This window comes from Mesoplodon bidens (genome assembly GCF_964165515.1).
Source record: "Mesoplodon bidens genome assembly, chromosome: 15".
NCBI classification, from domain to species: domain Eukaryota; kingdom Metazoa; phylum Chordata; class Mammalia; order Artiodactyla; family Ziphiidae; genus Mesoplodon; species Mesoplodon bidens.
Window position 1 is genome coordinate 49,993,973 of NC_138171.1, and position 142,626 is coordinate 50,136,598.

General features: G+C 48.8%; 4 protein-coding genes and 1 pseudogene across 8 annotated transcripts in view; all 5 read right to left on the reverse strand.

The window, feature by feature from the left end:
* Window positions 1-2,482: 2,482 nt before the first annotated feature.
* On the reverse strand, window positions 2,483-34,196 carry POLR3E (RNA polymerase III subunit E). Of its 4 annotated transcripts, XM_081257975.1 has the most exons (21): window positions 34,071-34,196; window positions 26,718-26,791; window positions 25,518-25,568; window positions 22,212-22,289; window positions 21,332-21,447; window positions 20,815-20,897; window positions 18,886-18,993; window positions 18,479-18,528; window positions 18,053-18,172; window positions 16,657-16,742; window positions 16,352-16,396; window positions 16,166-16,257; window positions 15,069-15,189; window positions 12,426-12,507; window positions 11,087-11,146; window positions 10,838-10,995; window positions 10,253-10,314; window positions 9,144-9,667; window positions 6,765-6,842; window positions 4,202-4,327; window positions 2,483-3,286 (listed from the first exon to the last, which is right to left on the reverse strand). In XM_081257975.1, exons 2-21 carry the CDS (start codon window positions 26,751-26,753, stop codon window positions 3,230-3,232), a joined length of 2,133 nt encoding a protein of 710 aa, XP_081114101.1. In that variant the 5' UTR covers window positions 26,754-26,791; window positions 34,071-34,196; the 3' UTR covers window positions 2,483-3,229. The 4 variants fall into 4 exon arrangements, with proteins under 4 accessions (XP_081114101.1, XP_081114102.1, XP_081114103.1 ...); XM_081257976.1 differs by lacking the exon at window positions 18,886-18,993; XM_081257977.1 differs by lacking the exon at window positions 34,071-34,196 and having other exon boundaries at window positions 21,332-21,397; window positions 26,718-26,772.
* A 9,756-nt stretch (window positions 34,197-43,952) lies between these two features.
* On the reverse strand, window positions 43,953-105,666 carry EEF2K (eukaryotic elongation factor 2 kinase). The gene is made up of 18 exons (XM_081257647.1): window positions 105,317-105,666; window positions 91,425-91,737; window positions 78,571-78,671; window positions 75,179-75,239; window positions 73,792-73,829; window positions 73,242-73,413; window positions 69,792-69,941; window positions 69,427-69,559; window positions 69,040-69,167; window positions 68,103-68,304; window positions 65,808-65,875; window positions 62,802-62,879; window positions 61,880-61,942; window positions 60,300-60,434; window positions 59,979-60,167; window positions 53,837-53,961; window positions 49,604-49,782; window positions 43,953-47,890 (listed from the first exon to the last, which is right to left on the reverse strand). The coding sequence occupies exons 2-18, from the start codon at window positions 91,659-91,661 to the stop codon at window positions 47,781-47,783; spliced, it is 2,169 nt and encodes a 722-aa protein (XP_081113773.1). The 5' UTR covers window positions 91,662-91,737; window positions 105,317-105,666; the 3' UTR covers window positions 43,953-47,780.
* Window positions 105,667-109,845: 4,179 nt separating this feature from the next.
* On the reverse strand, window positions 109,846-110,920 carry LOC308629787 (large ribosomal subunit protein eL22-like; annotated as a pseudogene). The gene has a single exon. The product of its transcript is annotated as a large ribosomal subunit protein eL22-like (transcript).
* A 5,310-nt stretch (window positions 110,921-116,230) lies between these two features.
* SDR42E2 (short chain dehydrogenase/reductase family 42E, member 2) lies at window positions 116,231-136,541 on the reverse strand (the record flags this gene model as incomplete). Its single annotated transcript, XM_081255159.1, has 12 exons — window positions 116,231-118,203; window positions 121,394-121,467; window positions 123,279-123,342; window positions 124,970-125,035; window positions 125,549-125,686; window positions 127,324-127,406; window positions 131,329-131,404; window positions 132,104-132,222; window positions 132,911-132,968; window positions 134,207-134,302; window positions 134,781-135,490; window positions 136,427-136,541. The coding sequence occupies 12 exons, from the start codon at window positions 136,539-136,541 to the stop codon at window positions 117,964-117,966; spliced, it is 1,839 nt and encodes a 612-aa protein (XP_081111285.1). The 3' UTR covers window positions 116,231-117,963.
* A 5,150-nt stretch (window positions 136,542-141,691) lies between these two features.
* Window positions 141,692-142,626, reverse strand: part of VWA3A (von Willebrand factor A domain containing 3A) — a 50,178-nt gene continuing 49,243 nt past the window's right edge. Inside the window, 3 exon segments of the mRNA XM_081256441.1 lie at window positions 141,692-141,792; window positions 142,007-142,072; window positions 142,261-142,358. Coding sequence (XP_081112567.1) covers window positions 142,021-142,072; window positions 142,261-142,358 — 150 coding nt within the window. The 3' untranslated portion in view covers window positions 141,692-141,792; window positions 142,007-142,020.

Below are 142,626 nucleotides of genomic sequence, written 5' to 3' on the forward strand. Positions count from 1 at the left end.
GTCCCGGAGTGGAGGCTACAGATTGAAGACCACCTAGTGCTCTGGCTGGCCTGCCAGGACCACCTCAGGGCACCCCCAGCTTGTACCAGGCTTTGAATAAATGTCTGCTCCAGTCCTTTGCCCATTTTTGAATTGGGTTATCTTGTTGAGTTTTAGTTCTCTATATAATCTGGATATTAATCTCTCATTAGATGGTATGATTTGCAAGTATTTTCTCCCATTCTGTGGGTTGCCTTTTTACTCTGTTGAGTCTTTTGATGCATAAAATTTTTAAATTTTCACCAAGTCCAGTTTGTCTATTTTTTGTTACCTGTGCCTTTGGTGTCATAGCAAGAAACAATTGCCAAATCTGGTGTAGTTGTTTTCTTTCTTTAGTTGTTTTCTTCTAAAAGTTTTGTTTTAGATCTTCCATCAAGGTCCTTGATCCATTTTGAGTCAACTTTTTCTAGGATGTTACGTTAGGGTCCAAACTTGCTCTTTAGCATGTGGATGTCTAGTTTTCCCGGCACCATTTGTTGAAGACTGCCCTTTCCCATTTGACAATATATATGAGGGTTTATTTCAGGGCTGTCTATTCCATTGGTCTATTTGCCTTTGATCACTGTAGCTTTGTAGTAAGTTTTGAAATCAGGAAGTGTGAGTCCTCCAGTTTTGTTCTTTTTCAAGATTGTTTTGACTATCTGGTGTCCCTTGAGATTCCATATGAATATTAGGATGGGTTTTTCTATTCCTGCAAAAAACATCATTGGGATTTTGATAGGGATTGCATTGAATCTGTAGACATTTTAACAATATTGACTCTTCCAATCCATGAACATGTGTTTCCGTTTGTCTTCTTTAATTTCTTCCAGCAATGTTTTGTAGTTCTCATTATACAAATCTTCTACCTCCTTGGTCAATTACTAAATATTTTATTTTTTTGATGCCATTGTAAATAGAATTGTTTTTGTAATTTCCTTTTTAGATTGTTCCTTGTTAGTGTGTAGAAATGCAACTGATTTTTGTGTTGACTTTGTTTCCTGCTACTTTGCTGAACTCATCGGAACAGACTTTTTGTGAAATCTTTATAGTTTTCTACATATAAGATCATACCATCTGCAAACATAATTTTACTTCTTCTTTTCCAATTTTTTTCTTCTTCTTGCCTAATTGGTCTAGCTAGGACTTCCAACACTATGTTAAACAGAAGTAGTTACGGTAGGCAGCCTTGCCTTGTGCCTGATCTTAGAGGAAATACCTGGATATCACCCTTGTATAGACATTTTATGGTTGACTGACTTACTTCTTTAACATGCCATTGGAATCCACTTAGGATTTTTATTCATATCATGCTATCTTTGTCGGGTTTTTTAATTAATCCTTTGATAAGAATTTGGGGGCCTAGAACATGCTGAAGTTTAACCCTTGTGTTACCTCATAAAGATTTGATATAATTCAACTATGATAATCCCTGGCCCTTTTCTTCTCTAATAATTGCTCTGTTGCAATTTCTTTCCAACCACGTTTAGTAATTTATATTTTCCTTATAAATCATCTAATTCCTCTAACTTTTCCCATCTCACTATCTATACAAGCTTGTGCCATTTTCCTTCACTGGTAACTATTGAGATATCTTACTTTACATTCATTTTTTATCTCATTTTGTTTTTAAACATTTCCTATGTTCTTTATCATTTTCCTAGCTATTTGAATTCAATGGTTAACTCATCTCTATTTATTAGTGTTTAAGGCTTTGACTCCCTACTGAGCCTGACTCCCCCGACCCCTGCCAGTTCTGCTCTGCTCAGTCTCTGCTGTACCACAAGGGGCCTCCCCTTGGTAGTATTATATGACAGCTGGACACAATCCAGAAAAATTTTGTAAGTTTTACTTTTCAGACTCGTATGTTAACAATTAGAACCAAGAACATAATATACAATCAGCCTGCTAAACTACATTACCAAATATTAGATGTTTCTCTTTTTTTTTTGGTGGGGGAGGTACATACACATAGACCATCATCTAAACTTTCAGATAGTAGTGGCTCTATTGCCCAAAACAGACCATGGCAAACGTCTTACTGTAGCAAAATTTCACATCTAGCCCAATCCGGCTTACTCTTGTTTTTTCATAATCCTCTAAGGGCTGCACTGTCCAGTAGTCAGTAGAGCCACATGTGCCAAGTACTTAAACGGTAGCTAGTCCAATTCTGAGTGCTATAAGATACCAGATCTTGAAACCTTTGTACCAAGAAAATTTAATATTTTTTATTACATGTTGATGTTTTAGCCGTATTAGGCTAAATCAAATACATTAAAATTTAACCAGTTTCTTTTTACTATCTTAATGTGTCTACCAGACAATTTTACAGTTACATATGTGACTGCACAGCACTACTGGGCAGGACCGCTGGCTCTCTTCCCTCTGGTGGACATACAAGGCTTTGAAACCACAGAGAGCACTGCCTTCTTGTAACCATCTGAAGACAACAGCACCATGATGCCACGTTAGTGTTAGCATTTATTTTAAAAATACACAAAATATAAATTCTTTACATCAAAGTGTGATGACCTCACTTATACACTGTTCCATACTTACCTGGTTTTGCTTGCATCCTGTGCAAACATTAAGAATAAATGGATTTGATTCTGGTTTTTTGCTATGGTTCATGTAAACAGTTGAGACTGCTACATAAAGTAGGTTGTTTTAAAAGGTAAAATGGCCACAGGAAACCAACAGTAAAACAATTCAATTTGGTTGGTTTGTTTAACGAAATTGGCAGAAGTCTTAGCAGATAGATAATTGAAGACTTAATATTGGCTTCTAGGCATTTTAAATATTAAAAACCTTGAGGTTTTCTTGTAAACATAACCTAGACCTTGTTGGCATTAAGTATGAAAGTAAAATATTAAACCATGATTTTCATCATCCTGCCCATGTCAGTATGCACTCTCTTTATTATGAGAATGAAACCAAATAATAAACAAAATACATCAGGAATTTCAAACTGTACTGCAGAGAAGGTCCCAGCTGGTCTCTTCTGGGAGCGGTCTAACTTAAGCTGACCCTGCCACTGGCTGAGTATGATCCCCTCTGTCCACTGGACAGTGCAATGCCACAGGCCACGAGATGGTCAGTTCCTCTTGCTCCAAGTCTTCTGAAGCAATCGAGACTCTACACTTCCACCTCTGCTGGCTCTGCCGTCCTTCCTTGGGCTTGAATTCACTGGGTTACTGGTTTGCAACTATTGTCAAGACTGTACTGTCCCTTTAAGGTACCACATGCCGCCATAGCTTACACAGCAGTCCTATGAATAGAGAAACATGTCAAGGGCAGACTTTAGCAGGAAAAGGAGCTACTTACATCCTGTGCAGAATATCAAAACTTGATTTATGATTAACGGAGAGAACACAAATGGGAGATCAGAATCTGCCTGACCACGACACTGTGGTCACCGCCCAGCCTCCTCCATGTGTGGGCCTCAAGCCCCTCCTCTCCTCAGGGGTTATCTTAAGAGTGAGGGACTATAAATGAATGTGCTCTATAAATACAAAAACTGAATAAGCTGACTAGAACAAAAGTGCTTCATAAATAGCATCAGCATCTATGGACCTGGAATATAAGAATACTAGAATACAGGGAATTTGTCATCAGCTTTCAGTGTTCCACTGCTTCTGCAAGTATGATATTTGTAGCACAGAGTCAATTCATAAAGGCATTATAGGGAATGCTTAACAGGAATTAAGTATTTTCATATACTAGACAAATGATATATTCCTTTTTAAACTAAATTTTATTTAAAAATTGTTCTACTAAAAGCAAGTAGCACAAGAGTTAGTATGTGGCTATGGCAAAAACCATGAAAGTGGTACACGATTCAAAGGAGTGGGGTAAGGATTCTAACCTAGGCCCTGTCACTGTAAAGGATGACTATATTTTTTTAAGATGGAGCTTACATCTTATTCAATTTAGTCCTTTTGCACATACCAACCACACTGATGCCAATTATCTGTCGCTGAAGACCCGACTGGCTGGGGAGGAGTCCAGAGGAAGCCTGATTTATAAACATAGCAGTAGGAAAGGCACGAGACTAGGTCCCTTTCCACACAGTCAGCCTCTATCTAAGACACGGAGGAGCCAGCTGTGGGCGCCCTCAGTCTTAAGCTCACAGTCAGCAAAAGCCTGGAGCCTCCGGATATTATTATACACAAAATGGATGTACCTTTAGCACTTTATCCACCTCCTGTTTACTCAGATCTTCTCCACACTCCTGAGTCAGCCGAGACTGGATCATGTTCCGGCGTACCCGGTAATTTTTGGAAAAAATTTCAAGCAAAACCTGTCGATGCTTTAGTAGCAAAAACATGTTATTATGGGAAATAATCACCTAAAAGAGGAACATCCCCAAACAAGAAACCCAAAGGCTATGCCCCTAACTCCACACTGCAGTCTTTGATCAAAGTCCTTGTTCAGGACTTCTGGTTAAAGACAAACACGTTTGGCCAATTTGTCACCTCTTAAGACCCCAATAAAATGAAGAAATAAAGGTATATGCCCACAAGAACAAAAACCCAGTGAAGCATCGGCAGAGGATGAGTGATGCAGACATACTTTTTCGTGATTAAAAAACAGGAGTGGTAACTGATTCTGCAGGCAGGTGAAGCCACCATCTAAACTGCGTGAAGACAGAGAACAGGATGAGGAGTGAGTGGCTTAAAGTCCTGACACACAAGACAGGATGCCATGAAAAGCATTACGTCCCAAAGAAAAACTAAATAGGAAGGAGAGAGGATAGTCAAAATCCCCACCCCCTGCAAAGTACAAAAGGTATTAAATGAGAGAAAAAAGATTTGATCCACTGGTTCCAACATATGACCTAAGAATTCCGGAAGAACAGAAAAAAACAGGTACAGGAATTACAAATCTATCACAGAACTTCATAAGAATGACTCAACTGTCCAGTACAGTAATAATCCACACCAGGGTGCATCTGGAGTTGCACTGATGTGCTACATGAGGAGTGAGGAAAACCGTAGTTTGGTTTAAGGGAAGGGCGTGGATCAAACTGAAAAGACCAAGGAACAGAGTGTCAGTGCACAATAACTCTGAAAGCTTGAATACAGTGGAAAATGATCTTAAATTCAGAGGAAAATGATTTGCCCTCCAAAATCCTAGTCCCAGCCAAATAGTAAAACCTGAGGACAAAAGAAAGCCATTTTAAGACATGGAAGAATGCAGACAACTCCTCTGTGCCCTTAGAAGCTAAAATTAAGCAACAAGGAAGACAAAAGATTGCAAGCCAGCGAGAGACATGGAGCTGGTCCCGCTGGAGAGGCATCCGGGGCGTCAGACTCAAGAACGGTACTACTCTTGGTATCTATGTGTTCAGAAAACCATGTAAGTGAAAATAGGAAGTAGTATAAAGAAGAAATGATGTCAATTATATTTCAATAAAGCTGGAAAAAAGAGGAAAAAAAAAAGAAGAAATGTAATCGTAGATACTACTGGTATTTGGCTCTACAATGAACAAATTTCCAGTCATGATGCCATAAGCATTGATATATGACTTAACAAAAGAATTGTCATAACACATCCCACACCTGTCTACATTCTCCCATAGCTGAGAACTACATCCTCATCCACCACAACAGGAAGCCCATTGATAACATCAAGTTGAGACATCAGAGAGCAGTATAAGCACGTTTTGCAAATATATAACAATTTTTTTTAATGGAGGAACTCTTTTGGTGGTATCTTGTAGTTAAAAAGTGACTGCCTCTGAGGAGTGGGAATCAGGCAGGGCAGGAGATGGTTTCCCATATAGCTTCAGTCTTACTTATTTTTAAGAACACGCACTTATACTTTTTTCTTTTTAATTATTGGAGTACTTCAGGAGTAGGAAACCCAGATGCCACCTATTCTGGCCAAAAGCACACAGAGACTGTTCGAGTTTGCTCTCCATCTACGGCACCATCACAGAAGGCCCTGCCCCTTTGGTATTCTCAGCCTGCCTGTCAGTCCCCTTCTAAGAGGCAAAAGGGGACACAGAACTCAGTGGGGGCCTTTGCTCACTCCCCTTCTCCCCACACCTGAGGGATAGGACCTGGAAAAGGACAGATCAATTGGAGTTTAGCAATTAAATCTTAATCTTTAAAACTCAGGCAAGCTCATGATTTAAGGAAAACTTCTGGACCTCAGGTGCTGCTGGCTGCATTCATATTCTGTTCACTGGACACCCGTGACCCTTCCTGTCTGGGTGTGACTAGAGGCAAAACGACCAATTTCTCTAACCTGAGATCTGATCCAGCACCTGAGATCTGATAAGGAATCCTTTTAATTCCTACCGCCATCAGCCACCTGAAACATGTGGTCCATCACCGGTTCACAAGCCTGCCTGGGCGTCAGAATCATCTAGAAAGCTTTGCAGAAACTTAAATACCTAGGACCCTACCCCATCCCTATGGAACTGGACTGAATCTCTGAGGTCAGTCCTGGGAACCTCTGTATTCTTTAAAAGGCGATTTTGATGCCAATGGTCCAGACTGGCATTTGGAAACCACTGGTTTGGGCCCACGCTACTGGCACATCCAGCATGTCTGAAGTACACAGAGACACAGAGCCAGAATATTTAAAATTGGGAGCGGCTGGAGAATCTGAAGTGGACACACCTGCACTGTGGGTCTCCCCGAAGGTCTAACCCTCTGCAGAACACCGACCTGCTCCTGCGGAGGACGGCAGCTCAGGGGCACTGCAATTCACAAACTGCAATTTTGTGGTCACCTCACCTGGTCGCTCATGTCTCCAGACTCCCAGAGGGCGAACACCTTCTGCTCATCCGGGGAAGCAGCCGTCTGTGGGGGAAACTGACCAAGGCCCAGGTGTGAGCCGGCCGATCTCGTGTTCACCACCTGGACCCTCCCTCCCCCGGGGCCCTCAGTCTGCACCCGCCCAGTTCTGGGAACAGGGTTCCAGTCCCAGCTCCTGCCTCCCACCAGCCGTGGGCCGTGGGCCGTGGGCCGCCGCACACCTGCCTCTGCATCCTCCTCCTCACCAGCCGCTCCCCGCGCGCAGAGAGGCTCCTGTGAGGAGCCGGACGCACCGGCCCGCGGCCCGCGGACATGCTCGGTAAGGCGGGGAGGAGGCTGCTTCTGTTTTTCCCATCAGCCTGGCATTAGCTCTCCTCTCTGCTTTAACATCCAGCGTCCTCCCACCCTAAATATCAACCCTCTGACGTGTCCTGAGAAGCATCCCGCCCCCGTAACTCCTTAGGAATATCCTGAGGATTCCTTTCCATCCCTCCCACAAGGGCCGTGCCCGTACAGGTTAGAGAGGCTGCCCGACCCTAAGCGGCCCGTGCCTCGCAGCTCAGCAGCGTCCGAAGTGGGCCGAGGAAAGGGTGGCCCAGGCTCCTGGTTCCTGGAGAAGGGGGACGGAGGAAGGGGCGCCTGGTGGAGTGGCACCGCAACACAAGCAAGAGTAACAGTTCCTACCACGTAGAGCCCCAGGTGGGGCTCTAAATATACAGTGTCATTTGCTACCAGAGAGGAAGCGAGGTGTTGCTGCCTCCACTCCCCATGAGAAAAGCTCGGTTCGGAGAGTTCACTCAGTGTCTGTGGTCACACAGCTAACAGGTGGCAGAACCAGGAGTTAAACTCAAGTCTTTGCAAGTGTACTTGCTCTCCCTGGGCCTCAGCTCCCTTGTATAAAGAAAAACAAGGCTGGACAGGAACATTCCACCTTGGACATGACCGTGATGCAGGATCACGGGTCCCGAGGGTGGCCCACTCCATGCCCCTCGCCCTCTATCCACTCCAACAGCACAAGATGGCCTGGCTAACATCAGGCAGGCACCTCTCCCTTGCCTGGCTCAGTCAGTCAGCAAAAGGCGAGTCTGCAGATAACCGGACCCGTTTGCTACGTGGACAAGGGTGGCTCCGAACAGGGCAGGGCCCCCAAACCCCAGTACTTTCTGTAGAGAGCTCACCAAGGAGGCTCCTTGCCACGAGGGCCAGATCCCCCGGGACACCCCAGCCAACCTGGGACCCAGGGCCTCTCGTCCTAGTTTCTGCTCCTCACGTACACAGGGATGGGCCTTTGCCTCACATCACCCAGGGGTGCAGGTGCTTCTGACCTTAGACTGCAGACGTCAGCGCTCCCTTGTTAGGAGGCAGACACAGCCCCACCTCACCCCACGTGCTGCCAGGTGTGGACAGAGCCTGGGAGAGAGAATGACGGGCACAGCCTCCCTGGGGCCACAGCCTGGCATGCTTCACCCTCAGCGCAGGGAGGTGGTCTCCAAGGGTCCCTCTGCTCTTGCACTTCCTCCCCTCTAGGGCCCCTTCCAATGACGGGACAAGAAGCCTCGGGCGGGGAGGGCCGGGGTGGGGGGTGGGGTGGCCCGCCCTGCACCTGCAGACTTGGCACCAGAAATGCTAATGGAAAGGCCACAGGGCCACGCTGGTCAGCCAGCCTCCAGGGCAGGGAGGCCCACCGGCAGGAGCCCAGGCACAGCTGGGGGCTCTGGTGAGAGGGCCAGCTCATCTCAGCTGAAGCAGAAAGGATTTAAGACTTGGAGCCACTGTACAGAGGTTCAACTTCCAGCTCTATCACTTCCTGGGTATGTGACCTTTAAACAAGTTCATTCTACTTTGAAACTCTGGCTTCTTCATCTACGGTTGCAAGATCAAATGATACTAGAAGTCAAATCATCTTGAAAAACGGCAAAGCTGACAGGAATGAGGGAGGTGCCGGGACAGCAGGGGGCTAGACCCCGGGACGGAGAGCCGGCGTGACCAAGGAAGGCCCTGCTGTGTGCCAAGCCAACAGGTGATGGCCTTCAGACTCCCACTCAGCCCTCACCAAAGCCCCTTGACACAAAAACTAACATTCACCCACTCGAGATGAGGGTGCAGAGCGGAGAGGCTGACCAGCCCAAGGTCACACCCAGCAACCACGTGGGAGCCGATATTCACACCGAGGCCAACAGTCTCCCAGGTGCCTCTGCCCCGTGCACCCTACAAACAGCTGTTTCCCCCAAAGCCGGCAGGGCTCAGGCCACTCTGGTACCAGGTTCTCTCCACAGCCACTTTCAGCCAGGAAAGATGCTGCCGACCCAGGAGCCCTCCGAGGGGGCGTGTGCTGCCCGTCCAGCAGGCGCTACTTACAGGCACCAGTATCTGCTTGCAGCCGGCGGCCAGCACCGTTTCCTGCAGCATGCGGTCCGAGATGCCGCTGAAGAGCATGTGGCCGGGGGGCAGGCTGGCCAAGTGCAGGTTGAAGAGGCGCTTGAGTTCGCTCAGCGTGAGCACAAACTGTCTCTGAAAGGTGGCCTCCACGAAGGCCTTCAGTTCCCGGGCCACGGGGGTACCAGCAGAGCCTGAGGGCGGGTGCCCGTTGAAGCTGTCCCCGCCTGCCCCCCGCGCAGCAGGCAGCCCGTTGGCCAGCCTGCTGTGGAGGCCACCGCAGGGCGAGGTGTCCATGGGCTGCTCATCCTCCGCCCCCTGCTCTTCCTCTTCCTCCCCCTCCTCACTCATGGGCTCCTCCTTGATCCGCACAGCGGGCAGGACCGAGGACGCCCGCAGCTGCTCCTTCCTCCGCTGCAGCTCCCGCTCCAGCAGCGCGTGGTTCTGCTGGGCCTGTCTTTTGGCGACTTGGACCCGCTGGTCCCCAGAGACCTGCCCAACAGGCCCTGCGGAGAGACACAGGGCTGCTCAGGACAGTAGGGACCGTACAGGGAAGGGCCTGAGATGAAGGGCCCCGGCCCCTCTGCCCCACAGACGTTCCCTTCCATCCTGATGGGGACACCCTGCTGACCAGAGGAAGGGGACAGGGAAAATGCAAGCCAGCTGGCACAGAAGCAAGCGGCCCAGCCTGCCTTTCGCCCCCACCTTACCCAGAAGGAATGTGGCTACCCCAACAATGAGGGAAGAAACAGAACCAAGAAAAGCAGATTCCCACATTCAGAGACCCCAGCCAGGGTGGGTTACTGCTGAGTCCCTGCCACCAGCATCCCTGCCAACCCAAGAGGGCGAGAAATCTCAGCAGCCTGGAACCCAGACACAGTCCTGGAACCCAGAAGCCTCAGTCCCTGAGGCCAAGGCTCTGCCACTGGACAAGCCTCCAGCTGAGGGAAGAGGGCACAGAAGGACAGCCAACAACGAGCCACACCCCCTCATATCCCCCCACAGGCTGAGCCCTGACTAGTTCCAGAAAAGTACCCCTTCTGGAGCCAGTGTCAGGGTTAGGGGCCCACCCAGCCAACACCCCTCCACACCTGATTGTCCATCCGGCTTCTTTGGCATGGTTTCCTTCACAAGATTATAAACTTTTTCTAATCTGAAAAGAAGAGCGACCCTCTTAACTTTAAACCGTGTCCCCTCACGTCACCTGCCTCCCAGGAGAAACACCCCCTTAAGTCCTGGACATCCTAGTCCCTGAAGACGCCGCACGCCTGGAGCTTCGCCGGTCTCTCCCGGTGGCTCGGAGCCCCACGGCGGGGGCGGGGAGTGCTGGCCCGCCCTCCCTTCCCCAGCTGCTCCCCCGCCAGCCTGCCTGGGGCCACACAAGCCCCCGCTCCCGCTGCTCAGTGCTTTCCCCTCCTTCCCGACCCTTCAGAACAGACGCGGGTCAGTTCGAGTCAGCTCGGATCAGCAGGCGTGTCTGTGCCAGGTCTCTGCTGGGGGGATTCTGGGACCGAGCAGCAAGGTCCACCTGAGTGGAGGAGGGGTGCACACAGCCCCAAATTTGCATTCCCGCCCCAGATGCAGCCAGGCTGTGCTCCCCGCTGGAAGCAGGTGGCTGGGGACAACCTGGTGTTCCTCTGCCTGGCTCCCCCTCATCCCGCCCAGCAAGCTCTTACTTGGCCTGGATGCCCGTCCACAGCATGTGCTGCCGCTGGACCACATCTGGATGCTTCTTGATGAACTCCCCGTCATACGGCAGTATGAACTCCCAGCCCTTGTTGATCCTCACTACGGCCATGTGCTCTAGAAAGTCCTTCACATCTTCCGCGCAGAGCTGGGGAGAGGGGGGCAAAGGTGAGGCACGCCCAGCCCCCCATTCCTCCAGTAGTGGGGCCGGGCCTCGGATCAAGAAGAACTTCACTTACTTTAGTCACCGCTGCCACCTCTTTCCTTACCACCCACCGGCTCTGCGTGAACTTCCACATCTAAGGGAGAAAAAGAAGCTTGTTTCCAGGAGGCAGGGATCCTACTAGGCCTGTCCCCAAAACCCCTGCTGTTGTCCTGGGAGCCTGGGATGAGGGCACAAAGCGGCGGCTCTGAGCCGGCCTGGGTGTCAGGCAGACTGGGTCTGGGTCCTGGCTGAGGGCAGTCACTTCAACTCTGAGCCTCCATCTCCTCCTCTGCAAAGGACCTCCTGGGCCACCTCTTCCAGGAGGGCAGCTGGACCCACTCCACACCACAGAAGCTCCCTGGGATGGGGGATACCTTGCCCGTATGTCACCTACGACTCAGATTTGACTAGACCCTCTCCTAGAACCCCAGATGTGACGGAGTCTGCGCGAACAGAGGAGGGCTGACAGGCAGCTGAGGGTGAGTGGCACACGTGTGGAAGGCGAGCCTGGGAGTCGATGCCACTGCACCCGGACCCCCAGAGGCAAAAATAAACCACACGGGTATCTGGACGCTAAGTACCCACAGGAGCTGGGACCCCCAGCTGGGAAAAGAGAAAACGGAGGCACTCTCTGAAACAGCTTAAGGGCTGCCTGGTGTGATCAGGTCTGCGCATGAGCTCACCAAGGTCACCACGGACAGCTCCAAGGAGACAGATTGCAGCAAACTCAAAGCACACTGCCAAGGTCAAGGGAGGCAGCGCAGGTCCCAGCAGCTCAGGGGTCAGGCCTTTGGGAGGGATGCCTTGGCTGGGACTTAAGCTCTGAATAAGGGCTGGGGGGGCAGATAGGGTGACGGGGTGGAGGCATGAGCCAGCTCAGGAGCTGCAAAAAGCCCACAGCAACAGTGCAGGAAACATGCACGAGGAAAGCGGTTGTGAACTGGGGAGCGTGAGCCCCACTCAAAGAGGGTGCTGTTTGGGGGTGCGGGTCCAGCGGTACCAGACTGTCCAATTATTCATGACGACAGAAATCTAGTTTGAATCATGACTGTGATTTGTAAAAATAGACAACTAAGTCAACATTTTAAAAACACCACTCAGGTCAAATGGCTCCTTGGCCAGAATCTACCTATGGGACTCCAGTTTGCAACCTCCAGGCTAGGAACTCAAAGGTTCTTATGAAGCTGAAGACTCCAGGGTCTGAGAGGAAGGAGAAGAAAGGCACAGAGTCCAGAGCCCTCCACTCCCCCCAGCCCCACCCTGGCCACACATACCTGCCCTTTGCCCACTGCCTGGGCGAAGGTCCGGGATGCTGCCCCAGTCCTCCTCCCATGATGCCCCAACCCGGGAGGCCAGAGAGCCTGGGCACTTACAACAAAGTCTCGGCCCCTGCAGAGCACCTCAGCAGGCACGCCGCTGTGAGGGCTAGAAGAGTCCTTGGGGTACAGGATGTCACTGCCAATGAGACAAGGTGGCAGGTCAGTCCCTGTCCTCAGCCCCTCTGCCCCCCACCCCCTCAGGCTCCGAGTGGAAGCTCAGGCCTCTTTCCAACACAGGCGAGTGCTGGCCTGGGCCCCAACCGCTCCCCTCAGACCCTCCCCTTTTCCCTGGGAGCCTGGATCCAAGAGTTCTTCCTCCTACCCCTTTCCCAACGCCCCCCTCACACACTGGCCCAGCCCCAAGGGCCCTGACATAGTCGGAGGGGCCAGGAGCTCAGAGACAGACAAGGTGAGCCCAGGACTCTGGCAGACAGCAAGTCCCACCTGTAAAGCAACACACAAGGCCTTACCACTGGCTGAAAGGGAAGGGGGGAGCAGTGTGAGCTGAGGCAGGAGGGGTCAGGGACTGCGATCCAGACAGACCCCAAGCACGGGTGAGGCTGAAGCCTTTGGAGAGAATGGGACCAGCACTCAAGGCTCAGGGACCTTCAAGGGCAAATGAACAGGCACCAAGGCTTAAAAGTGTCTCCTGACCCCAAGTCCAGACGCAGACCCTGTTGCCCAGGAAAACACACACGTCCCTGGCCATCCGTGCCCGGGACGCCTTTGCTCTCCCCGCCCCACTCGCCTCCTCAATCTCACCTGGCAGCCAACTACTACTTTCCTTCAAGGTTGAGCTCTGTGTCCACCCTTCCTGCAAAGCTCTACGGGACAGGGCCCTGGCCCCATCTCTGCCACACGGAGAGGAGGTACCCACTAAGTACATAGTGTGGTCCGTGCGCTGGGCTGTAATGGTGCCTGCCCCACCCGTCCCCCCGGCCCACTTTCCTGAGGACAGGGACAGCACTGAATGAGAGCACAGTGCAGGGCACAGGACAAGCCGTCCAGACGCATTTACTCAACAGATGGGAGCATCCTGTATCACCTCCTCACAGGAACACCGAGGGACAGGGCATGGAAGGACCACTACCCGCGGGTGTGGCAGAACACACAGGGCCCAGGAGGGCCTACCTTCAAGTCCCAGGGACGGGCAGACCATAAGCTGAATGGGGCAGCAGCGCCAGGGCATGCGCGGTGCTGGGGGAGCTCAAACCCCAGCTCTGTGGCTGCCCGGCTGCCAGACATCTGGCAAGTCTCCGTGCCTCCTCTGGGCGAGCATCCTCAGGGGGCTAATGGGATGGTCCCTCCTGGATTTCATCCATCCGCAGCATAAATACACATAAGTGTCCCATTTAACAAGTGATGTGCCATCACGAAGGTCCTCGTAATTAAACACTTGTGTCACATAAGACAATAGCTGCAAGGACCCACAAGGCATGTTGGGCATCGTTTCCCAGGGAAAGGCCATCACCATGTGGCAGTGACATGACTTTGCACTTCACTTGGCCAACCATCTGTGAAATGATGGACTTTTTGCAATGAATAACTTTTTAAAAAATTTGGAACAATTTACATGTTGACAGATTGTTCGCTTTACATCACACTTTCTAAAAAGTGAGTATTCAAGTATTTTATATTATACAATTTAGAAGTAATATAATTCAAGTGTGCATAAAACATAGCCACACCGTATTTACCAAGGGTCTACCATTTGCCGGGCATTATACTGAGTACCAGGGATAAAGGGAGAGTCAAAACAGACAGTCCCTACCCCTAGAAACTGACAGTCTAGGGAGAAGGCAAGGTCTAGAGGAGGAATCACAGGAGGAGAGAAACTACTGAAGGACAGCAAGCCACAGATTCAGGACCTATGAACCCCAACAGGATACATAAAAAGAAATTCCCACTTAGGCCCATCTTAACGAGCCCTGAGGAGCCAAAGCAAGAGAAAATCTTAAATGCAGCCAGAGGGAAACGAAGGAACATGTATTAGACAGACAATAAAAACAATGGAAGTCAAACTGCAATGAAATTAAGTCAGTGTGTGGAAAGAAAATAATCAACCTAGAATTCTATACTCAGTAAAAAATATCCTTAACACAATATTGTAAATCAGCCATACTTCAATAAAATTAAAAACAAACAAAAATATCCTTCAAGAACAAAGGTGAAATAGACATTTCCAGATAAAGAAAAACCAGAGAAATTCATCACCTGCAGACCTTCACTTTAGCAATAGGAAATTATCACAGTTAGGAACTCAGAGATGCCAAAAGGAATGATGAGCAAAGTAAAAAGGCAAATACATCAGCAGATCTAAAAAATATTGACTGGATAGTATAATGTCTTATGGGATTTAAAACAGAATTAAAATATATAAATACAATGACACGAGTTGAGAGGAAGATAAATATAAATTACTCTAAAGGTCGTTGAATCGTCATGGATGAGGGTAAGAAGCAGCAACTAATACTAAACTGTGAAATGTGCAGGGTAATCACCAAGTCAAGAAAGGATAACTTCCAAGTTAGTGGGGAAAATGGAATAACAAGAAAAGAAGGTAAAAATGAATATAAAATGCAATGTAAGCTGGACAAATAAAAAGCACTAAGGTAGACTTAAACCCAAAACATCAGTACTTAACATTCAATTTAAATGGGTTAAGCGCTCCCAACTAAGGGGCTAAAATGAACTTACCTCTTCACCACCCAGTTTCCTTGGACTAACATCGCCACCTTCTGGATGCCACGCAGAACAGCCACAGAGTCGATGGAGGGGCCCAGGAGGCTCATCAAGTTGGCAAAAGGCATGACCTTCACTGAGGAGGGCACAGGAGACATCAGACAAGGCAAGAAGGGCCTGGGCTCACATAAGACTCCCAGCATGACAGTGCTAACAGTAACAGCTGGCATTCACTGGCTGCTTACCCTGGGCAGGCACCCGCCTCTCACTGAGCCCTGGAGGAAACACCCACTGGAAGACCGAGGCGTGCCTCATGAGGAAGACTCAGCCCAGGAAGGTTTCAAAATTCACCCATGATCACTTGGCTAGTAAGTGGCATGGCCAGGACTTGAACCCAGGCCATCTGGGTCCAAAGTTCATGCACTTCATCACCGTGCTCTGCTCTCCCCGACCCGAGCCCCGAGCCCAAGTGAAGAAGGGGCAGGGCCTGGGGAGGCCCCGTGTCTTCTGCAGCAAGGCCAGCGGCCTGGCTCCCCCTGGGAGCGCCCCTCTCCACTCAGACCCCGGAGCCCCTGGTGCTGGTACCTCAGAAGAGCCCAGGGCCTGGGACTCCACTCTGAGGTTCAAGGCTCACGTCCACCCTGAAGGTTCTGGCCTTCAGCATCCCCATGGTGCGGAGCCTGGCAAGGGCGCCACAAAGTAGTGCAAGTGAACGCGCTTTGTTGTAAAAATGAACGTAGCTCACGTTCACATGCAAGGCTCTGTACAGTCCCTTTAGAGGCCTCACCTCTGAATCCTCACCTCAGCCCCATGAGCTGTCTTAGTCCCTTTTTATAGATAAATAATCTAAGGCTCAGGAAGGCCAGTGGCCTGCCCAGGCTCACACAGCAGGGGAGTGGCAAAGGTGGCAGGGACCTGCAGCCCATATGAGGTAGCCTGCCACCAGCTCTAGTGCGCCTTCCAGACAAGGCCAGAGCTGTAAAGCTGGGCGGGCTCTGGGTAGTGGGGCCTCTGGTCTCGCCCCTTGGTCCTTAAGTCTTTCGTAACTCCACTTCCCCAGGAGGTGGCAGGGCTGGGGCCCCCCAGAGGGCAGGGCAGGGCTGCCCACTCACCATTCTTCATCAGGATCTTGATCTGATCAGCTAGGGGCAGGGTGCGCAGCTGGGCCATGGACAGGACATTGCTGGGGGCCACGGGTTTTTCTCTGTTGAAAACAAATGCAAAGGGTTAGGAGGCCAGGGGCGCGTTAGGGGGTGGGAAGGGGAAGGGGGGTGAAGGCGTTCAGCCCCTCTACTCACTTCTCCTCCTCCTGGCTGGGAGGCATCAGCATCATGAGGTACTCACTGTGGCAGGAGAGAACGGGGTCAGCAGCTCCCAGGGCTCTGTCCTTGTCCCACCCAGCCCCCAACCAGGCTGTATCCAAGCCCCCCCAAACTCCCACACCCCCTCCTGGCCCTCTCCGGAGGATGATGGGCTACTCCACATCCCTCCCCCATGTTACAGAAGGGGCCACAGTCCCAAGGGAGGACCCACAACAGAGGGACCCTCCTGGGGCCAGTGTCGGGCTCAGTAGCCCTCAGCAGCCTGGGCTGGCCAGTCTCACCTGGGTGACTTGACAAGCTCTGTGTTCTCAACCCCGCTGGAGCCCTGGCACAGCAGGTACTGGCGCTCATGCTCAGAGCGGCTGTCCTGTTGGGGAGGAACAGGGTGTGAGAGGAACCTCAGCCAACATTCCAGACCTCCCTCTGTGATCCAGTTCTCACCCCTGCATCACCTTCTGCTCCAGCCACCCACTGTCCTGCTCTGAGGCCAGCCACAGGATCAATCCAACCTCCTGAGCATGGCACTCAAGGCCTCTGCGATGTGGACTCAACCAACTACCTTCCTGCCTTTATGACTACACAGCCCCAGCACCCACGCCTCAGCGCCCTGTCTGATACAGGAACACTGAAAGCAATGATAAAAATAACAACTAACATTCACTGAGCATCTACTATGTGCCAGGCCCTGTTCCAATGGCTGTATACATACTCTAACTCACCTCATCCCCCAAATAACTATGAAATTAGGTACTCTTACTAGTATTCCCATTTTACAGATAAGGAAACTGAGGCTCAGAGAGATTAAGTAATTTGCCTAAGGTTACACACTAGGAAATAGCAGAGCTTCTGGAAGTCTGACTGACCCAAAGTGTAAGGCTCTGTCAACACAAATCTCTTTCAGAATAATCAGGGGCTGCTCCTCCTCCAGAAAAACGCTGCAGAGCCCCTGTCTATGGTGTCTTTGTGAGCTAACATTCAATTGCTTCCCTTACTCAACACACAGTTTCGAGGACTGCGCTCTAAGTCAAGTACAGAAAAATCACCCTTGGCAGGTGCACAGTGAACTCAGCCATGGGACAGGTGGCTGATTCTCCACGGAGCAGCCGATGAAGCGTCTAGCCTTCATTCAGGACCCACGATACTTAAATGTATGTAACCAGGGCTTCCCTGGTGGCACAGTGGTTGAGAGTCCGCCTGCCGATGCAGGGGACATGGGTTCATGCCCCAGTCTGGGAAGATCCCACATGCCACGGAGCGGCTAAGCCCATGAGCCATGGCTGCTGAGCCTGCGCGTCCGGAGCCTGTGCTACGCAACGGGAGAGGCCCCAACAGTGAAAGGTCCGCATACCGCAAAAAAAAAAAAAGTACGTAACCAAACACAGCCTCACTGAGCCCGGCAAGATGCTCACACTCACGGAGTGCCTGGGGGGCCACAACCCCCACCAGTGACGTGGCAGACTCACTCCCTAGGGGCACACAGTAGGTGGGAAGGGAGGACAAACTGCTCACAGGGCTTAACCTCTCTCCCTGTGGCACTACCAAGTGGCTACGACTGAATCTGAAAGAAGTTAGATGTGACACAATGAGGCCACCAGGTAACACTTCCAAGGCACTGGGGCTTTTCTTCCAGGACCCCACCCTGGCCAGTGTCAGCACCGCCCAGGGACCCCAGCTCACCCTCAGGCCATAATAGTGCAGGTGGACCCACGGCTCCTCAGCATGCTTCTTCTGCAGGAACTCATAGGACTGCACACGGCGCTGGCGGGCCTGCTCTGACTCAGGCCGGGAGAACCGCACCTGGTTGGGGGGTGGGGGGGACGGGCGGGTCCACAACCTCAGGCCTGGGGCGCCAGGAGGCCAGAGAACCTCACATCTGGGGCATTTCCCCCTGCCACCCAATTCAGGCTGGGCAGAGGTTCGATTATCCCTCCAGGTAGCCCAGCAAGGAGGCTCTAAGGCATGGACTCTGTTTCTGTCTGTTTTGCTCCAGAGCCCACATTCTGTGCAGACCCCCCCCCCACCCCTGCTGCTTCCAGGAACCTGAGCCACAGAGCTGGCCCTCCTGCCTCCCAGGCTGCACTCTCTCTCGGAGCCAGAGCTCACCGTGATCTGCTTCACATCTTCTTCTGCCTCGTCCTGTGAAGAGTCTCCCGCTGCAAAAGAAAAAGCCTTGCTTGCAGCCTCTGTTGGAGGCTCTCCACCCCTCCCACCAGGCAGGTCTCAAGCAGCGGAGCCTGTGAATTCTCCTTCTGGACCGAGGTAGCTGCATTAAGTCAGTGGTTTTCAATTAGGGGCAATTTTGCCCCCCAGGAGACATTTGGAAATTCAGAGACATTTTTGGTTGTCGAAATTGTGGGGGTGGGTGCTACTGGCATCCAGTGGGTAGCAGCCAGGGATGCTGCTAAGGATCCTGTAATCCATCCCTTTCATACTTCTTCCCATGACCAACCTATCCTGCTAACATAGACAGACAGACAGACAGACAGCAGGGCTGGGGGTCTAGAGCTCACCCTCATTAGCTGCCTCCCTCTCACGGTGCTTGGCATCTGCCTTATCCAGGTAGGAGAAGCTGGGCCGCAGCTGCAGGATGCCATGTAAAGGTGTCAGGTGGAGCTCACCTGGCAGAGGAAGAAGGGCTTGGACCTGACTCTAGGAGCTGAGGCTGACCCACACAGCTTGGCTCAAGGGAGCTACCAAGGGCCCCAGACTCCCCTAAAGGCCTCGGCTCACTGACAAACCGCCTCCCACCTCTGCTCTAGCCCCCAGTCCTAGAGCCTTGGGACCACCAGGCCGATGGCCATTCCCAACCCCATCTGGCTGTGCCGGACACAGGAAGCACACAAACCAGATGAAGACATGAACGCAGACTCTTCCACCCAATGTCACTTCCTTAAGGCTTGCCTGCAAAGCCTCCTCCTCCGGCATTCAAGGGCCTCCCGACCCCGGTCCCCACTGCCCTCCCGCACTTGCTTGGTCCAGCCACGCTGGGCCACTCATCCACATCACACACGCCCTGCTCTTTCCCCCCCGCCAGGCCTCTGCCAGACCACCCTCAGCGCCTCCCTAACCCCACACACACCCAGATCTCTTCTCCTCATCCTCCCACCTCTTCCTGTCAAAATCCCACCCGTCCTGTTAAGAAGTTGGCTAGTGCAAACGGGGCTGGAGAGGAGGCCTGGCGGAGCCCAGTGGAGGAGTGTCTACGCCGTCTCTGGCAAAGATCGTGACTTTCTCTTGTGAATCAGACCTGTGCACTGGGAGGCAGTGCAAAGGTAATCAATTTCAATCAAGCCAATGTAGCCTTGAAAGAAAAGAAATCAGACAGACACTAAGGCTCTGTGGAAGCTCTCTGGGACTCCAGAGGGAGCAGAATGCTTGAGATGAGAAGTAAGTAAGTGACTAGGCCTGGCTGCAAGGAATGTGGCTTTAAAGAACTATACCCTTGAGACTTGGGTTCAAAATAGAAGAGTATAGTTATTTGACGTTACTTTTATTCTATCACAGTTTATTTCCTAAGTGCTCAAATTTCATTTATTGCTTTATAAACTCTAAATACTTATAGAAACCTTGTACTTTTTAATAGCTTTACTGAGATATAATTCACATACCGTATAATTTACCCATTTCAAGCATACAATTCAATGTATTTTAACATATTCACAAACTAGTAAACCAGCACCACAATCAACTTTAGAACATTTTCATCACCCCAGAAAGAAACCCTGTACCCATTAGCAGCAGTCACTCCCCATTCTACTCTCCTCCCAGCCTCTGGAACCAATCGTCTACTTTCTGCCTCTATGGGTTCGCCTATTCTGGACATTTCACATGAATGGAATCAGGTAACGTGTGGTCCTTTGTGCCTGGCGTCTTTCGTTTAGCCTAATGTTTTCAGGGCTCACCCATGTTGGAGTGCTCATCAGTACTTCTTTCCTTATTATGGCTAAACAACATTCTAATGTATGGCTATACCATATTTTGTTATCCGTGCATCAGCTGATAGAATTTGGATCATTTCCACTTTTCAGTACCATGAATAATGCTGCTATGAACACCTACATACAAGTTTTTGTGTGGAGACGTGTTTTCACTTCTCTTGCGTAGATGCTTTTCTAGGAATGGAATTACTGGGTCCTAAGTACCTTGTATTTAAGACAAAATTCTACCCCGTCCAAAAGGTTATACTGTGTGTGTCTGTGTCCCAGGAGGACAATGACCTTGGACCTCCACCCCATCGGGTATGGTAGTCTCAAGCTAAAAGTCCCTTGAGGTGGCCAAATTCCATTCCCCTGACAATCTGTCATTTCTACAACCTGTCTGGCCTCTGTGGGTATCTTGCATTCGGGATGTCGTCTTCCTGTCCCAGCCCCCATTCTGCTTCCCTCCCACCCACTCAGCCCTCACAAGCCATGGCAGCCAGGGATGTCCAGCGCGGGTACCTTGCCTGTAGAGCGCGGCAGCATAACGGGACGTGTTACTGGTGGTCTGGGAAGAGCAGAACGTCTGCTTGTCCATCAGCTTCCTACAAGCACAGGGAGGACGGACGTCAAGGGGAAGGAAGCTCCAGGCCTGGGCCTGTAGGCGGAGCCCCCTCAACCCTAGACACCTGAAATCCAACTGCCAGAGACCAAGGCCACAGGACAGGCCACAGGTGCCACAGGAGGGGAGCTGGGGATGAGGAAACCTCATGTGCAGCCCAAGAAACAAGCAGTGGGTGGGAGCTCCCTCTCCCGTGGAGGGGCCAGCTTGCCTCTCGGCCCAGGAAGAACTTGGTCAGAGGAGCCATCTCGGGAGGGAAGACGTTTCCCACGGGGACGAGTCTGCGCCAGGCCCAGCCATGCAGAGACGGGACGCTGGTGGGGAGCTTAGCTGTAGAGCACAAGGCCCAGGTATCTCTGAGGGCTCTGAAGGCTCATATTTGAAGAACGTGAAGCTCGGAGGCCTCGGGGAACTCACGAGGAGTATGTGCTGGTCTCGTCAGCGCAGGCCCCGTCCACGTTCAGCGCGATCTGCTCCCCTTTGCTGCGGCAATAGTTGGGATTCAGCGTGTCGATGGCCATCTCAAGCTCCACCTGGAGGCACCAAACACCCCCAGCAGCTATGAGGATCCCAAGGCACAGCCCCCAGGGGATCCCCTCAAACCCACCATGCCCACCTCCCTAACCCCAGTCCCTGCCCAGAAGCAGGACTGACAGCATCCCTCTCCGAGGGCCCCTAGGCTTCAGTCCACACAAAAGCCACAAACCCAAATTCCAACAGAAGAGCCAGAGTGCTTTTTTTTGGAGGGGGTTCATGTAGTTTTGCTTGCCCGCACCCACAATTCCACTCCCCCAAATCTAAATCAGGTGCCGACATTTAAAGCTCAAGAGCTTTGCTGTTTTATCCTTATTTCCAACTTCTTTTGAAAAGTCAGCAGAATTGGCAATACTGGTACAGCTTTTTACATGGCAACAGGGCCTAGAGCTGTGGGTGCCCGAGGAAAGGCATGTCTCCTGTTCCCTGTCACCCTAGCCCTGAGAGGCACTGGATTCCCCATATCGTGCCCTCTTCGCATTGGCCCTGCCCTGTCCTGTGAACGTGGGTCCACCCCACCCCATGTTCTAATTCATCTCAAGCCTCACTCCTCCCTGGCCTCTCTGGAGCTGCCCACCCCGCTTCTTTCTGGAAGTTTTTCCTCCTGCAGCTTTCAAGGCCCTGCAAGCTGCTGGTTTTCTTCCTAACTCTCCAATCACTCCTCTGGGCTTCCACCCCCAAAAGGCCTGTCTCCTGGATTCTTTCAGCTCCCACGCTATCACCCCTCCCCTCCCTCCACCTCCATCCAAGAGGGTAGCCCCACCTTCTGCTGCTTGGGCTTGATCCTGGCTGAGAGGTGCGGAATGTCATCATAGGTCATCGAGACTGGACGCACAGGGTACTAGGGAAGGGAAGGGAAGGGAGCCGTCAGTCCACCCTGCCCAGCCCCAACGAGAGCTGAGCTTCAGAGGCGGCAGCCAAGAATCAATAGCCACCCTCCACGCCCACCCCAGACCAGAGGCCCTCGCTGGTCTCTGCCTGTGTCCCTGCATCCCTGCAACCCATTCTCACTGGCTCCACCTAGTCTCTTTCCAAAGAGCAATTTTCAAATGTCCAAGGGACATGCCTAAGCATCAGACAGGCCCCAGCATGCATGGCCCCATGGGCCCTAGGAAGTCAAGCGCACTGCCATGGGAGTCAAGAGTAAGGGTCCGAAGTCTAATTGCTAGTTTACAGGCCAACCAGGTGGAGAAGGACAAGGGAAATGAGACCACAGGAAGCAAAGGGGGAAAACAAAACTGGCGAACACCGCTCACTGCTAAAGCCTGACGATGGATCTGTGGACAAAGGATGTCACCTGCCACAAAGGATGCTGTGGCCTTCAAACCCTCTGCCGTTGCAGCCACTCCCCCTACAGTGCACCCTAAGGGGACTCAGGATGGAGAAAACAGGAGACTGGCCCTAGATAGTTAAGGTGCATAACAAAGGAATGACTTCAATTAGCCCAGACTCTTGCCACTTCCCATACATAGGAAAGTGCTAAATTCATTAACTCGAGAGTCTGGTTTTCTTTAACAAACAGTAATCTTCTGATGTTCTGACTCCCTGGGGTTTTCTTGTTTTTTGCAAAAACTCCTATAAGTCCTGACTCCTCTCTTACCTCTTCAGAATAGTTCCTCAGAGCTACCTGAGGCTATCTCCCGGACTTAAGTCCTCAGTACGTCGCCGAATAAAACATAATTCTCAACTGTTAGGTTGTGCTTTTTTTTTTTTCAGTCGACAGATCTATGGGAATCACTATCCCATTCTCTCTCCTTTTGCTGATGTGTGGACTTTTCCATAATAAAAAGTTGATGACAGAGAAGGGAGCTGGTCTGCCAGTGACCTGCTCTGAGAGCTCTCTCTGGGCCCCAGTGTCATCAGGTGTGAAGTTATGTCACATCTGAGCGTACTGCTCCGAAATCGCTTCTTTTCTCTGAACAAAGAAGGATGTAGAGACATCCTTCCCCACAGACGCACTCTTCCTTTCTTTCTCCCGTGCTTTACGTATGTCACTGGGTGGATGGATGAGTCATGGTTTGGACTCACTCGCAAAAGGCCGTCACCATCGCTATGAATGAGCCTGGTGGAGGTGTGGCAGTGCATAAAGTAACCCTGCTTTGGAGGCCATTTGAGATCAGCTGCATTCTAGTCCAAGGAAATGGCTGTTTCCTAAAAGCTCACTTAAATAGCAATACAATGACTCCTCCCTGCTTCCTGGGCTGAAGCTTGGGGCAGGAGCTTGGAGCTTAGGTCCAGGAACGGCCTGGAGCACAGCGGGTCTGGGCTGAGCCCTGAGCTGGGACAGGCTAGCCCAGGACAGCCCGGGAGGCCCCTGGTCTGCCAAGGTCCAGGCAGCTCTGTGATCTCCTGATCGCTGGGAAGGGTGGTGGGGAAGGGTGCCGGTTCTAGAATCAGACGGTCCTAACTCTGCCACTTGCTCCCTGTGTACTCAGGCAAGCTCCTCACCTCCCAGACCATTCGGAGCAGGGAATGAGGCAGATGGAGCTGACACCCGGCACAGGGCCTGGCACACCATGAACACACACGGGTCGCTGTCCCCACCATCCGTTCCATCACTCTGCAGTCAGTCAAGGAAGCAGGTGCAGACAACAGCCCCCAGTGCCACGGCCTGTAAAGGCAGATGCCAGGGCCCCACACCGGGCCTCCTCCCAGCACATGCGTGGAGGGTGCTACCACCCTGTCCCAGGCCCCTTGGGTAAGTCAGCAGCCTCCCTGGGCCTCCTTTTCTTATATGCAACATGGGGACAAAAATACTTAACAACTTTACTGCTGGGAAGATAAAGTGGTTCAAAACAGTCTGTCATTTCCTCAAAATATGTCTATAGGACCCAGCAATTCCACTCCCAGGTATATACTCAAGAGCAATGAAAAACTCCCCACACAAACACTTGGACAGGAATGTTCATAGCAGCATTATGCATAATAGCCAAAACATGGCAACAACCCAAAGACCCATCAACTGATGCATGGAGAAATAAAATGTGGCATATAGGTCCATACAGTGAAGTATATTCATCCATAAAAAGAAATGAGGTACTGATACATGCTATAACATGGAAAAGCCTTGAAAACATCACGTTAAACAAAAGAGCCAGACACAAAAGGCCACATATTACATGACTCCACTTATATGAAATGTCCAGAACAGGCAAATCCATGGACAGAAAATAGGTTAACGGTTGCCTAGGACTGCAGGGAGTGAGGGCAGAGCAGCAGCAAACACTTCCTAAAATAGACTGGGCCGCCGGCTGCACAACCCCGTGGACAGACTAAAATCCACTGCATTTACACTTAAACAGGGAAGCTGCATGGGTGTGAATTCGATCTCAATAAAGCTGTTATAAAATTACAATAGTAACCACCACAGGGATATTGTGGGAAGAGATGAGTTAACATATGTAAAATGCTTTGAATGGTGCCTGCAGGCAGTCTAGGGTTAACACCTGTGAGTGACTATGATTAAACTACCAGCCCAGCTTCAAGGGGAGGGGGGCAGGGATAACATCTGGGGGGACCCACAGCTAGCAGGACAGAGGCGCACCAATGCTGAAGGGAGTTGCCCCAGAAAGCTGCTCCCTGCGTCTCATTTACAGCGGTGGCGATCATTCGCGGCGCTAACTCTGCACCAGGCAGGTGGTGTTCTAAGCACTTTAATATGGACTCACCTGATCCCCGTGGGGACCCTACCAGGCAGGTATTATTACTATCACCACTTTACAAATAAAGAAACTGAGGCACAGAGAGATTTTTTTTTTTTTTTTGTAAGGAACTTGCCCAAGGACTCACAGCCAAGCCTCAAGGCCGGGAGACTGTCCCCAGGGCCCAAGCTTTATCCAGTACACTGTTCTGCTTCTTAGGGTTGCCTTGGTTTTCCCATCTTCAAAATGAGAGATTACTACTGACCTGCCCATAAAAGCAAAGAGACTGTCTTACCAAACACCCTCTGTGCCAAGAATTCTAAGCAACGTGGAGGTTTCAAATTGTTCCTGGCCCACCACTTACTGTGTCTCCACCACCCACCAACACTTGCTTTTTTTCCCCCTTTACGTTTATGTCCTATAATTACCTGAAACAGATAGAGCTTCTCTGCCAGACTTTTGGCCAAGTACACGTCGATCTGGGAACAAGGGAAGAAGACTTAACCAGGAGACAGAATCCAATTCCCAACCTGCCCCGGGCACAAGCATGCTCCTCAAATTTCAGGATAATGGCTCTGAGGCCATTTGGGGAAGAAGAAATAGCTCAGCTGATGCTAAAAATAAAGGGAACCAAATCTCCAACCTGGATATGTCCAGAGCCCCCTGCCCAGGTTCACTATAACCCAATAAGAATGTATTCCGAGGCTGCCCAGATCAGGACGCACCCCAGAGGGCCCGATTAAACGCTCTTCTGATGAGGATGGGGCAGGGGAGGGCTCCCTCCCTGTGCCCTCCATCACCTGTCCTGGATTGGCCTGTCTTCAGGTGGTGTGACCTGGCTCTTTCTTCTCAACCCCCACCGCCCCTGCCCCACCTTGCAGTTTACCTTCCTGCTTCCTAGCTCTTCCTATGAACCATGTCCTCTCCCATCTCCTCCAGGCCTTAAGGATGAGTGAAGGCTCATCAGGCACAGGGGAGGCATACGTGAAGGAAACAGCATGTGCAAAGGCCCAGAGCCTCTAGGATATGTCTGGTCTGGGCAGACTCTGGAACCACCGTCTGCATCTTGAGACCCCTTCCTTGTCAGTCTCGCCTCACAGATCCTAAGCTTCCCAAGGGCAGAACACTGCCTGGCTCCCTGCTGTCACAGCCCCCAGCACATCATGGATTCAGTGAACAACTGCTGAATGACCGAATCTGCATAAGAGCATGAAGAAGAGGGAGCTGTCAAACCCATTCATTCATTCAACAAATAGTCACTGAGTATCTTAATTGCCAGGCACTGGACTTGGCTTTGCAGACTCAGCGGTGAACAGGACAAAATCCCTGCCCTCATGAGGCTTACACTTTAGTGGAAGGAAACTTATGTGTAGGGGCTGAGAGGTGTTGTGGCCAAACGCAAGGTATGGCCAAGGTAAGGGGCTAGGGAGGGTGTGCAGGAGAACGTCACGTGAGGCAGGAGGGTCAGGGAATCCTCTCTGACGAGGTGATGCTGGATCAAACACCTGAAAGAAGTGAGGGGTCGGCCAGGCAGGTATAGGGAAGAGAGGACGCCAACAGGTCCCAGGCTGGCCTGAGGATGGATGGAAGGGACCCCGTCCCGGCAGAGGGTGGGGAACAGCAGTTACCTCCTGTATGACTGGGTCATCCTCTTCATTGGCCATACTAGGGGGGAGCCAGCCGCGCGGTCCGTGGACTCGATCTGCAAGGAGAGCAACAGGCCTGGACCGTCAGTCAGTTATTCAACCAACACACCTAGGTACCCATTCCGCAAGCAGCCCTGCTCTGGGAGGGAGGAGCCTGAAGCAAACAGAAACTGATCTTATTTCTACATCTATTGTAGAGTCAAAAATGGACAGCCCATTATACACCCATCGGCCAAAAAACAAAAAAAAAAAGCAGGCAGAAACCACCAAGCAATGGGTGTAAACAGGTGAATCCAAGTCACCACATGTCAGCTACACCCATGGGAAAGAATAAATGACCAATTTTAGGAGTTTTCTGACTACTCACAAAGAATTCACCACCAGGCAGGAGGATGGAAGCTGGCTGGTCCACAGCCATGATGAAAACACTCGTGAAGTAATCGGGGGCCATGGGGAATCTTTAGAGGAGAGCCTGATGCACAACAGGAAGAGGAGACAGTCCCAAGACTCGGATTCCAGGGTGACTCCATCTCTGATATTTGATTTTCAAGCTGACTTTAAACCCAACCCCGAGTGAGATGACCTCCTTTCTGTGGTTTTCTGTGTGTGTGTGCACATGTCTAAAAATGACCCTCTTTGCGTACATACTCTTAATTGTCCCCATTTTATAACGAGGAGACTGGAACTCAGAGACGCTTTTATGTGTTTTACCCAAAGCCACACAGGAAGCAAGGGGACCCACTGGACCTCAGTGCCAGGCCATCCAACTTCAGGTCGCAGTTACAGGTAGGGGAGTCCGGAGGAAGGAAGGCCCTTCCTGCTGGGGGAAGGGGCATTTGGGCTGGGCCTTGAAGGACAGAAGGATTTGGACAAGCCAGGATAGCAGAGGGGAAGAGGGACTCCAGGCAACAGGAAGCACTTCAAGTACCTGAAGGAGGGAAGGCGGCAGGTCGCCATGGTGGAGGGTGAGTACACTGTCCCTCAGTATCAGTGGGTTGGTTCCAGGACCCTCAAGGATACCAAAATCTGTGGATGCTTAAGTCCCTTACATAAGATGGCACAGTATTTGCATATAACCTAAGCACATCGTATACTTTATTTTTTTCAATAAAAAAAATTTTTTTATTAGAGTATAATTGCTTTACAATGTTGAGTTAGTTTCTGCTGTACAATGAAGTGAATCAGCTATATGTATACCTATATCCCCCCCCATTGGACCTCCCTCCCACCCCCCACCCCCAACCCACCCATCTATGTCATCACAGAGCACCGAGCTGAGTTTCCTGTGCTTTATTTATAGCATGTTCCCGCTAGTTATCTATTTTATGCATGGTAGTGTACATATATCAATTCTGATCTCCCTGATCTCCCAATTTGTCCCACCCTCCCCTTCCTCCCCACACACGTCCACACGTCCGTTCTCTACCTCTACGTCTCTATTCCTGCCATGCAAATAGGTTCATCTGTACCATTTTTCTAGATTCCACGTACGTGTTAATATACGATATTTGTTTTACTCTTTCTGGTTTACTTCACTCTGTATGACAGACTCTAGGTCCATCCACGTCTCTACAAATGACCCAATTTCGTTCCTTTTTTTTTTTTTTAATTGGGGTTTAGTTGTTTTACAATGTTGTGTTAGTTTCTACTGTACAGCGAAGTGGAGTTCCCTGTGCTATACAGCAAGTTCTCATTAGTTATCTATTTTATACATATTAGCATATATATGTTAGTCCCAATCTCCCAATTCATCCCACTCCCCCTTACCCCCTTGGTGTCCATATGTTTGTTCTCTACATCTGTGTCTCTATTTCTGCCTTGCAAACCAGTTCATCTGTACCATTTTTCTAGATTCCACAGATGTGCATTAATACACAATATTTGTTTTTCTCTTTCTGACTTACTTCACTCTGTATGATAGTCTCTAGGTCCATCCACATCTCTATAAATGACCCAATTCCGTTCCTTTTTATGGCTGAGTAATATTCCATTGTATATATGTACCACATTTTCTGTATCCATTCATCTGTTGTTGGACGTTTAGGTTGTTTCCACGTCCTGACTATTGTAAATAGTGCTGCAATGCACATTGGGGTACATATGTCCTTTGAGTTATGGTTTTCTCAGGGTATATGCCCAGTAGTGGGATTGCTGGGTCATATGGTAGTTCTATTTTTAGTTTTTTAACCAACCTCCATACTGTTCTCCACAGTGGCTGTATCAATTTACATTCCCACCAACAGTGCAAAAGGGTTCCCTTTTCTCCACACCCTCTCCAGCATTTACTGTTTGTAGATTTTTTGATGATGGCCATCCCAAAGCAATCTACAGATTCAATGCAATCCCTATCAAATTACCAATGGCATTCTTCACAGAATTAGAACAAAAAATTTTACAATTTGTATGGAAACACAAAAGACCCCCGAATAGCCAAAGCAATCTTGAGAAAGAAAAACGGAGCTGGAGGAATCAGGCTCCCAGAATTTAAACTATACTACAAAGCTACAATAATCAAGACAGTAAGGTACTGGCACAAAAACAGAAATATAGATCAGTGGTAGAGGACAGAAAGCCCAGAGATAAACCCACGCACATATGGTCACCTAATTTATGACAAAGGAGGAAAGAACATACAATGGAGAAAAGACAGCCTCTTCAATAAGTGGTGCTGGGAAAACTGGACAGCTACCTGTAAAAGAATGAAATTAGAGCACATGGTATACTTTAAATCATCTCTAGGTTAATTATAATACCTAATACAATGTAAATAGTTGCCAGGCGCAGGGCAAATTTAGTTTCTGAGGTTAGTTGAGTCCATGAATGTGGAGGGCTGACTGTAATTCAGCTGGGATGACCCTTCATATTCCCAAAGGGAGGGGATGGGCACAGTTAGAAAGGCACCTGGGCACCCTCCAATCTCAGCAGTTCCCAGACTTCTACTTTTAGGTAGGACCAGCTCGATTTTTATCTTATCTACCTAACATTTGAATGGTTTAATACTTAAAAGAACATAAATATTTTCACCATGGGATTCAATGGCATCTAAGCCCCCTGCCCCGGCCACCAAGCAGAGTCCTCTCACTTATTCCAGATATACATTCCAGACGCTGAGAATGCTCAGGCCAAAACAATGGCATCATCCTCAGTGCTTCTCTTCCTCTCGCCCCACACCAGCAAATCCTGTCAGCTGTGCCTTCTAAGTATGTCGGGAATCTGCCCACCCCCACTGCCACCTCCATCTCCTGCCCGCCTTAGAGCGGCAGCCTCCTAACTGGTCTCCCTGCTTCCACCTTTGCCTCCTACGGTCTTTGCTCACCCCACAGCCAGCAATCACATCACTCCTCCGCCTTCAAAGTCTTCCCATCTCACTCAGAAATAAAAGCCAAAGTCTTTTTCATCCCATGTGAGGCCCTAGACAACCCCCTCCCTGACCCTTTTCCTTTCAGACCTCATCTCCCACAGGCCTCCTTCCCTCCCCGGTCCCTCACCTCTGGGCTTTTGTAACTGCTCTACCAGCCCCCATAACCTCATGGCTCCCTCCTTCACCTCTTTCAGGTTTTTGCTCAGATTCTACCTCATAGCTAAGACTTTCCCTGTCCACCCAATTCAAAATCACAACACCCCACCCTGCCAGCTCCTTCCCTGTTCTAGCTTTCTCCATAGGATGTATCACCATGTGACAGTTTATAGCTCTGTATTTATTAGCCATCCTCACCCCCACTGCCAATAAGTGGTAAACTACATGAAGGCAGAGATTTTCGTCTATTTCGTCCCTTGCTGGCCCCCAGTGCCTAGCACATAGCAGGCACTCAATACGTACGTGTTGTCTGAATAAATAAACCACAGGAATGCCATTTAATAAGGAGCTACCATAGGATTCTGAGCAGAGGAAGAGAGTAGAGGGAAGCAGGCTACCTCGACAGTTCGGGATTAGAAGGCTAGAAGAAAGTCATAAACCCCAAATGCCTGTTACCGCCCGGACAGAGGGCAATGCATGGGAGAGCCCGAGACCCCACCTCACCTGCCAAGGATCATAAACGTATGCGAAGTACCTACCTTCTCTCCAGCTGGCTCTGTGGACAACTGAGAGATTGGGGGCTTCTGGGTGAACCAGGGAACCTATGTAGGTACTAAGAGGGTATGGCCTGGGAGGATCCCAAAACAGGCTTTCTCAGTTCTTTCTCTATTGGCCTCTCCCCAGTCAAGGAGGAGCTCAGGAAGGATGGTGCTCCTCCCTCCAGATAGAATATATGATTCGGTTAATGCAGGGATTATCACCTCCCTTCATCCTCCCAGGCAACATCATCCAACTCAGGGGCTTTCAAATTTTTCAGCCTAAGACCCACAGTAAGAAATCCATTTCATATAAATGACCCGGAATATACATACAATTACCTAACTAAAACAAGGTTTCACATAACCATTCATTGTCCCTACTATATCTGATGCAGTGATGATTTTTATCCTCACTCATTAAAATTAAAAATACTGGTTACAAGCCCCCTAAGCTGATTTCACATCCCACTAATCAATCTTGATCTGCAATTTGAAAAGTACTGCTTCAACAAGTCTTTCCTACCTCCAAATCCTCCCAGAAACACCCAGAGCTGTCCTTGCAGAAAATCAGATCACATCATTCCCCTGCTCAAAACCCTTCAACTGTCACATAGAATAAAATCCAAATTCTTTTCCATGGCCCCAGGGTCCAATACGATCTTGCTGGGCCTACAACAAGCTAAGCCCCAGCCTGTCTCAGGACCTTTGCACACCACCTATTTTCCCCAGGTCTTTTCAAGGCTGGCTCCTTTGCACTAGTATCACCACTCCCACCCCCTCCAGGAACAGACAGGTTCCCGGACTATCCACCTTAAAGAGCCCCCCACCCATTTCCAGTCACTACCACATCCCCATTTTATTTCCTTCATGGTTCTTATCACAATCTGGAACTACCTAGTCTATTTGTTTATGTGTGTCTGTCTTCTGCACTAGAATGTAAGCTCCATGAAAGCCTCTCAGTGCTTCAACCATAAAATGGAGATGATTATATTTACTTCATCAAGTTGATATGGGGATTATTATCTTTTTAAAAAATTCATGCCGTTCTCCCGATATCTAGAACAATGCCTGGCATGGAGTAAACACTCAGTATAGTACAAAGAATGACGGAAAGAATGAGTGCATGAAATCAGGCAGTTACAGACCTTTTACCCAGTGAGCCTAACTCAGCCCCATCCAGAGACTAGTGGCCTCATGGTTTGGGCCCTGTGGACACTTGAGGACAGAGGTGTGGCCTATCCTCTCAGGCCACAAGGCAAGCTTCCTCAGCAGCAGCGACCATCTTGGCCTCAACAGGGTGTCCTGTGGCCACAAGGGTACTCCATGGTAGTGGCTCCACGGCATTGAGCACAGAAAACATCCCCTGCCAGGGGGCTGCTCAACAAACGGAAAGGGGACAAGAACACCAGGTGAATCTAAGGAGGGGTCCAGAGCAGAGGAGGTGCCTGAAAGCCACAGCTGGGTGCATCAGTGCTGCATCCAGCAATCTAACCTGTCCGCCAATCAGAAAAGCAGAGGCAACTCCAAATAATCTCCAGTTACTGGAGGGACTGAGACAAGGTGAGGACAATATACAATGTGAATTAAGAGGAAAGGGCCCTGGGGCAAATAGTCTCAAGGTCTGGATTTTTATTGGCTGTGTGCCCCTCGCACAAGGCATCTCCCTCTTTGGGTCACCCCAGTTTCCACCCCTGTTAAAAGGAGAGATGGCCTAGGGGCAGGAAGAACGAACTCAACTGAGTCGGACCCTCCCTTCTCTAAGGACTTAATATTCAATCTCATTTAATCTGCTCAATAGCCCTATAAATCAAGCTGTACCATCCCCAATTAAGAAAAGAAGAAACTGGGCTTCCCTGGTTGCGCAGTGGTTGAGAGTCCGCCTACCGATGCAGGGGACACGAGTTCGTGCCCCGGTCTGGGAAGATCCCACATGCCGCGGAGCGGCTGGGCCCGTGAGCCATGGCCGCTGAGCCTGCGCGTCCGGAGCCTGTGCCCCGCAACGGGAGAGACCACAACAGTGTGAGGCCCACGTACCGCAAAAAAAAGAAAAAAAGGAGGAAACTAAAGTTCAGAGAGTAAGTAACCTACCCAAGGTCACAGTGCTGGAGAATGGCGCCTGAGTCTAGCTGATGTCAAAGAGCCTTATTCTCATTCTTAACGACTAGGCTGAACGCTTTTTTTCTGATAGAAGGCAGGATGGTGTAGTGGGTAAGAGCCTCGACTCTAGACCGAAACTGTGCAAGTTCAAATCCCAGGTCTGCTGTTTGCTACCCGTGGCCCACCCGAGTTCTTTGCACGTAGTACTGCTCACCATTTTCGTCCCTAAAATGGGGATAACAAAAGTACCAACCTCAGAGGACTCTGGTGAGGATTAAAAGTAAGGTATAAATAACCCATGGGAAGGTTTGTTACTACGTGTCCCAATGTTTTCTTCCAATATAAAAGGGCAGGAAACACAGCCACGAAACTAACTCTGCAACCTGGGGCTTCTCCAGTCTTACCCTATTGGGCCCTCACCACAAACCTATGAGATAGGTAATTCTATTATCCCCAATTCACAGATGAAGAAACTGTGGCGACTGCTAAGATCTCCTCTTTCTGCCCCCAAGCCCAACGATTCTAAAGGTTAACACAACAGAACGACCTTTTTTATTTACTCGTTTACATGTTTACTGACACCTCCTCTGATCAAATGATCAGGGCCCTATCCGCCGCACGTAGCTGGCTCCCAGTTAGCCCTGAATGGTGGCCGGAATAAATGAATGAAGAATTCCGGGCCTAGCCGGATGGAAGCTAATCTGGGGCGAGGAGGGGGCCCGGGCACCCTTCCCTGCCCATCAGGGCGGGCCGCCAGCCCCGAGCCACACTGTCCAATGGGTTTCGCCTCCCTCGCGGGTGGTCAGGCCCCCTTCTCACGCCCACCACGCAGCCACTGCCACGAGCCGCCACGCCGGCAGGACATCGGCTGCCTTCGGACAGGTGCTCCCGTAGGAGGCCCGTCTGAGCCGGGCAGGGCAAGGTGGCTGGACCCTGAGTCACCGCCGGCAGCCTGGGCCGCGGCCTCACCGACTGCCGGGCCGAGGCGAGGTCGGAGCCCGCGGCCAGCCCGGGTCTACTGGGCCAGGCTGCCCGTACTTCCCGCCCGAGTCCCGGGAGGCCGTCGGCCCTTTGGCACCGGGTGGCGCGGGCCTCCCGGCCTACGCGGCAGCCCCGCCCAGGCCCACCTCGAGAGTGCGGCCCGGCTCCAGCCTGGGCGGGCGCTGCCACATCAGCACTCACCTCTCCGACGGCCCCGCGCGCGGGCGGCGGCAACGGCCCAGGTACCCGCGGGCTACACAGGCGGCGGCGGCCCGGCTCTTCTCTCAGGCAGCGGCCATATTGCTGGTGGAGAAACTCGGCGGACACGTGGGGGGAGCGAGCGGGGAGGGCCCTCGCGCTTCCCTTTACCCACAATGCCCCTCCCAGGCGTGCGCGGGCCCGCCCCCTCCGCCGTCCCATTCATGCGGGCAGCCAGCAGCGCCTGGCAGCAGGGGGCGTTGTTGCAGCTGCGGAGGAGAGATGAATACGGAACCAGCAGCAACAAAAAAGGTTCATTTTGGCAGCGGTGGGATTCGAACCCACGCCCCCGAAGAGACTGGAGCCTTAATCCAGCGCCTTAGACCGCTCGGCCACGCTACCCAGCTGTAAAGAAGTTCTTCTAGGAAACTACTTAATACATTTGTATGCAATTGCAGTTCATTTCTCTGGGAGTTTGTTTCATATGTGCTTTACCTTATCCTATAGAACTATTTTAGAACATGCCAGGTACTAAAAAGAAAAATATTTGCTCAAATATTTAGACCCACACTTCTGAACAGGTCTTAGAATGAAAAGCACTTTAAGAATCTGTATTCTGAGTAGGACGTTTAACTCGGAGACCTCAAGTTAACTCACATGGGAGAAATGATGGATTTCAGCAGTAACACGCACCAGGGGCTTCAGAAGCCAAACCACGGGAACTGGTGAGGCAGTTTTCTCTAAAAAATTATGTGTTTTAATTTTTAGTTACACAAATACTATGTGAATTTTTGCAAATATGAAAACTTTGCAGATACAATACAAATGTTCTTTTACCTTCGGCATCTATCGTAAGTCCGCAGAGGTAACCATTATACAGCTTAGCATACTGTATATCCTTCTGGATCTTCTACTGTGAATTTATATGGATATATATGGATATATTCATAATAGATATACCCATAGAAAATAGATGTTTTGTTTTTATTGTTATGGGTTTTTACATAAATATAAATATTATCATGCTGTTAGAATTTATCTGCAACTGTTTTTTTCACCCGACTATGTTTTTTAAATATCTATTCATGTTGATATATAGATATTTAAAAATACAGAAAAAGTACAAAGAAAAAATAATCATCCATATTCCCACTACCTAATATTGGTGGCATTTCACTTCCAATTCTTCTCCTATGTATATGCTTTTTATTAAAAGTGTGAATACGTTGTCCTTTTAAAAATCTATTAAAAATATTAGACAATTACAAACAAAAAGAATTAGACTATTACAAATGAAAATATAACCCCTTCCCAAACATCTCCCTTGGCTATAACTATTATGAATTTGATGTGTATCCTTCCAATTCATTTTTATACTTTCACATCTATCTATCTATCTATCTATCCTTGTGTGTGTGTGTGCATACACCCATGAACAATACATAGTATGTTCTTCTTTTTTTGCTTTTCATGTACATAAACCTTACTACGTTGTACCAATATCATTCTGCAACTTGCTTTTCTCCTCCAACATTTTGTTTTTGATTTATTGTGACACATTTAGATCTAATTTATTCCATACTATGAATATGGACATTTAAGTTGTTTATATTAAGTTGTTATATTCAAGTTTCTGGTTAATATCCAGTTGGCAGACACCTTGATATTTGGGCATTCCATATTCCTCCTCTTCAGTTCCTCCTTAACCCATTTTTTTTCTCCAGCTACCTTTAAAATAAGTATTGATATGCAAAGACTTCATTGTACTGGGAGAGTTTGTTACCTTTAAAGAAATCTTTAAAAAATACAGAAGCAGCCATCTCTCTAGGCCAGGCATTGTTGGGGGATCTATAGTCCTTGAGATCAGTAGAAGCACTGATCTACTCATGGTGTTTCAGTGCCAAGAGGCACTGTGTTTGTGAGTTAGGGGGCGGGTTTTCCAAAAGGAAATATCCCCATGGTGGAAAATAATTGCTGGAATCTCTGCCTAATCCCACTTTTCTAGGAATTGCCTGACCAGCCCGGAGGGTGGGTCCACCCTCTGGGTAGCCACCTTCCCCAAACCGTGGCCAATGGGCTCTATAGTAAACATAGGACACAGGTTGGACCACTCAGATTCTCTTTTGAGAATCTGAACTGAGACATGGTGAGTTCCTGGTTTGTCATTTTCACTGTGTTAAGTGTTGGAGTTAGTCTCGGAGATTGACTGACTGGAACTAGGGAGAAAGTGGGATTTGGGGTGGCCATATTCTGTGAGATGGACTGGAGAAGTAGAGAAAAATAATGATAAAATGAGAAGAAGAGCAGAAAGTGATAGAGAAATTCTGATGGTTTTGTGGCTCCCAGCTCAAGACTCTTCGCGGGGGCCCGGTGGAATTCACATTCTTGGAGACATCCCCTTATCGTTGTAATAAATTGCTCTTTTCTGCTAAAGATAGGGTTACCTGGTAGCTGTAACAAATGAACTATCCTTGTGTGGTAAGGGCTCAAACAGAGCTAAAGATATTTCTGCCAGAACATTCTGCAGCAATTCAGGTCTGTCCCTACCAGAATTCTTAACAGGGATGCAGGCTGATCCTGGAAGACAGAGCCCAGGGCCTCCTTTTGGGCATTTCTTGCAGACCTGCAGTCCCATTACACAGCTGTCTTATGACAATCAGATGTGAAACTAATAAGCAGGAGAAGCAGAATGTTGCACCAGAACTCCTGGACTCACTGGTTCCCAGCCGCTTTATGTAAAAGGAGAGAGGGAAGGGCTGAAACCCTGACTGTCCCTTGGCATGTCTGCTCTGTCCCTTGAGGTGGAGGGGGGAAGGGCAAGCACCACAGATCAAACACTGCCCCTGTCACCCACCCTCAATCTAGAGGCTGTCAGGTGAAGGGTGTCTGTCTCCAGATCATAACCCCTCAGCTGTGGGCAGTGGGGATGGACATGGGGGCTCTGTCCTGGATCCCCTCCAATCTTCACTCCCTTGCCCCTGCAAAAGGAAAATCATCCCAAACCCGGTCTGAGACCAAACCACACTGCATGAATCTCCTTCTGGAAAGAAATTAACATTCCTCATAAAATGCTTAACCATTTTTCTTATGAAATTTACTAGCATTAAGATTTATACTGGGAAACTAGTTTTCTACCCATCAACCAGCTGACTGTTGTTTGTCAGTCAATAGAGTAGTGAACTTTAATGGAACGTTCCCTCTCCCTCTCTCTCTATCTCTCTCTCTCTCTCCACCCCTCATCTAACAATGATGATTTAATCATTCTCTCGTCCTATAAATTGTCTCTACCAAAATAGAGGTTAGAAGAATGGTCACCCTTGTTGGGGGTGGGGAGGGGGGCTGAGGGAGCTTTCTAGAGTTCTGCAAATGTTCTAAAATTCAGCAAGCTCTACACTTAAGATTGTACAGTTTACTCTATGTAGGTGATACTGTAATAAAAGGTAATTTTTAAAAAATGTCCCTACCAAGTGTGGATCTTTGAACTAGCCTCCCTGAGGAGTTACACTGGCAGGAAGGCTGTAGTAAAATTCTGGCATAGGCTTGCAAAAAAACCATTTGAAAAGTTTTCCTTAACACTTGCCTCTAATCTTCAGGGCCCTTTTCCTCTTCCTCCCCAAAGGGAATACTCTCTGAGTGGGAATCTGTTGTTTTTGTCTTCCCAGAATCCATCCCCCACTTTTCTGTTTCCAATGCTGATTGTCCTTTGAGGAAACACTCCTCCCTGTCGTCTTTATTTTTTTTAAATTTTTATTGGAGTATAGTTGGTTTTCAATGTTGTGTTAGCTTCTGCTGTACAGCAAATTGAATCAGTTATACAAATACATATATTCACTCTTTTAGATTCTTTTCCTATATAGGTCATTACAGAGTATTGAGTAGAGTTCCCTGTGCTATACAGTATGTTCTTATTAGTTATCTATTTTATGTATAGTAGTGTGTATATGTCAAACCCAGTCTCCCAGTTTATCCCTCCCCACCCCACCACAAGCCCCCTGTGGTCTTCGAGGAACTGTCAATCAAAGTACAAAGTGGGCAGGCACAAGATCCAAATTAGGCCATTCGGAGGCTTTATCCTGGAAATCTGAATCTGGACACCAGATACAAGGATTTTTTAGCTCACTAGTGGGGCTGGGAAGGAAACTTCCAGACTCTTACCTTCTGCTAGATCCCCACATTTGCCCTGGGACTGCCCTTTCTGAGGCCTATTTCCCTTTTACCTTCCAGTATATAAGCTACCTCCTTCTCAAAAAAATTGCTTCTTCGCTAATGTTGGCTAGCGTTAATTTCTGTTACCTGCAACCAAGGAACCCCCCTGATCACCTAGGCCTCCCCAAAAGGAATCTTGTTTTTGCAGAGGAGATAGTTTAGTTGCTTTTGCAGAGCACACACCCTCAGCAAGGTGACCAGGCCACTTCTGTCAGGAACAAATGCTTAATCAGAAGGAGAACTGGGACCCTGGAGTGAACTAGGACTCTCCCTGGTGGACCACATGCAGTCATCTTATACCTTGACCACTTAAAAGTCCACAGAAATTGACAGACCTGAGTGAGATTTCCTGTGTTGAGTCAAGTTAAGCTGAAGGCTCCACTACTGCTGGCACCCTTCCTTCAATACCTTTAAGTTTCAGCTGTTCAAACACACTCCTGTGTCCTGTGCTGGTAGATCATGGGAATAATGCAGCAGCAGCCACAGTTGGCATCATTTATATTGAAACTATGATGGTGTTTGAGCTTCAAACCTCCACCTTTCCTTCTTGATGAATGAAAACATTCTTATCAAGTACTTTTGCTATGGGATACCTTTAAGCCTCATTTTTCTCATCTGTAAAATGGTCACAATAATACTGAGGTTTGTTGCAGGGTTAGAAGGTGACTGTGTATGTCCAGCCCAAGGTCTGGCATGCCATATATCATTATTTCTAAGACATTTTTTTCACATTTTAATATCTCTAAAATTGACCTGCATCTTACGATCGACGGCATACAGTTTATTTTCAGTGGTTTTTTTCTTATTAATACAGAAAATAATGGTGCATCTTAACATCAGTGGTGTCTTAGATTCAACAAAGCATAGTAGTTGATGCTCAATATATGAATTACCATAATGAATTTTTAACTTAGCAAATTTAATTTAGTATTTTTAGCTTAGTAAACATTTAAAATTCTTACTTTGAGCTCTGCAAGCTATCAATCTCTAGAGAGGAAACAGGGCCTCCTGCAAATTTGCCCCCTGCAAATTTCTCTTGCGGTTTCTTCTCTAGCTGGACATACCGGCAAGGGAATTCTTGAAAATGCAGTTCAGCTTAGCCAAGTTGACATCTAGAACCACCACAGAACTATCACTGAAAGCCTAGTGAATGCTGGCACTAGCCTATGGAATCAGGCTTTATGAGATGGCAGTCAAGATAACTGAGAGATTGTACCAATTTTCCAAGAGCCTGGCAGGAAGAGGAACGACATAAAATGTAACAGGAGGCTGTGTTACTCCAAAAATATCGCAGGATCAGATGATGTGAAAACCTTCATGGAACATTGGACCATGACACCATTCGCATCAGGATGCGCTGCAATGAAGGAAGCATCAAATCTACTAGAGGAAAGACAGTTTGCTTGATTCTATTTAAGACTCAAAGTAGTATAAAACATGGCCCTTCTCATTATTGATCTCACCATCTCACTGAGGAGCTAAGACATACGCAAGTGAAAAATTAAATGCTGAAAGATAAACATGTGTATACAAAGTAATAAATAAAATTCTTACTCTGATAATTTTATCAAAGTTCTTCATGTGTATAATATCAATTCTACAAGGCTTGTTATCAAAATAAACAGTATGCCTACTCCTTCCACTCCAGGCAACCACTTTCAACTTTTAGCTGATTCTTCTTGTGTTTCTCTCCATACCCTCCCTTCCTCTCTCTCTCTCTCTTTCAGCTTTAGGCGTTTCCTATTGACTTCCTGCTAAGGAAGATAAGAATTTAACCTTAATCATCCCACCTCTGTCATCACAAACACCTCAACCCTCCTAAAAGTGTTTTCTCATAACTTCATTTGAACAATAATTAGTAAATGCTACTCACTAAGTTTGAGCTTAGCTATGTACTCAACTATGATTATTTTTCCTTTTCTGGAAAATATTTTTACCTTATTCTTTACTTAATAATTACCTTTAAAAAAATGTACCTACTTTCTATGAATTCATCCCTAATTCAACTTCAAACTGTCCATCCTTGCCACACAGACACATGAGGTGTTCTATAGCTTCAACTTTTTGAAGACATGTCTCTCACAGCATCCTGACAGGGGCCCTAGACTCTAGGTTTATGGTAAGGCCACCATGTTGAGATGGCCCTTCACCCTTACCTGGGCACTGACTTTGCCTCACTCTTACGCTGGACCTCACACATTTCTTGTTATTCCCCCAACACTGGCCCTCTTTTGATAGAGCAACTCTTCCAGTGGCTTCTGGAGGAACAGTATTTGAGAGGTTACTTTCTTGAGAATTTACATGTCTGAAATTGTCTTTATTTCACCCTTATGCTTCATTAATAGCTTGGGCATATGATTCTAGGTTAAAGTGTATTTTCCCCAGAATTCAGAAGCCATCAGCTTCCAACTTCCAGTGTTACTGTTGAGTTGTCTGATGTTATTCTGATTCTCGGTCATTTTATGAAACTTGTTCTTTCCCTCTGAAAGTTTCTGGGGTCTTTTCCCTGTCCTCAATGTTCTGAAATTTCATGAAGATGAATCTTGGCATAGGTCTAATTTTATCAATTGTGCTAGATACTTAATGGGCCCTATTGTTCTGGAGACACACATTCTTCAGTCCCAAGAAATGTTCTCAACATTTTTTAAAGACTCTCTTGGGGACTTCCCTGGCGGTCCAGTGGTTAAGACTCTGTGCTTCCATTGCAGGGGGCATGGGTTTGATCCCTGCTAGGGGAACTAAGACCCCTGCATGCTGTGCAAAAAAAAAAAAAAAAAAAGATTCTCTCCCCTCTACTTTCTCTAACTCTGTTTTAAGTTAGGCTCCTAGACTTATAAAAAAAATTTTTTTCTTTTATTTTAATTAAGACTACTACATTTATTTTTTTCCAATAGATACTACTTAGTATTAAGAGCTCTAATTCTTTGGAACTAATTTCCTTTATAATTGGAAAAACTAAAATTGTACATGAAGTCAGAAAGAAATATATGTAGGAAGAAAAACAAATGGATACCTCAAATGGCTCATAAAAGGAAAAAGAAACAAACTCAGTCCTAACCAGACTTAAGAATTCCTTTTGGTGATCTTAAATACTGATAAGTATGTCAAGGTATGAGAAAAGAAAGCAAACCTTTTTGGAACCTTCATTGTATTACAATGAAAGCATTTGCTTACTTTTAAATGATTTGCATACTGGTAGGACTGAGTTACTCTTCTTTACATTTTAATCTATATGCTAAATATAATTCAGTAAAAATGATATCTATATCTACATGCACGCTTAATTTCTAGTAAAAGCCTGTATGAAAATTTTGACTTTGAAACTAGGATCGTAGAATTCTGGTCCTAAACTTTAAAAAGCCAAGGAAAGACCATTAAAAACTACACATACATAATCTTAGGCTGTTCTTAGCTAATTTCTCCACAAAGCAAAAATGGTAACAATTATAATGGTTCCATCGTGGAACAGTTGTACAGCCCAGAGTGCGTGCTCCTCTAGCTCCTAGAATTTCCTCTCCTATTCTTTAGCTTTTTTGTTCTTTTGTTCCACTTCCTGGGAGATTTCCTCAACTTCATTTTCCAACCCTTCTATTGTTATTCATCTTTGTAAGGGTATATTCGATTTACAAGAGCTCTTTGCTGTGTGATTTTTAAAAAAAGCATCTTTATAATTGCTTTACAATTGTGTGTTAGTTTCTGCTGTATAACAAAGTGAATCAGCTATACGTATACATATATCCCCATATCCCCTCCTTCTGGTGTCTCCCTCCCACCCTCCCTAAGCCACCCCTCTAGGGGGACACAAAGCACCAAGCTGATCTCCATGTGCTATGTGGCTGCTTCCCACTAGCTATTTTACATTTGGTAGTGTATATATGTCCGTGCTACTCTCTCACTTTGTCCCAGCTTACCCTTCCCTCTCCCTGTGTCCTCAAGTCCATTCTCTATGTCTGTGTCTTTATTCCTGTCCTGCCTCTAGGTTCATCAGAACCCTTTTTTTTAGATTCCATATATGTGCGTTAGCATATAGTATTTGTTTTCTCTTTCTGACTTACTTCACTCGGTATGACAGACTCTAGCAAGACCTGTATGCAGAAAGCTATAAGACACTGATGAAAGAAATTAAAGACGATACAAACAGGTGGAGAGATATACCATGTTCTTGGATTGGAAGAATCAACATTGTGAAAATGACTATACTACCCAAAGCAATCTACAGATTCAATGCAATCCCTATCAAATTACCAGTGGCATTTCTCACAGAACTAGAACAAAAAATTTTACGATTTGTATGGAAACACAAAAAGACCCCGAGTAGCCAAAGCAATCTTGAGAAAGAAAAGTAGAGCTGGAGGAATCAGGCTCCCTGACTTCAGACTGTACTACAAAGCTACAGTAATCAAGACAGTATGGTACTGGCACAAAAACAGAAACATAGATCAATGGAACAGGATAGAAAGCCCAGAGATGAACCCACGCACATATGGTCACCTTATCTTTGATAAAGGAGTTAAGAATATACACTGGAGAAAAGACAGCCTCTTAAATAAGTGGTGCTGGGAAAACTGTGTGAATTCTTAGAATCGCATCTTGATCCTTTTTTCATGGACACAATATTTTATCTTAGGATGAGTTTTTTATTACTTGAAGTTTTCTTCTCCAGGCATATTGTTTCCTCCAAGATGTTGTCTGCTCTTGGTTCTATTTGTCTGTTATATGAAATGCCTTCCTTATATATGGATCTTTGGGTGGCTGTTCAAGTTTAAGAACAGGGCTCTAATATGTTATCTGGGAATTTCTGTAGGTGTGGGTGGGACTTGGTGGGTGAGGCTTTTTTTGTGAGGTGCTCTGGCCAGCCTGTTTCATTAGGAGGAAGTACCTTAAGTCTTTTATCTTAGGCTAGTCTGATTCCCAAGAAATTTCTTCAATTGTCTGCCTTCCGCCAGGAGGGACAAAGTCAGCTGCCAGTGTCTGGGAGCACAGAGGGAAAGAAGGCTGGTGGACACTCTACAGCCAATACAGAAACTTCCACCAACCCTCCTTTCAGTAGAGTAGCCTCACTCTCTACTGTGCCTGGTGTCCTAGGCTTCTGCAGGGTGATGGAGGGGCAGCTGGCTGGCTACACAGGGGAGCTGAGTGGGTCTAGAGGTCTGATGCTTTAATTGTCTTTCAACTGCACCTACATTTTTAGCCCCATTTCACTCCCCCTTCCAGAGGTTCCTCGTGCCAATTCTTCAGCCTTTGGTGTGGGGGAGTCTTCAATGATGAAAACTGGGTTCTTAGATTTTCCTACTGCTAACCTAGGATCCAGCCTTCTTGGGTCTGCTAACTCAATCACAGTCTATCTGCTTTCCAGCATCCAAAATTTTGTTTGTTGATGACTCTTCCTTTTCACCCTCATGGGCTTATGCCATTAAGAAAATCTCTTTCCTATCATTTTAGTAGAGACTTCGGAGCAAATGGACCTAAATATGTGTACAATATACCATGTAGTTATGGTATATTGTTCAAATTTCTTAAAATTCTTAAAATTTTTAAAGAAATTCTCATACCAGTAACGAAGATTTTCTTAAGTTTTAGATCACAAAGCATCTTTAACATGCATTTTCTTTGAAATTGATGACAACTATGTAATGGTAAAGATTATTGTTTTATAGATGAGAAAACCCAAGAAAAACAAGAGGTACACATCCTTTATTTAAAGCAAACAGAAAACGTATGTGCCAAATCTAGAAGTTTTTTTATAAGAATTTATTGGAAATGTTAAAAATCAAGAAAGCTTGCATAAAAAAATCCAATTTTCAGCAGCTTGAAAAATTCGAAAACGGGGCAACACTGGGCCCACACTCCCCATGGGGACAACCATTCGGAGCTGAATCTGGGCTGCCTCTTTCAGGTGGGGCTGAGCCCTCCAATTCACCCCACCTCCACCCAGCTACTTCACTCATGTGTTACCAGGATACATTTGAATTTGAGACCAGAAAGAAAGAAACCACTTTATTTGGAAAGGCAAAATGGAACTTAATATATATGCAAAAATAAATCTATAATGCAAGCCACTTCTCTGGGTCCACCCAGTGTCCACCTTGTCTAGGTTAAAGGGGTACTGCAGAGATTAGAAAAGTGAGTAACAGGCACAAATGCAGAGAATATGCATATTTTGTCTCCTTTCCCCCACACAAGCTGCATATACTTGTGCAAACATTTTTGATTTGTAAAACATGTCTAGTACTGCAGACAAATGTAGCTGGGACGAAAGGAAATGAAGTCACTAAAACAGCAACAACAGTAATTTACCTGGCTTGGTTCATCAAGGTCGCATTTGATGATAAATTCCCACAGGGCCTCAGGTGAGGAGGAGGGGATAAGGATATCCAGGTGCACAGGGGTTACGGATTTTTTCCTACTTACATCCAAAAGGCTGCTTTTTCTCTTTTTAAGCCTACAGCAAAACTGAAAGAGACATTACACTCCAGTTTAACTTTAAATTTTATTCCCAGGATCCTCTAAATAAAAGCAGCTCTCAAATCCTAGCTCCAGCTTAGCCTCTAACCAGCAGGGTACTTGGAAAGAGTCTACCTTTCAGAACCTTGGATTCTCCATCTGTGATTGAAGATGCAAATTACATCCCCGACTCTGCTAATCTCCTGGACCTTCCCCTGTTTCTTGCACCTGAAAAGAGTCTCTGATGTCTCCCCAGTTGGGCTGGAATATCCTGGGGTTTTTTTGCTTTTTGCTTTTTTTTTTTTTTTTTTTTTTGGCATGCCTAGCATTTGTGGAAAAAGAAGATGTCCTAACCAGCTTTAGAAGGCACAGAACTAGCTTTTGAAAGTGGGATAAGTTCTGCTGGCTCAGAAGGATCTCAGTATTTTGCAGATCATTTTGCTCTTAAAGAAGCATTTGCCTAGCCATCCCAGCCTCCTGCAGAAGGGGACTGCCCTGACATTAAGGCCATGTGAGTGGGTGAATTACAGGGGTGACTGTTCAAGCCAATCCAAACAAGGAATCATTAACTGGTTGGAGGAACCACAGCCACAAAGAGTGAGTGCTGTGACTAGGGCTGGTTCTCCATTGTTCATGAATTTACTGAGTGCCTACTCTGTGCTAAGGCACTGTTTTTAAGCACTGGAGACCAAAATAAAAATTGAGATGACTCTTGCCCTCAGGGTTTAATATAGTAGCTCTTAAGTCAGGATTAGAGCAGGAGTTGGCAAACTATAGCCCAGGCAGGCTGTTTTGTCAATAAAGTTTTATTGGAAAGCCAGCCATGCTCATTCGTTTAGGTATTGGTCACCGATGTTTCTGCACTACAACAGCAGGGCTAAGTAGTCGCAACAGAGACCATATGGCCCACAAAGCCTAAAATATTTACTATCTAGCCCTTTACAAAAATGTTGCCGATCCCTGCATTAGAGGAAAGCACTGACATACAACTAAGAAATGAGAAAAAGAAAAAAAAAAAAGAAAAAAAAGAAAAAAGAAAGAAATGAGACAGGTAGTCAGGGAACATAAATGATTTGCATAATAAAATCTCAAAGAGCAAGGAGGCTGGTTGAACTAACAAAAGCATGAATTTTATGAGGCTTGACACCTTTGAAGAGATAAGTCAAAGTTGCTTCTAACTTACATTTAACAAATGCAAATTAACTATATGCACTGGTTTAAAACACACAAACAACTTAAGACAAGCCAACTACTTGATCTGTGCAAACAGAAAAAGTGATCAGTTCCAACTTCTAAAGGAAACTGGTAGTGATGAGTCCAAATACAAAAACAGGGATACTGTCATTTATAGGTGTTCTACAGGATTTTTCAAGGGTAATTTTGACTCTGCTTGATTTTTCCTTTACGGCACACCCGGAACTTTGGAACCTAATGCACGCACAGGGTCATGACTTCACAGTACTTAACACTAACATGCTAAAGGACCTGTCTTAATGAACAGGTAAGAATGGTTTGTATGGAAATTCCCTGGAGGTCCAGTGGTTAGGACCCTTAGCTTCCACTGCAGGAGGAACCGGATTCAATCCCTGGTCGGGGAACTAAGTTCCCACAAGCCGAGTGGTGTGGCCAAAAAAAAAAAAAAAGAATGGTTTGTATGTTACGCTCTGGTTTTTTTTGTTTTCATTTTTAAACAAAGGAAGAGAGACTGCTTTAGCACTTGGGGTTGATCAAAGCAGTCTGTTTTCTTTGCTATTTGAAACACCAACTGAAATCACACTGGTGTTAAATCTGAATTCCTTCTAAAGAGAACGCTCATTAAATACAGATAGCCATAGCCTGGCCCTGGGGAAACCACTGGAATTAATGAGTGCTTATAGTTCTTGCCCTTTCATTCTCCAACAGCTTAGACAAATCTCAAGGGACTGCTGCTGAAAGCATCCTGCTGCAAATAACAAGAAAATCACCAAGCTTCAAGCAGAAAATGCCAAGGACAGGGGATGGGGAGCAGATTCTTCATAAGAACACCAGGTGCTAAGAAAATACGGAGGAATACGGTACAAAGGGTACTTCAGTATATTGTGGATGCTGCCACTGAGATGCAGGGTACATGTCCGCTTGGAGGACAGGCTCCAACATTCCAAGCCACTGTCCTTGCATGTACAAGCTCTGAGGTGCACCCAAAAAGGTGCACAGTAGCTGATGGAGGAGTTAGAGGTAGTAAAAGTGTGCATATAAAAATCAAACCTGTGTTGTAAAGCCCACTGTAGACAGCATGCTTCAGAATGGAATTTGGCTGTATTCCAGAAAATAAGCTGCATTTCAGGAAGGACATTAAACTAAAAGATTAGAAAACATGGGAATTCCCTGGCGGGCCAGTGGTTAGGACACAGCACTTTCACTGCTGAGGGCCCGGGTTCAATTCCTGATTGGGGAACTAAGATTCCCCCCCAAAAAGAAAACAGTGCGTGGGTCTTCCCCCATGGCAGAAGGGGGCCTGGGTGATGTACAGTCTCACATCCACCAAAAAATGCCAGCACACTTCCAAATGCTCTGAGAAAGAAGGCTTTGCACTAAGTCATGACACTACACACCCCATGGAAAGTTAATGTGCAGCTCTACTGTACCCCATCGCATCCTGACTCAGGAAACACAGGCTCTGTGGCCCTGAGATTTCAGCCCAGACTGAAAAGGCTGATGAGCAAAGCCTTAGTATTTTCCATCCAGGGGAGAAAAGATACATTTTCTTACATCTCATGACAAAAAACAACAACAACAATAACAAAACACAGAAGAAGAACCTCTAAGAGATATGTTGGTTATTAGGCTGCTTTTTCAATCCCCCTCCCCCAAAATGCTGCCCTAGGGGACAGCTGCAGTGTCTCCACTGGTAGCAAAGACATTTTCAAGAGTCAACAATAAAATACAAAAGTTGATTTAAAACACACTAAAAATATTTGCCTCCTCCGGCCCCCAAACAACCCTAAATAAGTAAAGGAGTCTTTTTCTTTCCCCCACTCCTAGCCCTTTAGCTTGCGACTGGCTGGCAGTGATTTTTCCAGCAAGCTATTCCTCCATCTGTGCCCAGGCCTCCTCGGCTTTCTCGTAGTACTGGTTGGCCAGCCGGCCTTTCATGGCTTCCATTGCTGCCTCGGCTGCCTTGGTGTACAAGTCGCCTGAAAGAAAGTAAAGTGGGGCACAAAGAAGTGAAGCACCTGTTATTTTTGCCACCCAGTGTCCCCGACCCCCTCTCTAGAAGATCACCCTGAGGTTACCCTTTCTTGCCTCTCCCTCCACATAACCTGGTTGGGGCTCTGGGTGGGCATGTGATTCAAGCCTGGCCAATCAAAGCACTTTCCCATTCCCCACCAGGCCACAGGGACTGGTCCACATTTAGGCAGAGCCAATCAGAGTAAGCCATCTCAACAAGCACAGTGATTGGTTTAGGGATGGGTAGGTGATTCCAACTGAGCCAATGAGAATCAGGCTGAGGGCTTTTACAAGGCAAATTGGGAATATATGAAAGTAGAAAAGATAAAGTATAAGAAATAAAAATTATGAACAACCTCATGTCAGTTCTGGACAGGTTTTGCCACCAAATGGATTTGTGCAAAACATATAAAAACACTTGGTTTTCAGAGCTTTTTGGATTTAGAAGTTTCAAATAAAGGACTGTAGACTTGCAGTATTATTTGCTTGATTTTGTTACACCACCTTAAAAAATAACTTTTAAACTTAGCCTCATCCTATACCTGTGAAATCAGGAGCTCAGTATGTCTATCATGTTATTTAAAAAAAATACATATAGGGACTTCCCTGGTGGTGCAGTGGACACGGGTTCGATCCCCGGTCCGGGGAGATTCCACATGCCGCGGAGCAACTAAGCCCATGCACAACTACCGAGCCTGCACTCTAGAGCCCGCGAGCCACAACTACTGAGCCTGCACGCCACAACTACTGGAGTCCACGCACCCTAGAGCTCGCACAGCACAACTACTCAGCCCGCGTGCTGCAACTATTGAAGCCTGCGTCCCTAGAGCCTGTGCTCTGCAACAAGAGAAGCCACCGCAATGAGAAGCCCACGCGCTGCAAGGAAGAGTAGCCCCCGCTCATCGCAACTAGAGAAAGCCCGCACGCAGCAACGAAGACCCAATGCAGCCCCAAAATAAAAAAATAAATACACATATATATATTTCATATATATATAAAAGTGTGAATCAACTGATGAATGTATAAACAAAATATAGTATCTATACAATGGAATATTATTCAGCAATAAAAAGGAATAAAGTACTGATACATGCTACAACATGAATGAACCTTGAAAGAAGCCAAGGCACAAAAGGCCACCTATTATACGATCCCATTTATATGAAATGACCAGAATAAGTAAATCTATAAAAATGAAAAGTAGGTTAGTGGTTGCCAGGGATGGAGGGAGGGGGAAATAGGGAGTCGCTGCTAACAGGTACCAGGTTTCATTCTGGCGTGATGGAAATGTTCTGGAATTAGGTAGTGCTGATGATGGCATAATACTGTGAATATACTAAAAACCACTGAACTTTACACTTTAAAATGTTGAATTTTATGTTATGAAAATGTCAGCTCAATTTGTGAATTAAAAACAAACCTCCCAAACTCCTAATATATGAGTATTAAAATATAAAAATGTTTGTCTGCATACCAACTGCATAAAGCCCCCTTCTAAGCCAGCATCATATGGGTATCCTGTCTGGCAAAAATACAGGGCCAGTACAAATCTTTCTCCCAACCAGAACTGAAAGAAGAGACTCAGTCTTGCATGCTGTTGTAACTCTCAGCGAGATAGGAATTATGTCTCTCACTCTCTAGCACTGTCCCACCCCAGGGGCAGGTCTGCCAGGCCCTACCTGATCTCTGCGGGTTCTTCTCCAGCCCGCAGCCGCCTGTGAACAGCATCTCTGCCTCCCTGGCCAGCAGCAGGTACCGGGGCTCATCGTGCATCCCATCATACTCCCCACCTTCATCACACTCAGTTGTCTCCAGGGCAGTGTTGTACCACAGTAGGGCCTCTGGCCAGCTTTGGGACCTTGCCAAGAGATACAGAGGAAAAGAGGGAAGTTACCATAGCAACAAGGCAGGAAGGAGGAGGCCCATCAGCAGGAAGGGTAAGTCAGGAATCCCTATGGGGCCACCACCTATGATTTAGGACCCATAGTACACAATGCCACCACATCTAAAGGGTGTCATTTACATTGTAGATTTACATATTTATTACAATAGTGGTCAAGCAGTTTTCCCTAAAAAAATTGGTATAGTACAACAATTTTCCAACAGATGGAAGTGGAGCATCTTGAAGAAGGGGAACATTTTCCTCATTTGCACAAAATCACTCTATGGGAATTCCCTGGTGGTCCAGTGATTAGGACTCAGCGCTTTCACTTCCGAGGCCCGGGTTCAATCTCTGGTCGTGGAACTAAGGTCCTGAAAGCCACACGGTGAGGCAAAAATAAAAAAAAAATCACCGTATGGGTGATTTTTGCATTAGCAGTGGCTGGTATCCCAGCCAATGTGCCCTATGACTCACACAGGAGAGAAGGTGGTGGGGGACTCTTTGTCGAGGCCTCCAGAACCTTCTCACAGCCGTCATTCAGCCCCATCTTTTGCCCTGCCTCTTCTGGCCAGCTCTGGCTCTATTCCAGCAAATGCAGAGTTTACCCGGAATAGATGACTTCCCCCTTCTGGCTCTGCCCTCTGCCCTCAACTCTTTCTCCTACTGCAGCACACGAATGGCCAAACCACCAAGGGCGTATGCTAAATTCAAGTTCCAGCTGAATCTGAACAATACAAAATAAAGAGCAAACAGGGCAATGGGCTCTTTTCCTTGGGGTGTACTAAGCATATTACCAAACATGTGAGTAACTATTTAGAGTACATCAGGAACGAGCAAAGAGAGACACAGATAAGAAGGTCTATGGGCCTCACGAAATGTTCCAGGAGCAACAGCTATATACATATGGACCTGGCTCTACCCTCCAGTCTTAGCTCCTGTCAACCTCCTCCCATGCCAGGCTCGTTGGGTCACGTTCTCCTCCCCAAACGCGCCAGCTCCTGTCTGCTCCTTGGCTTTTGTACCTGCTGCTTCCTCTGCTTAGAACGTCCTTCCTTCAACTCTTCCCATACCTGGCTCCTCATCTCAGCTTCTTCAGAGATGCTGTCCCCAAACACCCTATTTCTTATAATTACCTCAATCTGTAATTCTCCTGTTTACTTATTTACTTGCTTATTATAGTTTCCCTGACTAGAACATAAGCCCCAAGAAGGTAGGGACTTTGTCTGTTCTATTCACTGCTGCATTCCCAGGGCCTGGCAAACAGCACAGCCTCTCTAAATGTCTGTTGAAGTGGCTGCTAGGATGGTGTCAGGAGATAACCTTGACTCCATTTTATTTTATAAAAAAGGGAAGTTATTTGAAAATTACTGGTGACACACCCCAAAAAACAGGGTTTTAACAGTGGATTGGAAGCCACTAAACTAGATGATCTCACTTCTTTCAGTTTTGACCCTCCCCAGTCTTGAAGGGCAAGGCAGAATCCCCCCCAACACATTAAATGTAAAAGGAGGGAAAGGGCCTACTCTCTCCCCACCCACCCCTACCCAACTCTGCACCCAGCGGTTAGCATGTCTACCCTGCCTTGGAATTTCCAATGACTTTTCCTTGTCCTATTAGATGGTAACTTCTAAGGGGGTCAAAACCCCTTAAAATGCAAATAGCTGACCCTCAATTAATGCTCCCTGAATGGAAGAGGCTGGAGCTGGTTGGAATGAAGAAGAAGAGTAAGAAAAAGACTATAGCAGAAGCTATAGAAGAAAATCTTGATAGATTTAGCTACAAAATATTAAAAACCAGCATGTCCCCAGACCCAATAAACAATGGTCATTGTGTGGCACACGTGCCATCCCCTGCCCCCCCAAATCTATGATAGCCATCTCTCTTTTTTTTGGCCACACCTTGCGGCATGCGGAACTTCCCACACTGAGGATCAAACCCATGCTCCCTGCAGTGGAAGTGCGGAGTCTTAACCAAAGGACCACCAGGGAAGCCTTTTTTTTTCTTTTTTTTTTAAATTTAACACTATGTCTTTTTTTTTTTTTGGTAGCCATCTCAGAAAAATTTTTTAAAGCCAACTCATATACCAGAGTTAACAGTCTTAATATATTAAAATTTTTTACAGGGAATTCCCTGGTGGTCCAGTGGTTAGGACTCCATGCTTCCACTGAAGGGGGGCATGGGTTCAATCCCTGGTTGGGGAACTAAGATCCTGCATGCCACATGGTGGTGGTGGGGGAACAAAAAACCTATTGTCTCAAATTAAAAAGAGGAAGTAGACAGAGGACATAAAGAGAAAACACATACAGCAAAGATGTTTTTTAAGGGCCTCAGATACAGATATTCAATGCCCAGCTCCAGCTCCCCACACCCATGCAGTGGTGCTTCCCCACTGCACTCAATGGGCACCACAGATGTTGGCATTTGATCGGACACAATTGTGTCGTGTCTGTTTTGTTTACCTCCCCTCCATGCCAGTGTAATTCTGAGTCCCCTAAGAAGCAGGCTAATGTACAGTCCACTGAAGGAGAGGTGAAAAGACCTAAGTTTTGGCTCCACTACTTACTGGCTACTTGACTATGCACAAGCCCCTTCACTTCTCAGAACTACAGTTTACTCATCCATAAAATAAGCCCCCAAATGCCTGCCCTGTCTGTGTCAAAGAGATGTGTTGGTTCATTCATTCAGACAACTACAGAGCCAGGCCCTGCACTAAGCACTGGGACTGAAGAGATGCAGGAGACCCAATTCTAGCTCTCAGTGAAATAAAATCACAGATATGAAAGTGCATCCAAATATAGGGGAGCATTACTGTCACAACAGAGTAGGTAGCTGACAAATGTTTGCATGACATGTAATTCAGGCAGGATGTCATATATCTGGACGTTTTAGACCCTGAGAGCTCGATATGACAGACCCACAGCCCTGACTTTCCTTCTAAACCCAGTGAGAGAGACATGAAAACTTGACCCACAGAGGAGGGAACTGCCAAACTGCCCCATCCTGGAGGTTTAGACAGTGAATGTGCCCACCCTGCTCCCTGCGCCTGCGGACAACAGGGGGAAGCCGAGATCCACTGGGCACAAGAGGGTGAGCAACGGGTCCCACTAAGAGTTCAATTCCCCCAACCGTCCTCTGCTCCTAGACTTCTGGGACCTCCCACTGGCCAAGCCAAAGAGCCGAGATGAAGCTGCCATTCTTCTCTCTTCCCACCGCAGAATCCAGTCCTGGCATCTCTGCCAGAGGGATAACTGAAAAGCTGTTGACACCTGCAGGGCTGTAGCCATCGGGAGACTTAAAATCACTCTGGAAAACTCACACCAGGCTTGAACTCCCCTGAAGCTTGCTTCCTTCCCTCCCCTCCCTCTCAGAAGTGAAAAATAGTAAGAATAAAAACAAAAGTAGGAAGAATCAATTAAAATCACCCCTAATTCTAACATCTAAGGACAACCGCTCTGGACCTGATGCTACATATCCTTTCAAACTCTTTCTCAGGCAAATCTTTACATAAGGGCTTCCCTGGTGGTGCAGTGGTTGAGAGTCTGCCTGCCGATGCAGGGGACACGGGTTCGTGCCCTGGTCCAGGAAGATTCCACATGCCACGGAGCGGCTGGGCCATAAGCCATGGCCGCCGAGCCCGCGCGTCCGGAGCCTGTGCTCCGCAACGGGGGAGGCCACAACAGTGAGAGGCCCGCGTACCGCAAAAAAAAAAAAAAAAAATCTTTACGTAAAATGGCTAAGATGCCATTTATCTCTCACTTTATGTGCCAGGCACAGTGAGGATTACAGGCAGCATCTCATTTAACCCTCATACAATGAGACACAATCACCCTAGGATGCAGGTTCTATAATAGTTTCCATTTTACACAGTGAAGAAACTGAGGCCAAGGAGGTAAAACTACTTGCCCATGGTCACTGGGCTGGTACTCAGGGGAGCCACATCTGGAACCCAGGTCTGTCCTAACACCGGAGGGGAAGCTCCCACCTGCAGCCCAGGTTCCCACCAGTGTCACCTGAGCCATGGCCACAGTACCTGTCTGGGCTGAGGTTCTGGCCAGTGTCAAAGGCTCGTGCCACCAAGATCATGGACTGTCTGTCGCCAGCTTCAGCTGCCTTCAGTAAGTAATCAAATCCTTTGGTTTTATTCTCTTCTGTCTCCTGTTAACACAAACCAAAGACGGGGAGAGAAAAGGAAATGAGGCTTACACGGGAGGGGCTGCCAGAATCTCACTCATCAATCTTTTCCCTGGTTCTTGAATTGTTTTGAGAGCTCCAGGCTGGGGCTGCTGTAGAATTGCACATCGTGAGAAAGAGAATAGGGCTCCTCCTGCTGCAAAGAGCTCCTGGGGGTTCCCATCAGGCAGGAAGAAATGGAAGCTTAGCTCACTCCCGCTCGCTCTCCTCTATCTGCTCTGATTCCTCCAGAGACCACATCATCTCTCGCCTCCAGCAGGGGCTCCCTGCTTCCAATTATTTTTACATTTTTTAGCACCTTTATTGAGATATAATTCACATAACATACAACTCACTCATTTAAAGTGTACAACTCAATAGTTCTTAGTATAATCACATTGTGCAACCAGCACCATAATCAATTTCAGAATATTTTCATCAAGCCAAGAAGGATTCAAAACACCATACCCCCTAACCATTACCTCCCAATTGTTCCATCCCACCCAGCCCTAGGCAACCACTAATCTACATTCTGTTTCTAGAGATTTCCCTATTCTGGACATTTTATATAAATGTAATCATATAACATGTGGTCTATGGACTTCCCTGGCGGTCCAGGGGTTAAGAATCTGCGCTCCCCTTGCAAGGGGCGCGGGTCCGATCCCTGGTCAGGGAGCTAGGGTCTCGCATGCCGCTTGGCTCAGCCAAAAAACAAAACAAAACAAAAAAACATGTTGTTTAGCGTGACTGGCTTTTTCCACTTGGCGTTAATTTTTTTAAAATACATTTATTTATTTTTGGCTGCATTGGGTCTTTGCTGCTGCATGCGGGCTTCCTCTAGTTGCAGCGAGTGGGGGCTACTCTTTGCTGCGGTTCGTGGGCTTCTCATTGCAGTGGCTTCTCTTGTTGCAGAGCACGGGCTGTAGGCACACGGGCTTCAGTAGTTGTGGCTCGGGGGCTCTAGAGCGCAGGCTCAGTGGTTGCCGCGCACGGGCTTAGTTGCTCTGCGGCATGTGGGAATCTTCCCGGACAACGGCTTGAACCCATGTCCCCTGCACTGGCAGGCAGATTCTTAACCACTGTGCCACCAGGGAAGCCCTGGGATAAAGTTTTCAAGGTTCATTCATACAGCTTCTATCAGTGTTTCATTCTCTTTTATGGCCAAATAACATTCCACTTGTATGAATATATCACAATTTGTTTATCTATTCATCAGTCATCAGGTGACGGATATTTGGGTTGTTTCCACTGTTTGGCTATTATGAATAATGCTGCTATGAACATCTGTGTGCATAGTTTTTGTGTGGATGTATGTTTTTATTTTGGGGGGATATATATACCTAGGAGTAGAATTGCTGGGTCACATATAACTCTATGTTTAGCCTTTTGAGGAGCTCTTTCCCACAGTGGCTGCACTACTCTACATTCCCACCTGCTTCCATCCTGCTTCTCCAATATCCATCCAGAGAGATGCTTTAAGCCCAGGTCAGGTCATGTTACTCTATCAAAGCTGCTCTAAGGGGCTTCCCTGGTGGCGCAGTGGTTGAGGGTCCGCCTGCCGATGCAGGGGACGCGGGTTCGTGCCCCGGTCTGGGAGGATCCCACGTGCTGCGGAGCGGCTGGGCCCGTGAGCCATGGCCGCTGGGCCTGCGCGTCCGGAGCCTGTGCTCCGCGGCGGGAGAGGCCACAGCAGTGAGAGGCCCGCGTACCGCAAAAAAAAAAAAAAAAAAAAAAAAAAAAAAAAAAGCTGCTCTAAGACTTCCTATCTCACTCGGAGACAAATCCAAAGCCCTCCTATCAGCCTATGAGGCCCTTCTCAACCTTCAGGATTCAAGAAGTGTGGCTGGGACTACCAGTTGTCCACCATATCCATTCTCCTCTGTCATATTTTTGCTGGCACATGGCTGACTAGCTAAAAACTACATTTCCCAGCCTCTCTTGCAGCTGGAATCAGCATCCTAATAACAAGAGGCCTATCCACTCTTTTTTTTTTTAATTTATTTGTTTTTATTTTTGGCTGTGTTGGGTCTTCGTTGCGGTGCAGGGGCTTCTCATTGTGGTGGCTTCTCTTGTTGCAGAGCATGGGCTCCAGGCACGTGGGCTTCAGTAGTTGTGGTGCACGAGCTTAGCAGTTGTGGCTTGCGGGCTCTAGAGCGCAGGCTCAGTAGTTGTGGCACATGGGCTTAGTTGCTCCATGGCATGTGGGATCTTCCCAGACCAGGGCTCAAACCCGTGTCCCCTGCACTGGCAGGCAGACGCTTAACCCCTGCGCCACCAGGGAAGCCCGTATCCAGTCCCTCCTGATCTCATTCCCTGTCACAATTTCCCCCCAGCACTTAAGAACAATGCTTGGCACAGGCAGTGCTCAATAAAGGTCAGTTATTTTTACTTCTGTTGGAAATATTTTCATTTGTTAATTATTATCTGTATTACAACCTTATCTGCCTGAAAAGTTTGCTGTTGTGAATAAGAACCTAGGACGGTGCCCAGAGTGTAGGAGATACTCAAAAAGCATGTGCTGGATAAACGAATGTCTTAGCAAGACAACAGGAAAAGGTCCTAAGAATGGGGGCTTTGGGGAAAGCGGGAGATGGGCCAGCAGCCTTTCAGGGCATGTGGCCATGGTTTTCTTTGCTGCCAGATTCTGTCCTGGAGGGAAAGGCCTTTGGGACACCTGCAGATGAGAAAACTGAAATAGCTTCTACATCCCTTTACAAAGGTGCTCGGGTGCAGCTGGTGTAAACAGCCTGAGATCACAGGGAGAGTTACCAGGGAGTCTCAGCGAAAGTGGTCTCCCCAGTCCTGGCCCCTAACCACTCATCCCGGACCCTGGAATTCCTTTATTCAGGTCTCAAACCCTTCTGAGTGTCCCCTCTGTGCCAGATGCTGGGAGAACAGGCCAAACGCAGTGGGTACGCTGGAGCCGGCTCTGCAGGCTTGTGAGAACCGATGTGAAAGCAAGCCAGTCATACAACACAGCCATTATTAAAAATTAAATTATATAAACTTACAATTAAATGAAAGGTAACAAATACCCAAAGCTCATCACTTCCTAGTTATTTTACTATGTTTTACTGTTGTCTGTCCTCTTGAAGTTACTTATATCTATTGCAGGGCTTCTCAACCTTGGCACTACTGGCATTTTAGATGACATAATTCTGTGTTGCAGGGACTGTCCTGTGCATTGTAGATGTTTGGCAGCATTCCTGCCCTCTGCCCACTAGATGCCAGTCGCACTCCCAGAGTTGTGACAACCAAAGATGTCTCCAGACACGGCCAAGTGTCCCCTGGAGAAGGGGGAGGCAAAATGGCTGGCCGAGAGCCACCAGTCTGTCGAATCTTCATGATGGAAATGCTATATAATGGTGTGCTGTGGTGCGTTTCTTGCAACTCCGTGCTCAGCGATGTCATCTTAGTGCTTGCACATTGGCCATGGTAGAAGCGGTTATACCACGAGATGGCAAAAAATATTAACAATGCCGACTAATTTGAAAGTGTGCCGTGTCTGTAGCCATTACATTGTGACTAGCACAAGAAACTGGAGAAACATTCTTCAATATTTAAAACTATCGTCTGGGCTTCCCTGGTGGCTCAGTGGTTGGGAGTCCGCCTGCCGATGCAGGGGACACGGGTTCGTGCCCTGGTCCGGGAAGATCCCACATGCCACAGAGAGGCTGGGCCTGTGAGCCACGGCCGCTGAGCCTGAGCGTCCAGAGCCTGTGCTCCACAACGGGAGAGGCCACAACAGCGAGAGGCCCACGTACCGCGCAAAAAAAAAACAAAAAAAAACTATTGTCTGATTCAGCAAAGAAGTTGCTTGTATCAGCAGCAAATAAATGAAGTTCCAACTCTGACAAAGGACTTGCTTATTGCACTTTCATCTTACTCACTAAAGTAAGTGGAAGTATCAACCAGTATCCAATGTCAGAACTGCACGCCTCCATCAGGGGCAACCAAAGCTGGGCTACAGACATGAGTTCCACAAAAATTAGCAAAGGAATTCTGTGAGGATCTATTGACTATATAGAATTCACTATATTTTTATGATTTGTAAACTGTATGCTCCACATTCCTTATATCAGTAAATGTATAATAAACTTACAAGTAGATGTATAATAAACATACATACATATATGTGCAAACATTCCCTCCCCACCTGCAAGAGCCAGTTGTTAAGCATTTATCAGCACATCACGGGCTAAATGAGATATATTCAGTCCACTCCTCAGATATATTCACGCTCCACTCCTCAGGGAGCATGGAGACGAGAGAAAGAGGAACAAATCATCCGCCTGTCAAAATCCCCTCCCCCAACCAAGCCTACCCTTCACCATCTAAAATAGGAAATAAAAATGGCTGTAAGTTACCCCTGACTGCATGCCAACGGATGTATTTGACTGAACCATATGAAACTGCCGATATTCTACCTTCATGACCTACAAAAATGGTTCAACTTAATATGTCTAAGTCTGGTCACTGCAGCAATTTTTGAGATATCATAAGAATGGAACCAACCCAAGTGTCCATCAACAGGGCACAGGTTAAATAAAGTACCTGTACAATGGAATGTTACTCAGCTGTCAGAAAGAATGAGGAAGCTGTCTCTACAGCACTGAGGGAAAAAGTCTGCAGGACACTGCAGAAATAGGGTCTTTCCAAACAGACAGATGTAACTAGTTAAGATGAGGGCAGACTGGAGTAGGGTGGGCCCTAAACTCCATAGGACTGGTGTCTTCGTAAGAAAAGAGGCACAGAGGCACAGAGACACACACACAGAGAAAAGGCCATGTGAAGATGGAAAGAGATTGGAGTGATGTACCTACAGACCAAGGAACACCCAAGATTGCCTCCAGTCACTAGAAGCTAGAAAATCATGGCCTGTCAACACACTGATTTTGGACTTCTGGCCTCTAGAACCGTGAGAATGAATTTCTGTTGTTTTAAGCCCCCCAGTTTGTGGTTATTAGTTATGGCAGCCCTAGGAAATGAATACCCTCTTGGAATTACACGTGAGAAACTAATAATGATGGTTACCTGTTATCAGGAGAATGAGAAGGTAGGAGGGAGATTTTTCACCGTAAACCTTTTCACATTAAAAAAACTTTTAGTCACATGAATGTATTAACTATTTTAAAAGTTAAATAAATCAAGGACTTTTGGGTGCCTTCCCACACCCTCTTCCAGTCTGAGACCCCCAACCTGCTGGGCCATGGCGAGGCTCACAGAGCAGAGCTGGTGCCCTGTGCCCACACCAAGCCCAGCCTCGTCCGGCTGCAAGCCTGGCCCATGTGACAGAGAGCTGGAGACATTTACGCTGGGAGCACGTGCACACCAAGGGCCTCTCAACTTCTCTAAGGAAAGGATCACACTCCCTAGGCCATGTCACATCCTGTCCACTGTGCCCACGGACCAGGGGAGTGATGAGGGGTCAGACACCCTCACGGATTCCCATCACACCCATCCTGCCCGGGCCCCTCTCCAGCCTCATCTCCTGCACCTGTCCTCATGCTCCACACTCCAACCGCACTGATTGCCTCCTGTCCTCTCACCCCAACCCTGTCTCCCCAGGGCTTGGGCTCGCGCTGTCCCCTCTGCCCACACTCCCCCTCCCACACTCTGCCTGGCTGACTCCACTGGGCCCGCAGGTCTACCTTAGGGATCGCTTTATTCATTCATTCCACAAACGAATGCTGATTATCTAGTGTGTGCCAGGTCTGTTCTAGCCACTAGGGACAGAGCTGGAACTGCCAATCAAGAAACCCCAGCTACGGCCCTTCCTCATTTATTTGCAGTAGCATCTTCTGCTTCTCCCACCGCACCACGTCGCAATTGCCTGGGAATGTGACTGTCACCTTCCACTCAGTCCCCAAGGCCGGAGACCAATTCTATCAGCGTCAACTAACTTGGAAGTGCCTGGTCCCAAACTGATGCTCGGGAAATTTCTGAGGCCTAAACCCAGGGAGGAAAGGGTGATGGGTTGACTGAGCGCCCGCCCCCCTCACCTTCAGAGAGACGTCCGCGAGGATGTGGTGGGGCAGCTGCGAGTACATGAGTCCCAGGCCCACGATGGCCTCCAGCTCGCCGAGGTCGGCTGCGTGCTCCAGGTGGAAGATCGCCGACTCCCGGTCCCACTCCTCGTCCTTCTCGCAGAAGCGCCCGCCCTCATGGTAGCGCACCATGGCCAGATGGACCTGCCACACAGAAGGCAGGTGGGCCTGGCTGCCTGGGGGCCGCAGCCACAGCCGAGGGCCTCCCAGCCAGCCTGGGGGAGGAAGCGATTCTTGGGGGAGGCGCTGGGTTAATGCAGAGAGGCATCACCATACCTTCCCCAAAATGGACTTCCCGATTCTCTTCTCAAGGTCCAGAGCGTTGAGCCTCTGCACTTCCAGGGCCACGGCTGAAGGCCTCGGCAGGTGGAGACGGGAGGTGTTGAAAAGACTCCACTTCTCCACACAGACCTGAAGGGAGGAGCAGGCATTTACAGGCCAGAGAAGCGAGGGGCTGGGGATGGACGCACCCTCCCAGCTGTGAAAGTCGGCCTGGCAAGTTAAGGGGTGCGGACCTGTGCGGTGTCAAGCTTTCTTGGACAAACCCGGCTCCATTTCCAGTCACTTGAATTATGCCAGCTTGTGGGCACTGAGGGAATATTGTAGCAACAGGACACAAAGGCTAGCACACTGCGCTGCAGCAGTTCAGAGAAGTGTCTCCTCACTTATCCATCTGACTTAGGTCAGAGAGTTTCGACCCTGAGCTGCTCCTCTACCAGCTCCCCACACAAGGCACCAGAAGAGCCTGACTTCAGACCTGGCAGCAGATCCACTGTGCTTTCCCTGTGCATCCACAGGGTGCTTCAGGAGATGGGTTAGAAAACACATCACGTCTCCCAGCTAAAGACACCCCTGTCCAAAGTTCTCGCAGGACAGAGCCAGGCTGCTGTGTGTGTATGTCTGTGTGTACGCACACTAAACATCCTACCATGCACAGGGCATCCTCCACAAAAAAGAATGACCCAGCCCAGAATGTCAGCGGTGCTGGGATCGAACGACCCTGTCTCTGCACCACGCTGTGGCCTTGACCCGATTGAGAAATACCTTGTGGTAAGGAAATACTGCGTGATAAATAATCTGTGTTCTGGAAGCAGCAAGAGTCAAGCCTGCCCCGGGGATCAGGGAAGGCTCCTGGAGAAGGTGCCACTGGGGTCCAGCCTGGGAGAGCAGACAGGCCTGAGGAGATATGACCACAGGGGAGGAAGGACCTTGCAGGTAGGAGAGAGACCCGCCTTAGCAAAGGCTGGAGGGTGAGAGGTTCAAAATGTGGTTCCGAGTCAGCTAGAGAAGAGGGTTCCGGAGACTGGTCTTTCCCACACCGGCCTGATGATAATCACCTGAGATGCTTCTTCCAGCTACTAGCCGGGTAAGCTGGGAAGAGTCGCTTAAGACTCCCTTTTTCTCATACATCAAAAGAGGATGAATAACATTAGCCTGTCTCAGTGGGTGGCTGCAAGAATTAAATTTTGGGGGGCTGCACCACGCAGCTTGTGCGAACTTCCCCAACCAGGGATTGAACCCGGGCCATGGCAATGAAAGCCCGGAATTCTAACCACTAAGCCACCAGGGAACTCCTTAGACGTCAATTAATGTATACTGGAAGGCGCTGTGAGATGTAGCCTCCAGGACAGGCCATCCTGTCTTCTCTAATTCTCCCTGCTGATCCCGCAGTGTCACACCCAGGAGCTCAAAAAGTATTTGCCCAGGGGATTGGCTCCTTTGCAAAATCGTCCTTTAGGAGACATGTGAAGCACCTGGGCAGGCAGAAGTGACATGACGTGAGGGGGAAGAAACAGAAACAGAGTCTGAAAAGGGCAAGCACGCAGCCACGACGAGGATTCCTGGGGGCACATTACCCGTCCAGAGCTGCCCACGCTGTCTTCGTCCGACTCATACCTCCGGTTACCGTTTGAGTGGCCCTGATGGAGACATAGATTAGAGTGATCCAAAGAGCAGACTTCCTCCCAAGAACCTCCTCCTGGGGAACTGGTCCAGCACTCCCAGGGGATCCTCCTCAGGGAACTGGCTCGGCCCCTCAGGAAGCCAGCACCTTCGTCTGCCAAGCAGAGAGGATGCTGGGTAACAGGCAGGACTGCTGTGCTGGGGCAGCCGCAGCCTCCCTCTCGCTCTCACCATGTGCATGGATGGAACCGACTCAAAGGCACAGGATCCCAGCAGACAGGCACCAAGAGAACTGGGCCAAGTGCTTCGCTCAGCCAAAGCTCCCATCGCCTGTTTACATATATTCGCAGTAACAAAGCCGAGACCAGAGGCTCCCGGCAAGACTGCCTGTAATGCTCGTGCTCCATTTTGGCACTTGGCAAAACCTCTAGATGGCTGATACTGACTAAGACCACCCTCACCAGGATGCTGCTGAAAAGATACCATGAGGCATCTTTCATCCTCTGGAGCCTTCCCGAGGGACTGCTGGAATCCCGTGCCTTTGAGCTGGGCCCTCCCACCTACCAGCACCATTCTGGCCCACTACCCAGCATCCTCTCTGCTTAGCAACCAGAGGTCCAGCTTCACTGTAAGATGTGTCCGCCATATTCAACCTTGTGTCTAATCCCCCATGCTTTTCCCCTTACTAAACTTATTAGTCCACATTACCCTGTTTTACCTTCTGCCTTGCATTTATCTTTATCTGAAATGATTTACTTATTAATTTACTTTATGCTCTTGGCGCCCATTCACATTCCCCCCTCCGCCCCAGCTCTCTATCCTCCTGGACAACTAGGCAACAGGGGACTCTGTTCTCATTTCCTTGGGGTTCCTTACATGTTCTCGGGGCTCTGGGTCATCGAGCTCACCCCGCTTCTCACTGGGGTATCCGCTGTCTCCACTGTTCTCAGAGTCCTGTGGAGAAAAGATGGCCCTAGGGTCTCAGTGGTCCTCTGAGTACCTGGTGGTGGTGATATCTGGAATCCCAGCCATTTGCTTTCTCTCCTTTGTCCCATCACCCCCACAACATTCTCTTCCTCCTACCCTTGCTGGTTGGGTGACAAGGGAGCAGTAAAAAAATAGTGGCGAAGAATGTGGGCTCTGGAGCCAGACTGCCTAGGCTCAAATCCAAGCTTTGTAACTCACCAGCTATGACTCTGGATAGCTGCTCAGCCTCTCTGAGCTTCGTTTCCCTAGCTATGGGGATTCATTATAGCTACCTACATCAAGCGGCTGTGAGGATGAAATGAGATGTCACACTCAGAGTGTGGATCGTAGTAAGTGCCATTGTTAAGAGTGACTCACCCATTTCACAGGCAGAAAAACAAAGCCTGGTTTAAAGGATATGACCCTTGGGAAAAAATGCAGCATTGGAGACGCAGACCTACTAGAGAATGGACTTGAGGACATGGGGAGGGGGAAGGGTACACTGGGACAAAGTGAGAGAGTGGCATAGATATATATACACTACCAAATGAAAAACCGATAGCTAGTGGGAAGCAGCCGCATAGCACAGGGAGATCAGCTTGGTGCTTTGTGACCACCTAGAGGAGTGGGATAGAGAGGGTGGGAGGGAGGGAGACGCAAGAGAGAAGAGATATGGGGATATATGTATATGTAAATGCATAGCTGATTCACTTTGTTATAAAGCAGAAACTAACACACCATTGTAAAACAATTATACTCTAATAAAGATGTTTTAAAAAAAAGGCAGCACTGGGAACAATTATTTATTACAACTAAGCCCTCTGCCAAAACCGCACATATCACCTGGGCATATTTTTTATTCTTCTAGATCTGAGTTCTGTTGTGAAAAGGAACCTGGTATAATTTAGAATCTCTAAAACTTCAGTCATTCATCTACCAACGTTGAGTTCTGGCCATATCCGCAAGTCACCTGCATCACTGTTCAGCTAAAACTTCTATTTTTTTCCTCCTTCATTCCACTGAGAAACATTTCAAACACACAAATAAGAACAGAGAATCCTAAAATGAACTCCTGTGCACCTGTTGCCAAATTTTGTCAACTGTTAACACTAGGCCTTAGTTACTTTAGATCATTTATTTCTAAAAGGAATTAAAACATTGCTGTTAAAATTTAGACCTCTTATGAGTCCCCTCCGCATCCCACTCTCTTCCTCCTCCAGATAAAACTCTTCTCATGAATTCATACTTCTCTTTTATTATTTTTCTTTAAATAAACCATTTTATTTTACTTAAGTCAATATATTTTTAAAAGAAGCTTGGTATCACTACCATAAATGTAAAACCTGGATCAGTCTCCTAGACAGATGGGCGCCATGGACCATACACAATGGAATCCTTGGCCTCTGGTCTGGCCAGGATCCACTCCACCCGAAGGAGCTGCGTTATTCTAAAAAGGCCCCTGCCCTGGTTTCTAGAAGCACCACAGGCTTCCTACCGCCCTCCCCCAGGTCTTTGTTCTGTGTGAGCCAAATAGCTGTTCTTTTTTTTTTAACTATTTCAATTTTTTAAATTGAGGTATAATTTACAGACAACCAAACTGAAGTGTGCAGTGTGAACGGCTCTTTTTGAAACTGGATCACAGGCTATACCTAAAAGCTCCAGGCAGCCCCCTCCTCGCACCCACTCTCTGCATGACCTTGGGCCCCATGTCCCACCCCTGGGAACCACTCCCAAGCCGGGCCACAGAGAGCCTCACTGAAACCCCAGCTCTGCACTCCCCAGGTCAGACCCTGGGCAAGGCAGCTAACCTCCCCAAACCTCAGTGTCCTCCTCATCTGAGAAATGGTGGAGAATAAAAGCAAAGGGCAGCAGTATACAGGGTGGGTTCGAGGCCAGATGTCCTGGGTTTGAACGCTGGCTCCATCACTGAGTGACCATGAGCAAGTGGCTTACCTTTCTGTGCCTCAGTTTCCCCGTCTCTGAATCAGAGATAATGAGGGCACTGTCTAAGCAGCTGCTAATGCTGGGGATAAGCAGGTGGCTGAGGGGACAGGTGGGAGGGAGACTTTTCACCTTGTAATTTTCTGAATCTTTTCCTTTTCAACCTACTCTGAAATTCTAAAATTCATCCTAGCTCTAGAGTAAAACATAAAACCTATTCTAAAAGGAATAAAAACTATGATCTACTTATCTCATAAGTTGTTGTGAGGATTAGGTGAGAATTATCTACCAAGCTCTTAAAACACTGTCTGCCCACAGTGATGATTCCATATGTGTTAGCTATTCCTATTTTTTGTTCCCACTCAAGAATTCTGAAAAGCCGTCAGGAGCAAAGTTGAACCTTTGGAGCTGAGAGTGCAGCTTAAGATGCTGTGGCCTGTGCAAGTGTGACGTGTCTGTGAAGTCTGTTTTAAACATTCTAATGAATTTTTAATTTGACACCATAATATATGTTTGTCTGAATGCAAATACGTCATCTACAGCTTCTTACTGCTAGTCACACAGGGGCTGCAGGAAACCTGTTCTGCTCATCCAAGCTGTGAGCATCACAGCTACCTGTGTTGTAAGTTACACATCAGAGACCCAACGTAGCCCCCTGTCCCCCAAGATAGCTTGGCCACACAACGTGCGGCCAAACCAAACCCAGGGCCAAGCCCAGCATGTACCAGAAGGTTGCATTATTGATTTGGATTCTCTCTGCTTTAACCACCTCCAGGAACTGGAATAGACCCAGCTCTTCCCAGACAAAATGCTGGCCTGGGCAGGAGGCTGGGATTCCCCCTGTGCACCTGTATCCTGCTGCCAGTGCCTGGAGCAGACCTGGGTTACCCACCTCTGAATCTGAGGTCTCATCCTCAGTTCCCGGGGGAGGGAGCCCACTCCTCCCCGCCCTGGTCCTCCACCCCCTCTACTCACCCGGTGGTTGTCCAGCGGGTCGTGGTCTCGGGATGCCACGTTATCGAGGTCGCTGAACACAGGCCAATCTGAGCAGGGAGAAAATGGAGTAAGGCACCAGCTCCATCGCTGGAACAGTTCACAAGACCCGTCTACAGCCTACAGCTGCCACCAAGCCTTTCTTATTTTAAATTTATAAAGGACAAAAATGGGTGAAGAATGTATTGTCAGCACCTAGGGGGACACAATTCTTCCTCGAGAACTTACCCAGAGTCTCTACTCGCCAGCTGTGGGGTCCTGAGCAAGCAGCTCAACAGGTGTGCCTCCTTGGGGTTGTCATAATGCAAATACAATTGTGTCATGTATTGATAAGCACCATGTTCTTGACCTATGGTCAAACCTCAGTGAGGTGCAGTTGTGAAGGAAGGAAAGCCATTTGTATATTTGGGGCCCAATGAGTAGCTACAAATAGGAGAAGCCTTAGATAGCTTAAAAACCAACCATCCCAGTCTTTATCTCCTGTCTTAAGCTGCCACTAGCCAAATCTGGCTTGTCTCCTATTCTCATATGGTTTTTAAGAATGCTTTTTACATTTTTAAATGGTTGGCAAAAGTCAAAAGGAGAATAATATTTTGTGATATGTGAAAATTTTATGAAAATTAAAATTCAGTGTCCATAGAGTTTTACTGGAACACAGCCGCATCTATTTAAGTATTGTCAACGGCTGTGTTTATGCTGCAAATGCAGAGACCACACGGCCTACAAAGTCTAAAATATTTATTACTCTCTGGCCTTTTAAGAAAAGGTTTGTCAGCTCTTGCTTCAGACTATTCCCCAGGCCTTTCAGTGGTGATTTACGGGCTTCTTTAATATCTGACATTAAAATCCTCCTCTCCTGCTTCCCTGGGGCCTCCTCCAGCTGAATAAATGGCCCCATCATCCTGCCAGTTCTTCAGGTCAAAACCGTGGAGTCAGCCTTGCCTCCCCTCTTTCCTGCGGACCCCACATCCGTATCATGAGCAAGCTCTGTCACTTCAACGTCGGAAATAATGATGCCCATTTTTCTCCTTTGACCTGTTCATATGATGTTAATTGGTTTCCGAACACTGAACAACTTTCAGATTCCTGCAAAAACCCTATTTGGCCGTGACAGACTATTCTTTTAAGGTACTAGACTTTTTTTTTTTTTTTTGCGGTACGCGGGCCTCTCACTGTTGTGGCCTCTCCCGTTGCGGAGCACAGGCTCCGGACACGCAGGCTCAGCGGCCATGGCTCACGGGCCCAGCCGCTCCGCGGCATGTGGGATCTTCCCGGACCGGGGCACGAACCCGTATCCCCTGCATCGGCAGGCGGACTCTCAACCACTGCGCCACCAGGGAAGCCCGGTACTAGTCTTTCCCGCCCACCCCCCCCCCCATCAGGGATTGAACCCACGCCCCCTACAGTGGAAGTAAGGAGTCCTAACCACTGGATCGCCAGGGAATTCCCGAAGATACTAGTCTGTTGTTTGTTTGTTTGGTTTTTTTTTGTGGTACGCGGGACTCTCACTGTTGTGGCCTCTCCTGCTGCGGAGCACAGGCTCCAGACGCGCAGGCTCAGCGGCCATGGCTCACGGGCCCAGCCACTCCGCGGCATGTGGGATCCTCCCGGACCGGGGCACGAACCCGTGTCCCCTGCATCGGCAGGCAGACTCTCAACCACTGCGCCACCAGGGAAGCCCTAAGATACTAGTTTTTATTTGTTAATACTTTATTTAGAATTTTTGCCTTGTATATTTATTTATTCATTCATTTTTAAATTTTTTAATTTATTTTTGGCTGCATTGGGTCCTCGTTGCTGTGCGCGGGCTCGCGGGTTCTAGAGCGCAGGCTCGGTAGCTGTGGCGCACGGGCTTGGCTGCTCCACAGCATGTGGGATCTTCCCAGGCCAGCACTCGAGCCCGTGTCCCCTGCATTGGCAGGCGGATTCCCAACCACTACATCACCAGGGAAGCCCTGCCTTGTATATTTATACCTGAGGTTGGAATATAGATTTTTTGGTGTTTTGTCAAATTTTGGTATAAAAGTTTTCGCTAATTTCATAAAACACTCTGAAAAATGTTACCTTGTTTTCTACAACAAAGACTGTTTTTACAGCATTTGGGTGACTGCATCTTGAAAGTTTATTAAAAAGAACTCACCCGTAAAACCATCTGGGCCATCAATCTTTTTGGTTGGCATGTCTGATTTTCTAACGTAAGTGAAAGCCAGTTTAGCCCTGTTTCACCTGTGCTTGTCCCCTCCCATCACAATGCCCAGGGGCCAAACCATCACTCACGAAGGTGGTCCAGTTTCTGGCTGTGCGGCGTGGCAGAAGATGGCGAGGAAGGGAGAGAGTCAAAGGTTATGTCACTCATGTTCTCATCTCCAGAGTTCTCTGAGAGGCGAAGGAGCAGGAGGGGCCGGCTCGCCGAGAGGGTCCTCACCCGGGGGCTCCCGCACTTTTCCTCTGTCCCCCTCAAGATGGTCTGGGCTGATTGCTGGAGAATTAACAGGGACATGCACGTCACACAGGCACCCTCTGGGAAAGAGGGGCTCTTCCTGTTCCCTATTGTTCCCTCAAAACCTGAGGCCCTTTCAGCCACAGCACCCACCTGTGCCTATTAAGGGACTGGCAGAAAACCTAAAACGAATCAGTGGGGGCTTAACCCAAAGGCCTCTAAGAAGGGGCATCCGGAACAGGAGCTCAGAGGGCCAGCATTCCCAGAAGCGCTGCCCACGTTTTACAGCCCTGAGCTGGGGGATGCATTCCAGAATCCCAAGCTGCTCTCTCCCAATATTGTCTTATATCTGGTCCATGCAGTGGGGGTGGGGATGGGGGCATATCCTGGACATGGCGAGGTACTCAGTGAGCCAGGTCCAAGTCTAGTCCAGCCATTTGTCAACACATCACACAAACCACATTCCACACACCCCACTCGCTATCTGTACATACCTGGTCCCCTCACTCTGGGCAAAAATGGGCCCAAATCAAGCACACCCCAGTTCCTCTATTAGTGGGGATATTCAGGAGGGCTGTGGGGATATTCAGGAGGGCTGTGTGCATTGGCTCAAGAGGGACGAGGGACACAGACAAGACTAAGAGTCTTCCGGCCCCAGTACTCTTCAATTAGGCATTGCAGGGCCTGAGCCACCAGCACACAGGAAACACAGTTTGCGGGTCCTGGCAGCAGAAGGGCCCTGCCAGTCCGAGCAGGTTCACGCTGGGTACCCACCAGTAGCTTGGTGTTCTGAGTCACCGCATCCCTCTCTCTTGGGGAGAGGTCGAAAGGAGCGAGGCCCATGCTCTTGCAAATCCGGTTGCAGGCATGAGAGTGGAAGAAGAGAGCCATCCCGCGGACACCTGCGGACACAACAGAGTAGGGGGTCTGGAGCACTGCTCTGCTTTGGGATGGGGGCAGGACGGTACTGAACACCGTAAATGTGGCAGGGGCAGGTGTAAAGCATGCTAAACTGGCAGGAGCCAGAGGCCCCAGGCTCCCATCTCCACAATCCTGGGGCGCCCCATATATCACCTCGGCCTGCTTTCTTGGGTGAACAAAGAGCCCGGAGATTTTGTGGGGAGTGTGGTCTCCGTGGACACGCTGGCTTTCCCTGCCTACCTAGGTTGCCATCACCAAAGTCAGTGCCCCTCTCGGTGTGGATCTGTGGGTCGGTGTAGAGGTCACCCACGCCCTGGACATCCACCACAATCAGCTGGTGGCCGGAACGCTCAAAAGTGAAGTGGCTGAAGGCCTGTGGGGTGACATGAAAGAAAAGGTGACCACAAGGGACCAGGCTGTGGGCTGCACAAACGCTGGCAGGCAGTGCTCTGAGAGGTTTCAACACCCCCACCTCTGCCCATGTTGGGGGCCTTTATCTGCAGGGAGGAGCTGTACAGAGGCAAAGACAAAGGAAGGAGCCCTGCCTAATTCGGAGGGACCCGAGGTCTGCTGAGATGGGGCACGGGCCTCTGCAGGGGCCTCACCTGCGGTGTCAGGCGCATGTTGTCATCGCGGACGAAGCCTGAGTTGGAGTTGTACTTGATGTACTTGCCCTCGATGTAGTGCTCTAGGTGGAAGAGAGGCCGGCCCAGCCTTTCCTTCAGCTCTATGATGCACATCTGCATGATGTCCACCTGGCAGGAAGGTGGGAGGGGGGGTCAGAGGGAGGGTCCAGGCGGAACCCTCCTCTGATAAGAGGCTGGAGCAGAAAGGCTGAAACTGCTGATTGTCCCCAGAATCCACTCCCCTTTTCCTTTGAGAATGAAAACCCCTGCTACGGCCTGAATGTATCCCCCCAAATTTCATAGGTTGAAATCTCAACCCTCAAAGGAGATGGTATTAGGAGGTGGGGTCTTTGGAAGGTGATACGGTCATGAGGGAGAAGCCCTCATGAATGGGATTAGTGCCCTTAGAAAAGAGACCCCATAGAGTTCCCTCACTCTGTCTACCATGTGAGGACACAGCAAGAAGATGCCAGCTATGAACGAGGAAGAGGGCCCTCACCAGAATGTGACCATGCTGGCACCCTGATCTTGGACTTAAGAAATTTCTGTGTTTTTTGAGTTACCCATTCTGTGGTATTTTGTTACAGCAGCCCAAATGGACTAAGACAACTCCCCATCCCTGAGCTTTAACAGGATGCACAGCCATTCGGTAGGGATGGCATCGCTTGGCTTCTCTTGGATGCTAAGTGTGGCCATGTGACTAAGCCTGGCCAATAGGAGGCAAGCAGCAGTGCTGATGCAACTCCAGCCTGCCCTCTCCTTCTCTGGCTTTCCTGAGGCTGTAAGGTGGACATCTGCCAGTGAGCCAGATCTGACCATGTAGTCCAGGGCAACTCCCGGCAGGTGGCAGAGCAACAAGACAGAAGGAACCAGGCCTCTGGATGACTTAAGGAGGAGAAGCACCAGCCCACCCTGAGACCCCACCGAAGCGGGATTGTTAGATGAGACAAAAGGAAACCATTTCGAGTTAGCACACAACTGTGGGTCTGTCTGTTAAGCAACTCAACCTGTGCCTTATGCTAATACAGTGAATTTGCACAAGTCATTTCACCAGTCTGTGCCTGAGTTTCCTCACCTGTGGAATGGGTAAGAGGATGAAATCTGTTGGCACAGGAAAGAGCCAGTCAGCGTTTGCTGATGTCATTATTATCAGCAGACACAATTCTAGAGTGATACATACCAAACCGTACGAGTGGTTCTTTCCCTGCAAAGGGGAATTACAGGGAACTCAGACATTCCTTGCTAAATTTTGCACCAAGTATATGTTTAACTTTGTACTCAGAAGAAAACACGTAAGTACTGTGTACGTTTGTAAAGTAGAGCAGGGAAAACCTGAAACTCTAACTTGTGATCTATTACATGAGATCATACCCACGGCACCCTGTTCCCTTGACGCCACCCACAACAGGAGCCAGGCCTGGGTTTCCCCAGGAAATGACCACCCAGGAAACTGCTTGGCTGAGTCACCAGACAGGCAGACAACAACTGCAGAGGGCAAACGGGCCCAGAGCTGAGAGCTGAGAACCTCCCCAAATGTGGCCTCAGTTCTGAGAACCAGACAGGGGGGAAGGAGCGGCTGGTTCCCAGAGGGTTCCTGTCCCAGAAGTTGGCTCCATTCCTACCAGGAAGCCAGCTGCAGGGCCACCTGCTTGAGCAGAAGGCAACTGGGTGAGGGTCAGTGGCAAGGATACATCCTCAAGGGGACAGCCAGGTCCTCCTCAAACAACCACATTCCTCTCCCTTCATCAATTCAACCACGTTATTATTCACTGAGCACCTAGGCACTCGGACAGAGTTGAACAAGACAGATAAAATCCCTGCCCTCGGGGGAGAGAAGCAACTGAAATATTAACTACATGAATAAGACCCTTTCAGATGGTGCCAACTGCTCTGAAAAAAAAGAAACCAAAACAAAGTGACACGACAGAGGGTGGAGCGGTGGGTTACTTCATTTAGGATGGTGTAGCACAGCCTAGCTGAGGAGGTGACATGAGCTGAGACCTGAACTGTGAGTAGGATCGAAGAGATGCAGTGATGCAGCCTTGCAGGAACAGTCAGTGCAAAGGTCCTGAGGCAGAAACAAGCTTAGGGAGGAAGGAAAAAGTGGCCAGGCCTGAGTGTACTGAATTACTAAGGAGGTCACAACCCCCGAGAGTGGGAATGTGGCTTTTTGTATCCACACCAAGGACACTTAATCAAGGGCTCTGCACACAGTAGGCACTCAATAAATTCTGCTGGCTACCTGGAAGTGTGGCTCTCCTAGGCACTCAGAAGATGGTACCTTATAGCTAGCAGGCGCACAAACAGTAGGAGAGCTGAGCTGTGAATTTAAGCAGGGCAGAGGCCTGGGGTGCTATTTTCTCAAATGCCTGCAGGCAACAGGAAGTTCTGCTTGGCTTCAGGTCACCAATACACTGGGGGCTCAAGTGAAGAAGCCAAGAGCAGGGGCTTGGAAAGCCTGGATTTGAGTCCTGGCTCCATCCCTGCCCATTTGGGCAAGACACTTAACCCCTTTGTGCCCTAGGTTCCCCAGGGGCAGATAAGGAAGGAATCCATTCCCCACTCCCTCTCCTGCTTTTCCTTGGGAGCCACCAATCTCAGTCCATCTGGTCTGGGTGGAAGAACCCATATTGCTGGTGGGTACAAGGCTCAGGCCTGCCTAATCTGCATATTCCCACATGCTGGCCATGTGATTGGCTCAGTGATAGGCACCTGACCTAATCAAGCCAATGAAACCCATGGGACTTCCCTGACAGTCCAGTGGTTAAGACTCCGTGCTTCCAACAAAGGGGACGTGGGTTTGAACCCTGGTTGGGGAACTAAGATCCCACATGCCACGTGATACGGCCAAAAAAAGAAAAAGAAAAAAAAAAAGAAACCCAGTTTTGAGACTCCTTGAAACTTGTGGGAAAACATGTCATTCCATCAAGGTTGCCGAGAAACGGAGAGGGAGCCTGCAGCTACTGGGACTAACATGTCACTACAAGTTGAAAAGCCGCCTGAGAGCGATGCCAACACAGAACACTGAGGCTAGAGCTGGAGGATGAATCCCAACAACTTCAATTTGGTCCTGGATCCAGCTACGCCTGTAGCCAGCACTATTTCTCAGTTATAGGAGGCAATAAATTCCCTTTTTGGATTAAGCCATTTGAGTGGGTTTCTGTCATTTGCAAGCAAAAATCCTGACTAATAGATCCCATCTATAAATGGAATAAAAACATTCCAACCTCAAACAACCTCAGACCTCTGTTTTCAGAAATAAATAACTCTTGGCATGTAGAGTACTTGACATATCAGGCTCAATACATGATGGCTGTTATTAGCTGCTGTTAAGATGGTGAAGAAGGAAGCCTGTGACAGGCACCTCCATTGCCCTCATCTCCAGATACGTCCTGGTGTTGGAGGGCGGCAGATAGGGGTTCCACACACCTGCTTAGGGGGCTTGTGCCGATTATACTCCTCTCCCCAGAGCTTGGCTTCCATCTGTAGACGCACATCCTCAAAGTACACATCCCTGTCCACGGACTCGATGTAGCGCTTTGCCACGTAGTTGGAGGCCCCCTTCCACTGCTGAGTGTGCAGGAAGTTGGAAAGCTTCTTCCTGAGGGGAGAGGCATCAGGAGGCCCGCCTGGGTGTTCTGGATCCCAGATCCCTAGTCCTCAGGACGGGAAGACCCTGCCTGACCCAGCTGGCTAGAGCCAGGAACAAAATGCAAGAGGCGGGAGGGGCTTCCCCACCCCACAGCATCCTTCAAAGAGCTGCGAAGGGGGCTTAAGGGACATATATCCTGTTCTCCTCCAGCCCATCCCACAGCTGGTCCCAACGTATGGTCCAAGGGAGACCAGATGGAGAGGAGCTTGGGCTACAAGAAGAGAAGCCACTGTCTCCATTTCTTGACTGGAAATGTCACAGTGCCCCTGCTCTCAGGAGCCTGAGGGAGTCTGGGCAGGGACCCGAGAGGCAGGCTGAGTCACTTACGTCCTGAAGCACTCCCTCATTGCTCCCCGGCCGAAGGGCTGAAAGACATCACACAGCGGGTTATCAGTCCCCACACCCCACCCAGAGGCTACCCTGAGCCAGGAGGAGATTTTCCCCTTGGACGTCACCCACCAAATCGATGCCCTGGACCTCAGCTCAACCCTAAAATCCCTGGGCCCTCCCTCCTTTACTGCAGCACCAAGGCCTCATAGAACTTCCAGCCTGGAGGCTGCAGCACTGATGAGACCACCCGATTCCCCACCCGAGCTGAGCAGAAGACCCCCCAGGGGGTGAAGGTATTATGGGGGTGATGGGCTGGGGGTAGAGACAGTACACGTCAAAGGATGGTTTTGGTAGCCCCGTCCGTAACAGAAAAAAAGCAAAACCACCCAAATGTCCATCGACAGTATAATGGATCAATCAATCAGGTCTATTTGCTTGACAAAATATTATACAGCAATGAGAATGAACAGATTACAGTTCTAGAAAAAACATGTACAAACCTCATGGACAAAATGTTGAGCTATACATATACTGTATGGTTCCATTTATACGGAGTACACAAAGAGGCAAAACCAAACTCGGGTAGTAGAATTCAGGGTAGCGCTTACCCTTGGGGGTAAAGGAGTAGTAACTGGGGCTGAGAGGGGCTTTTGGGGGTGCCGGTGAGATTCTGTGTCTTGATCTGGGTGCTAGTTATACACGTGTTCACTTGGTGAAACTCATCAAGCTATACGCTTTTCTGAGTATGTGATACACCACAAAATGTCTCACAAATCGATCCTGCCCCTTACTATGCAGGAAGTTCTCTATTTTCTAGTTGATTCCTTTTTCTTGCAACCCACTGAGTTCACCCTGTTAGATGAAAAGTAATAGGTGGTGACCTGCAAGTTTTGAAAACTGATATACACATTCACGGTTCACTGATTTTCAATAAGAGTGTCAAGAAGAATCTTTTGATATATATGATTAATATATGAAATGCCCAGAATAGGTAAATATACAGAGACAGAAGATAAATTAGTGGTTGCCCATGGCTGGGGCAGATAAGGGAATTGGAGACTGACTGCTAATGGGTAGGTATGGGGTTTCTTCTCGAGATGGTGAAAATGTTCTGGGACTGATCGTGGTGATGGTTGCATAACTCTGTGACTATACTAAAAACCACTGAACTGTACGCTTTAAATGGGTATGGGGTATGGTGTGTGAATTATATCTCAATAAAGCTGTTGTAAAAAATAAAATAAATATACAGTACTATAAAGAATCCCCCAAAGTTAAAAAAATAAAATAAAGTGGGTGTGGAGGAGAGGAAGCAAGCCCCGACGTTGGCTCAAGAGAAATCCCCACTCAGCCCTGACTACACTGGGCTCGAGGCTCTGCTCACCTGAGACGCCATCTTGATCAGAACTTCATCCTCCAGCCACTCCCCGGTGACAGCATTGTACCTGCAGAGACCAGAACCCACCCCAGGGCGCAGCGTCCATTACCTGATCCTGTCGCTCACTAGCTAAGGGCAGAAGACTTTTCTGGGCTGCCCACTGCCCTCGAGATCAAATCTGCTCCTACCCACAGGCCCAGCTAACCTCCTGGGTTGGGTCTGTGGACACTCCCCCTCCCTCCCAGGTCCCCACCACACTGGCCTCCTTCCCCTTCGTCAAAGGTAGCTATTCCCTCTCTACCATGTCCCCCAGCGCTTACTGTTGTGCAGTGGGTGGGCTTGCTCCCTACCTATCTGGCTCCCCCACTGGACTGTAACTCCACAAAGACAGGCCAGTGAACAGGACCTGGTACAGGGGAGGCTTAATAAATGCGTGTTGGATGAACAGTTGAATAAGTGAATATCCTTGCTATAACTGGCCTAGATAATGAAAGGCGTGTCCCAGGACGGGAGGCGGCAGCATCCTCGGTCTTGCCAGTGAGGCCCAGCCCAGGTCCCGGTGCAGGCAGGGCTGGGGGAGGGTCCTGCGTCTGAGTCCAACCAGGAAAGGGGCTGCTGGATACACACCCAGGGCAGAGAGGGATGGAGAGGGTTCCAGAACATTTTCATCTCTCTTTTCCCAGGGATCCTCTTTCCCAGAGCAAATCTGCCCCTAGGCCTGGCTGGGCCTTAACAGGTTTGCCTGGTAGGAAGCTCCTTGGCTCAGTAAATCCCTAAAACCTTAAACTCCCCCAGGGCTGAGATGTTCTTAGCTCTAGCAGATGCCTCCCTGGCCCTCCCTCAGGGGCGACAGACTCCAGAACCTCCCAGCTCGTGGGAACAGCCTTCTCAGAGCCTGAAAAACAAGCAGAGGCCTGGCAGTTAACCCACCCCAGGCCCAGGGTGGGGAGGAAGGCTTGTCAGAGCCACACACCTGCTGGCACCAGCCCATGGCAAGTACTGTGCTCAATAGATAACAGCAATCATTATTATTACTACTATGTAGAGGCCAAGGTAAAGGAAGTAGTCTTCCCTCACTTCCAAACAGACTGAAAGCTGAGAGGCGCCCAGAAGTTGGGAGAGGGCAGAGACATACAACACTGGAAGGGTCTTAACTGTCCTTCACAATCACTAACCTTACAGAGGACAGAGCTGCTCTAAGTTCACTGAGCGTTCACTGTATGCTGAGTGCTTACACGGAACTCCTCCATCAACCACCACTCAGCCCTCTGAGATCCATACAAATATTGTGCCCACTTTCCAGATGGGGAAACCAAGGTTCAGAGAGGTGAAAAAACCTTCCTGAGAGCCAAGATTCAAACCCAGGTCGGTTTCAAACAGAACCGTGCTCTTAACCAGCCTGGGTACAACCCACGTGAACAGGAAATCTGTCCCAATAAAGGGCTGGCTTGCAGCAGAGCTCTTTAAAAACCAGCAATGGAGGTGGAAGCCTCCAATTTAGAAATCTCTGGACATTCTGGCCATCAATGCCTGATCTCCCTCTGCTGGCAGCCAGGGCAGGTGAAATCAGCTACTCTGGTTAAGAAATAAACACAATTCGGCACGGCCCCTGGTCCCTGGCCCCCAAGGAGCTCAGGGACACACAGAACCAGCCCAGCATGTGAGTCCTGCTTTTCCAAGGGCCTCCCTGGTGGCCCGGTGTCCTCAGCCTGGAGGCCAGATGTCACCGACCAGCCACCACGCTGCGTTTATAGGCAGGAAGGAACAGAGTCCACAACCTGGCCTCTGGGGCCCCGACGATGCTGACCTCAGCTGCCGGCACAGACCCCAGAGCCCACTAGGAGGTCAGCCTCCGAAATGGGGAAAGGTGCACGCTAGGCTCTAAGCCATCTCCTCACAAGTTGGGAGCAGGAACACATTGCAGAAAGGTGGAGAGGGCTCCACTGTTTCTGCCTGCCTAGCAACTGCTCCCCTTTCTTCTGGTAACAGCACCCCAATTTTCCTTTGGAAAACCACCATCCTCCATTCTTAGAACATAGGGACTGGGTGAAGCTGATCCCCCAGCACTTTCTTGCTTGTGGTATGTGATCTAGACCTGGCCAGTGAGAGCAAAGCTCCTGGCACAAGGACTGGTTCAGTAACCGGCCTATAACCAAAGCCAGGCCAATGAGATTCAAATGTGGAACTTTTGTTTTAAAAAGAATTGAGAAAGAAAGATCGTTTCCCATGAGATGAAATGTGGGGCTCCTAGGAGCCATCTGTGCCACTGATGTAAGACAGTCTATCTGGGGTCAGAGCCAAAAGCATCCTTGGAGCATCTGGGACTAGCCATACGTGAAGCCCACGTAGATGAGTCAACCATTCCTTTCTATGCTTAAGCCACTGCGAATTGGGTTTCTGTCACTTGCATTTGAAACAGAGTCCTAACTAATTCAAAGACACTGGTCTGAGTCAGAAAGTTATCTTATTAACTACCTGGGTGACCCTGTTCAAACCTCTCTCTCCACTGGGGCAACTGAAGGAACTCACAGGGTTGACTTGGATGAGTCAGAGCTGGAGGGGTCTACAGAGGTCACAGGACAGGCCCCAGGGCAGATCCATGAGACTTCTAAAATTATGAGTAAAATTAGACATATGTGTGCAACTTTCTGAATGGCTTCATCAGATTCTCAAAGGAGTGCTGAATGCTTGACACAACTACTCCAGACTTTTTTTAATGAGTAAATACATATAGAGTGCTTAAACAGTGCCTAGCAGATGGAAAATTCAGTAAATAAGGACCCTCATCATCATCATCATAGTCCTCCTTATTATTATGTTGGTGGTAGTGTTTTGTTGTTTTTCATTTTTCTTCCTGAAACCCCCTGAAAACACTCTTCCTTCCTTCTGCCTTTTCAAATAGGAAATCTAGACCCTCCCAGCTCTGTTTTGTGAATCTTCCTGGGGCCAAGGCACTGAAAGGCTGGTCTGCTCTCTTTCCCTTTGATAGCCATTGTGGGGTCATGTGTTGAGATGATGGAGCCACAAGACAAAAGTAGCCTGGATCCCTGAGCTGCCCTGAAGAGTTGCTCAACACTCACCCAACTTCATATGAGCAAGAAATCACCTTTGTTGCATTAAGCCCTTGCGGTATTTGTACTTGCAGCATAGCTCAGCCTAGCCTGTAGAATACACACTTTACAGGATTAAATACACACTGTAAAGATTAAATGAGATCATGCACAATGCCTTAAGCATGCGTAAATACTCAAATATTGGCTGATATTATTATTATTATATTCCATTTTCCTTGATCTCCAAGGGTACTTAAGCCTCACTGATTTTAAGCGGAAGGAGGACCCAACCCAAGGACTCCTTGTGGTCTGGGGTCATATAGCATCTGTAGACAAGGTGCTGACCTGTGACGCGTGGCGCATTCCGTGGCAATGTCCTCCAGGTGGAACTCGGCCCAGGGGTCAGGCATGTGCTTGGCCTTCTCGATTGCATGCTTCCAAGCTTCCTGCAGAAGCAAAGGGAAGTGTTAGGTCCAGACCAGGGGCTTCTGGGACAGTGCAGGGCAGCTCCTCTCACCCTGTGATTTCCCAGTGTCTCCAACCACTGGGGAGGCAGCCAGCATCAGTCAGAGAGAATCACTCCCATCTATTATCCTTGTAGGAACATAGTTCCCAAAAGACCTCACGCGGGCACAGCTCACACGGGCCCAGCTTTCCCACCGCCAGAAATGACCTGTCTTAACTACAAAACCGAAGAAGAAACATAATATGTATAGAAGACACATACTGCTTCACTTGTTAGCAAAAAGTTGAGAATGAAAATAAGATGATATTCACCCATCCCGCCTTGTTCAGACTGGCAAACATTTTAACAGCTGGTAATGACGAGCCTGACCAGGATGTGGGGAAACAGGTGTTCTCACGTACTGTCAGGGGGTATAAACCTCTTCTAAAGGCAATCTGGCAATGTACTAAAATGGAAAAAAAGTATTCTTTTATTTTGACCCAGCAATTCTACATCTAGGAATATATCCTCTAGAAATACAAACATAAGTGTGCAAACATACGTGTACAAGAGGTATCACTGTGATTGTGCAAAACTGAATTCATCCCAAACGTCTGTGGGGAGTGGTTAATACACTTTGATTCTGTTCATTTAAAATGCTAAACCGGGCTTCCCTGGTGGTGCAGTGGTTGAGAGTCAGCCTGCCGATGCAGGGGACACGGGTTCGTGCCCCGGTCCAGGAAGATCCCACATGCCACGGAGCGGCTAGGCCCGTGAGCCATGGCTGCTGGGCCTGTGCGTCCGGAGCCTGTGCTCCGCAACGGGAGAGCCCACAACAGTGAGAGGCCCGCGTACCGCAAAAAAAAAAAAAAAAAAAAAAAAAAATGCTAAACCGCCTTATGGTGGGAATTCTGGACCCTATCAGGCCCAATGTCACCTTTTCATAAATATTGTATAAATCATAAATACACCCCATTTTACTGCCCTAAATGAAATCCATAGACAATTTAACCTTCTTAAACTCAAGAGTATATCAAACTATGCAAAAGATATGTTGCCTTTACATTAACAAAGTGCTAAGTTCTCAGTTAATTATGAACAGATTCCCATGAGACATTCCAAGGTCCTGGGGGTGCAGGACAATTCCTTGTGCAGATCTGCTCTGCCCGTTGCAGGGTTCAGCATCCCTGCCCTCCACCCATTCAGTGCCTCAGTGCCTTCCATTGTTGTGCTGCCCGAAAACAGGTCCCCAAACGTTCAAACCCTGTTAAGAACAGGGCTTCAAGGGTACTAACTGGGAAAGATGACCAAGGCACGTTATGGAGAGAACATGCTGATTCTCAACAGCATCATAGTACGACCCCATTTTTTTGTTTTAAGAAGCTCATTTGGGACTTCCCTGGTGGTCCAGTGGGTAAGACTCCACGCTCCCAATGCAGGAGGCCCAGGTTCGATCCCTGGTCAGGGAACTAGATCCCACATGCCACAACTAAGAGTTCACATGCTTCAACAAAGATCCCGAGTGCCACAATGAAGATCCGCACAGCCAAATAAATAAATATTAAAAAAAAAAAGAAAAGCAGCTCATTTTACTGCTTTTATAATCCCAAGGTGGACTCCTTTCTTGTCCCCTCCAAACAAACACTCCGACTCTCACACTGGGTAGCAATAAATACCCTCTCCATCTTTTCCTGTAGAGCTTGAACCTTTGCCCGACAGCCTCTACAGAATCAGTGAGACGAAAACTCCCTTCCAGGCCACAGGCCTGAGCCACAAGGAGGGTCTGGATCGTGGGCTGGCCACTGTTTGGGCCTGGCAGATTCCAGACCTCCCCACCCCCCAGTGGCATCCCTCAGCCTCCTGGACCAGCTCTTAGGAGCTCTTCCACGGACTTGGGTCCAAACAGGACAGCTCCCAGCGCATGCCCCCGGCCTAAGCTCCATCACTGGGAGCCTGCTCAGAGGAGATGAGGCGCATACACACATGCACGCACACGGCCCAGGGCTCCCTTACTGGGGCTTTCTAATCTCTGCAAAGTCTAAAAATGAAGCCTGTAATTTTTTCCTTCCTATTTGGAGGTAATTCATATTTAATGAAAACACTTGGAAAATACAGAAGACAAAGAAAATTCAGATCTGCCACATGCCGTCCACCAGAGCAACTAGCATCAATGCTTTGGACTAGTTCTATCTATCTATCTATCTATCTATCTATCTATCTATCATTTATTTATTTATTTATTTATTGCTTTATAACAAATTAAATCAGTTATACATATACATATGTTCCCATATCCCCTCCCTTTTGCGTCTCCCTCCCACCCTGGACTAGTTCTTTTCCAGATCCCTTACGTGCATTTTTAAATAAAATTGGAATCACACTGCAAATATAACTTACAGCCTTTCAGGAGAGTGGGTCAATGGGACTTGGTTCTTTATTTAGTGATCTTGATTTTTTTCCCTGATTCCAAATGTTTGATCTGCTTATTACAAAAAAGTACAAGTACTACAGAATTCTGAATTAGAAAGCAGCAGTCCTTTCTAACCTCTATTCCTCTGAAAACCTCAGCTGACAGTTGATTTAGATATTCTGCAGGTTTCCTCCTATGCATTTGTTAACACACACATGAATTTAAGAGCACTGGGACAGTATTCTGTTCTGCATCTTACGTTTCTCCACTTAACACAGGATCCTGGACCCAGCCTTTCCATGTCATACGTACAGACAGGCTGGATCAACCTCGTTTCCCTTCCATGGTTGTAGGATATACAATTGTATAAATGTACCTTAAGCTGTTTCTTAGACCTCAGTTGATGGCTATTTAGATTCTCTCTAATAATCCCTTGTATAAACAGTGCTAAAGGGACCATCCTCGTATCTAAATCTCTGTGCACTTGTGCAAGAGCTCAGTAGGACATACTTCTTGGAAGTGTAATCACTGGATCACATTTAAAGTTTAGAAATTTGGAGTTCTCCTCCAAAAAGATTCTCCTAGGTTACACTCCAAGAAGCAAAGAACAAATCACTCAAATTTTTTGACACAAACATCATATCATGAATTTACAAGTTAGCTGTAACAGCTGTGTAACAATCCACTGCATGGGTTTATCATTATTGACTTAACTGTTCACCTGTGGTTCTCCACAGTGAGACTCTGAGCTTGTCACTGCCTTTTCCCTGTTATACATAACCCTGCAGCAGACAGACATGTTTACGACTAAAGCAGTTGCTAGATTTCTGTACTTTAAAAAAGTGCCACAGTCCCCTCTTGTATTCCAGCTGCTGTGAATGGCAGGATGGCCTTCTGACCCCCACCTGTCAAGGAGCCCGCTGAGTTCTGAGTAGTCAGCAGGCCGCCCTTCTGAGCACGTCTGTACAAGCGCCCTGTTCTCTGCCTGAGACACACGACTTTCTCAATGTACCTCTCTCAACCAGTGACTAAGATGCGCCCTAAGCAACCAAAGATAGGGCCCCCCATTCAGTGAGGATTATCGACAGAAATTACCTGCTGGCTGGATGCTACGGCAGCAACCAAAAAAAAACAGTCAAGGAAAAAAGTATTTCAGAATTAGAGGGCGTGTTATTTCACAGGCTCAGAATTACCTTTTTTTACAAACCCAGAAAAAAAATCAAGCCACACCTTACTGGCAACAGGTGGGTTTAATGCAACTGACTTTTTTTTAAGCACAATATAAAAAGTCCCGTACTAAGATTCAGTTCCCTCAGCTCTGGTTCCGGCTCAGTGCTGACCAACTTGGGGAACCTCTATTTCCTCGTTTACAAAAGACAATGAAGAATATTTTGACTACTGGTGGTCAACTTCTTTCCTGTCCCCACCCCTGGGGTAGACATGCTCCCACTAGAAATAGTGGCTCACTGAGCACGCAGTGCTCATTACAGGTGAACAACCTCAGCTAAGCTGAAATCACTGGTACTATTTTATCCATCAGGTTAGGAAAAACGGGTGGTTACGGAGGATCGGGAAGCGAGTGCTCTCAGACACTGTGAGCAGAGTGGAAGCAGGTACTGCCACCTTTGAGGGCCATCTGGTTATGCCAGATGCTTGGCCAGTGGTTATGAACCTTCTTCACTGACTTCTGACCCAGCCATTCTGATCACCTACCCAGGTGTGCCCAGGTAAGCCAGCCCAAAGATGGTCGGTGCTGGTAACGCTATGTAACAGGCAAGCATTACAAACAACCTGCCAGTCCACAGGGGGATGATTAGGTACACTTGGCATACTTGTATGCAGCCGTTAAAAAGATGACGATGCTGGGCTTCCCTGGTGGCGCAGTGGTTGAGAGTCCGCCTGCCGATGCAGGGAACACGGGTTCGTGCCCCGGTCCGGGAAGATCCCACATGCCGCGGAGCACCTAGGCCCGTGAGCCATGGCCGCGGAGCCTGCGCATCCAGAGCCTGTGCTCCGCAATGGGAGAGGCCACAACAGTGAGAGGCCACAACACTGAGGCCCGCGTACCGAAAAAAAAAAAAAAAAAAAAAAAGATGACGATGCTAATATGGGCAATCTCCAAGGCCTACTGTCTGGGGGTAAAAAGCAAGGTGCTGAATAAAGCAAACGGCATGACACCATTTACTGGTGGAGGAAACCCACAAATCAGTACTATAGATTTCTTAGACTCACAGAGATCAGACCTGTGGTTGCCAAGGGGGATGGGGGGGTAGACGGATGGAATGGGAGATTGGGGTTGGTAGATGCAAACTATTACATGTAGAATGGATAAACAATAAGGTCCTACTGTATAGCACAGGGAACTATATCCAATCTCCTGAGATAAACCATAATGGAAAAGAATATAAAAAGAATGTCTCTATGTGTGTAACTGAGTCACTTTCCTGTACAGCAGACATTGGCACAGCATTGTAAATCAACTCTACTTCAATAAATATATATATGAAAAAAATACCATAGATTTCTAAGGATATGTGTGTCTGTAGATATATGCATAAATGTACATTTATATATAAATGCATCTTAAAAGTTCTGAAAATTTTACAGCACAGGGAATATAGCCAATATTTATAATGACTTTATTTTTTTAATAAATTTATTTATTTATTTATTTTTGGCTACGTTGGGTCTTCGTTGCTGTGCGCGGGCTTTCTCTAGTTGCAGTGAGCGGGGGCTACTCTTCGCTGCGGTGCGTGGACTTCTCATCGCAGTGGCTTCTTTTATTGCGGAGCACGGGCTCTAGGCACGCAGGCTTCAGTAGTTGTGGCACGCAGGCTCAGTAGCTGTGGCATGCAGGCTCTAGAGCGCAGGCTCAGTAGTTGCAGCGCGCGGGCTTAGTTGTTCTGCGGCACGTGGGATCTTCCCGGGCTAGGGCTCGAACCCATGCCCCCTGCGTTGGCAGGCGGATTCTTAACCACTGCGCCACCAGGGAAGCCCGAAGCTTCCTTCTTGAAACATCAACTGTTACACTCAGTAAGCAGATGTTATAAAGTACGTTTTCCCCATCATCACTTCTGTAGATTTTAAGAACTACAGCCCTAAGTCAGCCCTACTTACCCCTCCTGACCGACAGTAAAGGGCTTAAACCACGGCCAAGGACAAGTAAAAGAAGAGGGAAGAAGTGGAGATGCATATCACACTCTGGGATGGAAAGAGGCCACATCACTGTGTGGCTGCCCCACTCTGGGCCACACGCATTTAGAGGTTTCGTGCAATTTCCATGGAACCCAGCACTGAATATAATAGCAAAAACCTGGAAACTTCCTAAGGATCCCACAAAAGGATATACTTAAAGAAACTGTGGCATATCTATACAACGGGCAGCCATGGGGCCACTAAAAAAATGATGGACTAGATCCACATTTACTGATGTGGAAAGATATGCACCATTTCTTTTTTTTTTTGCAGTACGCGGGCCTCTCACTGTTGGGGCCTCTCCCGTTGCGGAGCACAGGCTCCGGACGCACAGGCTCAGCGGCCATGGCTCACGGGCCTAGCCGCTCCGCGGCATGTGGGATCTTCCCGGACCAGGGCACGAACCCGTGTCCCCTGCATCGGCAGGCGGACTCTCAACCACTGAGCCACCAGGGAAGCCCACCACTTCTTGATTGCTGAGGAAAAACTGGTTATTAGAGAGCATATATAGCAAAATCCTGTTATTGTAAGGAAAAGTCCCTGTTTATTTAGTCGTGTCTGTATTTATATGGAAATACACACTAAGACCTTAACAGCAATTGTATCTGCACTTTCAAAGTTGTCTTCTGCAAGGAGCATACATTACTTCTATAAGCAATAAAACAAATAATTATAAAGGAAACAAAGTTTAAAATCCTCAAGAAATCTCTCTCTGTTGAAAACAGTAGCTGCAGGTCATCTTCCCTGACCAGTGGGATTCAGAGTCATGGCTAGAGAGGACAGGAAGAGGTGGATGGGAACAATAACCAGCAAAGCAATAACATTCCCTAGGATGACAAAGCGCCCCGTCTCCTGGAAGTCTTTCCTCAGACAGCATCCTGGCTGGCACCTCATGGTAACCTTGCCAAGGACGGACAAGCAGGTAGGATAGTTCCCAGTCCACTGACGAGGTACCCAAGGCCCAGAGAGTGAGGAGGTGATTTGCCTTCAGACCTACAGCAACCATGAAAGGGAAGACCCAGGACTCAAGAATGTGGACCCAACACAGAGTTACCATATGACCCAGCAATTCCACTCCCAAGTACCTACCTCAGAGAAAGGAAAACATGGTCACACAAAGACTTGTGTAGCGTTATTCAAAACAGCCAAAAGGGAGAAACAACCCAAATGTGCATCAACTGATGGATAAACAAAATTGGTATATCCATCATCAATAAAAAGGAATAAAGTACTGACACACATTTCAACATGGATGTGCCTTGAAAACACTGTGCTAAGTGAAAGAAGCCAGACACAAAAGGCTACATATTGTATAATTCTATTTACATGAACTGTCTGGAGGAGGCAAATCCATAGAGACTGAAAATAACGTTAGTGGGTATTAGGGTCTGGGTGGGATGGGAATACTGGGGGGAGATGGCTAAGAGGTATGGGGCTTCTTTTAGGGTAATGAAAATGAGCTAAAATTGGTTGTGGTGATGTGGATGCATAATTTTATGAATACACTAAAAGCTACTGAATTGTACATTTTAAATGGCTAAATTGTATGGTATGTAAATTATATTTCAATAAAGCTGCTAAAAATTTTACAAAATAAAATTAAAGAAGGGGGACCCCTGTTAATGAATATCCAGCATATTCCATAAAGGACCACGTGCTTCATAAAGATGAGTCCCTCCAGCCAGGCTTGACTCTCTTCAGTCTCCTCCTGTTTTCCAGACACCAGGTCCCTGACAGCTTCCTGCCCAATGCCAGATGCAACATCTTTTTCCTTCATCTGCCCAGCAGGCCCTTATTCTGCTGGAGGTCCAAAGCTTTTTGGACCCAGGACACCTAAGCTTCTCTTTCCCATTCTGCATTCCCAGAGCACTGGGCAAAATACCAAAATGGTCACCACCTCTGCGTATGCACAGAGCTTCCTGTGGCCAGTGGGCAGGGGCAGAAGCCCAAAGCTGCCAGGCTGGGGTCTCCCCGGGCTCGGGGTGGGGGGGCAGGGATGCCTCTGTTCCCAGTAAGTCATCAGACGCTCATCCACTTCATTCTGGGGTGATTGCTGTACTTTGACCAAGCTGTTAGAGCCACGCTGGGCGGGTTGAAAGTATCAGTTTAATCACCGAAGTCTACCAAGAAGGGCATAGGAAGCAGGCATGCCCATGAATCATGGGAGCACCAATGCCGGTGCAACCTCTTTGAAGAGCAATGGGCAATGCTCAGCCAAGTTTTAAACCCACAAACATTTTGCTCCAGCCATTCCACCTCTGGGGATTTACCTGGCAGGCGCACCCCCGAATGGGCACCAGGACACACGCACATGTAAGAGACACACATAAAAGATGCTTACGGAAGCGGTTTGTGGTAGCAAAAGACTGGAAACGACCTTCACACCCACCCATGAGGGACTGGCTAAATATATTACAGTGCTTCCAGATAATGCCATGATATTCGGCCATTATAAAAACAAAACAAAATAAGCAAGACAACATACTGCACTCATGAAGCATCAAGCAATTAAGATCTCAGAGCCTCAGTTTTACTATCTGTCAAAACACCAATCCTCATAGCACTGCTGTGCAGATTCAATGAGTTGATATGAGTAAAACATGTAGAGCGGGCCTGCCTGATCCACAGTGCCGGTTATATAAGTTCTAGCTGATGTCAGTTCACATGTGCCAATATGGGAAGACAGCACAGGAGTGCAAAACAGGTTTGCGGTAAACTAACATTTCTGCGAAAAAGAAAAGAGAGTCACGTACGTACATATGCTTATACTCACAAGGAACATTTCTGGAAGGACATCCCCCAGGGAAACAGGGATCAGAGGTGGGAGGATTACTTTTCACTGTTTACCATTTGTACAGGTTGAATTCTTTCTACCGTGTAGGTATATTATTTACATATTATAAAATAAATGTATTTTAAAGTTTGTTTAGATATGTGTATAGATTTATTACAGCACTGTTTGTAATAGGAAAAAAAGGAAACAACCTAAGTGTCCCTCAAGAGGGGGAACTGGCTAGGGATTTCCCTGGTGGTCCAGTGGTTAAGACTCCATGCTCCCAATGCAGGCGGCCCAGGTTCGATCCCTGGTCAGGCAACTAGATCCCACATGCCACAACTAAAGATCCCATGTGCTGCAACTAAGACTCAGTGCGGACAAATAATTTTTTTTTTTTAAAAGAGGGGGACTGGCTAGATAAACCCATGTAATTCACTTAAAAAATAGGTGATCTATATGTCCTAATAGGAGTGATCCCCAAGATATTCTCAGACCAGGAAAACAATTCTTTTAAATAAAATTTTCCACTTTATTAAAAAATTGAAAACATATGCTTATTCTAGAAAATGTAGACATGGCACAGAAGTAGAAAAAAATGATCCTATCCTAAGACAACCTCTGTTTGCGTGTTGATATACTTCCTTTTAGGGTTTTGTTGTGTGTGTGTGTGTGTGTGTGCACGTGTGTGTATTTACAGAGCTAAAATCATACTCTATATTCTGCTCTTTAAAATTAACTCCAGAGCAGAAGCACTTTCCCATGTTATGATAAACTGTATAAACATCCTCTGGTTGGCTGCCTGATATTCTACCCAGGGCGTGGCCCCCTGAACGATTCTGCCACCATCCCCCTGGGAACTCAGGCAAAACGCCCTGGCCTTGACAGTGACAAACTCAACAGTTCACAATACACACCTGGTACCTGCCAGGGTGGCGCCACCTTGGAGGAATGCGAGGTAGCCATTTTGGTTAAACAACTCAGTTGCCATGTCGACAGTAAATGAAAAAACACATTCAGTTTGTTGAGTGCCAGGGAGACTGAGGTCTGGAAAACTGAGCTGCCATCTCCCTCTGAAGTCACCACTGGCAACAAGAACCCCATAGAGCCTCCCTTCGACCACCTAGGACAGTGGGCAGCCAAGAGCTACATCTCATCCTTAAACGGCCCTTCCTCTGAGTACAGGGGATGAAGTGCGATGGGACACAGCCTCTAGCCTTGAGGTCAGGGGCTGACTCATAAACAGAATGACATTCCAGAATGACAGATGCACAGAAAAGTCTGCTACGAGCCCCAAGGAATGCCAAGGCGACAGCCAGGGCAGGGCGTCTAGGGAGGCCGAACAATCATTTTAACAGACCCAACTGAAAGAGGTTTCAGGAAGAGGCATGAAAAGAGAAGTCTGCTGCAGGAGCAGGGAGAGGCGCGGGGCCCCTGCGGACCATGAGCTACCGTTGTCAGTGAGGATTTTGAACTTTCTCTTGCAGAATCGATGAGTTTTAAAGACAGCCAATTATTTTATAAATTTATTTATTTATTTGTTTATTTTTGGCTGCGTTGGGTCTTCGTTGCAGTGCGTGGGCTTCTCACTGCGGCACCTTCTCTTGTTGCAGAGCACGGGCTCTAGGCGTGTGGGCTCAGTAGTTGTGGCTTGTGGGCTCAGTAGTTGTGGCTCGTGGGCTCAGTAGTTGTGGCTCGTGGGCTTTAGAGCGCAGGCTCAGTAGTTGTGGCACACGGGCTCAGCTGCTCCACAGCATGTGGGATCCTCCCGGACCAAGGATTGAACCCATGTCCCCTGCAATGGCAGGCGGATTCCCAACCACTGCGTCACCAGGCAAGCCCAAGGACAGCCAATTACTGATGTTTGTTTAGGGGAGGGGCGGTTACCTGGCTGTGCTGCTTTATTTTTCTTCTTCTAAAAACATCCTTTTGCACACAGAAGTAATACATACGTGTAGTTTTAAAAGTTCCAATGTTTAAAATATATACCATGTAGATAATCAAAGTCCCCCTTAACGCCACCCTCTCCCCCAGAGAGAATCACCATTAACTGTTGGATGCAAATTCCTTCTTTTTCTCGTTAGTAATTTTTAAATTGTTTTATAACATTATATGAGTTTTTGCTATGCAAATACTAATATATGTATATCTATGTTTTTTGATACAAGTGGGATCATATTTCAACTTGCTTTTTTACTTCACAGCACATAAAAATAAAAATAGCTAATTTTTCTTTGTCCTTATTATGGACCAGCACTATCCCAAGAGCTTTTCATGGATTTTGTTTTCTCCCCACAAAAAATATATCTTGTGTATATCTTGGCACTGTTATTTTTTTCCGGTGCGTGGGCCTCTCACTGCTGTGGCCTCTTCCATCGTGGAGCACAGGCTCCGGATGCGCAGGCTCAGCGGCCATGGCTCACGGGCCCAGCCGCTCCGCGGCATGTGGGATCTTCCCGGACCAGGGCACGAACCCGTGTCCCCTGCATCGACAGGTGGACTCTCAACCACTGCGCCACCAGGGAAGTCCTGTGTTTCCTTTAAAGGATTTACCATACTGAGTTTTGTGGTCAGAGACTGTGTCCATCCCTCCCTGTCTGAGACCCTCCAGCTCCTGGACCCACTCAGTGTTTGCCAAAAGGCCAAACCAGGCTCATGGCTCCTCTGAACAGGCAGCTGTGGGTGGAGCCCTTCTGAGGGGTCTGCCCCACTAGGAGGCCTCCAGGATCCTCCTTCTCTAGCAGCAGCCCCCGTTCTGTGATCCCCGGCGCCCCACCATGCCATGCCCTGGCCAGAGGTGACTGGACCAGAGACAGAGGACGCCTGACTGGGGCTGGGTCAAGCAGATTAGATTTTCTCCTCTTACAGCCGGGATGGACGAAGGTCAGATCTGTCTTTGCATGTGGCTCCGACTGTAATGAGGGGACCCTGGGGCTGGGGGGATCCATTTTCCCACTGTGTAGACTGAGGTGCAGAGAAGAATAAAGAATAGGCAAAGAGAGTTGAGGAATGAGACAGAGAGAGACAGTCCTGTGGCCTTCCAGCTTCCTGGATCTGTCCCCTGAGAGGCCAGACATTGTTTCTGCCCCTGGGTCTCAAGAAACACTTCTTGACTGCTAGAATAAATTTCCTTTTTTTTTTTTTTTCACTTGAGCTAGCACGAGTCGGTTTGTGTTTCACAAGCTCTGGCCCCTCCAGCCCCCTCTGGCACCTGGATCCCCTCACACGTGGTACACAAGGCTGCAGGGATCCGTGTTTCCGCGAGCCTTCCTGACTTACTGGAACAGACAGGAGCGCCGGGCTGCTCCCGTCTTCCCACGCTGCCCTCTGCGGGGCAGAGTGTGTGTTTCAGAAGCCACCTTAGGACAGGAAAGCAGGGCAAGCCGCATCCTGACCCTTCAGGGGCCCCCCCAACCTCAGGGGGGACCCACAGGCCTATCTTTGGAGCTGCCTCCCCAAGGGAGCTAAGCTAGAACTCTGACTTGAAAGGAAAAATATACAACTGTCTGAGAACTAGAATTATTAATTTTCTAAAAACAGATTAATTCTGCAGTTAGAGAAGAATGACTTCAATTTCAAATCCCAAAGTGGTAATAGGAATTTTCGTCACAGTACAAACTGATACTTACTGTTTGTGAGGATTAAATTAAATAAGGATAACAGGACTGCATTAAGAATTTTTTTTCACCACCAGTTATTACACAAAAGTCCAATAACGTTCGCCTTTCTCCCTCTTCTCTATACCAGCTTGCCATGGTATGAACACAAATTCCTAACAAAGTAAGCCCCCTCTTCCACAATCCAGAAGAAGGATGCCCAACTCTAAGCAGTGGCTCTTTTGACCACAACCAACATGAAAAACTACATTTTACATCCTTTCTCTAGACCCTCATACACACAAATGCAGGGATGAAATAAAAATACTTCACGACCGCTATGTCGGAGAACCTGGTCATCAACAACCAATTTGGTCACTGCATGTGAACGTGTAAACGTGTGTGTACGTGTCCCTAAAATATCTTTACAACTGTCCGTGCTCTCTGATATTTTTCCCCCCTCCCACCTCCCTCTCCAATATTTTCTAGTCTATTCTGTTCTGTTCTGGGTCTTAAAAAACTGGCCAAGGTTTCCACAACCCACTAGTGGGTCCAGAGCAGCTATTTGTAAAACACTGCTCTAAAGTAATGAAACTTATATTAAAACAACCAAATCTTCCCAGCTTAATAGGCATAGCCTCAGATCCAGAATTTACGCACCGGTGAGAGTTTGGAAACAACCTCAACCAGCGACCCCAACCTCCCGTCCCTACGGCAGATGAGCTGGGCAGGGGGAGAGGGGGAGGGGGGAGGGGGGGAACGGGGTGGGGGACCACTCACCTTGAAATGGAAGGAGCTGGCCGGGGACCCGCTGGAGCCGTAGCGCTGGCTTTTGGCTAGGTTGCTGTAGTAGTTATTAACCTTGGAATTAACATTCTGGTGTGCCCCCGGGTCATCAGTGATGGGGCAGATGAAGTAACCCTCCTCACCATCGCTGTCTGCATCTGAATCACCAGCCCGGGAGGTCGGGCCGCCATCCACGCCTTCCAGGCGGAAGATGAGGTCTTCCTCTGCCATGTTCCCAGGACGCCCGTCTTACCCAAGGGCTGGGCGGCACAGCCAGAGTTACTGGGCAAATGCAGCAGTGAGGGTCCTGCAAGGAAGCAAGAGAATGGGTGCTGGGGTCCAGGGGCTGAGAGCTTGCAGGGCACCTCACCCCGAATGCCCCTGGCACAGAAGGAGCGGGCACCCTCAGAGTGAAAACTACTACTACCTTTAGGGGAGACACAGGCAGGCAGTGTCTAGGAACATTTTAAATGTACAAACCCCTCCACCCAGTAATTCCACTTTGAAGAACTCAGCACTTGAAACAGAAAATAAAGGCTTCTTAAGCCACAAGGCTGATCTTTTTAGAACATAAATTAGATCAAATCATTTCCCTGCTTGACACCCTCCAGCAGCTTCTCTTGACATTCTTAACAAAATCCAAACGCCTTTTAAGGCTACCAGGCCTGTGTTAGTCTGGCCCCTGTCCACCTCTCCTCCGGCCTTGGCAGCTCTCCAGGCCCATGGGATTTCTCTGTGTTCCGTGAACACTGGGGGCCCATTTTCCACCTCGGGGCCTTTGTACTTGTTGTGTTCCCTGTGCCTGGAACAACCTTCCCAATCTCCCAACAGTGGGTCTTTCTCATCATTTGGATCCCAGCTCAAAAGTCACCTCTCCAGAGAAATCTCCTCTGATTCAATTCAAAGAACCCCTCTCAAACACACACCCAGTCACACTCCCTAGCACATCACCCTGTTTTATTTTCTTCAAAGAGATTTTCCCAAGCCAAAATCATCTCATTTAACTTCTTTATCATCTGTAGCCCTGTTGCCTTAAGAATGCCTGTCATAGAGCAGACACTCAACACACGTCCTCGGAATGGATGAGGGGCCTGAAGAGCGTTCTCTGTAGCACAATCAGTAACAGTAAAAAGAGGGAAGAGCCCACAATGACCATCAATGGAGGCCTGTTATATAAACTACAGTTTTTCTACACCATGAAATACTGTGTGACTGTTACAAAGAAAAAGGAAGCTCTAGATACACAAGGACATGCAAAGATAGTCAAGAAAGAGTTCAACAACATTGTAGGATACAAAAATCAATAGTATTTCCATATACTAGCAATGAAAACATCCAAAAATGAAATTAAGAAAACAATTTTATCTATAATAGCATCAAAAAGAATAAAAAACTTGGCTAGGGAATTCCATGGAGGTCCAGTGGTTAGGACTCCACACTTCCATGGCAGGGGACATGGGTTCAATCCCTGATCGGAGAACTAAGATCCCACAAATCATGTGGCCATAAAAAAATAAATAAAACATCTTGGCTAACAAAAGAAGTGCTTGACTTGTACAGTGAGAAACAAAATGTGTCAGAAGAAATGAAAGAAGACCGAAATAAGTGTAAAGATATCCCATGTTCATAGATCAGAAAATTTAACATAGCTAAGGTGGCAATACTCCCAAAACTGATCTACAAATTCAACCCAATCACTATCAGAATCCCAGTGGCTTCACTGAATAAATTAACAAACTGGTCCTAAAGTTCACATGGAAATTCAAGGGACCCAGAATAGCCGAAAGAATCTTGTAAAAGTTACAAGAATCACACTTCCTGAATTCAAAACTTACTACAAAGCTAAAGTAATTAAGACAGTTGATAGTGGCATGAGGATAGACACAGAACTGAGAGTCCAAAAATGAACCCTCACATTTACAGCCAATTGACTTCTGAAAGGGGTACCAAGACAATTCAATGCGGAAAGAATACTCTTTTCAATAAATGGTGCCAGGACAAGTGAATATACACATGCAAAAGGATGAAGTTGAACACCTTCCTACATTATATACAAAGATTAACTCAAAATGGGGACTTCCCTGGAGGTCTGGTGGTTAAGAATCCGTGCTTCCACTGCAGGGGTCATGGGTTTGATTCCTGGTTGGGGAGCTAAGATCCCCAAGCTGCTCAGTGTGGCCAAAAAAATTAACTCAAAATGGATCGAAGGTTTAAATATAAGAGTAAAACTCTAACACTCTCAGAAGAATATATAAGAGAAAATCTTTGTGACACTGAATTAGGCAAAACCTTAGATAGGACACCAAAAACACAAGCAACAAAAGAATAGATACACTGGATATCATCAAAATTAAAAACTTTTGTGCTTCAAAGGACACCACCATGTGACTGGAGAGACAGCTCACAGAATGGGAGAAAATTTTTGCAAATCATGTCTGATAAGGGACTATGTAAAGGACTCATACTACTTAACAATAAAAAGACAAATAATCCAAATAAAAAATGGGCAAAGGGGGACTTCCCTGGCAGTCCAGTGGTTAAGACTCCACGCTTCTACTGCAGGGGCATGGGTTTGATCCCTGGTCAGGGATCTAACACCCCACATGCCACACAGCACAGCCAAAAAAAAAAGGCAAAGGATCTGAACAGACGTTTCTCTAAAGAAGATACACATGGCCAGTAAACACATGAAAAGATACTCAACATCATTAGCCATTAGGGAAATGCAAATCAAAGCCACACCCACTAGCATAGATAGAATTTTAAAAGTGGAAAATGACAAGTGTTGGTGAGGATGGGGAGAAATTGGAAACCCTCATATACTATTAATGGAAATGTAAAATGGTGCAGTCACTTTGGAAAACAGCCTGGCAGTTTCTCAAAAAGTTAAACACAGAATTACTATATGATCCAGCAACTATACTCTTAGGTATATACCCAAACATGTCCACAACAAAAACTTGTGACATATGGTTCATAGTAGTATTACACGCAATAGCCAAAAGGGGAAACAACCCAAACATCCATTAACTGATGAATGGATAAGCAAAATGTGGTCTATATATACAACGGAATGCTCTTCAGCCCCCAAAAGGAATGAAGTACTGAGGCTAAGTGAAAGAAGACAGTTCAAAAAAGACCATATATTGAACGATCCCATTTATATGAAAAGTCCAGAGAAGGCAGATCTATAAGAAAGTACGTGAGTGGTTGCCTAGGGATGGGAGAGGGGAGAGTTGGGGGGAAATGGGGAACAATCACTAAAGGGTTTCTTCTGAATGGATGAAAATGTTCTAAAACCGATTGTGTTGGTTGCATGACTGTTAATACATGAAAAAACCACTGACTATATTAAATCCATTTTAAATAAGTGGATTGGTAGGTTTGTGAATATACTTCAATAATCTAATGTTTAAAAAAAGAAGAGACATGGGACTTCCCTGGTGGCACAGTGGTTAAGAATCCACCTGACAATGCAAGGGACACGGGTTTGATCACTGGTCTGGGAAGATCCCACCTGTGGCAGAGCAACTAAGCCCGCGTGCCACAACTACTGAGCCTGTGCTCTAGAGCCCGCAAGCCACAACTACTGAGCCCACCTGCCACAACTACTGAAGCCCGCACACCTAGAGCCCATGCTCTGCAACAAGAGAAGCCACCACAATGAGAAGCCCATGCACCACAATGAAGAGTAGCCCCAGCTCGCTGCAACTAGAGAAAGCCCGAGTGCAGCAACAGAGACCCAATGCAGCCAAAAATAAAATAAATAAATGTTTTTTAAAAAGATTAAAAATAATAAGAAAAAAAGAAAAAAAGAAAAGAAAAAGAAAACCCGTTACATTTAGAAAGCAAGTTGCACAAGAGCAGTTACATTATGGTGATCCTATCTGTGCTAAAAGAAAAGGTATGTCCCTGAAGGGCCCACAAGAGCGCTACCAGCACTGCGATGGGCAGTGGGACTGGCAGCTGGGGGGTAGAAGGAAGTTTTTAACATTTTGTACACTTCTATACTGTTTTAAGTGTTTTTTTTTTAATTAATTAATTTATTTTTGGCTGCATTGGGTCTCCGTTGCTGCGCACTGGCCCTCTCTGGTTGCAGCGAGCGGGGGCTACTCTTCGCTGCAGTGCGCGGGCCTCCCATGGCGGTGGCCTCTCTTGTTGCGGAGCACGGGCTCTAGGCGCACAGGCTTCAGTATTTGTGGCGCACAGGCTTAGTTGCTCCACGGCATGCGGGATCTTCCCAGAGCAGGGCTCGAACCTGTATCCCCTGCACTGGCAGGCGGACTCTCAACCACTGCGCCACCAGGGAAGCCCTGTTTTAAGTTTTTACAAAGCTGGTTGCTTTCAATATAAAAAAAATTAAAAAGTGAAAAAACTTAAAAAAATTTAAATCAACTAATTCCAATTATTCTTAACAGCTGTTTCCATCGGGAGGGCGTTTTCTAGACCTGAGGCTTCAGCATTTTCTTTTTTTTTTTTTTTTTTTTTTTGCAGTATGCGGGCCTCTCACTGCTGTGGCCTCTCCCGCTGCGGAGCACAGGCTCCGGACGCACAGGCCCTGCGGCCACGGCTCATGGGCCCAGCCGCCCCACGGTACGTGGGATCTTCCCAGACCGGGGCACAAACCCGTGCTCCCCGCATTGGCAGGCGGACTCTCAACCACTGCGCCACCAGGGAAGCCCCAGCATTTTCTTGACAGTCATCAGAGCAAGAAATATATTTATATCCTAACCCAGTACCCATCTACAAAATGTAAGTTAACATTTCAGGAAACTGTACTTAGCCTTACCTTGTACAATGCCCTCTGCTATTTTCGATTCTACTTGTTTTTCTTTCTTTTTTACTCTTTATCTTTAATGCACCACCCATACTGATTACTCAACTCAGTTTGAAAATCGCTGCTCTGGGTATCAACCTCCGAGTTTGCTTCTGATCCTCTGGGTAAGACAGTCACCGCCCAGATCCGACGCCAAAGCCACCTGATCTTGCTTGTTACCAAAATCGTCCCCGGGCCCTGTGCCCACTTCTCCCCCACCTCGGCCGCTCCCAGCCCCAATGCCTACTCTGCCCTGGTCAGCCCTTGGCCAGAGTCCCTGCTGACCAAGAGACACGGCTGCCTGGAGCTGCCAGCAGCCCAGCCAGGTTACTGGCCGCTGGGGCTGCGCTGGTGCCAGGGGAGGGGCCGGAGCCACAGCCTCAGCTACGGACCTCCAGGCAGTGTTGCCCAGCAGTGAAGAGCCCGGGCTCAGGAGCCAGGCTGCCAAAGGGTGCAAATCGTAGCTGTGCTGCTGGTGACCTTGACTAAATTAGTTCATCTCGCCAACTTCCCCATTTGTGAGGGGAGCTGATCAGGAAAGTAGCCTGACTGAGGCTCCACAGGAGTTCACAGGGGAATTAGGACCAGAACCCCAGCCCTTGGCCACGTCCCACCACAGACCTGACATTTTCCTCGGCCCTGGGAAACAAAATGAACTGCAGACAAGCGGCTGTGACCCTAGTTGTTGGCACAGTGCCTTGTACTCGGCAGGCACTTGATATGTATTCCAGAACTGAGTGAGGGGGATCTGTTTCATGGCTTTTCAGCTGTCATACATTTGCTTTTAAAAGGCAGCTGTGGAAAAAAAAAAAAAAAGGCACCTGTGGCAACGCCTGCTAACTGTCCCCCGACAGCTATTCTCTCCTTATTAATAACAGAACCACTGCTTTTTAGCTAAGCATGCAGCCACTCATAATAAGGTCTACGTTTCCCAGATTACTTTGCAATTAGGCGTGACCATGTGACCAAGTTCTGGCCAAGGGGATATGAGCAGAAGGGTTGTATGCAACTTTAGGAAGGTTTTTTTTTCTTCAATTTATTTTATTCAAGTGTAGTTGATTTACAATGTTGTGTTAATTTCTGCTGTACAGCAAAGTGATTCAGTTATACATATACATACATTGTTTTTCATATTCTTTTCCATTATGGCTTATCACAGGATACTGAATATAGTTCCCTGTGCTATACAGTAGGACCTTGTTGTTTATCTAGGGAATGGTTTTTAAAAAGAGGGAATGTAACCTTCTGCTCTCTCTCCTTCCTGCTGGCTGGAATGCAGGTGTGATGGCTGGAGCTCAAGCAGCTAAATTTATTCATGAGAAGGAAGCCATGTGCCAAGGATGGCAGAGCCATGAAACAGAGAGAGACTGGGGCAGCATAATCTTACATCATGGGGCACCATAATTATCCTAGACTCACAACCTTCAGAGTTTGCTATCTAAACTTACATAATAGACTATAATTTTCTTTTTTTCCTACTACTTGCTAATTCTATCTGGTCCCATGCCCCTTCTCTCCCATGTCATAAAAAGTCACATCATATCTCTTATGACAAGTTGATGCCTGGGCACGTCAGCCTGGGAAAGCTGTGGTCTCAATCCAGAGTCCTAACTTGGTAGCTGCTTCCACATCTGCCCATAAAGACTGAACACCTGGAGGATGGTGGATTCCCCTAGACAGGCAAGGAGCCCTCACTGGCCCATAACTCAGCCCCACGATGCCTGTTCCAACACCAGCCTCTTAGGAATCTCCATCTAACCTGGGCTTTGCCCGGCCCACAAAGGGCCTCTCTGTGAGCAGAGAGACTGAGACCAGGAGCAGAACCCCAGTTCCCAAGACATCAGGATTCTCGAGACGCTTTCCTCTGCCCTCACTCAGGCATCCACACCTTCCCCTCCCAGGCCCTGACACATCCTGGGAAGATATTTCTATGGAGAGGCAGCTGAGCAGAGTTCTGAGTCAGACCCAAGTTCAAGCCCCAACTCTGCCACTTACTAGGTATGTGACTTTACCTCTTGGCCTTGGGTTCCTCATTATAACCTGGGATGCAGAGCTGTACCCACCCCACTAACTTGACAGTGCTAGCACAGAATAAGCACTAAGACTATAAATATCATCATCATTTTTAGTACCATCAATAAAGGGGGCTGAATCCTGGGTCCCAGCCAGGCTGGTGACCTGGACGCCTGGTTAGCAGCCAAGCCAAGCTTCTTCAGGGGTCCGCAGGGAACAGGCTATCTTCGGCTCTGGCCACTGAACCACTGCTCTCACTGCGTCTTGCTGTAAAGGGCTTCTCTGGCAGCCACTGGGGCAGGAAATGATGATTGCAGTGCCTAGGTCAAGGCCTGTGGGCCAAGCCACAGTGACCACAAGCCCTCCTTGGGGCTCCCTTCAGCCCCAGCAGCTGCCTTCCTGATGTAGAAATGATCTGGAATCTCCCACCCACCACTCCTGGGAGCCAGCACCCCAGAGCCAACACGGGCTGTGCTGAGCCACCAGTACACACACTAGTATATGGCCAGCACGGCAGAACTCAATGGTCCTCAACTGCAACCACAATGGACCACCTTGTGTCACGCACCTGTTTCTGTTTGGGGATCTGCTTCTCCCCCACTCTCCAGTCATGGGGTTGGGGTTGGGGTTGGGGATCCACCCCCAGGTAATGGGGTGTGTCACATGACCCCACTAAGCCAATCACAGCACTGGGCACCTGGCCATAGTGATTGGCTCAGAGATGGGCATGTGACTCAAGTCAAACCACTATGGCCTAATCTCAGGTAAGCCTGGGGCTTTAGCTTGAGCAACTGGAAGAGAAGGTCAGTCCTTTCCTGCAGGATGTTAATCTGAGACAGGGGCTGAGGCCACCAGAGAACAAAGCTGACTTTTGGTGAAGAGCAGAACAAGAGATGAAGAGAAAAATGAACAGTGATGACATCATTTGAGATTCTGAATCCAAACATGCCTGGGACTCATAGATACAGAAACCAAAAGTAGTGGGGACAGGGATAAAGGGAGGGGCAAGTTAAGATATATGAGCTACTATGTATAAAACAAATAAGCAACAAGGATATATTATATTTATAGAACAGGGAATTACAGCCATTATCTTGTAATAACTTTATTATAGAGAATAATCTGTAAAAACACTGAATCACTATGCTGTACACCTGAACCTACTATAACATTGTAAATCAGCTATACATTAATTAAAAAAAAAAGTTGGTGAAAATAAAAGAAACAAAAACCAAAGCTCAGTGTAGTGCCCGAGACACAGTGTTCTGCAGTCACAGGGCCCAGTTTGAATCCTGGCTCCCCAACTAGGAGCCTGAAACAACAGACTCCATGTGGCAGGCTGGGACTTCCTTGACTCTTTACCTGCACAGTGCCTGGCACTAAGCAGGGCTCATAAGGTGCTAATCAAATACCTTTCCAGGCTGAGTTTCATTAATTTGCTGCCGGTGGGGAGGGTAACAAAGTGCCACATCAGGAGTTACTAAGTCAAGCCTCCAGCTAAGAGTTCGGGGTCAGTCACTTATTAACATATATACCCCAGGATGTGGTGGGTGCTCATGAATAAACATTTATTAAAACTATTTCAAGAAATAATACAGTTCATGTCAGAGAAAAAGGACTGATTTACAGATGTCCCCACCCAAGAACCAGTCCCCATTCACAACCAAGTTCTCACCTCCCTGCCCCTGCACCCTAAGGACACTCTTTCTGGAATGCCTCTCCCACCTGCTGCCAAACCCCTCTGTTCCCTTCAAAATCCAGCTCAAATTTTTACCCCCTCCGGAAAGCCTTCTCTGGGTGGTTTCCTGTCTGTAAAACAGGGGACAGCTAACCCCTGGGGTTGTTAGTGAGATCAGGCCCATGGTGCCTGATAGAGAATTGTCCTCAAAAGCACCAGCTGCTATTATGCTCTGACCATACCCCACTCCCCAATTCCTAAGTCACTTCCCTCCTCCCAGGCCCTCCATAAGCATTTCCATCATACCCAGAGACCCAGCAGTCTATGTCACGGGCAGAATAATGCCCCTCCATAGATGCCCACATCCTAATTCCCAAAGCCTGTGAGTATGTTCCCTCATGTGGCAAAAGCGACTTTGCAGGTGTGATTAAGGACCTTGAAATGGGACAGTATCCTGGATTATCCAGTGAGTCCTTATAAAAAGGAGGCAGGAGGGTCAGAGTCAGAGGAAGAGATGTGACAATGGAAGCAGGGGTCATAGAGAAATTTTGAAGATGCTCTGCAGCTGGCCTTGAAGACAGAGGAAGGGGCCACAAGTCAAGGAATGCAGGTGGCCCACAGAAACTGGAAAAGCATGGCAACAGATTTTCCCTACAGCCTTCAGAAAGAACATGGCCTTGCTGACACCTTGGCTTTTGAACTTCTCATCTCCAGTACCATAAGAAAAGAAAGTTGTGTTGTTTTAAGCCACTAAGTCTGTGGTAATTTGTTACAGTGGAAGTAGGAAACAAATATCGTCTAGAACAGTGGGGTAATTTTGCCCCCTCAGGGGACACTTGGCAACGTCTGGAGACACCTTTCGTTGTCACATCCCTGGGAGTGCAACCGGCATCTAGTGGGTAGAGGCCAGGGATGCTGCCAGCATCCTACAATGCACAGCACAGCACCCCACGACAAAGAACTGTCCAGCCAAACTGTCAATAGTGCTGAGGCTGAGAAACCCTGTTCTAGAATGACTCTGGTGGATTCCAAGGAGACTTCCCCCAATCCACCCTCCCTCATCTCCTCTTTAAAAACACATCTCCACGCATACCAGAGACAGAGAAATTAGCTTACTCGCTGATGAGAACAGCAACCCGCAGCTGGACCCAGAGAGACAAGTCAACATTCACTCTGCTAAAGCTCATCGTTGCCAATTCACTGTCCTTCATTCACATAAAACTGTTAAGGTGCAAAGGCTACTTTACTGTTTTAAAAATCAGAAACATACATTTTAGAATACAAAGCACAATAATATAATTACAGCTTCAATTAACAAAATGCACAAGAGGGCTTGAATTTTAATTTTTAATCGCTGGCACCCTTCTCATGTTCCCGGGACACTCTGTCCTCCTGGTGGGTCAGATCAGAGAGACGGTGTGTCTCACTTCTCAGGGCAACTCTGTGTTTACACAGCCTCTCGGTGGCCAGACCACGTGAGTGTCTGGAACAAAAGGGGCCGTGTCTTAGTCCTTCTAGCTACCAGCCCAGAGCACAATGCCTGGCACACACTAGGTTCCCTGTAAATGCAGGCTGCATGAATGAATAACTGAACAAAAGTGGGCAATTTCTGCGGGTATAATGAGCATTGTAGGCATGGAGGAATGGAGGGACTATCGGGTTAGAACTACAAGGCATCTGGGGGTTACTTAGCCCAGAGACGCAGCTGAGATCCCGAGTGGGAAAGCCTGGGTCATGGGGAGGCCCTCAAAAAGCAGCCAAGACCAGGATCGGGCCCAACAAGTCTTTTGGGATGAACAGATCTGTGTTCAAGTCCCGGCTCTGCCACTAGCTGAGTGACGTTGGGCAAATTACCTAACCTCTCTGAACCTCAGTTTCCTCATCTATAAAATTCACTCATCCACCAAAGTGCGGCAGAGTGAGCGAGGCGAAGAAGAGGTGAGAGACCTGGTCTGTGGCACAGAAGCCAGCTGTCCACTATGGATTTGTTCTCCCCTGCCCCAATCCTTTGGCATCTAGGTGGGGCCATGCGACTACATTTGAGCCAATGGGATGTGGACAGAAGTAACCCGCACTGCTTTCAGGCCCTCCCATCCCCAAGGCCCATTTTCCATGACCTGGTCAGCCTCCCCTCCACTGCAATCCCGCCCTGAGACATGTAGCCCAGAACAGATTCATAGCATTTCAGCACCACTTATAAAGCTCTTGCTCCATCACTCCTCTCAGCTCCTTGGAGGACAAGCGTTGCCCCCTCCCTTGGCTCACTCACACTGTGCCATCTGCTTGGCACATGCTCTACCCTGCTCTCCCTACCTGTCCCCTGGCCAACTCTGCTTATCCCTCAGGTCTCAGGTTAGATAGAGGTCACCTCCTCCAGGAAGCCTCCCCTGAACCCCAGGAGGTACACACCATTGGCTCCATCCTACAGATGAGGAAACTGAGGAACAGAGCCCCAAATCACATGGCTAGAAGATGGGGGAGGTGGATCTGAAGCCAGTGGCAGGTCTATCCAGGGCTTCACTCAGCCATCACTTGCTAAACCACTTTTTTGGGGTTTGTTTTTTTTTTGCAACGTGGGCCCCTCACTGATGTGCCCTCTCCCATTGCAGAGCACAGGCTCCGGACGCGCAGGCTCAGCGGCCATGGCTCATGGGCCCAGCCGCTCCGCGGCATGTGGGATCTTCCCGGACCAGGGCACGAACCCGTGTCCCCTGCATCGGCAGGCGGACTCTCAACCACTGCGCCACCAGGGAAGCCCTGTTAAACCACTTTTAAAGTGTGATCCTGGGACTACTAGCAGCAGGAGCAGCCTCACCTGAAACCTTGTCACGTGCAAATTCTGGGGCCTCACTCTAGTCCTGCTAAAGAAAACTCTGGGGGTGGGCCCAGCAAGCCATGGTTAAACAAGCCCTCCAGGTGGTACCAATGTTCACTAAAGTTCAAGAACCACTGGCGGAGAGAATGCTCTGCAGCTGAGCCTCCTGCCTTTCGGCCACTCCCTGTGGGGTCCTTGCCAGGTCTAGAAAGCATCACAGCTGGAGAACGGAACAACGGCCGCCCTCTGACTTTCCAGCCCTCTGAAATGCTTCTCTGGGTGTTCCACAGCCCTGGGACTTTGGGGACCCAGAGAATGTCATTTTCTACTTCATCATCAGCCTGTTAGTGACTCACTCCTTCCTTCGTTTGAAGCCTTCTTCTTGTGCCCATCAGCCTTGCCTGTAAGAGTTTAATCCAAGCTACTTTTATCCTGTGGTGGTCACTATAACCACTTTCTTCTAGAACATTCTCAGTTCATGGGGATTAAGTCTACAGCTTCTTGGTCAGCAAAACTGATCTCGCCAATACAAAAATGTTTATTTTTTAATCAGTCCAGCCAGCCACTATTACTTTGAATGCACTCCCAATCATCAACTTTCCCTGTATCAGCTTTAGGAACAGAACCAGAAAGAGTAAATCCTAGAGAATGAGCTTGAACAAATCCAAGTTTCTGCTGGTGACCCTCAGCTTTCTTCCACACTGCTCTCAGTGTCCTGGCAACTGGATGCCAATCCTGCCAAAGACTGGACAAGACTTCTTTGGGGAGTCTGACCAGAGTGAGAAAAAAGGCCTAAAGATACCCTTCCCCTGTGGAACAGCCCAGTTAGATCACCCTGAGGGGAAGGCCACAGCCAGCAAGCCTCTCTCATACCCAAAGACCTTCCAAAGAGCTTCCTGGAGCCCCATACTCTTCAGTGGACAGTCACATACCACCAGAGAGGGGGAAAGGAGAGGCTCTGCTCCACAGTCATTCAGAGGCCCAGGCTCCTTCCAGCTTGTGGCTCTGCCCTTCTCCAGGCCCTCAGAGTCCTCTCAACTCTGCTGGTAAATGAGGAACGTGGGGAGGTTTTTAGGGTCCAAGCTTGAGGGGGGCACACACTATTTCTGCTCACATTCCATCAGCCAAAACTCAGTCATGTGGCCCACCAAACTGTAAGGGAGCCCAGGAAATACATCCAGGTGATACCCCAAGAAGAGGACATGGGTGACCAATAGCCATCTCTGCCACATAATTCATTAAAAATGTTTTAAAATCATATCAGTGATATATCCTTAGTAGTCAGCCAGAAAGTACTGTTCTGTCACCAAAAGCACACACACACACACACACACACACCCCACCACAAATCACAGAACATACACAAGTGATCATATGTAAACTGAAACCGTTTCAAGGGATGGTCAGGCCCTGACTTCCTGCTTCCCCGCCCTCTGCAAAAGATAAGAACTTGGGATCCCAGCCGACACCCCCTCTTTAAGAAGAACAGGAGAGGAGGGAGGATGGCAATCTCAACCATGTTACATCTAATTTCCCATCATCAAGCAGCTTTATTGTATTTGCTGAATAAATGCATCGACCAAACAATGACCGTAAGGTGCTGTGGAGGCCACAGAGAAGAATGACGCCTGCCAAACTCTATCTCCTAAACCCTACCTCCTACCACTGGCATCCTTTCCATCACCTCCTCCAGGAAGCCTTCTCCAATAACCCTCCCTCCCCCCACCCCCCCGAGTGGGCATTATCAGCTCCCACCTGCTTGCTCTGTATTCCCAAACTTAGTCCCTCTTGCTTATTAGTATCTGCCGTTAGACCACTCTGGATCTGTCTCCTCCTCTGTAAAATCAGAGGGGTAGACAATTTCCTGGCTGAGCGGCCCCAAGGCAGGCAGCTTCCAGGGCCGAGGACCCAGAAGTCAGGCTCCCATAGAGCGTCCCCACAAGGCAGAGGGAGCAGCGCCCCCCTGCCAGCAGCCCATCTGTCTCACGCGGGGCGCAGCTGGGCCAGTTTCCCGCAATCCCCCAGGCGGGTGCGGCGAATCTAGGCCGGGACTCACCCGGGAGGCCCCAGCCCCGCCACAGGCATATTAACGCCCGGCCCCTTGGCGCACAGGTCCACGGAGCCTGCCAACACCCGAACTCCTGCAGTCAACAACAATGCAGCAAGGGCGCGTCTACACGGTCCTGGAGGTTCCCGGAACTTGGGCCTCTCGTTCAGGGGCCGGGGAGGGGGGGCGATGCGGGCCCTGCAGGGGAAGAAAGGCAGCGCTGCCCCCACCCTCTGCGGGCCTCCAGGCGCCGCGGGCGGGGGCCCCCAAGCTGCCTCTCCCCGACCGTCACGTGCCAAGTATTTTACCAATAGACACTGCCGATAATCTGCACGACTCCCCCATTTTACAGAAGCAAACACTGAAACCCGAGGAGCTTAACCCCCACGCTCTCCTTCCGCCTGGGGCCCCACTTTTAAGCCCCAGACCCTCCGCGCTCCGGGCGCCGGCTGCACCGGGGAGCACAGGCTTGCAGCGCCGGATCCCGGCCCCCCAGGCCAAACGCCGCCCTACCTACCTGTCTCGGGCGGAGAGGCACGGCAGCCGCTGCCCACGGCCGCGAGGATCCAGAGGAGCTGGCAGAGGCTCGAGGCCCGGTGCTCCAGGGTGCAGGGCGGGCGGGCCCCCCGAGAGTGCCGGGGAGCGGCGAGCGGGGCGCGCGGGCTGGCGCTCCGGGGAGGCAGCGGCGGCCGCCGGAACGATCCCGGGGCGCGAGGGGCGCGCGGAGCCGCTGGAACGATCCCGGGGCGCTGAGGGCGCGTTCCAAGGGCAAGGGCGCCGGCGACCGTCGGCTGGGCTGGGGCAGCTGCAGCGCGCGGCGTTCGGGCGGCGGATCCGGACACTCGCCGAGCTGGGGCTGTGGCTGGGGCAGGAGACTGCGGGCAGGGGCGGGGCCGCGGGCGGGCGGGCGGGCGTACGCTCGGCGCGGCGCTCACGTGGCCGCCGGCAATGACTATCACCGCTCCTGCAGCCGCTGCTCGGATCTCCCCGCCCTGCGTCTGCGACTCCCCAGCCGGCCGAATGCACAGCGTCCGGATCTAAAGCGTGGGGCCGGCCTGGCACCTAGCAGCGAAGGGGGCGCCCTCCCAGCGGGTAATTTGAGAGGGGGCAGCTAACCCCTCCCTCGCCCACCGCACCTTCCCATTCTCCATCCGATGCCCGCCTAGTTCCTGTATTCGAGTCCTTTCCAAAATCAGTAGTGATCGGATCTCATTGTACGTCTCTATGCATAACCTTGCAATATTTTTATCAGAAATTGCTTCTTTTTTTCTTCTGATTTCCGCTTTGTGAAAACAGGCACTTATGACTGTGGCAGTTATTTGTGTAATACGTTGCTATATTCCTAACTCAGCGCACAGCCTGGCACATAGTAAGTGCTCTAATAAATACCTGTAAATGAATGACTAAATATGGAAGGTATAAAGAAGAAAAGGAAATAAAACTAATGATAACTACTGTGAACATGTTCATATTATATTCTTCCAGATATTTTTTCTAGTGAAATTTTAGAAATTTCACAACTCTTATTTTAGAAATAAAAGTAAGGGACTTACCTGGCAGTCACTGCGGTGTGGCCTAAATAAATAAATAAATAAAAGATATAAGTAATAACAGTAATATTTATCAAGCGAGTTATCTCATTCCATCTTCACACCAACGCTAGTACCTCTACTTCACAGATCATAAAACTGAGGCTTATAGAGATACACTTGCCCAGAAGATTTACAAGGTGGCTCCTTCCTCTTGGCAAAGGGCATCTATCTATATTACAGGGCTCCTGCTGGTTTGGGGTCTGCTGAGTTACTCTGAGAGGAATTTGAAGGACCCCCGCAGGTGAGAGGAGCGGAGGAGGAGCCAGGCAGGGGCTGCCAGGGGCTGTGGGAAGGATGAGGAAAGGAAAGGCTTCCAGTAGGGCGATGTCTAGTGGGGGCTGTTTAAATAGTTCGTGGTGGAGTTTGTGACCTAACCACTTAACTCTGCCCCAAAGAGTTCTTCAGTCAAAGCCTCCTTGGACTGGAATGGTGTACGTGACCAAGTTCTCCCATGGAACTGGAGGGAGGGCTGAGTGTCCAGGTGAGCCCCAGGCAAACACAGAGAAACAGGTGTGTGCAGGCAGGCCAGAGTCAGACACCGTTATCTGGGCATGCATATGGGATTACATACATTTTTCCTAACAAGAGTGGACTCATCTATTTCTCCTTTCTACTCAACACTAGGTTGTAAACATGTTGACCACCCCTGTGGTCAAGGACCACCTGTCATTTGTAATGCCTTCTTTGATGAGCCTTTTTGGGGTTGTGGTAAAAGCTGATATTTACAGGGCATTTATTTTGTGTCAGGTACTGTGGTAACTGCTTTACAGACATTATCTCTTTTAATTCTCATCCCAACCGTCTTACTGTCCTCATTTCATACACAGAAAGAAGGAGGCCGGTTAAGTGACTCTCACAAGTTTACATAGTAAGTTGCAGAATTTGACCCAGGTCTAGGTATATACTGACCCCTTTAATGTCCTGTCTGTAAGCCTTGCCTCTTCAGTTTTTGTGGCCCCTAAAAATTCAGATCCCATTGGGAGAGTGAAGTCCTTCAGCTTACCAGCTGCAATGGCCCCTGCAGGGAGAAGTTTCAAGTTTATGAGGCTTGGGGAGTGGGTGACATTCAGGCAGCATCTCATAAGGTGGTGAGGGGAATGAAAAAAAAGAAATGGTCCTGAAACCCATCATTGAGTGTTTTAACTTTTTGGCCTCTGTACTACAAGTTTCAGAAAATATCAGTACAAGATCTAGAAGATATAATCATTTTGGTTTGAAGTATTGGCTCCTTTAGTCACCTTGAGAAAACTCCTCTGGCTTTTGGCAAAGGACAAAATCGCACCTGAAATTTTGACCGTGGGAAAGTTGGGCAAGGACAAAGAGTCTGAGCTAGTCTGTCCAAGCCCAAAGCCAGACCAAAAAAAAGAAAAAAAAAAAAAAGACTGTTCTACTTACAGCTCTGTGACCCTGCACAAGTTATTTAGCTTCTCTTTTCCTCTTTAATATCTTCTGTGCATAAGCATCTTGATTTGTCTTCAAGGAACCAGTCCACCCTATTCTCAGTTCATGAAAACTGCCCTCCACACTCTCCTGCTCTAAGATTGGACATATGATTAGACCTGGCCAGTCAGCATATTCCATCCCTTTTGCCCCATTCATTGGTTCTGGGATGAGTATGTGACCCAAGCCAAGCCAATGAGATACTAATCTGGGTCTTTTATAGAAACCATTTAAAAAGAGAATCTCTTGGAAGCAACCTAAATGTCTATCAGCAGATGAATGGATAAAGAAGATGTGGTATACATATATACATGTGTGTGTGTGTGTGTGTGTGTATGTGTATATATATATATATATATATATATATATATATATATATATATATATATATATATATATATATATATATATATATAATGGAATATTACTCAGCCATAAAAAATAATGAAATAACACCATTTGCAGCAATATGGATGGACCTAGAGATTATAATACTAAGTGAAGTAAGTCAGACAAAGACAAACATCATATGATATCACTTATATGTGGAATGTAAAAAAAACGATAGAAATGAACTTATTTACAAAACAGAAATATACTCACAGACATAGAAAACAAACTTAAGGTTACCAAAGGGGATTCACTTAGTTATAGAGCAGAAACTAGTACACTACTGTAAAGCAATTATACTCCAATAAAGATGTTAAAAAAAAAAAAAAAGTCCTTGAAAGTCCTTCTTGGCTCCTTGGCTCAGGAGATCCAGGGCCTACTGGGCACAAAGCCATCACAGGGCCATTCGGTGACTCACCTGTAGCTACAGAAAGACTCACAGAAGCAATGAAATGACCACTCTTCTGTCTTTTGGTTAGTGTCTTTCTTCCTTTCTCTTGCACAAGGCAAACCCCAGGATTAGGGTGGGGTACGTGTGCGCCTCTAGTTGCCCCTACGTCTGCATAGGGAAAGATCTGGAAGGATACAGCTAAACTGTTACTCATTATAATGAGTTGTGGGATTCAGCTGTGAAGGAGGAAGGTGATGAGGAAGAGAACTTCCCTTTAACTTTATACAGAAGATTTGACATTTGAAAAAAAAAATTTACAATGAACATGCATTACATTATATTTCAAATCTAAAAAGACAAAAAAGCACCTTCCTTTACCAAAGTGTTGACAGAGTTTAACTGGGTGGAGAAATTAAAGGTGATTTTATTCGTTGTGCTTTTCTTTCTTAGCTTGGAGTTTCAACAAGGAACATGTATTTATTATTTTAGCAAAAGTTATTTTTAACCGTTACTTAAAAAAAAAAAAAAAAGGAAAAGAACAAAAACTAAACAGAGCCCAGTTGCCCTGGTTTCTGTAGCCTCCCCACCCTTGCCTGCCTGGGCCTAGGTTTGCATAGGAACTGCCCTCCCAGCCTCAACCTTAAGGCATAAATCGCCAGGACAGCCGAGTCAGCACACTACGGAAGTCTGCAGGGAGACAGGCCTGCTCGCTGGAGCAGACAAGCTCATGGCCTTACTTCCATGGATTTTTGTTCGGGTGAAGCACCTCTGTCATGCAAGGTCTGAGCAGCTCTGCTTCTCCTGAAAGACCTGATTTTTGCCTGATCTGGCCTAGTAGGTGTTGGATAAATGTTTACTTGAATTAAATTATTAGAGACAGAGAGAGTTGGGAGGGGAAGGGTCACATTACAGATTCCAAGCTCGTACTGCTCATCACACGACAGGCCAGTAAATTGAGAGATGAGGTATTGGGGCAAGGAATAGCAACTTTATTTGGAAAGCCAGCAGACTGAGAAGGTGGTGGACTGGTGTCCCAAAGAACCATCTTCCCCATGTTAGAACTCGGGCTTTTATATTAAAAGGGGAGGGGGTGTGGTTAGTTGTTGTAAACTCCTTGGTGCTGGAATCCTTTGTTCTCACAGCTGTCCACTAGGTCAGGTCACGATGTTCCTGTAAACCTCCAACAATACAAATGTTCTTTTCTGTTCTGCAACTTTTTCTCTCTATAAGAATGGAAAAGTGTTAAGTTTAAAGGTCAGAGCCTTGAGAAGGGGGTATCCTGTATGTTTCAGACTACAGGCAACAGTCTTTCACAAAAGGTGCAGAGCCAGCATGACTAAGCACAGGCAACAGAGCACAAAGGTTAGAGCACAAAGGTTAGAGCTAAAGGAACAGATTCCGTACGGAGTCAGGTTTGTTCTTCTCTGTTACAGTTGCTGTTAACAAATGGTGCAAACTACTGGAGAATGCTTTGAGTCATTTGTGGGGGGATGACTCAAAGAGATCTCTGCTTCCTTCTTGTGGCCGCAGGGGGTGATATTTCAGAAGAGCTGAATACAATTAATTCTCGGTGGCAGAAAATGGAAGTTTGTTATGTATTTATTGATATATATTTGCTCTGAATTTACTGCATTTTTTTTTTTTTTTTTTTGCGGTACGCGGGCCTTTCCCGTTGCGGAGCACAGGCTCTGGACACGCAGGCCCAGTGGCCATGGCTCACGGATCCAGCCGCTCCGCGGCATGTGGGATCTTCCCGGACCAGGGCACGAACCCGTGTCCCCTGCATCGACAGGCGGACTCTCAACCACTGCGCCACCAGGGAAGCCCCTGCATTTTGTTTTTATTTTATTTTTTTTACAAGGAAAACCACCATTTTGGTTCCCAAGTTTTATTCAAGAAGTCACACAAAATATTCCAGATAATTGAGTTTTAATCATCTTCATCCTCTTCTTCATCTTGATTAATCTGGAAGTAACGCAATTCGTAACTCTCTTTGCTGTTAGCAACTACGCGTAACCAATCACGTAGATTATTCTTCAAATATTTTTTGGTGAGGTATTTCGAATACCTTTTGGAAAAAGGCACCTCAGAGGTTACCGTAATCTTGCTTTTGCTTCTTTCGGTTGTTACAACCCCTCCACCAAGATTCCCAGCTTTTCCATTCACTTTGATTCTCTCCTGAAGAAACTGCTCCAAACTGGCAGCATCTATGATGCCATCTTCTGTAGGGTGGGTACAGTCAAGGGTAAACTTCGGGACCTGCTTTTATTTTGCTCCCCTTCGCCACAAACTTTTTCACAGGCGCCATGGAGGCAGCGAAGGCAGAAAGGGCTACTGCATTTTAAAACACACTGAAATAGTCTACATAGAAGAACACTGGGTTTTGGGAGGCTAGGGAATGCTGGCTCTGCCTGGGGGTAGCTAACACAAGTTACTTTGCCAATCTGAGCCTCAGTTTCCCCCTCTGTAAAAAGTAGGTAAGGGTGATGATTGAGGGAGCCTACACAAGGCAAGGATCTGTAAAAACGTTCAATGATTTTCCTTCCTGGACCCATGATTTTTACATCGCGGTGGCAGGGGCCGGCCATGGGGCCACCCGAGGCTGCAGAGGTTCCCTGAAGTAGGGCTAGAGAGTCCAAACAGGATGGGGACTCGGCCGGCTCCGCGCAAACCTGGGTTCCCGGCGGGACCCGCAGCCCAGCCAGGAGCAAGCGGCAGTGCGACACTGCCCCCACGTGGCCGTAGGCAGTATGCCACGCTCGTGGAAAATCAAATGCAAACATACATGACGATTGAATATTAATATTAACAATTGGGAACTTTGTTTTCCTTTTTAATGCTGCGTCCCGACTGAACTTACTACTGCCGATTACAAGAACGCTTTGACTCCAAAGCCCAGGAGGAAGCCAGGGTTAATATGCTGTAACTGGCGCGGTAAGCGTCAGGCTGATATCGGGCATGCGTAAACCGATGAGGGTGGGGCTTAGAGAACGTGAGGCGCCGCGTCATTAGACTAATATAGTATGAATGGAAAAGGTTGCGAGCGGGCGGTAGCGTGGCCGAGTGGTCTAAGGCGCTGGATTTAGGCTCCAGTCATTTCGATGGCGTGGGTTCGAATCCCACCGCTGCCACACCTTTACGGGTCTTACTTTTCCATTCTTCAATTTCTACATCCTCTCCCAATTACTCTTCACTTTTTCTGCCTTCTGACGCTTTTTTTTTCCCCCACAGTAGAAAATCCTCAGAGGGATCCTTCATTTCATTCACTTTCTCCTTATACAGGAATTTCAACCTGTAAAAGTTATTTCTTCCAGTTCAGCATTTTTTTTTTTTAATGGAATGGGGAAGGGAGGGGAAAAGAAGGAAACTGCAGGACAAGCCACCTCACTCCCTAGCCCAGTACACAAACCCACCAATCCCACTACCTTAAAAAACGGAAACAAAAACGTCTCCCTATTTCCATGGGAAAGCAGCCTGAGATACCTTGAAAAGCTCTCAACAGTCTGTCTGCGCCTTTAATTTAATGCTTTAAGGCCTGAGGCCACCGGGAGTGGGCCCCTTTACCTCCCAAGGACAAAGATTAGGTGGAGGTGATTTTAATCAAGACGTCAGTTAGGAAGGGTCCCTTTCTGGCCCGCTGTGTCAGCAGAGAGCTCAGGCTGACTCCATAAATCACTGTTGGTAGAAACTGTGTCAAGTGACTTTATGGAGGGCCTGGGGTATCAGGAGCCCTGCCCCGCCCCCAGGTGTATCAGCCTTGAGGTTCCAGCTTCATTGACCCACTTCCTGCTTGGTTTTCATGCTTGTTTATTTACTCATTCAACAACCATTTATGAAGGGCCTACTATGTGCCAGAAATCAAGATCAACCTGAGGCTACAGAGCAAAACAGCAGACATGTTTTGGCCCTCACAGAGTTCACAGCCACTGTAATTTCTTTAATTATACCTGTGAGGAGTGTCATGCAGAATGCGGAAGCTGACCCAGGGACAACGGAACAAGTGAATTTTAGCTTGGACTTGAAATTGAGAGATTAGCTAGTGAAGGTGGGAGAGGGGAGTTCCAGGAAGAGGGAACAGCATGTGGAATATCCTAGGGGCAAAGGAGAGCCTGGTGAGTCTGAGATGCTGGGAAGGTAATTCAGGGCAGCTGGACAGAGAGCAGCTGGACAAATGGCTAGAGATGAGACTAAAGTGTTAGGCAAGGAGGGCCATGAATGCCAAGTTAAGGCTTTGAACTTGGCCTGAGGGCATGGGAAGCCATCCAAAGGTTTTAAGCCGGAGGGTGGCATGTTCCAATTTTGGATGTTCCCTCTGGCAGTAGGAATAGGAGGTTCCATTCAAAGCCTACTGTAGTTGTCTAGGAGAAAGGAGAGTGGTTTGTACCATGGTTGTGACAGTGTGTTGGACAGGGAGACATTTTAGAGGTGGATCTGACAGAACTCAATGACAAAGACATGAAAAAGAGGAACACATCGAAAGTGATGGCCAGGTTTTGGGCTTGAGCCACTGGATGGCTGGCAGTGCCTCTCGTCTCCCTAGGAGGGAACACAGGATGAAGAGGACGTTTGTGGAAAAGATGATTTCACTCTGATCCACACTCAGTTTGAGATTTAGGACATGGGGTTGAGTAGATTGGACATAGAAGTCTGGAGCCCAAGAGAACACTCTGAGCAATTGATACAGATTTGGGAGGCATTGGAGACTGAGGTCATGGGAATGGATGAACTTGCCCAGGAAGAGCATGCAGAGGAAGTAGAGGGACCAATATGGAGTCCTGAGGACCATAATCCTAAAGGGAATGCAATGGAAAAGAAGCCAGTGAAGGAAATAAAGAAGGACTGGTCAGAGACACAAGTGGAAGACAGGTGTGTTGTCATATAGATTGTTGTCAAGAGATTATGGCAAGAAGGAGGGAGTAGCCAACTACGTTGAAGAGACTTGGCAAAATAAAGACTGAAAAATATTCTTTGGTTTTATGATTTATGGACAAGGTCATTGATGACCTTGATTAAAGCCATTTTGGTGTGAGTTGAAGAGAAGAAATGGTAACATAAGTGTGGACATCTCATCACGAAATTTGATGAGTGATGGTAGCAGTAGCAGGAGGGGGAATGGAGAGTCAAGAGAAATTTTTGTGGTTTTTTTTTTTTTGGCGATATGCGGGCCTCTCACTGTTGTGGCCTCTCCCGTTGCGGAGCACAGGCTCCAGACGCGCAGGCTCAGCGGCCATGGCTCACGGGCCCAGCCGCTCCACGGCATGTGGGATCTTCCCGGACTGGGGCACGAACCCGTGTCCCCTGCATCGGCAGGCAGACTCTCAACCACTGCGCCACCAGGGAAGTCCAACAGAAATATTTTTAGGATGAGAGAGACCGGATGATGTTTTAGACACCTGGCATTGGGTCTACAAAGGGGAATAGCTTCATCACCCATAATGGAAAGTTTATGAATTCGCCTTACTGGTCCATTCTGATTGGCTATTTCACCTTGAGCTGCCCACAGTAATGACTCTGTTTTCTGCGTTTATAATGCTTCTGCTAAGTGTCTCCAAGAAAGCTAGGACCTCTTCCTACTTGCTGTCTCAAAATTAGAACACACCCTAACACTATACACAAAAATAAACTCAAAACGGATTAAAGACCTAAATGTAAGGCTGCATACTATAAAACCCTTGGAGGAAAACATAGGCAGAACACTCTCTGACATAAATTGCAGCAAGATCTTTTTTAATCCACCCCCTAGAGTAATGAAAATAAAAATAAAAGTAAACAAATGGGAACTAATTAAACTTAAAGGCCCTTGCACAGCAAAAGAAACCATAAACAAGACGAAAAGACAACCTTTTGGGAGAAAATAGTTGCAAACGAAACAACTGACAAGGGATTAATCTCCAAAATATAAAAACAGCTCACGCAGCTCAATATAAAAAAACCAAACAACCCGATCAAAAAAAAATGGGCAGGGCTTCCCTGGTGGTGCAGTGGTTGAGAGTCTGCCTGCCGATGCAGGGGACACGGGTTCGTGCCCCGGTCTGGGAAGATCCCACATGCCACGGAGCGGCTGGGCCCGTGAGCCATGGCTGCTGAGCCTGCGCATCCGGAGCCTGTGCTCCGCAACGGGAGAGGCCACAACAGTGAGAGGCCCAAGTACCGCAAAAAAAAAAAAACTAAAAAAACTAAAACTAAAAATAGAGCTACCGTATGATCCAGCAATCCCACTCCTGGGCATATATCTGGAGAAAACCATAATTTGAAAAGATACATGCACTCCAATGTTCATTGCAGCACAATTTACAATAGCCAGGACACGGAAGCAACCTAAATGTCCATAGACAGAGGAATGGATAAAGAAGATATGGTACATATATGCAATGGAATATTACTCAGTCATAAAAAAGAACGAAATAATGCCATTTGCAGCAACATGAATAGACCTAGAGATTGTCATACTGAGTGAAGTAAGTCAGACAAAAACAAATGTCATATGCTATCACTAATATGTGGAATCTAAAAAATGTACACATCAACTTATTTACAAAACAGAAACAGAGTCACGGATGTAGAAAACAAACTTATGGTTACCAGGAGGGAAAGGGCAGGGATAAATTGGGAGATTGGGATTGACATATACACACTACTATATATAAAATAGATAACTAATAAGGACCTATGTATAGCACAGGCAACTACTCAATACTCTGTAATGACCTATATAGGAAAAGAATCTAAAAAAGCGTGGATATATATATATATGTATAACTGATTCACTTTGCTGTACACCTGAAACTAACACAACACTGTAAATCAACTGTTTCCAATAAAAATTTAAAATAAAGTATCTATGAGAAGGTATACAAGAAAAGAAAAGAAAAGAACCTCACGGAGGGTGGGTTATCTGGGCAGCCTCTAAAACCCTCATGGGCACTTGGTTCCTCTGTTGGGTGGAAGTGCCACCTCCTTTCCCACTGGGTAAAGACACTTGAGAGGAAGGAAGCTTTCTGGCATAGTGACCCATGCTGCCCCCATGCCCAGGGTTTAGACAGTCTACTTTCAGGGGAAGAGATGACTTAGAGAAATCCAGAAAACAAAGAAATTGATTTCGCTTTTGGGTTTCACAAGCTGAGGTTCGGCAGTAGACAAAAGATCTAGAAGATTATGTGAACAGTGAAAACCTGTCTTCCCTGCCCTAAGAACAGATTTCTCAGGATTGGTAGAGAAAGTCAGAGGAGAAGGTGAGTTTACATGCAAGCATGTTACTGAGAAAAAAGAAAGCCCCAAATGGCCTGAGGTTTGTGGATCTGAGACTGAGAAAGATCCCAGAGCTCAACCGAAGCCCTGACGTGGCTAAGGTGCAGAAAAGCAGAAATAACCATGTGTCATGTTTAGGCCAGTGGGCCTTGGGCAGGTCCTCCAAATTACCCCGCCTGTAGAGAAGTGACCTCCACCCTCCTCTACTCTTTGAAGTTAGGCAACCCCAGTTTCCTTACTTATAAGATAAAAATAATAAGCCCTATGTAAGGGTGGGCCTGAGAATTAAGTAAGAGCATACAGATGAAAGTTCTTTCAAACTGTCAAGCATTAAACATAAAGGATAAAGCATAAACAAAGCATAAAGGATTATTATTGAGCTTTTAAAAATTATATACACACATGCAAGTTCAACATAGCAAACAGAGGCACACATTTTTGAACTGCTTCAAGAACTTTCTTAATTGTTCAGCAGAGGACATACTGCTGATGCCCATGCCGGGCGATGGCCATGTTGGCCCTAACTAACACATTTGCTCCACCCCGTCACAGATTTCTTTAGGCTTGTGATGGTTTTCTTCTCTGCTAGGATCCATAGTTTTATCAGTCAATTCCACGTGTGCATATTGTGATATATACACAGACGTATTTACACACTAATATTTTGGTATTCACAATTGATAACAAGATGATAGGGAGGCACTGTTTCTGTGGAGAGCAGCGATGGATTAAGAAATTTTGTGGTTTAAACATTAAAGATTATGGTGATCACTACTGGCCCCCTCATTAACAAATTGAAGCAATAGTAAAACAAAAAATATGACAAACTAATTTCTAATAATTCCCATTATTACTATATTGGTACTTTTTAGAGAGATCCAATTAAAGGGTTTTTTTTTTTGAGATTTAACTGACATGTAACATTACATTAGTTTCAGCTGTACAACATAATTATTTGCCATATGTATATATTGTGAAATGATCACAATGTCTAGTTAAATTCCATCACCACACAGAGTTCCAATTATTTTTCTTGTGATGAAAACTTAAGATCTACTCTCAGCAACTTTCATTTATACAATACTGTATTATTAACTATAGTTACCAGGCTGTACATTTCACCCCCATAATTTATTTACTTTACAACTAACTGGAAGTTTGTATCTTTTGACCACCCTAAAAAAATTTTTTTGTTTTTTCCTTTTTCGATGTCCCTTCTGATATTGAAGTCTGTGCTTACTGAATCATCCCCAGACTCATGCACCGGAAACCCAAAAAGGCCAGGTTGGGCTGGGCAGAAGCCTGGGTCTCAGGTGTCCTTCCAACCCTGGCTATCAACACACAGGGAGACCTGCATGAGTGAGCGAACCCAAAACATAAGCGTAGCAGTTGATCAAACTCAGTGCTCCTAGAAGGGGTCTAATCCAAGATCCCGAGACGATCTCAGGACAAGCACAGAGAAGCTCGGGCAGCGAGGAGGGTCCGTGTCCCTAGAGAGGTAGCAGCAGCCAGCGAAAACTTGCAAACGTCAGCCCAGCTGCACGAGCAGCTGCAGCTAGGCCCCTAGGAGTGGAGCCAGACGGGCGGGGATGGGGCTAAGGCTGAATCACAAACAGGAGAGGAGAGGGACCGACCAAGAGAGATGAGCAAGTCTAGTTACCAAAGGAGAAACCAAGGCAAGGGCCCAGGCGTTCGGCTAGAGCCAGAAACGGGGCGGACCAGAGCAGGGGAGAACGCGGGGGCGGGCCAGGCCTGGGCAGGGGCGGGGAGAAGGCCTGGAAGGTGGAGCAGGCTGTGAAGATAAGACCTTCTCGTAGGAATCCCGGCCAGGTCAGAGGGAGACCAAGGCCGGAGGGAGGGGCAGGGGCGTGGCCAGGGCTCAAGAGGCGGGGCAGGGGCACGTCGAAACCCAGAGGGCGGGACAGGGGCGGGGTTAGAACGCCGGAATATCCAAGCGGAAGACCTGCTAGGCAGATCCAAGCCCAGAGGGTGGGGCAGGGACAAGCCCAGGACTCAAGGGAGCGCCCAAGTCCGGAGGGCGGAGCAGGGTCTGGTCCAAGTCCTGAAGGCGAAGCAGGGACAGGGACACGCCGGCGACGATGGTCAGACGACGAACGGCCGCGGGCCTAGGAAGTGCAGGGCCAGCACGAGCAGGCCAAGGAGCAGCAGCAGCCCGAGCAGCAGCCGCAGGAGCGTCCGCGCTGTGGAGCCGCGGGTTCCCCGGCCCGTCGACTGCACGTATCGCTCCACGGCGTCCGCGAAGCTGAACTTGTCGGGCACGTAGCCAAGCTGAGCCCGGGCCTTAGCGATCTGGAAGGTGTGCGTCACGGCCACGCTGCGCACCTGCGGGGAGAGGCGGGGCAGCCGAGGGACGGGACTAGTGGGCGTGGGGAGCAACCTCTACCATGTTTCACTCGGATAAGAGAGGGTAGGGATTTCCCTTCCGTCGCACAGAGATTTAAAAGGACCTCTATGCTGGATCTTGCGTCTGCGACGCCCTCATCGGGGAGGACTTCCTGTCTCTCTTCCACCTCCATTTTCCTCGAGGGGGCCGCCTCCAGGATACATTTTCTGCATCTCCCCACCCTACTGAACTCCTCAGTCCCTCAAAAGTAAAGGCCCCACCTCTGCACTCCCCTTCCCCGGCCCTAGCACGATGCCGGGGCTCAGGAGGCCCTTGATACATTCTGCCTGTGGCCTGGGTGCAGCTATCCGGAGAACTGTCTCCAGGAAACATCCTTGACTTTTCAGCCCACAGCCCCAGATGGAGTCTAGGCAGGCAGGCTCCAGGGTGCAAGCTTCACGCCCTGGCTGATCAACTGAGCTTCCCTAAGAGAGGAATTCAATTATGCATAAGTGATTACTCTCTCCAGGGTTTGAAGCTGCGTTTCCTGATGCCAGATGGCCTGGGTCCCACAGGCTTCAAAGGTAGTGCTGACAACAACAATTACTGAATAAGCACTCTGTGCCTGTCATGGGCTAAATTCTTTCCAGGCCATATCTCATTTAATCTTCTGAAGTGGTGATACCACCATCTCCTCTTTTGAAAATTGAAGATCAGAGAGGTTAAGTGACTTGCCCAGGGTCACACAGAGGAGCCAAACTCTAGCCCATGCCCTTCCCTGCTATGCTAGGATTGAGAAGATACCCTCCCACCTGACTCATTTCTTCGCCTTTTGTTCCTCAGCTGGACGCTGGGAAGGAGTCCACTAGCTGCTTGATTCTGCCGTGGCCCTGAAACAGCCCTTGGGGTCAAGCCCCTAGTCTTGGATGCTTGTGTGAGGAGAGAGGAAGAGAGGCCAGTCCTTGTCCTTTTTTGCCTCATCTAGTAAGTTCAGGGCTTTGGCGGGTACAGCTGTGAACTAGATAGGCAGGGTCCTGGGACACAGCATTCTCAAGATGTGAGGCTTAGATGTCACCTCCTTTGGGAAGCCTCCCTAACTTCCTCAGAATTGGCTTAGGTGCCCCCTCTGTGTACTCTGAAGTTCCTCATTATTTCCCCCAGTATAGCCCTTGCTGGGCTGTCTTCCCCTTTGGACTGTGAGCTCACCATTAAATGAGATCCTAATCTTTTTGCCCTTCCTAACTTAGCAAAGCATCAGGGACAATCAAATGAGAGAGTGGACTGGAAGGATTTTGCAAATAACATCAAACACCACTTGTTGCTTTACTGTTTACAATCTGCATTAAAACATCCTCTCTTTTAAACTGTATGTGCGAATAGAAAGCAAGGACTGTCTTGCCTCCATTCCTCAGCACAGTGCCTGGCATACATTAGGTGCTCAATACATGTCAAATGAATGAAAAAAGGCTATGAAGTCAAACTAGAGGGCTAGTTGGTGTGTCATAGACTGACCAGAAGAGGGCGCCCGAGCTACAGTGCCCAGAAACTTCCCAGCTATCTAGGGATCCTTTGCCCCCCGAGTTGAACAAGGAAACCCACCAGTGAGTGGAGAGGGGAGCCAGCTCCCTACCCGACACAACTCAGCAGCACTTTGGCAGCTATTTTATGTGACTATGATTCCTGACATTTCACAAGCTAGTGGTTAAGCTTGAAATCATTTAGGTCTCCTCTGGGTTCAAATCTCGATGCTGCTACATAAGGAAATGGTCATGAGCAGGTTATTTCACCCCCTCCCCCTCCCCCCACCGAGTGTTTCATTTCCTTCTCTGTACATGGAGGTGATAATAACAGAATCCATAGTGTATAGTAGTTGTGAAGATTAAATGAGATAAACACAGTGCCAGGCATTTCACATGCTATAGATGGTCCCTATTTTCATTATTCTCTTTCCTCTGCTAGTCCAGACAGTTCAAAAGAGAGACCATAGGGAACTGCTTCTTTCTGTGGCCAATTCTCGATTCTCTGAGGTGGAGAGCACTGAGCTTGGAATGTGAAGCCAATTCCAGAACGGTGGGAGCTTGGACAAATCACTTATTTCTCTAGTGCTCAGTTTCTCACCATTAAATAAGATTATAATCTTTTTGCCCCTCCTAACTTAATAGAGCATCAGGGACAATCAAATGAGAGAGTGGACTAGAAGAATTTTGCAAATAACACCAAACATCACTTGTTGCTTTACTGTTTACAACCTGCATTAAAACACCCTCTCTTATCAGCTCGGTGCTTTGTGACCGCCTGGAGGGGTGGGATGGGGAGGGTGGGAGGGAGGGAGATGCATGAGGGAAGGGATGTGGGAACAGATGTATATGTATGACTGATTCACTTTGTTATAAAGCAGAAACTAATTAAAAAAATAAATAAATAAACTTTAAAAAAAAAAAAAAAAAACACCCTCTCTTTTAAACTGTATATGCAAATAGAAGACTGCATCATTATTTGAGAACAGTGTTCTTAACACAGTAGGTACTTAATATATACTTATTATTCAGTGAGCAGGAACTGTGAGCCTCGAATCAACAGCCTGTGTGTGTGTGTGTGTGTGTGTGTATGTGTGTGTGCATTGATGGTTATTGGGAGTAGTGACATTCCAAAAAGTGAATTTCATAGAACCTGCCTTTGGGAGCCTCCAGTCTGGCTGGGAAGACAAACTGCTTATGAATGAAATGACAGTGATAAAGGATGGGCTTGGGCTTCCCTGGTGGCGCAGTGGTTGAGAGTCCGCCTGCCGAAGCGGGGGACACGGGTTCGTGCCCCGGTCCGGGAAGATCCCACGTGCCGCGGAGCGGCTGGGCCCGTGAGCCATGGCCGCTGAGCCTGCGCGTCCGGAGCCTGTGCTCCGCAACGGGAGAGGCCACAACAGTGAAAGGCCCGCATACCGCAAAAAAAGAGATGGGCTTGGAGCTGTTGCCCTTCAGACCAAGAGAGCACAGCCTCAGCAAAAGCTCAGCAGTTGGGATGTTATACAGGAGCTGGCCCTAGATTTGAGCCCACATGGGAGAGGTTCTGAGACCTCAGACAAGCATCCAGTTACGGTGTCAAAAGGTGAGGGTTTGTGGCAGTGGAGAAGGGGCAGGAAGGCAAGTGAGGGGCACCAGGGCACAGGGGCTCCCCTCACAGCAGCCCACTTACCTCACTCCGGGTGAGCAGCGGCGGGAGGCTGCAGATGGGCTTCAGGGCCAGGTGCAAATACTCCATCACCGTGGCTGTGTGGGGAGAGAGGGACCAGTGACCAGGGGGCCTGCTCTAGGCAAACTCCAGGGAGGTTCTCAGGGACAAGTCAGTTGGGGGCATTATTTGCTTTGCTAGGGGGAATCTTCACTTTGCCAACTTTTCCTGTTCTTGGATTCCTTTAAATCAGCAGTCTCTGCACACCCTGGGGTGCCTTGTTTGGCTGTGAGATATGTCACAAGTAAGTTATTATTAATATTAAAAGACTGACATTTTAAAATAAATCTGAGCAGATTCAAAGTGACCTCTACAGTCATGTCTCTCTCACTCACTTCTATCCCGATATGCTGTCTTGAGTCAGAGAGAAAGAAGTTGGAACGGTGGTTCAGCTCAACCTGGGCTGCACTTCGGACCACTTTTTAAAATGTTCCTTCTTCCCCCACCCCCTTGCTTCCTGCGGATGCTGAGGTAATTGGTCTGGGGCTGTGGCTGAGGCATTTCTACATTTTAAAAGCTCCCAGGTGATTCTACTGTGCAGCCAAAGTTAAGAAGCACTGAGTTTACAGTCAGCTCACTGGGAATTGGGAATTTATAAACAGTCCTCCCAAACTGCCAGAACCTGCGGTTGAACTTTTCTCAGCTGGGGGTCAAGGAGTGTCAATCTTGGTAGTGATGCTGTGCAGGGGAAGTCATCCTGTGTGGGCGCCCCGGGGGACAAAAATGTGCAAACCCCTGCTTTAAATGGCAGGCATCCCAATGCCTTATTTATTTATTTATTTTTTGGCTGCGCTGTGCAGCACGTGGGATCTTAGTTCCCAGACCGGGGATCGATCCCACATCCTCTGCATTGGAAATGTGGAGTCTTAACCACCGGACCACCAGGGAAGTCCCCCAATGCATTTAAAGTGCAAGAGATCCCGCGGAGGTTTTCCAGGAACACAGTTATCTGTGACTTGGGAGCCACCTGCCCCCTCGGGCTGATCACTGCAAGCCTGAAGCCCGTGCTCATTCCAGCTGGAAGGAGGCCAGCATAGGGAAGCTGGGGCGTGAGAGTAGAGACTGACCTTCAGGGTGAGGAGGAGAATCTAGGGTCAAACAGAACCCTCACATGTCCAAAAGCAGCCTTAACTCCAGGGCGACCTTGGGGGATGGGGCAGCCCCAGGGCTCCCCCTCCTCGCCTGGCATAGCGCATTCCAGCACAGGCAGCAGGACTGGGCGTGGGCTGCGGAGTCAGCCAAGCCCAGTGTGAATTCTGCCTCTCTCACTTTCTCACTGGGGCACCGTGGGCAGGTTGCTAACCTCTCAGAGCCTCAGTTGCCTCATCTTTACAATGGGCCTAACCCCACCCACCTTGCAAGTGGGATAGGGTTTAAACAGGGCCAGGATTAGGGTAAGGGGAGTGAGGTGCCTCAAGTGCAAAATTTAAGGAGGCACTTGCTCTCAGGGCTGGGCAAGTGCAGATGGGGCTTGGAGCATTTGACTCCTGCGAGTGAGGGTTTCCTTAAATTCTGTGCTCTCAGTGCCCCACTCGCCTCAGCCAGGTCCTGGTTCTGGGTTTAAAATGAGGTAATGCAGGGCTTCCCTGGTGGCGCAGTGGTTGAGAGTCCGCCTGCCGATGCAGGGGACACGGGTTCGTGCCCCCGTCTGGGAGGATCCCACATGCCGCGGAGTGGCTGGGTCCGTGAGCCATGGCCACTGAGCCTGCGCGTCCGGAGCCTGTGCTCCGCAACGGGAGAGGCCACAACAGTGGGAGGCCCGCGTACCGCAAAAAAAAAAAAAAAAAATGAGGTAATGCATGTACATCTGGCACATGCAGGGTTTTCACATACACACGCCTTTCCTCACCTGACAGGTAAACCCAGGAAGTAGGAACCTGGATCCAGGGCTTGCTGTACCCCAGCTTCTCAAACTGCAAGGAAACATGGCTTGAGGTGAGAACAGATCCTTGGGGGGCTGGTATAGGCCACATGTTGCCTTTACCCCAGGGCCAGCAGAGCACCTCCTGGCCCCTCCTCAGCTGCCCACCAAAGGGGGCAGACCCCACAGCCAGCCCCAAGTTTACACCAGTCTTTAAATGAAGCCCGCACTGTGACCTGGAAAACTAAGTAGGAACTGACTGCATGGGGTGCAGTCCCATCATTTAGTTATTTTTTACATCTGTGTACACCCAAAGACACTCTAAGGCACTTATATAGAATCCGATTATTTTCTAGAATCTGCTTTTCTGCTATTAAATTAAAAAAATAAAAAGCATACGTGTGGAGGGTAGTGGGAGAAGCATGAAGAGATGGGCTGGCATAGGATGAACTGAGGTCTTCACTTGTATGAAAACTCTCCAGGTCAAAAAGACAGATAATAACAAGTGTTGACAGGATGTGGAGAAACTGGAACCCTCTTACACTGCTGGTGGGAATGTAAAATAGTGCAGCCATTTTGGAAAACAGTCTGGCAGTAACTCAAAAGGTTAAACATAGAGTTACTGTATGATCCAGCAATTCCACTCCTAGGTATATACCCAACAGAAATGAGAAAATATGTCCACACAACTATTTACACACAAATGTTCATACAGCATTACCGATAACAGCCCCAAAATGGAAACCCCAAATTTCTATCAATTGATGAATGGATTAACAAAATGTGGCACAGCGATTGAATGAAATATCTTTTTGGAAATAAAAAAGAATGAAGTACTTGTATGACACATCCACAACATAGATGAACCTTGAAAACACGCTAAATGAAAGAAACTTAACACAAAGCCCACATACTGTATGATGATTCCATTCATAGGAAATGTCCAGAACAGGCAAATCTACAGAAGCAGGAAGCAGCTTAGTGGTTGCCTATGGCTAGGGGTTGGGTGGGGTGAGAGGTAAATAGAAGTGACAGCTAAAAGGTATGGTTTGGGGAGGTTCTTTTCTGGGAAGGTGACAAAATGTTATAAAATGTGTTTTGCTGATGGTCGCACAACTCATACTAAAACCCATCGACTTGTATGCTTTCAATAGGTGAACTGTATGGTCTATAAATTATATCTCAATAAAGCTGTTAAAAGTTGACATGCAAAGGGCCCGAATGCCCCCACGATGTATCCTCCAGCGCGGGGTTTCTGGTCTACCCCTTCCAGGAGTCTGTAGGCTGCTGCGAGAGGAGGCCAGGACTCTCAGAAAGGCTGCAGCGTAGGGGCCCGAGGGCCAACACCTCCCTTTGTGCTTTGCCTACCTTCTACTTACCTCTTTCAGGGCCTCACCATATAGTACGGGGGCCACAAGCAAAATCCCACAGGGCAGGACATCGACATAAATCAGGAAGCGGGCTGGGACGGACTATGGCAAACTGGGGGAGCTCACAGCCCCCCAAAGGGGCAGCCACCACCCAGCTCCAGCCAGTTCCAATGTTGCCCAGTGGACAGTGTTGCCAGAGCTGGTCTTTAATGTGAAATCCTCTGATTTTTTTGGAAAAGGTGACAGGGAAAGAAGACATGGGGATCCCTGAATTCTCACTTGGGATGGGGGCGGTGTCCAGGCACCTACCAGTGGGGCCATCCACTCGAAGAGGTTGACGCTCTCCCCATCATTGATGTAGTACGCCTGCCCACTCTGAGGGGGGACATGCGGGGAGGGGGATGGTCAGGCACATGCCCGCCGCCTGACACCACCCTCTCTTATGGCTCCCAGCAGCTGCCCCAACTCCCCACTTCTCCTGAGCAGCCCTGGAGATGGACCTGAACAAGTCCCTTTGAGTTCCGGGGCTGCGAACTGACTAGCTGTATGACCTCAGTGGAGTCACTTAACCTCTCTGTACCTCAGTTTCTTCATCTGAGAAATGGGAGCATAATAATGGCATCTCTCCCTTGGACTGTTGTAAAGGTGCAGGTGACAATATATGTAAAACGCTTAGCATTCGGTGACTGTAATTCCGGGCTCAACAACACCTACCTCACAGGGTCATTTCAAGGAGCTAACGATGCTCTAAAAGGCCACTTTCCCCCCACCCCATCAGGCAGCTTGAATCGGGGAGCTATGTCGTGTGTGAGCCAGGAATCCCCGAGGGATGGGGGACCCGCCTGCAGCCCGAGGGGTAAGGTCGGGGGAGCACTGCAGGAGACTCACGGCCACGTAGCCCTTGGCGGCGGTGAGGGCCTCGGCTGCTAGCACGTGTGCCTGCACCAGATTGCACACGTGGACCCAGTTCATCCTCGTCCTGTGGTCCCCAAATCGGAACATGAACAGTCTCTTCTTGATGTGGCTCTGGTGGTGGGGGGAGAGGGCGAGAAACACAGACCAAGCCTGGAGTGGCTTCAAATTCCATCTAGATGCAGAAGGCTCCCAGGCCAGTCTCCTCTGTCCCGGCCCCACATGCCTTCCAGAAGTCTCCACCTGGCTGCCCGATAGACAAGGCAGACTTGTCCTGTCCTGTGAGCGCCTGATCCCCATTTGGCCGCCCCTCCCCCGCCCCCCTCAGCCCACAGCACCCAGGGCTCAGGCCTAAAGCCTGCAGCCAGCTTTGGCTGTCCCCTCCCTCACTCTCCACACCCAACCCGTCTGCAAACCCAGTCGTCTCAGCCATTACAATCTGTCCAGAATTCGGCCACTCCTCACCGTACTGACTTTCGCCCTCATCTCTCACCTGGACACTGAAAGAGCCTCCTAACTGGTCCCCTGCTTCCACCCCCGGCCGCTGTGGCCTGTTCTCCGTGCAGCTGGGGGATCCTTTTGAATCCTAAGTCAGATCGTGTCTCTTCTGCTCAGAAACTTACCGGCGCCAGGTGGCAGAGGAGGCCCTTCTGCCCTGGCCCCAGCTGCTCTCTGACGTGTCTCCCACCGACCCTTTTGCTCACTCTGCACGAGCTACTCGGACTCCTCCCTGGAACGTGCCAGCAGGTCCCCACCTCAGGGCTTCGGACTAGCCGTTCCCTCTGTCTGGAAGGCTCTTCCTCCAGATAGCTGTGTGATGCACCTGGTCACCTCCTTCAAGTTGCTCAATATCCCTGCTTGAAGAGGCTCCCCGACTGCCGGCACCCCCAGCTACCCCCAACCCCACTCCACTTTTTCTCTTTCTCCATAGTCCCTGGCACCTTCAAACGTTCCTTGTACTGTATCATGTTTATTCTCTCTCTCTCCTCCTGTGAGAATATAAACCCCACAGGGGCGGGAATCATCTGTTTTGTTCACTGACCTGTCCCCAAACCTGGAACAGTTTTTCATTTCCAGCTTTGTGCCCAAGCTGTCTCCTCTATTTGGACCACTTTCTCTCTACCACCCCATTTCCTTGGTTAGCTCCTTCTGTATCCAAACAGCACAGCCATCACTTCCTCCAGGAAGCCCTCCTGGACCTCCCCTGCCAGGCCCTCTCTGCTGTGCTCCCATCTTCTCCCTCTCACCTCTACACAGCCCTTACCACCCTGAATCTGTGACTATGGAGTCTGTCTCCCTGACTAGGCTGTGAGAAATTTGAGGACAGGATCTAGAGCCCCTTGTAGCTATATCCCTGACAACCAGCCTTCTCTGGAGACAGGTTTTCTGAGTGAAAAGCCTGGTGCTGGCAGCATGAGATGAGCCATCTGGCCCTCAGGGAGCTCACGGCTGAGCAGGGCAATAGTTTCCTCTGCCTCTTTGGGGTTATAGCTCCATGTCTCCTCTACTGGTACCCAGGCCTGGCTGGCGCACCCCGAGAGCTCTGTTCCTGGTGGGCCTAGTGGGGGCAGGACTTCTCCCAGAATTGAGGGTCCCTTGGTGGGCCTAGTGGGGGCAGGACTTCTCCCAGAACTGAGGGTCCCCTGCTCAGGACACTGCCCTAAGACTGACGCGGTGACTGTGGGTCCCCATTCACACACATATCAGCCAGGCTCCTCCTGTGCCTCCGGCCTGGGGCTGGGACAACATACCGCCACGCGGGGCAGGTGCCTCTGCTCTTCGGGGCCGTAGATCCCTGGGGGCCGGAGCACACATGTCCGCAGAGCGCCTCCTCCTACAACACAGGGGAGGGCAGTCAGGGGCCTGGGGAGGGGCGGATGAGCAGGGAGAGGGACAGAAAGGCTGTCCGCATCTCCTGGTTCTTACCCGGAAAGGTTAGTGGGGAAGGCAGGGCCTTGGGGTTTCCTCATTCAATTAATTATTCTCTCAGTCGATCAGTCAGTCATTCAACAAACACTGTTCAGAATCATCCCCCACCTCTACCCCCCTCAGCACTGGGCCCTGGGATGGATGCTGTGAAGAATCCAAGGATGACCAAGAAATGGTCCCTGCCCTCACAGTGCTCTCAGGTCAGTAACAGAGGCAAGACCTAGATGCAGGTATCTGCATGGCCCGTGAGAGTTTAACCAGCATCTTGACAGACATGAACTCCTTCGACTCCCAGAGTCCTACTGTGTCCATTTTACAGATGCGCACAGACCCACACGTCCTCAGGCTAATAGCTATAGTTCTTTCCTTTTTCTGGTCATCAGTTAGATAAGGATCATGATGGCTCTCAGAGAGGTCCTACTACGTGGCTGGTGCTCTGGTAAGCCTGGAATTTTTCCCTCAAAGCAACCCTATGAGATGGGAGCTGTTATTATTCCTGTTTTCTGGATAAAAGAACCACGGCTCAGAGAAGGGATGTGATTTGCCTAAGGGCACACAGCTCAGCCTCGCGGAGCTGAGATGGGGACCAAAGTCCAGGCACTTTCCACTAATACCTCTGGTGATACAGTACTAACAAATAGGCCCTCAGCTCTCTCAGCCTGGGTCTCCTCACCTGGAAAATGGGTGCTTTGTAAATGGTGGTAGCAGTTATACTTTCCAGACAACCAATGGAGAAATGAAAAGACTAGAGCCATCAGCATGAGAGCTGGGGGTCTGTTCCCCTAACTCTCACTGCTCTGTGCCAGCAGAGTCCCCAGACCAAGATAAAGCTGGGTCCAGGGCTTCCCAAATTCTCTGCTGAGGGGGCCCCACTGGTGGAAGTGGGAGCATGTCTCCCCAGGGGAAGTCTGGGGGTACAGCCTGAAGGGCTGCTCCAAACATATTCCTTTTGAGTCTTAAGAGGGCCTACAAAATTTTCAATTTATTCTCATAATTCATTTGTGTTTAAGATTAAAATTTTAAAAAATTACTATTTGTAAATTATTTGATCCCCAACCCCAACTCCTTAACTGAGATGGAGTCTCCTGGAAGATGTTCCACTCCTCCAAGGCTCAGGTTTCCCAAGCGGCTGTGCCTCCAGTTTGGGGAGCCTAGGGTATGCCATCCTCTGGGACCGGAAGCCCACCTTCCTTTGGGGGCCCCTTCTCCTTTGTACCAGGTCTAGCGGGGGACTGTCAGTCTAGATGCACCTCTCTTCCCTGAGATGGCAGCCACGGGACCCAGGCTGGGCCAATGCCATGTTCTCACCCAGGAATGTGACTCTGTGCATCACTGACACGGGATCGAAAATCATAGGAGTGGGGTCACCCTGAGAGACTGATCACCAGTTCCTGTCTCCCAGGCCCCTGGAACTGCCCTGACCCTGTCCTTTCTAAGCCCTGGTGGTCATTTTTCTGGAATATATTTTCCAGAAGCTATCCCAGTATAAATTCCATTTTCTCCATAAATTAGCCAGGGTCAGTGTCTCCGGGTCATAGCCAAACACCCTGACTGCTCCCCCTCCAAAACCCTCACTTTACAATGAGGCCCAATGTATTGGGTTGAACAGTGGCCCCCCAAAAGATATGTCGGTGTCCTGGAACCCGTGGATGCTACTTTATTTGGAAAAGGGGTCTTTGAGGATGTAATTAAGGACCTAAAAATGAGATGATCCTGGATTATCCGGGCGAGCCCTAAATCCAATGTCAGGTATCCTTATAAGAGACTCACAGAGAAGAGACAGATGGAGAAGAGCAGAGGCCATGTGAAGACAGAGGAGGAGACTGGAGCGACGCAGCCACACACCAAGAAGGACCCCAAGCTTCTGGGGCCATCAGAAGCCGGAAGAGTCAAGGAAAGATTCCCCCCTCGCACTTTTGGAGGGAACGCAGCCCAAATGACACTTTGATTTCAGACATCTGACTGTGAACTGTGGGAACTGCGAGAGCAGAAATTTCTGTTGTTTTAAGCCACCAGGTTTGTGGTAATTTGTGCCAGCGGCCCCAGGACACTAATGCACCCAGAGACAGGAGGACACAACACATTCACATGGAGCTGGGGTCTGCATGCCTCAGGACTCTGCTACAGGGACCAGGGTGCTCCATGCCAGGTTAGAGGCAGAGTCTCAGGGACCAGCTTGGGTAGTAGGGACTGGAAATCACCCAGGGTGACCGTGGCTGGGCTCCTGCAAGGCAGGTATCAGGTGAGCTTTTCTGTAAACAGCCTGCAGCTAATTTTAAACTCTGGGTCACCTGGGCATGGTGGGGGGAGGTTGGTTGGGCTACAGCTGACACTGGCCAGTGGGGCACTGGGTGGCCACGTCACAGAGGGACTGCGCCCAGGGTATCCATGACTCTTCTGACCATGGAAAGCTGGGGATGCTTGTATAAATAATTCTCAGCCAGAGGATTAGGTGTCTGGCTTGTAGGCTGCTGGTCCAGCCAGGGGAGGCCCTGGTAGAGAAGAGAATTCAACTGCAGAGGGTCAAACTCCTGGGAAACACAGACGGATGTTCCCACTGGGATAAGGGGTTGAGGCTTGACAGGCCCAGGGTGAGAGGGTGGGGTGGGGAGGCTTTTAGGGAAAAGAGTTCATGCTCAGAGACTTACTCAGCCATAGCTACAGTGGAGCACAATGGTTAAGCCCCAGGGTCTGGTTTTAGATTCCCCTAGGGGGAGAGGGGGTTTTCAAATCCCACCTCTGCCACCTAAGAGCTATGTGACCTTGAGCTAAGTCAGTTAACCTCTTAGCCTCAGTTTTCTCTCCTGTAAAATTGGGGATTATAATTTCAAACAACCTTCACTCTCCAAATCCACTTGGCTCCTGAGTTTAGACAGTGAGGGAAACCAGGTTTTCTGTTTCTTTTTAGTTTCTGAATTTCAGAAAGCAAATAAGGATAATTTAGATAGCAGGAATTTATCTGAATCTACTGATATTTGACTCCTGAGTTTGGAAAGCAAGGGGTAGCTAAGGTTCTTACCTCATATGGATGCTATGAAGAGCTATTGAGACTTTTGCAGGTAAAATCAGCATGTAAGATAGGGCTTGGCATGTAGTAAGCACTGAATAAACACAAAATGTCCATGTTGGTTTTTTTTTTTTTAACAGTGTCCATCATTATTATATTCTCACTCAAGCTCTTTGAGGTAAATCCCAGTATCCATTTTTTCATAGGTGAGGAATCTGAGGCTGGGAGAGGGTAAGTGCATTGCCCAAGATCACGTAGCTGAGAGGCGGTGGAGCTTGGATTTGAACTCATTTCCGTCTGATGCCAGTACGTGGGTGCTTAGCCACTGTGCCATGCTGCCACCTGTCCTTAATCTACTATTATTTCTCTATCACAATACAGTAAGAAGACGCAATCCAGTAAGGCGGCCGAGGCCAATTTTTCTGGGAGTTACTGAAGGGCCCCTCACTTGCACAGCCCTTCCAAAGCGCTATACTTCATGCATATTCATAAGTTTGTACTCTTATAAAGAGGGTGCCCAAAACTGGATCCCCTCCTATGTGGCAGAAAAGAGAGCTAGACGTGGACTAGCTCACGTGTCTCCCCACCAGGACATGAGCAATGTGAGGGCAGAGATCGGGCCTGACGTTTTCCAGGCTGTATCCCTGGTGGAATGTGGGTGCTCAGAACTGGTTGGATGATGAACGTCCAAGGCCCTGGGGAAGTGTTCTTTGGAAGGAAGCTGGGAACATACCAGCTAAAAGCTAGAATCGCACATGTGCTTCAGGGAGGGAGCAGTGGGCATGCACGTTGGCTGTGAGCAGGGCCCCCCAGTACTCACCTGGGAGAGGCGTCCCGTTGGCCATGAGGATCAACTGGTCGGCAATGGCTTTGGTTCGGGAGTAGTGGTCCACGTGCTATCAGAGGACAGGGAGCACAGAGCCACCGAATGGGGGTCAGAGACACTGCTGGCCACACCTGCCCGGCCCACCCAGCCCTCCCGGCCCCAGGGCTGTACCTCTGCTTCAGACCACATGGGGGTTCACTTCTGGGACCCCCACTGGGAAATGGCCAGGCCCTGAGCCCCACTCCCCCTCCTCTCCCTCTGGGTGCGAGCCACAGGAACAGAGGAGAGAGTTCAGAGCAGTAAAAATGACCAGGGGCCCCTTGATTCAGGGAGGCTCCTGCAAGCCACAATGCCTGCTCTGGGATGTGAATGCTGGATGTGAGTTGATGGATTGTTCACATGGGGTCCTTTAGTGCTCACGGGGCATCTTCACATACATCAACTCATTTCCTGGTCCCCACGTCCCCATAGGGTGGTGCTATCACACTCAGATGAAGGAGGAGAGCCTCCAAGTGAAGTGGTTTGCTCAGGGTTCCACTGTAGAAAGTGGCTTTGCTGGTTCAAGGCCAGGCCTATGTGATTTCAAAGCTCCTACTGGCACGACCAGCCAAAATAGGAGAAGGCTTTTGTGCCACGCCGTTTTGGGGACCCTTTCTTCCTGGGTCTTACCCTGAATTGTGAAACTGACCCTGGCTCCGCCCATCCCTACCCTTTGGACTGTGGGTTCCAAGTCCATTGGCCCCGCCCACCTCTCCTGGAAGCCAGGTACCTTCTCCAGTGGGAAATATGGCACAGAGTCCTCATCGCCCTGTTCTATGGGCTTCCCGCCGAATGCGACATTGACGGTGCTGGTGTAGACAAGCCTTGGAACCCGCCGGTGGACACAAACTACAGCGACAGGTCACACGGCAACACACACACACACACACACACACACACACACAGTTGATGTGAGCAGGGAGCTGGCTGAGGAGGAACCCATGGGGACCTCCTTGGGTGCATCCTCCACCCAGCCTCCTGCACACATCCTGGCTCGGGACGGAAGAGCCTCCTTCCCTTAACTTGGGGAGGGGTCAAGTCCCCACTCCCTGGGCCCTTGGGGGCCGGGCTGGATCATTCTTCCTTCTCAGTGTGGCTGCGGCCCCTTAGCTACCTTGCCAAGGACAGGTCAGAAGAAAGTCTCACTCAGTGGGGACATAGGGAAAACACACTCTAGAATCAGAGAGAAAAACGGGATGCAGGACAAGGCAGGACATGCCCAGAGAGCCCAGATGTGAGTTTTCTAATTTGGTGCTTCAGCAACTTTTCTTGCTCCCAACCCCTAATCCCTCTGTGCAAACTCCACTCCCCGTGTCCCCAGACACACTGAGGCCACGCTGAGCCTCATGCCGGGGCCTGGGCAGGCCTGCAGAACAGGAAGGATGTGCTGCCTATAGGCCCTCTACTGGGGAGGGCGGGGGTCGGGGGGAGGCTCCCACCTCTGTCCCCCTGCCCTGTCCCCCAGAGCCGGGCCCGCGCAGGGGTGGGGAGAGAAGCACAAACACACAGCAGGTCACACTCTGCTCTGAGCGCCTACCATCAATCACTAGTTTGGTGCCTCCAACATTTATAGACTCAATCTGCTCTTTTTGCAGCTAAAAGACAAGATGGAGGTGGGAGAGTCGGGGTACTGTCTCATGCCTTGTAGCTGAGGCCGTGAGGCTGGGCTTGGGTGGCAGGGATCCCGAGGGGCCCATGGGCAGTGCGGGGGCCCTGGGCTCTAGTGCCCCTTTCTGCCACCATAGGCCTGGGCCACAGGAGAGGTTCTACCCCCACTCTGGCCATCAGCTCCCTCATCTGTGAAGTGAGGGAAGACCCCCTTGGGTGGTCAGCAGGATTTAATAAGCCCCATGAGAGGACATGGTACAGGGCTTGACACACAAAAGAGCCTCAGATGTGTTGGATTGTTTCCTGGCTCTAGAAGTCTCAGCTTCCTTATCCGTAAGACGGACAAGTAGTACTGTCCCTACCCAAGTGAGAGGGCTGGGCTTTGAAAAATAAAAACAACTGGGCTACAGTGAGAGCTGCTTGTGCGCCAGGGATGGGGCGAAGCCTTTACATCTCATTTAATCCCTACAACCACATGGGAGGTGGGTTCCCTATTGATTTTCAAACTATATTTATTCTTGTTGTGGTTGTTTTCAATAGGTAATACAATCACAAGGTTAAAAGTAACTCAGACAGTAAAACAAGAATGCAATGAAGAGGAAACTTCCCTCCCACTCCTGATTCCGTCTCCCTTTTCCCTCCCCAGACTGTTACCAGTCTCTGTATTTCTAGAGATAATCAACACATTAATATCAGCGCACACAATGTGTGAGTATATGGCTTTTTAAAAAAAATAAAACAGTGTCAAACACCGTTTTCGTACCTTGGAAATTGTTCTGTTATCAGTACATATCGAGTTACCTCATTCTTTTGAACGGCTGCCTAGAATTTCATCGTTTAGCTATATCACAATGTATTTAAATAATCTCCAACGGATGGGCATTTCAGTTATTTCCTGTTTTGTTCTTAAAAACAATGCTACAAATACATAAGTAAGTGTAGCTTCTGAGTCAAAGGGTATTGCATGCTTTGATAGATACTGTTATACTGCTCTCTGGGGAGGTCGTGACATAAGTACTAGTAGTGTCCTCACTCTACAGGTGAAGAAACAGAGGCTCAGAGAGGTTAACTTTCCTAGCCACACACCTAGAAAATGGCAGAACTGGCATTTGGTCCCATGGGTGTAGCCCAAATCCTCCCTGGAGTAGGTGAAGAGCACGATGAACACCGGGCATGAAGAGGGCGGGCAGAGCCGGGACCTAAGCTTTGCGTGTGAGGGACTCACCTGCTCAGCACCAGACATTCCACAGGAGGCCATGTGGAAGACACAGTCCACCCCTTCGAAGGCGCGGTGCAGGGCTTCCGCATCGCGGACATCAGCCTGAAACAGAGAAGGAATACACGGAGGTAGGAGGTCTGGGTCCAAGGCAATCAGAGGTAACAGCTGTGCCAGGTCCCGGGGCCGGGCCCCTCACCCCACCCGGGCCCAGCACCTGCAGGGCCCAGACAGGCTGTGGGGCAGGATTTACTAGATGACCCCACTGGGCGTCTTCATCATCATCAGCCCCATTTATGGAGCTAAGTCACAGAGGCTGTGCTCAGTGTTTTACATGCACTGCCTTCTCACCTCCCCACGAGACCCTTGCGAAGCAGATATTGTTAGTGTCCCCTTTCTGTGGATGAAGACGCGAGGCTCAGAGGTGCGGGACCCTGTGGCCAAGGCTGCCCAGCTGGGAGCTGGAATTGGAGCTTAAACAGTCTGACTCCGAAGCCTGTGCTCTTCAATGCCAGGCACTGGTTACACATCAGACACCATCCCCTGACCTCCACCACCAGCCTGCCCCCCGCCATCACTGCACCTGGATGAACTCGGTCCCCGGGCACAGCACCCACTGGGGTCTGCGGAGGTCAAGCAGGATGACAGAAGTGCCGCTCTTGGCCAGGCTGGAACCCAGGCTAAAGCCCAGGTAGCCTCCTCCTCCAGTCACCAGAACCTTCTGCTTAGAGGCCTGCACAGGTGTGGCCTGAGTCTTCTGCTGTAGTACTGGCACTGGGGCTGTTGCTGGCTCACTGGGTTTCTGCCCAGCCCCTGATTCCCGTCTGGGCCCAGGCCCTACCCCTGACCCAGATAAAGGTGCAGCTCCTGAACCAGGTACTGACCCAGCTCCTGGCCCAGGCCCCAGAGCTGGTCCAGGTGCTGAAGCAGCACCAGGCCCTGGTCCAGGCCCCGGTCCAGGCCCCGAAGCAGCACCAGGCCCCGGTCCAGGCCCCGAAGCAGCACCAGGCCCCGGTCCAGGCCCCGAAGCAGCACCAGGCCTTGGTCCAGGCCCCGAAGAAGCACCAGGCCCTGGTCCAGGCCCCGAAGCAGCACCAGGCCTTGGTCCAGGCCCCGAAGCAGCACCAGGCCTTGGTCCAGGCCCCGAAGCAGCACCAGGCCCTGGTCCAGGCTCCAACACTGCGCCAGACCCTTGTCTGGGTCCCAGAACAGCACTAGGCTCCTTCCCAGGCCCTGACACTGCTCCAGTCCCTGGCCCAGCTCCTGAAGCAGCACCAGGCCTTGATCCAGGTTCTAGAACCACACCAGGCCCCAGCCCAGGCCCCGGAACAGTACCAGGACTCGGCCCAGCCCCTGGAACAGTACCAGGCCCAGGTCCAGGTCCTGACACAGCAGCAGGCCCCAGCCCAGGTCTGGACACAGCAGCAGGCCCTGGTCCAGGTTCTAGAACCACACCAGGCCCCGGCCCAGGTCTGGACACGGCACCAGGCCCCGGCCCAGGCCCTGACTCAGACCCCAGGCTTGAGACCCCACCCCAGGCCTGGCAGACAGGGCAGCTCTGCTCGCCCTGCCCTGCAGCTTTGCAGGCCTCTGGGGAGGAGCCTGCCAGGTTGGGCTTCATCTTCTACTGAGCCATGTGGACCCGGGATCTGTCTACCTGTAGGAAAAAACAGAAGAACATATGTTCTAGAGTTGTCTAGAGAGATAATCTCATGTGGATTATCAGACCCCTGGGGGCTTAGGAGACCTCCTGGTGGGAATTAGAGACCTTCTGAGTTCCCAAACCTATCCCTTTCAGAATCTTGAGAACTTCCAAGGTGGCTGCTGCCTTCCTCAGAGTGAGTCAGAGACAAAACAGCCAGGCCTTGGGTTTCACAGCTCAGGAGACCAAGGCCCAAAGTCACACTGCATGGCTGAGATTTACACCAAGAATTCCGGACTTCTCTACCAGTTCCTTAAAATCCCGATTCCCATGTAGTACCAGAGGGAGACAGATCAAATCTGTCTGTGCCAAGGGGAACCCCACCTGACTGGGGGGGGGGGGTGACTGCTTTCTGATGGGGAAATGGGGAGGGCTTCCTGGAGAAGGAGAGAAGGGAGGAATCTACATGGGATCCAAAGGGCCTTGGAAACTTGCACAAGTGCTGCACTGCCTCTGCCCTGGCAACTGCTGCCTCTGGTTCTCCCAGGGCCCCCAGCAGTGCAGATAGCTGGCACCACAAGGCCTACCAAGCCCGCTGTGGGCTTCAGGATCAGGTTTGTGGGTCTCGGGGGCCAGCACTGAGGATCTCGTCCTCCTCACTCTAGACTTAAAGCGAGCCAGGCTCTCAGTCACTGTTACCATCGTCTCACCCCCAGCCCCCCACTTCCTGCTCCACCTGAGGATAAGGCTGGCCCAGAGGCCGGATCACCATTATCATCATTAATAACAGCAGCAACTGTGTACTGTCAGCCTGCCGTGAGCCAGGCCCCGTGGATACAGAGAGAGGTAAACTCTGCCCTGCGTGGCACACAGTGGCTATAAAAAACGAACAGGTGCAACTGGGTGACCGAATGACTGAGTAATGAGCCCCACAGGTGTTGCTGGTGGTGGTCACGGGGCAGGGGCCGGGACAGCTCTACGGCATCTTCTAGTCTCCTCTGTCACTGCCCTGCTCTCCGAAGTTCTGAGTGAGGGATATAGTCATGCCCCATACAAGCACTGACACTCATGGGTGTGACAGGGAGGGGAGACACCCCAGATGTTAGTCGTCACAGGGGATGGGTCTAATTCCTCCACTGGGAGGGGGGAATACAACCACAGAGTGGAGCCCTCCTCTACCCAGGCCCAGGGGACTCTGTCCTGGGGAAGGGTCTGTGGCACCAGAACTGTCTTTCTATCCTATGGGGCTGCTTCCAGCGACAAAGGCTGGGACCCTGCCTCAGGTCCCATTTGCTGGGTGTGCCCTTGGGCAAGGTCCTTATAACCTCACTGCACCTCAGTATCCACGTCTGTCAAATGAACCCCCATAACTCTCACAGATGGCAGAGTCCTCACAGACCACTGGCATGCACGCTCCAAGAAGGCTTGGATCACTATAGTGTGCATGGCACCCAGTCCTGTGCCTGGCACAAAGCAGGCCGTCAGTAAACAGCCGCTGAGTGAATGAAACCACTCAGGACTGTTCTGCATGAGGGAGCCTAGGGCCAAGCAGCCGGCTGAACCCCCGGCACTGCCGCATTTAATCCTCCTGGCGGTCCTGTGCAGCGGGGGCTACTGTTCCCATCATCCGGGGAGGGAAACTGAGCCTCAGAGAACATTTGCGAACTCTGATGGAGTCTCAGTGAATGGCTGGCCCTGGATCCAGGTCGCTGGGGACCCAAAGCGGGGTTGGGTGAAAGGAATCGGTGGAAGATGGTCAGGGACCCCTCCGGGCGCGCGTGCGCCCGCCTCGATGGGGCGGCAGGAGCGGACCCCCAAGCTGAGAGCGGCCGCCTGGCAGCTCGGGGGCGGGTCCTCCCTGCTGCCGCGTGCGCCCCCCGCCCCGCGTCCCCAGCCTCACGCCCTGGCTGCGCTCACCCGGCCCGGCTCCCGCGGCGCTGCGCGATCCCGGCTGCAACCCCGCGTGAGTCAGTCTCCGCGCAGAGCCGGGCGCTACGGGGCTGCCCCCTCCTCGGGGCGGGGCCGACCTGGGCTCCCGGCACCGCCCCGCGCCCGCCCCGCGCCGGTTTCCTGCGTCCCGGCTGCAGTCACTATCCCCTCCGCCGCAACCGTCGTCTCTAAGGCGGGGACACTCACGCTCTCCCAGAGGGGAAACTGAGGCCGGTCGAAGGGTGAAATGGGCCACGATGCTAGTGGGGAAAGGGCGCGAAAGTCCTGCGTGCTGGTCCGGGTGCTGCCCGCATAGACGGCCTAGAACCCCAAGAAACGGTGTTTCTTCCTCCACCCACCTACCCATCCATGTCCTCTCCCACGTGGTCCCGTCTGTTCAGCCTGCCTCTTGCCTTCTTTCCTCCTGCCCTCCTTCCCTCCCTCCTCCACTCTTTCATCTGTTCATTATCCCACCTGTTCTTCCATCCATCTCTTTGTCTATTCATCCACCCTTCCACCAATTTTAAACTACTTTTTGTCCATTCATCCATTTATCTATTCACCCGTTATTCTGTCTTTCCACCTATCTATCCATCAAGCCTTCCATCCATCCAGTTCATTTCATATCTTCCTTTCCTGCCTTCCACCCGTCTATCTACCCTTCCTTTCTTACACCCTTCCACCCACCTCTGGGTTAGCCATTCTCCAATGCCATCACTCCACACTGAATAGGCGAGTCTTCAGTGCTGTCCTGTCCCTTGCACTGGGGACCCAGATGGGTCGCACCATCCCTGGAAAATTCATCTGCAAGTGCCAGTGGCAGAGGGCAGGCCTGTGCCCAGCAGTGGGCACAGCTGCAGAGCACCAAGGGCTGGTTACTTCGGTTTGAAGAGGGCTACTGGAAAGGCTTCACCTAAATGAACCTCCCCTGTGGACATAGGTGGGTGTGGGGAAGAGAAAAACCTCAGCCAGCACATGCGATGTGCCAGGTGGTAAGGTATCTTGCTTAATCCTCACAACTCTGTTTTAGCCCAATTTTAGAGACAGTGAAGCAGGTTCAGAGAGATAAAAAGGGGCTCAGAGTGTAGTGGGAAAAGGCCATGGGGTCAGCCCTGGGTTTAAATCTTGGCCCTGCTACTTTCTTGTTGTGTGTGTTTGGGCAGCTACAAGGCTTGGTTTCCTCATCCATTAACGGGAACTGGTGTGTACTTTACAGCGGTGATGTTGCAAGCCTTGTGGCTCACAAGGTACCATATGCAGAATGCTGAGTATTGTGCCTGTCCAGTTGGTGCTCAATCAACGGTAGCTGTTATCATATTATATGAGAGGAGGCTGGGATTCAAACCCAGTACCTGTGATTCGCTGCTTTGCAAACCATGTCTCTGGTCTGTTCTTCCATTCACAAAGACCAGCCTCTTCCTCTCCCACCAGCAGGGCTGGAGAACTCTTGTTCCCCAGGCCCAAGTATCGTCTGGCTGGTGTCATCTCATTAGGAGAAGCATAGTTTACAACACAAGTGCTGTAGCTGAATTGTGCCCCCCTCAAGTTCATATGTTGAAGTCCTAAGCCCCAGTACCTCAGCATGCGACCTTAGCTGGGAATAGAGTCGTTGCAGATGTAATTAAAGATAAGGTCATACTAGAGTAGGGCCCTAATCCAGTAGGACCTGCATCCTTATAAAAAGGGGAAATTTGGACACAGACATGTGCACAAGGAGAGCATCATGGGAAGATTGGACTTATGCTGCCAGAAGCAAGGAACTGCTAGAAGCCAGGACAGAGGCCTGGAACAGACCTTTCCCGGTGCCTTCAGAGGGAGCATGGGCCTGTCTGTACCTTGATCTCGGACTTCCAGCCTCCAGAGCTGGAGACAATACACTTGTGTTATTTTGGCCACTCAGTCTGTGGTACTTTGTTATGACAGCCTGAGTGACGTACTACAGCGACCACAGGCGTGGATAGAGATGATGCAGAGGGCAGCTGTCCAAGACAGTGACCAGACTGAGACCCACTGTGGAAGGGGCTGTGATCATTGCTGTCTCCCTGGGCCAGTACAGAGCCTGGCCAAAGCCATGGCTTGTCAAGTCTCAGTAAACTGTATTTTTAAACAATCTGATGAATTTTTACTTATGTATATATCAGTGTAACCACCGCCAGATCAAGGTATAGCCCCGTTGTGGCCCCAACACACAAGGTAATCACTATTCTGACTTCTGTCACCAACAATAGTTTTGCCTATTCTTGAACTTCATATAAATGGAATTATACTGTATGTACTCTTTTGTGTCTGGTTTCTTCTGCCCAGTATTGCTCATAAAATTGATGCAGCTTGTTGAACATAGCTGTAGTTCATTCTTTTAAATTAATGTGTAGTATTCCACTGCACAGGTGTATCACAAGTTATTTGTCCATTCTACCACTGATGGGCATTTAAGTAGTTTCCATTTTCTGACTCTTACGAATAAAGTTGCTGTAAACATTCTTGTGTATGTCTTTTGTCGAACGTGGACACTCATTTCTCTTGGAGTGGAATTGCTGGCAGAGAGAAGGCACACGTTCTACTTTGGTGAAACTTGCCAGACAGTTTTCCAGCGTGGTTGCACCGAGTTACACCGCTCCGCCCTCCACTCCAGCAACCCTCCACTCCATGAGGGTTCCGGCTGCTCCCTATCTTCATATTGCCAGTCTTTATTTTTAGCCACTCTGGTGGGTGTGTAGTGGTTCTCACTGTAGTTTTAATTAGCATTTCACTGATGGTTAAGGCTGTTGAGCACCTATTTTCATATACCTCTTGCTCATTTATACCTGTCTGAGCCTTTTGTCCTTTTTTTTTTTTTTTTTTTTTTTTTTTTTGCAGTACGTGGGCCTCTCACAGCTGTGGCCTCTCCCGCTGCAGAGCACAGGCTCCGGACGCGCAGGCCCAGCAGCTCCACGGCACGCAGGATCCTCCCGGACCGGGGCACAAACCCGTGTCTCCTGCATCGGCAGGCGGACTCTCAACCACTGCGCCACCAGGGAAGCCCCTTTTGTCCATTTTTTAAAAATAGGATGTTTATCATTTTCTTATTGATTCGGAGTTCTTCATATATCTAGATACGAGAATTTTAATAAAGTTTTATCACACCAAAAATTTACACAGAGAGAGAGACACATACACACACACACCAATGATCACATCCATTTAAAAGTAACTTTGATCTTATTAATTAAATAAAAGCAATTTTTCCTGTATTAGAAATGACCCCAGCTGACATAACTCATGATACAGTCATTTCATATGTACACAGTGGGGCTGGCCCAGCAGGTCTAGCCCGATTTTCACATGCTTGAGCTGAGCATTCGCTCTGGACTGGGCTCCAGAGCAGACTTCAGTTCAGATGAGCAGGGGCGGTGGGTGGCGGTGAGACTCACTTGTTTCTTCTTCCTCCAAGATGGGCTGACGGTGAGTCTGCGCCGCACCCGTGGATCAGGGTGGTGGGGAAGCACAGAGCAAGGGAACTGGGGCAGAAACAATCCCATGTGGCTGGTCTCCAGAGCTGGACTCTCACAACTAAGCTTCATGCTCACTGTTTGCTATGTGTCTGCCACGTGGCAGATTCTTGGGACCCAGAGATGGTTAGGACACCAGCCTCATCCTGAGGGAGCTCACGGTCAAGGAGAAGAGACAAGGGAGCAAGGAAGCATAATGTGGAGTGCTAAGTGTAGTTAAGTGTCACCTCTACAAAGAGGGATGTGTGGTCAGGATGCTATGGGGGGAAGACTGGAATCTCCCAGCTCTTGATGGGTCCCAGGGGCATCCTCACAGTGGAGTTGATGCCACTTGCACTGTGCCTTCATGGACGAGAAGGAGTCACCAGGCAGAGGGTGGCAGAAGGATGTTCCAAGCAGGGGGCTCAGTGCAGGACTTCCAGCAAGTGACAGTCTTGGGACTGGAGTGTAGGGTGTGTTGGGGACAATGCGGGAACGTCGGGGTGGACCCAGGGATAGACAGCTTTCCTCTCTCAGCTTCCAGGGCGTCCTGGTGCCTGGAATCATGCTGATCTGTGGGTTACAGCTTTCTAGGGCGCCTTTCCCTCTGGGCCAACATTTGCTGAGTGGTTCCTTGTAGGATGGCCTTTCTATTTAGAGGAATCATTGTTTCTGATCCTTCCCCATAGTCACCGCTGTCCACAAAATAGAGCATGCTGCCCGGCCCTTGACGGGAGCTCAAAAGTTGATGAGTTCATCCCCTCCCCTTACCTGAGAACACTTTTCTAAGACGGAGCGACCTTCGGTTCTGTGTTGTTTTTCTTCTGGAGTTGGGACCTAGTGAACAGGAGACGAAGAAAGATGGACCCTCGAGGCCCAAATTTCTGGGCCTGGCAGGGAGAAGCAAGGCAGGAGCCCTTGGAGCAAGGGTGTCATGACCGAGTGAGCACTGACCTGAGGGGGGCCCAGGGTCTGGGTGGGCTGGAGTCACGAGGCAGGTGAGAGGGGCTGCTTGAAGGGCAGACCTGAAGGACTGGGCCTGCCAGAGGAAGCTTCTGGCCTTGGTGATCTCCTGGGCCAATCTCCTTAAATCATCTCCTTCAAATAGTGGCAGCATGGAGTCCTTGAAAAGGGGGAATGAGTATGAAGTTAGATCCATTAAATGACTGGGTGGGACCTGGAAATCCAAAATCTCAGGAGAAAAGTTTTAGAGTGAACTCAAAGCAGCCTTCCTCCCAGTGCAGGAAATCTTGTGGGCCTCAGCTTGCATGTTTCCAGGGACAGGGAGCTCACCACCTGTCAAGGCAGTCATTCTGCAAAGAGGACACTTTGCAGTTAGATGTCTGAGAGTCAGTGTAGGGAGGGGGTGGTGGAAACTAAGAGGGTCTCTG

Excerpts from the sequence above, each read along its gene's own strand:
- POLR3E (XM_081257975.1), bottom strand. The coding sequence starts at position 26,753 with ATGGCCAATGAAGAGGATGACCCAGTCATACAGGAG. Across the intron at positions 9,668-10,252 it reads GAAGCCGGATGGACAATCAG|GGCCTGTTGGGCAGGTCTCT; the intron begins GTGTGGAGGGGT and ends GTCTCTCCGCAG. Across the intron at positions 4,328-6,764 it reads CTGGAGACATGAGCGACCAG|CATCGACAGGTTTTGCTTGA; the intron begins GTGAGGTGACCA and ends TTGCTACTAAAG.
- EEF2K (XM_081257647.1), bottom strand. The coding sequence starts at position 91,661 with ATGGCAGAGGAAGACCTCATCTTCCGCCTGGAAGGCGTGGATGGCGGC. Across the intron at positions 75,240-78,570 it reads GAATGCGCCACGCGTCACAG|GTACAATGCTGTCACCGGGG; the intron begins GTCAGCACCTTG and ends TGGTCTCTGCAG. Across the intron at positions 65,876-68,102 it reads CCAGAAACTGGACCACCTTC|ATTGGCCTGTGTTCAGCGAC; the intron begins GTGAGTGATGGT and ends CTCCCTGCTCAG.